A 120,603-nucleotide genomic window follows, 5' to 3' on the forward strand; every position below is an offset into this window, starting at 1 on the left:
TCTAAAGGAAGTCTTTTGAAATAGCCTTTGCCCACTTGGCCCAGAGTGGCCTTCTGATATCAAGGCTATCCTCTACATTTGGAAACCTCACAGGGAGGACTTGGCTATTGCATCCTAGCTTCTGCCTGGCATTGCCATTGGATGTGGCCTATTGATCCGCAGAAACTCAGGATTCATAAGCAGGAAATCTCTTAATGCCAGACCAAATGCTGTCAGCTCCAGGTGTCATTCATGGACAGCTCCTGGACTTGTAGTAGCCTCTGAGAAGCCATGATTATTTTCATTTGTGGCTATGTTGAATTTTGTCTGAGACTTGTGATCCTGATAAACAGGGAAGGGTAAAAAATTCCCTTCCTCTTTCGTGTTCAAGAAAACAGCTTACTGCAAAGAAGCACTCTTCTCCATATGGTTTAGATAAGATTTGCAGGTGCCCTTTTTCATCTACCACAAACCAGACACCGACTGTCTAAATGTCCATTCTGTACCCCATTAGCTGAACTGCTTGTCCTACTGATCAGTTGGAACAAAATGCTTGTTCGCCAAATTTTAGGTTTCTCTCTTCCCTATAGACCTTCCCTGAACTCTGCTTACCCCCAAAGTTGAGCAAGCACAAAACTGTGGAACATGACCCTTTTGAGCTTCTGCTGGGAATCTCCAGGAAGGTACTTGCATGTTTTCTGTTTGATTTTGAGACACTTGCAGGCCTTATGGTCACATTCTCCCTATTGCAATAGTCCCCCTTCTGAGTTTTGTGTGTGTGTGTGTGTGTGTGTGTGTGTGTGTGTGTTTTAAACTAAAGTCTCTCCTTACTAGTCTAGATTATTTTACTCTGGCAGTTTCCTACCATGTTGGCCATCTTTCAGTGTGCAGACATACCAAAGTCATGACCACTTTAGGGTCTTTGTATGCTGCTCCCTCATCTGGAATATTTCTTCCCATCATCACTGGCCCTGTAGGGCAGGAAAACTATGGTCACTAAAGGAATTAAGTTCTATCTCCTGAAGGGAGGAGTAGCAAAAAGCTTTAGACATACTTGAGAAACACTACACCATGTCATTCCTCCATGGGTTGTAAAGATAGCATTAGCTGCACTGCACCATCCACACCACTATTCCACCCTTTCCTCTTTTGAAGATCTTGGATATCAGCCTTCAGCATCCACTTCTCCTCATGTCAGGAATTACATCCTCTTTTTTTAGGTTTATTTACTTATTTTGACAGAGAGAGAGTGAGAGAGGAAACGTGCACTAGCGGGTAAGGGGCAGAGATAAAGGGAGACAGAATCCCAAGCAGGCTCTGTGCCATCAGCTCAGAGCCCAATGCAGGGCTCAAACTCACAAACTGTGAGATCATGACCTGAACCAAAATCAAGAGTTGGGTGCTTAACCAACTGCACCACCCAGGCACCCCACACCAATGTTTCTCCACTCATGAAACCTGTATCTTGGCCACAGCTAAGTCTGAAAGCCCTGAGGGATTATAACACTTCTTCTGGAACCCAAACAAACCTCACATAGGTTATCTCAGACCTCTCACTGACCTACGTCCTTCATATGGTGACAGCTGATAGAACTGACACTCTTCACGTGAGTCCCCTGTCCACATCACTTATGGCCTACCTTTTCATCATGGAGATGTTCTGCCCCTATGACTTACTTACCCAGCCACTTGATTCCTGAGTACTGTGTGCAGTCTATCTCCTGATTTGGGAAGGAAGACTTGACACTTTTTGACTCTGTATTTACCCATTCTCTGCCCACTTTCCACCGATTGATAGCCACATTGTATATTCTTGTGTATGAAGTATCAACTGTATATTTGAGAATATCTTCCTAATAACTCCCCTGGTCTTCTCATCTTGCCTCCTACAAGTTTGCATCCAACTTGTTATACTCCAACATCCCAACAGAACAAATATGGCTACTACATATCCCTGCTCTACATACTCCTAGCTCCACTAACACCGTGGCAGCCAGGCCACACAAGAGAATCTATACTTTTTGCTGGTCCAGAAAGTAAGATAGCCAGAGCCAGGTTGTGTGGGAGGCCATGAGCATGAAACACATCCAGCTATCCTAGCATGCACTCCTACATCTCCCACCCATACAGAAAACATTGTTAAGAATGGAAGAGATCCTTAACACCATGGTTCTCTGAAACCAGCTGGCTATACCTTGTGAATCCACCTCATTTTCATTGCTCAGTAATCACGTCAACACTGGATCATTCATATGATCTAGTAATGAAAGAATTGATTAGGGGATGGGAGAGGAGCTGAAGGAGGTTACTTCCACCTGGCCCCATTCTACTAGCTGCAGGGAGGGAGGAAATTTGTCCCCTTCAATGACTCCCAGCCCACAGACAGAACTGAAAGGTCTACTTAGGTCCCTTTTCCCCTCAGGAGAGATATTTAAAATATTAACAATTTGTACTAGCCTGAGTGGACAAAAGCAGGTCTGAAGGACCCCTGATGGCATTAACCCTTTAGTTGTTAGATCATGTAAATGATTCAGGAGGACTGAAGTTAGTTGGGGGAGGGGCATGGGTTTCAGGGTAGCCACTATTTGCGAACTGGTATATGGACTCTTAAGAAAATGGTAAGATAAAAATGGTAAAAGCCATAATTGCTATAACTGTTACTGAACTCAAATTTCTCTGTGCACCAAATGCACAGTAAGACAATGTTTGAGACACCACTTTAGAAGCAAAGAAAACTATTATCAGAAGGGCAACCCAGTGAGGAGGCAGGGGATCATTCCCAAAGCTGCCTTGGCCTGTTGAGCCTAGGGATAGATTATATATATTTAGAGATGGAGCTGAATACATGAGAGGAGGGTCGGGGATTCTTTGAAACCTTGAGAGGGGATGCCTTGAAATAATCTGGGGGTATGTGTTCTTCTGAACAATGAGATGCCATATGGGACATGATATGATCAGGTATGTCATAATTTCAAGACAAATATTACTGTCTGGTCCCCACTAGGTTTCTAAATCAGTAGATAAACAAGAAATGGGAGTCAAAAGGGCAAAGTCAGTGATTGTGCACAAGGTTAAGAGGTGATTAGGTGGATAAGAAAACACAACACGGAGCTAAGTTAATAATGCAATTATATAACTATAGTTCTGCTTATGCTTTCAAAGCAGGTCCAGGAAACAGCTTCCCAGCTTCATAACCATGTGTACGTATTAAACGTTACACTGGTTTGTGTCTGCTTCTCCAGCTATAATGCCACCAAGTTTTTTCAAGTTATATATAGTCCAGGGACCATTCAGCTCTGACTTTCTGGTATAAGTTTTGACCCTCATTTTTGCCTGTTGTTGATCTTTGAGAACATTCTTAGCCTTCATATTTTGGATCATCGCTATTTCTCTGGGCAGTGCCTCTCTCAGACAGGGACTTTAGTTTTCCTTGGAAACTTGCCCTTGAGTCTTTATAACCCTCCTTACTACCCTGTCCTTACCCCCGCCTCTGGAAAACCGGCTCAGAGCCATGACACTCATATTCTTCCTATAAATGCAGATGGAACAAAAGAGACATGATAGAGGGCTGCAGTGAAAAGACCAAAAACATAAACAGGAACCTCTTTGACCCCAACCATAGCAACTTCTTACTTGAAAACATCTGTGGAAGCAAGGGAAGCAAAAGCAAACCTGAACTATTGGCACTTGATCAAGATAAAAAGCTTCTGCACAGTGAAGGAAACAAATCAGCCATGTTAAAAGGCAGCCTATAGAATGGGAGAAGATATTTGCCAATGACATCTCTGATAAACAGTATCCAAAATCTATAAGGAAATTATCAAACTCAACACCCACAAAACAAATAATCTAGGTAAGAAATGGGCAGAAGACATGAATAGACATTTCCTCAAAGACATACAGAAGGCCAAAAGACACATGAAAAGATGCTCAACATCACTCATCATCAGGGAGACACAAATCAAAACCACGATGAGATACCACCTCACACCTTCAGATGGGCTAACCTAAACAATACAGGAAACAACAGATGCTGGTGAGGATGTGGAAAGGGGAACCTTCTTACACTGTTGGTGGGATGGCAAACTGCTGCAGCCACTCTGGAACACAGTATGGAGGTTCCTCAAAAAGCTAAACATAGAACTACCCCTGGATCCAGCAATTGCACTACTAGGTATTTACCGAAAGGATACAAAAATACAGATTTTTGTACAAAGAGGTACATGCACACTGATGTTTATAGCAGCATTATCAACAATGCCAAACTGTGGAAAGAGCTCAAATGGCCATTGATTGATGAGTAGATAAAGAAGATGTGGTATATATACACAATGGGATATTACTCAGCCATCATAAGGAAGGATACCTTGCCATTTGCAGTGATATGGATGGAGCTAGAGCGAAATAAGTTTAGAGAAAGATACATACCATATGATTTCACTCATATATGCTATTTAAGAAACAAAATAGATGAACATATGGAAATGGAGAAAAGAGAGAGGGAAACGAACTATAAGAGACCTTAATGATAGAGAGCAAACTGAAGGGTGATGGAAGGAGGTGGATGAGGGATGTGCTAAATGGGTGATGGGTATTAATGAGGGCACTTGTATTAAGGACGAGCACTGGGGGTTAGATGTAAGTGATGAATCACTAAATTCTACTCCTGAAACCAATATTTCACTACATGTTAACTAGAGTTTACATAAAATTTTGAAAAATAAATAAATACCCTCCAGTAATTCCCCCCAAAAAAGAAAAATTTGAAAGAAAAATTTGTTAGATAAAAGAAATAAATGAATGTAAAATGACTGAATATGAGAAAAATAAATGAACTGATGAAGATGATTATAATTTTTAGTTCTTTGTTTGAAACATTGCTAGTTCTTTAAATTTTGTTTTCCAGATTTAAGGAGATCTATACTTTTTTCTCATAAGCTAAATATATACCCTACAGTAATTTGGTAAATTATACCTTTGTAAACAGAATTAAGTTTCATTTATCTTTTTTTCCTACCTACTTAATCCCTTCAGGATTTTGAAACTCTTATGAAGTATTTTTCTTTAGACTATAATGAGATGCATAAACTCAACAAAAATCGATTCTCCTTGTAAGAGGACACAATGGACACACTGGTTTTACAGCCACAGCTTTGGCTAAAATGGCATAGTTTGAAATGATGTGCACAGAATTGAATATAACCAGTTTTTAGGGGCACCAGGGTGGCTCAATCAATTAACAGTCTGACTCTTGATTTATGGCTCGGGTCATGATCTCATGGTTCCTGAGATCAAGCCCTGCAATGGAGCCTTGCTCACTGCCAGCAGCCGAGGAGTGGGGGGTGAGGGGAGGGAGTGCACAGGAGGGCAGGATTCAGCCTTAGGATTCTCTCTGCCCTTCCCCGCTTGCACACACATGAACCCCCCCCCCTCTCCAAATCAATAAATACACATTGAAAAAGAAGAAACTAAGGTTGGCTTTATAAAGGAGCCAATAAAGGCCTACGGAAACTCTCAGTATTTTTCTTGTAGGTTTCCCAGTCTTACCATTTGAGGAAGAAGGGTCATTACCTGGCAGTCCCACAAATATCAAGATATTTCCAAACTACAAGAAAGAGAAAAATCACCCAAATCTATAGGTATATGACATCTAGCAAATCATTGGCTTGGCTTCCTAGCCTCAAGAGGCTTCTAAAATTCCAATCTAAGAGTCCTTGTAAGAAATTTTAGCAAAACAGACTTTTAAAAAGTCTGATCGGTTACTATTTTCATTGTACTTATGTAAATAACCAAGCCAAGTTTAATAAGACTAGACTAATTTTACAAACAAATTAGTCTGTGATTATTTTTTTTATAAAAATTGGAGTAATTGTGAATAGGAAAATTATGTTTCAGTAAAAACTATTACGCACTCTTGTGAATATCAGATTCTTGTCCTGTTCATTGTCTTTGAGGTTTTGTTATCTACCTGTAAACTGGTCTAGATTTTGAATTTTTCTTTAAAAAATGTTTTTAATAGTTATTTATTTTTGAGACAGAGAGAGACAGAGTGCGAGCAAGGGAGGGACAGAGAGAGAGGGAGACACAGAATCTGAAACAGGCTCCAGGCTCTGAACTGTCACCACAGAACCTGATGCGAGGCTTGAACCCATGAACCATGAGATCGTGCCCTGAAGCAAAGTCAGACACTTTAACCAACTGAGCCACCCAGGCGCTCCTAGATTTTTAATTTTTCTAGATTCCTGTTTATGACTCTCCAACTTGCTCACACTCTTCTTTTTTGTTATTTTTAACAATGCTAATTTATTATTTTGACACAGGGATAGAGGGGCAGAGAGAGACACACACACAGAATCCAAAGCATGCTCCAGGCTCTGAGCTGTCAGTGTGGAGCCAAATGTAGGGCTCAAACCAGGAGATCATGACCTGAGCCAAAGTTGGATGCTTCATCAACTGAGCCACCCAGGTACCCGCTCTCACTCTTTTGACTTGGCATCACTAAGAAGAAAGACGGCCCTTCAACCTCTGAGAAAGAGACCATACCAGTTCCTCTTCACTATATACACAATAGCCAGATTTCAGGGCCTTGAATCTTGGGTCCACATCTTCTAATTAAAGAAGGCCCCTGGGTCACCTTGGTGGCTCAGTCAGTTAAGGGTCCAACTTCGACTCAGGTCATGATCTCACAGTTGATGAGTTCAAGCCCTATGTTGGGCTGTGTGCTGGCAGTTCAAGTCTGGAGACTGCTTTGGATTCTCTGTTTCCCTCTCTCTTTCTCCGCTCCTCTATTTGCACTCCATCTCTTTCTCTCTCAAAAATAAGTAAAACATTAAAAACTTTTTTTCAAAGTCAGAAAAGTAACAGAGAGAATAACCAATTTAAAGAATCTGAATTTGACATTGTGGCCCATGATTACCACACAGAGATTCCGAAAAACCTGTGAGAACTCCAGGGTGATATCGGGGAGTAGTGCATTAATGTGTTAAATTTTTGATGACACCTCTCAGGCTGAGAGTCTGATTAAAATGGGGGTAATTGGTAAAGACAAGACAACAGGACCAAAATGGAGTTGCTTATGCTACACCCCTCACCCCCAACCCCATCACCAAAATAACACTTAACTTACTTAACAGTTTTGGTAACTTACTTGCATTTTGGTCTCCCAGAAATGGAATCTGAAACCAGTCAGTTCAAGAACAAAATTCAAATTTTAAAGATCTAATTGGCCCTATTCAGTGATTCAGAAGTCAGGCAATATCCAGTCTAGTAGATAGAAAGAAGCCTCAGAGAGCCATGCGGGGCAATACATTTTATAGACAGAGGGGAACAGAAATAAGAATATTACACAGGAAAAAAAGGTGGATTGGAACTTACAAGGCTACTTTTTTATGAGGACCCAGGGACTCTCAACAGGCCGGTTACCTAACTAATGCTGATTAGGAAATTACTGATGGTTTAATATTCTGTTTGGGGACAGCCAAAACTGCAACTAAGTTTCAGTTTGGTGACGTGAGGGGAAGAATAAGGGGGCCAGGGTAGGGTTGACACTCTGACTCCATCTTGCAACAGCCACTGTTCTGTGAAATCCTTAGAAGAGCAGAACTTTCTTGGAATCATGATAAGCATCTTGAGGGTTAGACACCAGAAAAGTCCTCCCATCTCACAATACTGAGCAAAAAAGGTCAACCAATCGCTGAGCAGCCCATGCCAACGGGAAATTTTCCTCCCGTGTGGGTTTAAGCCTTAAAAATACCACCTACCCTTGTCCTCTTCAGACGGGCAAGCCAACTGAGTTGGGTTGCCTTTCCTGCTTTGCAAACCTAAATAAAGATTTGACTCCGTTTTCCTTCCTCGTTGGCTGGCTCCTGAGGTTTTTTCTTAGCATAAGATCAGTGACCCTGTTTTGGGTTCTTTGCCTTTAACAAGTCAGTCAAGAATTTCCTGATTATCATGAGTTAGGTAATCTACCTGATAAAACCCTGGCATCCCCTTAAGGAAAGTAATATTGCAATCAGCAATCTACGTTTTTGCCTAATCTAAAATTTTCCTGTTCCCTTCTACCTGTGAAATCTCTAGCATTGTATAGTTCTTCTAGCTCCTTCCATTCTGTCTGCTAGACTGGATGCTGCCCGACTTGGGATTTGCTGAATAGGAGCCAAAAAAAAAGAACTTTAAAAGGCATTCAGGATTAAATTTTTGTTCAGGGGGAAAATAACTAGGGGCCGTGGGAGGGTGAGTTTCGAGTGCCTGTGGCTGGACACCAGCAAGTACCCCTAGACGTGGTGGTGATGGGGAAAGAGGTTCCTGGAGTCAGGAGCGGCCCCCATAGTAGCTCTCCCTTTGGCCAGAAGAGGCCCGGTAGATCTTGGTGCCCCCGCGTTGGATCCTATTCTTCCCTGGGGGACCGAGGCCTGGAGGGCAGCCGGGCACAGACGCTGGAGGGAATATGGGCAAATTGGGCAAGGCTGATAGAGCTCTGGGGCCTGACAGGGCGTTGGAGTGGAGGGCAGGCGTCCAGTGGGGAAGAGAGGGTTGCTGAGGACGCCTCAGGCCGCTCACAGGAGGCTGAGCACTGCGCTGGCGCCAGGGAGAAGTCGAGACGTTGGCCCTCCCAGCTTCCTAGAGAGGCCGCCGAGGCCCGGGGCGGCGGTGCGCGTGCGCGACCTGGGCGGCAGAGAGTTGGACGCTAGGCCACGGCCCCTGAGCCGGCCGTGTGGCTGGAGGACTGGCTGTCGGGGACCCGGGGAGTCGGTGAGCGGCCGGCGGGGCGCGAGGGCGTGCGGGGGCACCCGCTGTGCGGGTGCACGGCTCGGGAGGGCGGCGGGGGCGCTCGGCCCCTCCGGGGGCGGCGGGGGTCAGGCGGCGGGGGGCTGGCTGAGGCCCGGCCTGGAGGCTGCGCCCGGGGCGGGTGGTCTGGCGTGTCTGGGACCCGGTCCCCGCTGAGGTGAGGCGTGTAGTCTGGAAGCGCTTTGCAGCTCTGGGCAGAGTTGGGAGTAAAGGCTTCTGTGCTTTATCCTTTCTCCCAATTATGCAAACAAAGCACACTCATTAGGGACAATTAGATGACGTGGGTGGGTGCCAGAAAAGTGAGAGTAACCGCAGTCGGCAAATAGTTTCGTCTGACGCTTCCCGACGTTTAAAAACTTGCTCACAGTTATGCAAATTCATATACGTGTGCATGTGTATATATCTTTGTTTCGAAATGGGATCAAACTGTGGTCTTTAAAAGCTTCGTATTATTGTGATACGAAAATATAGTGCTAAAACTTACATAATATTTACCTTAGGATGCGATAAAATTGACCACTTGAGCCATTTTAAAGTGTGGCAAAATTCAGTGGCATTAAGTACATTTATACTCTTGCGTTTTGAAAATTATGATGCCTTCAAGCGGCGGAATGCATTTGTTCACATAGTGGTAGAATTGGTACTAGCGTCACGACACCGCCGAGCCATATTTCTGTGAGTATAATTAAAAGAACACATTTTCTTTGCAGTTTATTTTTCATAGTACGCGTTACGAGAAGCCGCAGTGCTCAACAAGTGATATTTGTGCAGAACCATAGCAGAATCGTGTGCATTGGGGCGATTGCTTCTTTTCAAAATGAAAATGTAGTATATAAAAGGGAGGTTTAACTTTTTTAGTATATATTTTTAAAGATTTTATAGTTAACAGGGAGTTTTCAAAGCTAAGGTACAACCACTGTACTGTCTCTGACTTGCATGAGAATGGCCCTCTGTAGGTTAAAAGTGGTGGCCAGGAAAGAGCAGCACCCTGTTTGGAACTGTATGTAGTTCACGAGGTACATTAATTGCAAGGACATGTCAGTGAGTGGTTTCAGTCATAATTTGATGAAGGAATTTCAGAGAACTTGCATTTGTGTACACGTGTGTGTATGTGTGTGTGTATTGCGGGTCTGACGATTGAGGGTGCTCTTATACGTCATGTTAAGGCAGACAAATTTTGGTTAAAAAATGTAATCCTTACTGTAGGTCGAAATGATGGGGATGTTTTGAAGATAAAGCCTCAGTATACTTAGAAAGGAAACTGACCACAGCATCAAAACTACTAACTCTGCCACTTTAAGTTTTCTGAGGCTCCTGTGTCCGGGAAGTATTAGTGCATAAGCATCTGTGATGTCAGACTTGCTTGGGAGTAGACGTACCTAACGTATAGTAACCATAACTTACCTTATTTGGCAGTCTTCAGGATTTTTGTTCAGAAACGATTGGAAAGAACTCCCAGGTGAATCATGATGCACTCTACGAGACTGAATTTTTCAGCTTAAACTTTTCCTTGCCTGATCTTGAACCTCTTCCTTCCTTGTTTTATGCACTGCATCACACCAGACACTGTGTAACATGCCTGTTTTCTTCCTTTCCTGTCTTCCTGTAGGCTCTGCAAGGCAGTGGTGTTTTTTGTTTGTTTTGGTTTCTTTTTGTGTTTTGTTTTTGGTATCCTTATTCTTAAGTAGTCCTTAGTGCCTGGGGCATAGTTGGTGCTCAATAAATAGTAAATTAATAAAGGAATGAATCTGAATTGGAGATAAGAATAACAGTATTTAATATCTTTGCCACTTTTTAAAAAATATTTTATTTATTTCTGAGAGAGAGTGAGAGAGCGACAGCGTGAGCAGGGGAGGGTCAGAGAGAGGGAGACCGAGAATCCGAGGTAGGCTCCAGGCTCTGAGCTGTCAGCACTGAGCCCGAAGCGGGGCTCGAACCCACGGACCGTGAGATCATGACCCGAGCCTAAGCCGGACGCTTAACTGACAGAGCCACCCAGGCGCCCCTGTCTTTGCCACTTTTTAAAAAAAATCTAAGATAGAAATAAATCAGAAAAAAATGACAAGGGTTCTTCCATTCAAAACCCTTTTTCTTGGGGCTCCTGGGTGGCTCAATTGGTTAAGCATCCAACTGAGGCTCAGGTCATGATCTCATTGTGCATGAGTTCCAGCACCATGTTGGGCTCTCTGCTGACAGCTCAGAGCTTGGAGCCTGCTTCGGATTGTGTGTTTCCCTCTCTTTGCCCCTCCCGTGCTCGCTCGTGCGCTCTCTCTCTCTCTCTCTCAAAAATAAACAAACATTTGAGTGAAAACCAAAAACCTTTTTCTTTTGAATTGTAGACTTAGAGAGGATTGTAGAAACTGTACAGAATTCCCTTATATTCTTTAACCAGTTTGCCTAAAGTTAATATCTTGCGTAACCGTAGTACAAGTCATGAGACTTAAGAAATTTACAATGTACAGTGCTATTAAACTGCTGACGTTCATTATAGATAGAGTTCAATAGTTTCTCACTAATGACCTTTTTCTGTCCCAGGATCCAATCTAGAATCCCTTTCCATCATTCCATTTAGTTGCCACGTCTTCTTGTTTTCCTTCAATATGTGGCAGTCTCTCCATCTTTCCTTGTTTTTCATGACCTTGACGCTTTTGAAGTATGTTGTATTGGTATTTTTAGAATGATTTTCACTTTGGTTTTGTCATGTTTTTCCCTGCTTCAATTGAGGATAATGTTGATATGTCTTACTACTGTCGATACTAATTTTGATCTAGTGGTGTCTTCCATGTGTCACCATTGCAAAGATACTGTCTTTCCCTTTGTCACTAGTGATTATTTGGGGGAAACTACTTTGAGACCTTGCATAGTATTATCCTGTTTTTCCTACCCTTTCACCCACTAAGTAGCCTTCTTGGTGGATCTTAACACTGAAAAGGTCTAATTTTGACTTTCATTTCTGTTATTCCTCCTACAGATAGTAATTGGAATATATTCAGAGGAAGAGTTGTGCCTTCTTTCCCTTTGTTTCTTCAGTTAGTTAGAACTGTGTGATGTTGGATACGTATCCTTTGGGCTGTGATGCAGTGCTAATGGTACTTAATTCGTTGCTTAAATTATTGTAGCTTTGGCCACTGGGGGCTCTTTGCAGCGGCTCCTGTGTCACTTAGAGTGTCCACGTCCTTTTTGGTGTCTTTCCCTGACTCTCTGGCACCATACAACAGTTATGTTGTGTCTCCCCTCCCCCAGCCCTGGAGACCACCACGTCTCCACGGAGCCCTAGTTCCTTTCTCCATGGTCATGGTTTATTGGAGAAGGATATTGAGAAACCAAGTTTTGGGCGCTAGCTTTGAGCTCACTTCTTCCTTGTTTTCTGTGTTTAAGTATAAGGTAACACCTTAATTATGTCCTGGAAGCAGTCTTTCCTGTTTCCTTATCAGCATATAAAATAAAGCGTACATGCCTTCACAGTGGTAGGAAAAACCCGGGACTAAGAAGCTGCTAAATGAGGATTTGAAAAGAAAACGAAATTACATTGGGCATGAGCCGAAGAAGCAAAATGACAAGAAAAGAAAACGTCCCTGAAAAATGCCCAGATGATTGCTTGGGGTTTCCCCTGTTTTTACAAAGCCATTGTCATTGTAGGATCGAGACTGGGGTTAAGGCATGAAGCTCTGGGAGATATGGCCGGATAGGCACAGGTTGCCTCCTAGGCCTGGGATGGGTGAAGTTTTCTGTTCTCAAAAGCTGGTTGGGACATGGAGAAACCCTGAGGCCTTAGGAAACCTGAGTTTAACTGGGCAGGTTCAGCTCACTGGCCCCCTGTCTTTACTGTGCTCTGAGTGTCTCCAGGCTCTGAAAGGCCCTGCAGGTCTTGAGCTTTCTCCATGTTCCTGGTTGCAGAGGCCGGGCCAACCCTTGCTCTGATTCAAGGCCTGGAACCCCTTGCCAGGTTCCCTGGCTTTCGCCCTCATTTTCCTGTCAGTCAGCCTTCTCATCATCTTTGTCCACATACCTCAGTGGTCTCTTTGGACATTTCTGTAGCAGCCGCTTGGTGCTCCTTGTGCTGCGGGTCTCCGTTTCCTGAGAGAAGCCTTGGCATTTATGTTTCCTGCTGGGTGCCTGCCTTCAAAACATGTGTCTCTGGGCTCAAGTTCATTCTCTTTAGCCTCGCTGGCGGGTTTCTGGTCACTGTGAGCAGCTTCCTGGTCCTGTCGTACTTGTGTTTCTTCCTCTTGTGCAGTGTGTCCTGCAGGTTTGTTGGGGAAAGTCTCTGTCCCTCTTGCTGTGACTTTCAGCCGCCTCTGAGCCGTCGTTCCTGCTGCTGGGGCTCAAGCTGGAGCCCCTCCTGCTCCTCTCAGCCTTCTTTTCTTGTTGCTGGTCTTCAAGTGTGTCTGTAGGCCTTCAGCCACTTAAGGCTTTACCATTTCCCTCCTTATCCTTTGCATTTGTTTTCTCAAATACTTCTTCTTCTTTTTCTCCCCTCTTTGTCCACATCAAAGCTTCATTTCTCTGCCAGAACTTCAGCTGACTCCTCAGCGTGCATGATCCTTAATGGAGTTCATACCTGACTGACTCTTCATGCCCTGAGAGCAGGAGTGTCGTTTTTTTGTGTGTGTTAGCAGGATGGCAGCGTGCTTTCTGGCGTGAGCCTCTTTCTGTCTGCAGTTAGACATTCTTTTTCATCTGATCTGACAGCACTGGCTGAGTCTGGGGGATGCTGAATAGGTATTGGTTTCCAACCAAGTAGGGGATGGCTTCGGAGTGAAACAAGATCTTTAAACTCCTTTACGGTTGCAGGAGATGGAGTGTGGTTTCAGGGGAAGGTGAACATCATTTGTGACTTGGTGCACTGAGTTATGGGCCATTTTACAAGAGGAACCACCACCTACTATTTAGCTTACCCTTTTTTGTGGACTCTTTGTTTCATCTTTGTTTTGATATTCTTGGTCTTTCTTTTTTCTTGCATGTTGTGTTTAAGGGTAGTATTTTTCTCTTTTCATTTTCTTCCTGTTTGCCAGGTCGTGTCCTACGTTGGTCTCTTAATTCCTACAGCCTTCTTTTTTGGTCACAGATTTGGTGGTGAAGGAGAACTAAGGTCATGTGGGATTGTTTTTCTCTTTCTAGTTTTTGAGTGGCAACCACCATTTGCTCTCAGTACCCCTCAAGGCTGTGCTCCCCTCCACACCCCCCAGTGCTTGTCCCTTCTGTCCTGGGAGCTGATTGATACTCATTTGCTGTGTTTGTTAAAGAGAATTATTGATCACTTTGGTGATTATAAAAGTGACATGTAAAAATTCGGGGGACATTGATAAATAGGAAGGCAAAGACTTTATCCCACCTACTGGAGAAGTTAATGGCTGAGAACACTCTAACAGCAAGGCTAAGGAAATTTTTTGTGCATATGCCTTATTTTAAGTCTTAACTAGTTAATAAGTATAATTTTTAAAACTTGCCTTATAATTTACTTATTATTTTTGGAAAATGGGAAAAGACAAAACATATAATGAGCGAAGTAACAGGGAGGGATATTTCCGATACACCAGGTTAAGCACTTCTAACATTTTGGCATTTTTGCAGTCATCATTTTCCTTTTTAAAAAATATTTATTTATTTTGGTTACAAAATTACTTTATTTGAAGGACTGGCACAAATGAAGTTAAGTAGATGTTTTGATACAACTTATAGAAAAGTGAAAGGCAACCCCAACATGCATGCACTGCCTCGGTGACCAAGGAAGTCACCCATGGGAGGACAGCCTAAGGCTTAGCTCTCGTTATCACTGTTTCCCAAGGTGTGCTTGTCAAAGAGGTACTCTGCCATGCCCGATTCCCGGGCCCCCATCTTGCGCAGGTCGGTTACGTGGTCACCCAATTCTTTGATGGATTTCACCTGCTTTCAGGAAATGCGTCTCGATGAAGTTGCACAAGTGGCGGCTGTTTTGTCAGTGGCCAGCTTGTGCAGTTCCAGTAGTGACTGATTCACACTCTTTTACAAGTGTAACGCGCATGCCGTCGCGTTCAGACCGTTCTCGCAGTCATCACGGCCTGGTTTCTTGATGTCCTGGAGGAAGGTCCGGCCACCTAGTTGGTTCTGCAGCTTCATCAGCTTCTCAGCATGTTTCCTCTCATGAGATGGGTGAAGGATAGATTTGGCAAAGTTCTTCAAAGCCACATCATCACGGTCCAAATAGTAAGACATGGACAGGTAGACGTAGGAGGCGTAGAGCTCCTGGTTGATCTGGCGGTTGGTGGCGGCCTCTGAGTCCTGGTGGTAGTTCTGGCGCACTTGCGAGGGGGACGCGGTCGTCGTGGCGGCGGCGGGGCCTTGGGGCGGTCCGAGGGCGCTGTGAGGAAATGGCGGAGGGCTGGCTCTGGGCGGCCGGGGCGAGGCGGGTGGTCGAGCGCCGGCTTCTGTGTCAGCACTGTTGAAGCAGGAAACGGCGGCGACCCTCAGCAGAGATCTAATGTTCATTTATTTTTGAGAGAGAGAGAGAAAGCAAGCACTGAAGTGGGAGAGGGGCAGAGAGAGAGAATCTGAAGCACATTCCAGGCCCTGAGCTGACAGCAGAGAGCCTGATGTTGGGCTGAAGCCACCAACCATGAGATCGTGACCTGAGCCGAAGTCAGATACCTACTGAGCTACCCAGGCGCCCCTTGTAATCATTATTATTTAGATGCATTTTTAAAAGAAAGGAGAGAGAGAGGCCTAGTGTCAAATGTTATATTGAAAAATGAATAACTACAAATAAACTGAAGGTTCCTTTAACTACTGTTGTCAGACTCTCCACTCTTATATTCAGTAAGGGTTTTTGTGAACCGTCCAAGCCATCTTAAATTCCTTTGAGTACTTATATGTATAGCACACATACGTACACTTAGACGCGTATATGATTTTAGATTTCTTTATGTGATTACATCTAGGAATTTTTTTTTTTTTTTTAACGTAGTGTGTTTTGTTATTGATGGGCAAGGCGGTCAAGAGCAGCTTCTCCTTGCATTCAGAGTGACCTTGAACTGGGAACATTTCCTAGCAAAGAGATAAGGAGCACTCTGGGCGTATTGCCTTGTGAAGGACTATCTGTCTCTGTTCATTGCTTAATGTATACCCCTTTGTTCTGCCTAATTCGTCAGGCCCACCCCTGCTTTCTGTATTTCAGACCCCATGGCCAAGGGTTGAGCGTCCTACCCCAGCATGAGGTGGAGTGCTTGTCTCCACACAGCCAGCACAGAGCCGGAGCCTGCTTCAGATTCTTTATCTCCCTCTCTCTCTGACCCTTCCCTGCTCACGCTGCCTCTCTCTCTCTCTCCTAGAATAAATAAAACATTTTAAAAAATTAAAAAAATAAAAGAGTCTAGTACTGTCTTTTACACTGTTGTGCTAGACCTTTCATCCTCGGAAGTGCTACACTTTTATTTAGTTCTGTTGATGAACAAGTCATTTATTTCCAATATTGTGTTATTACAAAGAGTACTTTAGTGAACACCTGTATGAATGTCTGTATACCCACCTCTGCAAATGTTTTTCCAGGGAGATTCCTAGAAGTGAGATTACTGGAGCCCAAGTAATGTGATTTTATAGTTTAGCTGTAGACTTTCAAACTACCTTTTCTGGTGCTGTATACAGTTACACTTATATCACTTTTCTGTTTGTTTTTGTTTTTTCTTTTTTCTGGTCAAGAGGTTTTCAAATTCTGTACGCATAGATCATCCTTTCCCTTTTGTTTTCTTAAGAAATCCTTGCTTACTCCAAGGTTCTTACTCTTTTGTTTTTGAAGTTAAGTCTTTGGAATTCATTTTGTGTGTCCCTTGTACTTTTATTCCCAAGCCAGTTGTCCCTGTGCAAGTCATTGAATTGTCTGTCCTTTTCCACTGTCTTGTAATGCCACCTCTGTCATATGGCAGATCGATGTATGCATATAAGTCTTGGGATTCTGTACTGTTCCTTTTATCTGCAGTTTGTGTATTCCTTCAATTATATTCTGAATTGCTATATTTTTATAATAAGCTGAATTGTGTGGTAGAACAAATCTTTCCACCTTTAAAAGGTTGTCTTCACTATTGTTGACCTTTACTAATTTGTGTGAATTGTAGAATATGCTTATCAACTATGAAGAAGGGTTATATTGGATTTATTGTGATTTTACAGACTTTTTATGTTAATTTATGAAGAATTGACATCTTGGAGATACTAAATTTCCTATGCTTAAGACTGTTTCAGGTCTGTTTTGTCTTTTGGCAGTTTACTCTTTCTCCATTAAAGTTGTGTACGTTTTTTATGAGCTTTATTTCTGAGTATTTTATGTTCTTGTTGGTATTTTGTTCTGTTTCTAAGTAGTTGTTGCTGGTGTGTTAGAAGAGTATTGATTATACATCGATTGATATTCAGCTTTTTAAAAATGTTTATTTAAAATTTTTTTAACGTTTTATTTATTTTTGAGAGATGGACAGACAGAGTGTGAGCGGGAGAGGGGCAGAGGGCGAGGGGGAGACAGAATCTGAAGCAGGCTCCAGGCTCTGAGCTGTCAGCACAGAACCCACAGACTGCGAGATCATGACCTGAGCCGAAGTCGGATGCTTAACTGACTGAGCCACCCAGGAGCCCCTATTTTTAATTTTTTTAACATTTATTCATTTTTTGAGAGATGAGACAGAGTGTGAGTGGGGGAGGGGCAGAGAGAGAGGGAGACACAGAATCCGAATCTGGCTCCAGGCTATATGAGCTGTCAGCCCAGAGTCCGATACAGGGCTTGAACTCCTGAACCACGAGATCATTGTTGCACGGAGAGACACAGAGACCACCTGAGACCACTGAAGTCAAATTAAGGGAGTCTTTATTACCGTCAGGGACCGCACAGAATTAACACAGAACTCTAAACGTGCAGCCCTGAGTCCAAGGGCTTAGGGCTTTTTATAATGAGTAAGCAGGCAAGCGGGCAATGCAGAAGCAGAATTGAGTGGTTATTGCAAAAGGCTACAAAGCAATAAGGAGAGTGGCCCTTATCCTGGGATGCAGGATAACATTTGTCATTTTGAAGGAAAGGGTTAGGGCTATAGGGGAGTTTCAAAGGAGTAGTTATCTTGAGAACAAGGTATGCAAACTACGTTATAAACAACCACTAACAAAGAACATTAACCCTTGTCCTTATACTTGTTTTTTCCCCCCCGTGTACCTGGGGATAGTCATGTAGCCCTCGGAGTGCAGGCCCAGAAGGTAAACTCTGGGTCAAGATAGAAGGACTGAAGCTAAACTCATGTGCAACATCATGGCCTGAGCCGAAGTCAGACACTCAACCAGCTGAGCCACCCAGGTGTCCCAGTATTTGCTTATTTTTGATATATATATTTAGAGAGAGAGAGTTCAAGCTAGGAAGGGGCAGAGAGAGAGAGGGAGACAGAGGATCTGAAGCAGACAGCTCCACGGTCTCAGTGCAGAACCTGCTGCAGGACTTGAACTCACGATTCATGAGATAATGACCTGAGCTGAAGTCAGACACTCAACCAGCTGAGCCACCCACATGCCGATATTTAGCTTCTTTAATTACCTCTCATACTAACAGTTTTTCCGTTGATTCTCTTAGAATTTTTAGATGGATGTTTATATTATTCATGAGTCATAGTAGCTTTTTAAAATTTAAAAAATTTTATTTTTAAGTGATCTCTATACCCAATGTGGGGTCCAAACTCATAACCAGGGGTCAAGGGTGGGTGCTCTACCAGCTGAGTCAGCTAGGCGCCACATCTTCGATCCTCCTTTTCTAACAGTTCTCTGCATATTTCTTCATCTTCCTCTCCCCTCCTCCCCCCTTCTTTCTCCCCTTCCTCCTTCTCCCCCTTCCTCTTCCTCCTTCCTCTCCTCCTCCTCTTCTGCCACTGCCAGTTTGGACGCCTTTTATTTCATGTTGTTGTCTGATTGCTGAGGCTGGGACGTCCAACACTATGTTAAACAACAGTGGTGAGAGTGGACATCCCTGTTGTGTTCCTGATCTTGGGGAAAGCTCTCAGTGTTTCCCCGTTGAGGATGATGTTAGCTGTGGGCCTTTCATATGTGGCATTTATGATGTTAAGATATGTTCTTTCTAACCCAAATTTCTTGAGGGTGTTTATTAAGAAAGGATACTGTATTTTGTCAAATACTTTTTCTGCATCTATTGACAGGATCTTGTGGTTCTTATCCTTTCTTCTGTTTTTTAAAAAATTTTTAAATGTTTTATTTATTTGTGTGAGAGAGACAGCGTGAGCAGGGGAGGGTCCGAGAGAGAGGGAGACACGGAATCTGAAGCAGGCTCCAGGCTCTGAGCTAGCTGTCAGCACAAAGCCCGACGCGGGGCTCAAACCCATGAACCACGAGATCATGACCTGAGCCAAAGTCGGACGCTTAACCGACTGAGCCACCCAGGTGCCCCAGTCTTTTCTTCTATTAATGTGATATATCACATTGGTTGATTTGCAAATATTGAACCAGCCCTAGAGCCCAGGAATGAATCTCACTTGATCGTGGTGAATTATTCTTTTAATATACTGTTGAATTTGATTTGCTAGTATCTTACTGAGAATTTTTGCATCCGCATTCATTAGAGATATTGGCCTGTAATTCTCCTTTTTAGTGGGGTCTCTATCTGATTTGGGAATCAAAGTAGTGCTGGCTTCATAGAATAAGTCTGGAAGCTTTCCTTCTGTTTCTTTTTTATTGAAGCCTCTTGAGAAGGATAGGTATTAACTCTACTTAAATGTATGGTAGATTTCCCCTAGGAAGCCAGCTGGCCAAGGACTTTTATTTGTTGGGAGATTTTTGATAACTGGTTTAATTTCTTCGCTGGTTATGATCTTTTCACATTTTCTATTTCTTCCCTTTTGAGTTTTGGTAGTGTGTGGGTGTCTAGGAATTTGTTCATTTCTTCCAGATTGTCTAGTTTGTTAGTATATAATTTTTCATAGTATTCTCTGATAATTGTTTGTATTTCTGTGGTGTTGGTTGTGATCTCTCCCTTTTCATTCATGATTTTATCTGTTTGGGTCATCTTTTCTTTTTTTTTTTTTTTTTNTTTTAATGTTTTATTTATTTCTAGGAGAGAGAGAGAGACAGCGTGAGCAGGGGAGGGCCAGAGAGAGAAGGAGTCACAGACTGAAACAGGCTCCAGGCTCCGAGCTGGCAGTCAGCACAGGGCCCGACGCGGGGCTCGAACCCACGAACCGAGAGATCATGACCTAAGCGAAAGTCGGACGCTTAACCGACTAAGCCACCCAGGCGCCCCTCATCTTTTCTTTTTGAGAAGTCTGGCTAGAGGCTTATCAGTTTTGTTTATTCTTTCAAAAAACCAGCTTAGTTTCATTGATCTGTTCTATTGTTACTGTTTTTCAATTCTCTATCACTGATTTCTGCTCTAATCTTTATTAATTCCTTTCCTCTTCTGGCTTTGGGCTTTATTTGATGTTCCTTTTCTAGCTCTTTTAGGTGTAAGGTTAGGTTGCATAGTTGGGACCTTGAGATAGGCCTGAATTGAAATGTATTTTCCGCTTAGGACTGCCTTTGCTGCATCCCAGAGGGTTTGGACTGTCATGTTTTCATTTTCATTTGCTTGCATGTATTTTTAAATTTCTTCTTTAATTTCCTGGTTGACCCATTCACTCTTTAGTAGGATGTTCTTAACCTCCATGTATCTGGGGGCTTTCCAAAATTTTTCTTGTGGTTGATTTCAAGTTTCATTGTGCTGTGATCTGAAAATATGCATGATATGATCTCAATCCTTTTATATTTGTTTAGGGCTGTTTTGTGACCCCGATATGTGATCTATTTTGGAGAATGTTCCATGAGCACTTGAGAAGATGTGTATTCTGCTGCTGTTGGATGAAAAGTTCTGAGTATATCTGTTAAGTCCATCTGGTCTGGTGTGTCATTCAGAACCATTGTTTCCTTACTGATTTTCTGCCTAAATATTCTGTCCATTGCTGTAAGTGGAGTATTAAAGTCCCCTACAATCATGGTATTATTATCTATATGTTTATATTTGTGATTAATTGATATATATATGTATGTATATATATGTGTATTTTTGTTTCCTTTTCCAGATTTGGGAAGTTTTCAACTATTATTTCTTCAAATACATTTTCTGTCCCTTTTTCTCTCTCTTCTCCTTTTGGGATCCCTATAATGCAAATGCTATTGTGCTTGATAGTGTTGCTGAATTCCCTTAATCTATTTTAATTATTCTTTTTTCTCTCTCCTGTTCAACTCAATTACTTTACATTACTCTGTCCTCACGATTGCTGATCTATTCCTCTACTCCCTCTAGTCTACTCTTTATTTTCTCTAGTGTATTTTTAATTCCAGTTACTGAATTCTTCATCTCTGATTGGTTTGTTTTTATGGTTTTTATGTCATTGTTGATGGTCTTACTTAGGTCCTCCACTCTTAAATCCAGTGGGTATCTTTATGACCATTCCTTTTAGTTTTCTATCAGGCACATTAGTTATCTCCGTTTTGTTTAGATCTTTTGCTGATATTTTGTTCTGTACTTTTATTTGGGATATATTCCTATTTCCTCATTTTGTCTAAGTCTCTGTGTCTGTTTCTATGTATTAGTAAAGTCACCTATGTCTCCTGCTGTTGAAAGTAGAGGGCTTAGGAAGAAGAGGTCCTATAGTACCCTGCAGCACAGTATACCTTATTCACCAGAGCCTGGCATTTTAGAGATATTTCTTATGTTTGTTATGTATACCCTACTGTTGTCACTGAGCCACGTTTGCCTTATATCCAACATCTACAGTGGCTCTCTTTGCCTGTTGTGGACACTTTGTTTCCTGTGTTGTTAGTGGGCCACTCAGGGCCACCTTGGGCTTGAATTGACTTAGACCAGGTGTTTTCCAGAGCTGTGATAGCACCAAACTGCATGATACCTCTCCCTGTGTTGTTCCCTGAGAAGCTTTCATCAGTAGCTTTCATCATCTGCTGTCAGACCAGATGTCTGCCCCAGGCCACTGCTGGGGCCCCAGTAGACTGATGTGTTTGGTTGTTGTCCCCTTTCTGCTGGGCAGGAGTCACTTTGGATTGGTGCTGGCCCCCATCGGGGCTGCTTGCACACGGCCAGGCTGGCGGTACCACTTTTGAAGTTAATGCTGCTGAAGGCATGTCACAGGAGATGGGGGCGCTGTTAACAAGCTAGGTGGAGAGTGTTGACACTGTACTGGTTCCTGCAGGTGTCCCCGTATGTAGGCTGTGGGGAGTGAGAGGGAAATGGTGCCCACCAGCTCTTTTGTTCCTGGAGAAGGCTCCCAAGATACCTGCTCCTCCAGCACACACTTTGAGATTAATAAATAAATCTCTTTCTTGTGTACCCCAGGTGTTTTCCAAACTGCTCAGTGGGGCTGTTTGTTGTGCTTTCCTTTTTAAGGGAGGAGACTTAGTTTCCCATTGCCCTCCCCAGAGCTGAGCCCACTAATTTTTAAAGTTTCAGGTGTTAAGCACCACTGCTTGTAAGAACTTGAGAAATTAAGCCCCTCTGGTTTTCACAGTTAACTATTATGGAGATCTGTCTTCTCAGTGCAGGTCCTCTTGTTATACCCAGGTCGCAGTATCCTCAACAACCAGAGACCACCGAGGAGACCGAGTAACGCACGCAGAGGCAAAGGGCTTTATTACGGGCTCGAGCTCGGGCTCACAGACTTTACCAGCGCGGTGGATCCGTGCTGTGAGCCCCGAACAAAGGGCAGAGTAGGGTTTTTATGGGGTTTGTGATGGGGGAGTTACAGAAGTTGTGACATGGGAACAGTGATCCAATCATAATTATTCAACATCATTGACAGCGGGTTTAACCATACACATTGTCTAGAGTATTCGTTACTTTTGGCGGGATCCAATTACAACGTTTACCTTTAAATTCAACCAATCACAGAGTGAGCCTGGGGTCTTGTTCAGTGACTAACGGGTTAACTTTAACATTAGGTAACAGGGTCCTATCTATAGTTTCTATCTCCAGGCCTCTCCCTTAGTAATGTGGAGGGTGGTCGCTGGCCTTTCCTGATTGGGTGTTGCAAGGGTGGTTTCTCCTGCCTTGGGCAGTGTGTAGCTGCCTGATATTTTGGGGAAGCTGAAACTTAGGCCTTCTAGTTTAGAGGGGAAACTTAAAGCCTGTCATGGAGTCAGTTTGGTTTAGACTGTGTCCTTACACTCTGCACCTGGGGTGCCTGGGGTGGGGTTTGTTCCTGCCCTTTTCCACCCCACACGGTCCCTCCTGGCCTTGTCTTTGCCCTTTCTACCCTCTTCATTGTGACCTCTTCTATACATGTAGCTGTGAAGAGTCTGTGCTTCTAGTCTTTGGCTGTTTTCTGAGTAATTTACACTGATATGTGTTATCAGGTGTATCTGTGGGACGAGGTGAGGTTAGGTGCCCCTAGGATCCTCCTCCTTCCAGCCATCTCCCGTTTTCCTCCCCACCCCNTTTTTTTTTTTTTTTTTTTTTTTGGCCTAAATGCCTAAGAAACCTCTTGGACAGTGTTAAAAAGAAGAGTTGAGAGTGGACATCCTTGTCTTATTCTCACTTTTGAGGGAAGACATTTGGTCTTTAACTACTAAATAATATGATGTTACCTGTGGGTTTTCATAGAGGCTTTTTGCCAGAAATAGAAGTTCCTTTCTATTCCTAGTCATTGCTTTTGTCATGAAAATTTCGATTTTGTAGAGAAAAACTTTTTTTTTTTTTGCTTCTATTTACATCATTATGTGATTTTTGTTTTGTGTTTTTTGATATGTTAAAAAACAGTCTTGCATTCCTAGGATAAATCTCACTTGGTAATGATGTATAATTCTTTTTATATGTTGGTGGATTTCATTTTGTTAGTATATTGTTGAGAAATTTTGCATTTATGTGCATAAAAGATACTGGTTTGTCTGATTTTGGTATCAAGAATGAACTGGGAAGTGTTCTGTTTTTTTGAGAGCTTATGAAGAATCAGTATTATTTTTTTCTTTAATAATATTTTTTTCTTTAAATATTTGGGAGAATTCAGCAATAAAGCCATCTGGGTCTTTGGTTTTCTTTACGGGTAGTTTTGCTGGGTCAGTAGCACAGACCATATCCTGTCCATTTGATGTAACACATTGGCAAATGCAATTAGGAACTATTCTTCCAGAATCTGAAAAGTGTCTTACCATGCAGGAGGCTGTGAAGTATGTCTTTGGACACCATAAGATTTAGAAAGGATTATATTGTGGTTTATCTCTTAATTACACTTGCTGCATTTTGCTCTTAAGTAACGGCTTTTGCAACATGTGACTTATACAGTAGGTTTTGTTGTTCTTTTCACTTCCGCTAAAAACATTGTGATTTGTTTTCCCTAATAAGCTCTTAGAGGGGGGAAATAAAATGTTTCTTTAGTTTTGGAGGGAATGTTACTCGAAGGGGATATTTGCCTTGTCACAGGAACCTCTGGTATTTTAATTCTTGTTTTTTTTTATTCATAACTAATCAGAAATCCTTACTGTGCTTTTTGATACCAAAAGTTATGCCTTAGAGCACTGAAAAAAATTCCTAAGCGGATGCTGGCTAATAAGTTATTTGAAACTGTTTAAAAGTGTTATTTGGAAGTAGAACTAACTTAAAATGGGATCCAGGAGGTTGCCATTCATTCATCATGCTTTAAGTCCAAGCTTTGAGAATAATCATGATTTTCAAGGACTCTTAACATTGGTTGTTGTTGTTGTTATTATTATTGTAATTATTATTATAAACAGGCTTAGTTACTGCAACACAGTGATGAAAACTGAGTGTTTAAGTTTTATGAAACATACCTTAGAAGCCAGAATTGAAGATTATTCTTATTATCTCTCTTTATATAATTCTGCTCCATTGGATAAAAGAACTAACACCTTTTCTTTTCTTTTTTTAAAAAAAATTTTAATGTTTATTTTTTGAGAGAGGGAGACAGCGTGAGTGGGGGAAGAGGCAGAGAGAGAGGGAGACAGAATCTGAAGCAAGCTCCAGGCTCCGAGTTTTCAACACAGAGCCTGACATGGGGCTCAGACCCACGAACCATGAAATAGTGACTTGAGCCAAAGTCAAACATTTAATGGACTGAGCCACCCAGGTGCCCCCTCTTCATTTTTAAATAAAATAATTGTTGTGTTTAAACATTAATCTTGTAGGAGCGCCTGAGTGGCTCAGTCAGTTAAGCGTCCAATTCTTGATTTTGGGTAAGGTCATGATCTCAGTTTATGAGTTTGAGCCCCACATTGGGCTCTGTGCAAACAACATGGAGCCTCTTGGGATTTTCTGCCCTTCCCCTACTTGCTCTCTTTTTCTTTCAAAAAATAAATAAGTAAACATTAAATAAATAATTTAATAAATAAAAATTAGTCTTGTAGAGACTCAGCATTAATGAAGAATTTTCAGGTGTTGCTCAAATGTTATTACTAGGTTCTATGATTGACTTAAATGTGTTCTAAAAGTTGGTGTATTTCCCAAAGGATAAATAATAATAAATACTAAATATCTGCTCTTAAAACAGATTAACATTATAGACTTGTTTTTGTTAGGTGATCTGGTATATACTTAGAAAATTTATTCATGTGGACTTTGAAATATCCATTAATATAGATGTGAATATCAAAGAATGTTTCTAAGGTATTATATCATGATACATCAACTTGTGTTTCCATGTAAACTAATTTATTTTTTATTTTAAGTTTTATTTATTTACTTAGAGCAAGCTGGGGAAGGGCAGAGAGAGAGAGTATCAAGCAGGCTGCACACCGTCAGTGTGGAGTCTGCCCCGTGTGGGGCTTGAACTCATGAACTGCAAGATCAAGACCCAAGCCGAAATCCAGAGCCGGACACTTAACTGACTGAGCCACTGAGTCAGGCACCCCTTCGTGTAAAATAATTTTAGTGCGATATAAACTTAAATAGAAATGTAAAGCATGATTTGAATAGCTATCCTTTGTATTAAAAAAATTTAAAATGTAAAAAAGAAGAAAAAGAAAAAAAAATGGCTTGAGAGAGCAAGGAGAGGTGACTGGCTTTGGCTTTTATTGTGGTTAGAGTGGGGCTCGGTGAGGTTTTCTGTACATAGTCCAGGGCTTGCGTGCTTTGAACTCCCTGCCAGTACTAAGGGGGCACCTGGGCTTTCTTATTTCTTTGTCCAGATGTTGGCAAGTTGAAGAGTGATGGGCTTGAAAGCTGTCTGTAAACATCAGAAATGAAGTCAGGCTCTTTATTATGTAAAACCACAGTGCTTTCCTCCTGCTCTGTCCTCCAGTCCTCAACTACCCTGGCAACCACTAATCTCTCCATTTCTATACTTTTGCCGTTTTAAGAATATTATATAGGTAGAATGATACACCGTGTAGCCTTTTAAGGTTGGCTCTTTTAACTTGTCATCATTCTCTGGAGATGCATCCAAGTTGCATATACTCATTCTTTTTATTTCAAGTAGTGTTCCATCGTATCATTGTGCTTCAATTTGTCTAACCATTCATCTATTGCAGGACATCTGAGTGGTACCCTTTTTGGGATTATCATGAATAAGCTGCAGTGAACAATCATGTACAGGTTTTCTGCAGAATAAGTTTCCATTTGTTTGAGATAATGTGTCCAGGAGTGCAGCTGCTAGGTTGTATGGTAGTTACTGTTGGGTTGTTAAGAAACTGCCAGACTGTTTCCCAGAGTGGCTGTACAATTTTACATTCCCACTAGTAACGCATGAGTGATCTGTCTCTCTATATCCTCGACAGCATTTGGTGTTGTCATTGTTATTTATTTTAGCCATTTTGATAGATGTAAAGTGATTATCTTATTGTGGATTTAGTTTGCATTTCCCTGATTGCTAATTATGTTGAACATTTTTTCATGTGCTTATTATTCTCTGTCCTCTTTGGTGAAATGTATCTTCATGTTTTTTGCTCATTTTCTTATGGGATTGTTTGCTGTTGAGTTTTGAGAAAAATTTTTAATGTTTATTTTTGAGAGAGAGAGAGAGGAAGGGAGGGAATGCATCAGGGCAGAGAGAGGGAGACACAGAATCTGAAGTAGACTCCAAGCTCTGAGCTGTCAGCACAGAGCCTGACGCGGGGCTCGAACCCACGAACCGCGAGATCATGACCTAAGCGAAAGTCGGACGCTTAACCGACTAAGCCACCCAGGCGCCCCCAATTCTAGTAACTCTTTGCCTGGCTTTAGCTCCTGAAGATTTTCTCCTGTGCTTTTTTCTAAAAGTAGTATAGTTTTATGTTTTATATTTAAGTCAGTGATTCATTTTGAATTCACTTTTGTATAAGGTAATTAGGTTTAAGTTGACTCATTATTGTGCCTATGAATGTCCAGTTCCTCCAGCAGTATTTGCTGAGGAGCTTTTCCTTCCTCCTTTGAATTGTATTTGCACCTTTATAAAAAATCAGTTGGGCACATTCTGCAGAGTAGATTCCTATGCTGTGATGTGGCCTGCTGTGATGTGGGGATAAGCTCTTTCCCCAGGTCTGAAGAAACATTCAGTGAGGGCCCAAAATGTTCCCAGGTAGTTTATTTAAACCCCGCAACCACACACATTTTATACAGTGAGGCCACACAGATTTTAAGAGGTAAAGTGATGCATCTGTTGTCACACAGTTAGTGGGGAGATAGATTTGAATCCAGGTCAGTCTTAGTTCATTTTCTCTACTCTGTACCCTAAGCTCTGCTATATCCAGAAAGTGGCTTGAACCTTCGGACAGCCTCCATTGTGGTGAATTACCAATGGAAATAAGTTTAGTAGAGAGCTGGATTAGTGTTTCCAAATTACAGTTCTTAATCCATTGGTGGGGTCATAGTTATTTAGGGGATTCCTAATCAGCATTTGTTTTGTTTTTGAGTTACTTATTTGAGATATTTTAAAGTATTATATTACAATATTAGTACGGTCACATTTGATATTACAGATCAGTTGGGTATAATTGTGTTCGTCTGATTTATATGTTGTTTCCTCCACCAGTACCACAGTCTTTTAAGTTGTTATTTAAATACCAGTTAGTTAACATATAGTGTTGTGTTAGTTTCAGGTGTACAGTTTAGTGATTCAGCACTTCCATATAACACCCTGTGCTCGTCACAAGTACACTCCTTAACCCCCATTACCTGTTTTACCATACCTCACCCATCTCCCCTCTGGTAACCATCAGTTTGTTCTCTGTAGTTACGAGCCTGTTTCTTGTTTCTGTCTTTTTTCCCCTTTGCTCATTTGTTTTGTTTCTTAAATTTCACGTGACTGAAATCATATGGTATTTGTCTTTCTCTGGCTGACTTATATCACTTAGTGTAACATTCTCAAGCCCCATCCATGTTATTGCATGCAGATAGCAAGACTTCATTCTTTTTTATGGCTAATATTCCTGTGTGTGTGTGTGTGTGTGTGTGTGTGTGTACCACATCTTCTTTACATCTTTCATCATTTTGTATGTCTTTTCATAAGTTGACAGACACTTGGGCTGTTTCCATAACTTGGCTATTGTAGACAAAACTGCCTTAAAAATCAGGGTGCATTTATCCCTTTGAATTAGTATTTTTGTTTTCTTTGGGTAAATACCTGTTAGGGCAATTGCTGGATTCACAGTCTTGATTATTGTAGCTCTAAGTCTTGAAATCAAATAGACTATTTCCCCATACTTTATTCTAATTTTAAAAAATTGCTTTAGCTATTGGAATTCCTTTGTCTTTCCACATAAATTTTAGGATAATCTTGTCTATATATACAAAAACCCTTGCTGAGACATTGATAGGAATAGCATTAAACCTGTAGATCCTTTGGGGGGAGGATTGACATCTTTACTCTGTCAGCTTTTTCAGTACATGATATGGTGTGTCTATCCATTTATTTAGATCTTTTTTGGCTTCTTTCATCTGCCATTTGTAATTTTGGGCATACAAGCCCTGTACATGCTTTCCTGTATTCTGGGAAATTTTCTTAGTTTACCCCAAAATGTGACAGTCTAGCCTGGGTCTGCCTGATATGGCAGGCATCCGTATGTAAATAGTCATGTGGCCTCTTTTCATACATCCTAGGATGATCCTGGCTACCAGCATCTAACTGCACCATCACTCTCACATCCTCCTGAACTGTAATATTGGTTATTTTAGTCTCTTACCAGTGACGTGTGATGTCCCAGCAAATGGCATTGCCCACCGCTGTGCCGAAAAGCTACTCCTGAGATCCCAGCAGCGACACAGCTGACATAGACTTGGTTTGCACCCTGCTGGCTAGACCCTGAACAGGAGTGATGCCTCCAGGCAGGTGGTATGCTGTCCATCCAGCTCAGGCCCAGGCTTCAAGGAAACAGGGGCGTCTTCAGATGGTCAAGAAGGAAGAAGAGGATGATGGCTACACTTCAGCTCAGGCTGCCAGGCCACAGACACTCAACCGTTCTGGCCAGGAGCTGTTCCGCCAGCTCTTCAGGCAGCTTCGCTACCATGAATCTTCTGGGCCCCTAGAGACTTTGAGCCGGCTCCGGGAGCTCTGCCGCTGGTGGCTGAGGCCTGACATTCTCTCCAAGGCCCAGATCCTGGAGCTGCTGGTGCTGGAGCAGTTCCTGAGCATCTTGCCTGGAGAGCTGCGGACCTGGGTGCAGCTGCATCACCCAGAGAGTGGTGGGGAGGCTGTGGCCCTGCTGGAAGAGCTGCAGAGGGACATCGATGGGTCACCATGGAGGGTGAGTCTGAGCAAGTGTGCAGTCCTCAGGGAACTCTGCCTGTCAGTGAGCTGGCTTGTCTAGAGTGACTGGATTGGGCCTCTGAAGGCTCAGCATTGAGGAATGCAGGGAATGTCTTCCCTTCTCATTCCCATGGCACCTGAGCAGCAGAGAACTGGGTCCTGATCCAAGGACCTTGTAGCAGGCAGCCCTTCTCTCCTTCTCAGAGGACAGTCAGCTCCAGGAAGAGGGTCAGCAAGTATCCATAGATGACAGTAATGAGTTTTTGGACACAGTAACTTGTATTATGCTATTCCGTCTCCACAGATCCCATTTGGCTCGACTCTGATCTGTTAAGTGGGAGTGATGTCTCTTGCTTGTTAGAGTCTTGGCTTCTGCGTGCATGTTAAGACCTATAAATGCATTGGGCTCGTAACACATTTGTTCTCTCTTAGTAAGCTTTTGAGGGTTTATTCTCTGCAGGGGTCAAGGGTAAGAAAAGTACTGAGGTTCAGCCCAGGGCCAGGAAATTGGAGGACTTATTCCACAGCCTCATTGTTCTTGCTCACACTCTTTCAGAGCCTCACTTTATTGAAAAGGAAATGCAAAACTGATGTAACAGTGAGAATTTGTTCAGTGTGTATTTAGTGCCTACCATGTCCCCGGTTCTGGCCTTAGAGCTGGGAAACAGAGCTGCCTGCCCTGCGGCTGGCAGCAGAGCAGCTGACAGTTAAAGTGAGCTCTGCCCCACACGAGCTCGCTTCTCAGTGCTTCCCGTAGCTTGGAGGTTGGTTGGTTTGTTTTTTTTAAGAGCATTTATCATTTTTATAGGCTTCTTTAAATTTATTTTTAATAAAAATATGTGTAAGTCTACATATATGATGCATGCATAAATGAAAGTTACCTTTAAGATTTTTTAAAATGCTTATTCCTTTATTTTGAGAGGTGAGGGAGCGACAGAGAGGGAGAGAAAGAGACTCCCAAGCTGACAGCGCAGAGCCTGACGTGGAGCTCAGTCCCACAAACCGTGAGATCCTGACCTGGGTGGAAATCAAGAGCTGGACGCTTAACTCACTGAGCTACCCAGGCGCCCTGCCTTTTAAGATCTTTGAACCATATTTGACATACTCTTTCCCCAAATATAATGCAAAAATTAAGTTGAGTAGCATATCTGACTGAACATCTACCAGCAGTAAATGGTAATAAATCAATACAAGGTATGACTATTAAGAAAGAAACCTCTTTGCATAACATTGGTTACTATTTTTAAAAATCTTAAAGAGCATTTATCATTTTTCCAAAACACCAAGATGTTCAAAAGGATTGAAAACTAATTTATTAAAGCAAATAAGGTTCATAGTAGATACCTAATTGTAGCTTGCTTACATTTAACTCATTTAGAGCTAGAGGTAGAGTTCAAAAATCCATGAAAACATTGCCAAATGTGCAGACAGGGCCTACCTTGTTGTAAGTAGTTAGGAATCAGAAAACAAAACAGGTTGGGAGAACCTTCTAAATTCTGAAAAATGAACAGAAAGCTCAAGATGCATATAAAATTACAGAATCACCATATGGTTCATAAGAATTGAGAAACTAGGGTCTGTTAATGTTTGTCCTTAAACTCATTGGGCTATGTGCTTCCATCTTGTATTATTTCTTTATTCTCTTTTCGGTACGGTTTGGGAGGACCAGGTTCATCGTCTTTAGTCTATAGCTTGGTGTCAGATGTTTAATGGCCTCAGACTAAGATTCCTCTTAGCCAGGTCAATGTGTTGGCCACAGAACCAGGAAAAACTTACAGTTCATTAGCTATTAGCTTCCTCTACTCATTTCTACATCGGGGATAGCCTTGCCTCCGAGACTGGAACCATTAGGGTCCCAGAGCAAGTTGCCTCTTTCCAAGTCTCTGCTTGGATGGGCACTTCCATTTTTTGGATCTGAGACTTTTTCTTTTATGGTTCCGTGGCCAACCCTCACAGGTAGTGCTGCCTCTCTGGCAATGTTACATGCTACCTCAGATTAGCTGTCTGGGAGCTGTCCTTTGAAATCACTTAGCTTAGCACCACCTAGAACAGCCCCTGATACATGGTAGATGTTATGTCTGCATCTCTCTTGTGAACCATTATCAGTTTAACTCAGGAATAAATTCTTCTCTCTCATTTCTAAGTTCCAGACCAGAGGTGGGGGTTGAGGACTAGTGGGGAGGTGTCAGTGCAGCACCTGAGGCCTGAGAGCGTTGCCTCGCTAGGTACTTTCCTGTGTTGTAACTGGAATCTGGCTCCACCTGTCTCCCTCATGGTCCTCACTAGAGGCCAGGGAGGCTGAGGGGTGAGGAGGCCCCCCCTGGGCTTTTTCCTCCTCCTTTTCCCTCTACTTGTAGGTCATAAAGGGCCTGCCCTTCCCTTCCCTGGGTCGCTGCCCTTAAAGATTGGCCATGTGGCCTCCTTTCTGAGTTTGCTTTCTGATTCCCATGGGGATTCTCTCACAACATTTTCTTCTTGCCAGGACCCAGCCCTTGCCCAGAGCCCAGATGTGCGTTGGATGGGTACAGGAACCCTGCGAGCCTCACAGATATGGCCCCCTGCTTCACCTCTCAGGAGCAGCTCTACTCTTGGGGACCACCTGGAGCCTCCCTATGAAATAGGAGTGTGTGACTTCCTGGCTGGGCAATCCGGTACTCGCCATCTGGCTCTTAGACCCCAGCCATATGCCACACGTCCCAATTTAGTGTTGTCATTTCACCATCTGTCCTCTCATGAGAATCCCTTTCTATCTTGGCCCTTAGCTTGTGTCCTTTCTACCTTCTGTGACCCATGTCCACCTAGCTCCACCTCCCATTACACCTCTCAGCCCTCAGTGGACATTGGGGAAATGTGAAATGGATGTTTAACAATAGTCCATACCTGCTCCTGGGCCCAAGAGTCCTCTACGTGGGGGAAGAGGAGGCCTCCTCACTGGGGTGCCAAGAGCTGGGTTACCTTCTCTCATGGCTCTTTCTTCTCCTTCAGAGCCTCCTGTTGCCCAGGCTCCTGCTCTTTCCCAAAGAGAAGGGTGCCCAGGAGACCTGTTGACAGCCCAGCCTCAGGTGAGCCACAGGACCTTTGGTCCTTCATGACACCCCAGCACTGCTGCCTAATGGAGTTGCTGAGGCTCCCCCTCATCTTGAGTCTCTGTGTCCAGTGACCTCACATCCAGAGGCCCATGTCCTGGAGACCAGATTATCCCCCTTGAGCTTAGAGCTCTTCTGCTGGGTGATGCTCTTCTCGCTCACCCTTTGCAGATCTGTCTTGTGTCAGAGCCTACCCCCTTATAAAAGCTGGGAGCTCTAGACCGGCTCTTGGACCTAGGACTGTGTTTTTCAGGAGGCCATGACTTTCAAGGACGTGGAAGTGATCTTCTCCCAGGATGAGTGGGGATGGCTGGACCCTGCTCAGAGGAACTTGTATAGGGATGTGATGCTGGAGAATTATGGGAACATGGTTTCTCTGGGTAAGACATTAATTTCCCCATACTTCTACCCACTTTGCCTTCTGCCTTCTTAGTTTTTATCATGGTGCCTAGACAGGGGCCTGACCTGGACTTAGATCCTGGCTCTCTGTTACCTCAGTCTCCTCTCTTGAAGCATGGTGCTAATGATGATTGTCATGCTGGATTATTGTTAAGATTAAAAGTCATATGTCAAGTTTCTAGTTAGACATCCAAAAGAATGTTGGTTGATTTAACTGATTGAGTTGTCATGTGGCTCCCACCTCCAGAGAATCCTAGTAAGCCTTTTGGCTGTGACTTCTTTCAGCCTCTTATCTCTGCTCAGTGCCGTTGGAAATGGTTGCCTGGGTCTCCTGTCCTAGCTTCTTCCACCAGCCTCCCTGGCCTTTCCCTCATCCTTGCGAGGACCTGAAGCCCGAGAGGGTCCTGGAGAATAGTTCTGCATGATTTATCCACCGTTCTGTATCATCCCATTCCCTTCTCTTCTGCAGTGGGGCCGTTCACCAAACCTGTTCTGATTTCCTGGTTGGAGGCAAGGGAGCCATGGGGCCTGAATGTCCAAGGAGCTCAGCCTAAGGGGAATCCAAGTGTTGCCCCTGCAGGTGAGTTCCAGAGAACCTCCAGAACCTGCTCCTCTCACATCTACTCTTCTCTTTCTTTCTTTCCTTCTTTTTTTTTTTTTAAGTTTGTTTATTTACTTATTTGGGGGGGGCAGAGAGAGAGAGAGAGTCCCAACACGAGGCTTGAACTCACAAACTATGAGATCATGACCTGAGCTGAAATGAAGTCAGATGCTTAACTGACTGAACCACATGGGCACCCCCAGCTCTTCTCTTTCTTAAAGTCTTTTATGCCAAGTAAATCACAGGGAACTTCACTGTTTGCCAGAAGGAGGATCCCTAACAGTGATGCTAAGGAGTGCTGGGCTTCTGGGCTTCTCCGTCCAGACTGGCCTGGTAGACATTTGTTTCTGGCCCTGCCCCTTCCCCCAGAAACCCTTTCAGTAAGTGTCCTCGCCCACTGGAGGGCTTTACTGTTGCAGTCTTTTCCACTCAGTGATGGTCCTCCTCACCCCTCGTTGCACTCCTGCTGACCCGTAGGCCCACGCCCGTCCCTTTGTGCAATGAAGAGCACTAATTCCACTCCAACTTCTCTTCTTTGCCCCTGCTACAGGCTTGGCCTTCAGTTCTTTCATCCAGTCCTCCATGGATCCCCTCCCCTGGGCTCTTGGGGACCTTCTTATCCTCTTGGGCCATGATTCCTCTCCCCTCTTTTGCTGTCTAACACTCACTTTCCAACTCTGTTGTTCAACGGGATGTGACTTCTGCGTATGTCTAGCTGGGGTGCCCACCTGCTTCTCCTCCTCCCTTCCCTGGCATCTGGGACACTCTTCCATGTTTTGCCTTCCCTGATTCTTTGGTAAAGGTGTTGGCGGTCAGGCAAAGGCCTCACCACCCAAGACTGTGACTTTTTTTTTGTCTGGTGCTTTCTGCAGTTCCAAGTATGGGAAAAAAGTACACTGTCCTTTGTTTTATTTTGTGTCAGGAGGTGAGCTCCAGATTAAAACAAACAAGTTCATCTTAAAACATGAACCTTTGGAAGAAGCAGAAACCTTTGCTGTGCCATCAGAATGTTGTGTGATGAGGGTTTCTGAGGGAATCGGGCTCAGAGAGTCTTTTGAAAAGAAGAGCAGGCTAAAGGAGCAATGTGGGAACCCCATACAAACAAGAGTTAAGAAGGAAGAGACCAAGCTCAGTCACAAGACTGGAAAAGAATCTGAAGAGTCAGGAAGAAGTACTAGTCTTAATTTAAAACATGCTGCATATTTGAGAGTTCCCAGAAGAAAGCGATCCCTTAAACATGGCTGTGGCAGACGCTTCCGGGGGGGTTCCTACCACTATGATTACAAGGAATACGGGAAAGGGCTCAGGTGCATAGTTGGTGGGTTCAGCCTACATCAGAGAATTCATGCTGGACTAAAAGGGAATGCAAAGGAATTATGTGGAAAAGATTTCAACCTTAGCCCACATTGCCAGCGTGGGCAGAGTCTTCACATGGTGGAGGCCCCACATAAGTGTAGTGACTGTGGAAGAGTCTTCAGTCAGAGCTCTCAGCTTGCGTGTCATCAGAGACTTCACACTCAAGAGAAACCATTTAAATGCAGGGTGTGTGGGAAAGCCTTCAGGTGGAGCTCAAACTGTGTGCGCCAAGAGAAGATTCACACCGGGGTGAAACCTTATAAATGCAGTTTATGTGACAAGGCTTTCAGACGCATGTCTGCCTACCGTCTACACCAGGCAACCCATGCTAAGCAGAAATTTCTTGAGTCTAGGCAGTATGAGGACACTCCCACCTGTGGCTCAGGATTTGATCATCATTCGAGAGACCAAAACAGGGAGAAGCTGTTTGACTGCAGTCAGTGCAGGAAATCGTTCCACTGTAAATCGTATGTTGTTGAGCATCAGAGGGTCCACACTCAGGAGAAACCTTATAAATGTACCAAATGTAGAAAAACCTTTAGGTGGAGATCAAACTTTACTCGTCATTTGAGAATGCACCAGGAAGAGAAGTTCTATGATCAAGACAAACGTAAGGACTTCAGACTGACCTCCAGCTGCAGTCAGCCCCAGGGTTCCCCTGCTCGGGAGAAAGCTTTTCCGTGTCAGCAGTGTGGGAAAACTTTCACTCGGAAGAAATCTCTCATAGATCATCAGAGAATTCACACAGGTGAGAAGCCCTACAGATGTAGTGAATGTGAAAAAGAGTTTACCCATCGGTCAGCCTTTATTGCTCATAAGAAGCAGCATGCCATTCAGAGAAAACCTGAGGATGGGCCATCTTTTAGTCAGGACAGAGTGCTCCCAGTTCCTCCGAGCAGCACAGAGGAAGCCTACAAATGTAGCCAGTGTGGCAAAGCCTTCCGTAATCACTCATTCCTCCTCATCCATCAGAGAATTCACACCAGAGAAAAGCCTTATAAGTGCAGGGAATGTGGGAAAGCTTTCAGGTGGAGTTCTAACCTCTCCCGACATCAGAGGATTCACTCTTTGGAAAAACAGTATGAATGCCATGAAAGTGGAAACACTGCAAATCTGCAGCCACAAATCCTCGCTGAGGAGAAACCTTTTTGGTGCCAAGAATGTGGGAAGACTTTTACACGTAAAAGAAGTCTTTTAGATCATAAGGGGATACATAGTGGAGAGAAGCGCTATAAATGTAATCTGTGTGGGAAATCTTACGATAGAAAACATCGCCTTGTTAATCATCAGAGAATCCACACTAAAGAGAGACCTTTTAAATGTCAGTGGTGTGGGAAGGATTTCATTGGAAGACATACCCTCCGCATTCATCAAAGAAAACACACCAGAATGGCACAGTCTGAATGCAGCCTGGCTGGGTTATCTTCCTGCCAGGACACCGGGGTGAGTTTACAGGAATTAAAACCAAGTGGGGAGAAGCCACTTGAAGATTCTGAGGAAGTTTGTGACCGGAGCTCCAGGCTCACTGGACTCCAGAACGTACCCATTGGGAAAAAGTGCCACAAATGTAGCACCTGTGGGAAAACTTTTAGCAAAAGCTCACAGCTCATGAGCCACAAGAGATTTCATACCCGAGAGAGGCCCTTCAAATGCAGAGAGTGTGGGAAGACCTTCAGGTGGTCTTCAAATTTGGCTCGGCATATGAAAAACCATGTTAGAGATTAGCTTGCGGTCTGACAGTGGGGGGAGAGGGGTTCCTAGCTACCCTGCCAGAGAACCCTTGATTGTGGGCAGTGTGGAGAAAACCTTCACAAAGGGTCCAGCCCTTTCTGTTTTTGAAGCTGGTGGCAAAGAATCCTGAGATCAAAGACCCAGGGCTTTCCCTTTCCCACTTGCTAGGGAATGTGATGCTGGGGAAGAACAGCAGCCGGTTCTTTGGGGCCCTTCTGGGGCATGGGCCTCAGGAGTGGCCTTTGCACAGTGGCCTGGAGATCCCCCAGTCTAAAGGCAGATACCATTGCCCTCTGTGGTTTGATGAAACATCTGTGCTGTGATGGGCTGCTGGGAAGCGGCCAGTTGGATCCTGTGGTGGTGCGTATTCTATCTGATCTTACTAGTCTCAGCAGCAGCAGCAGCAGCAGCAAGAACTAGTCTCCCCAGTTGCCTCCTGGGAGTTCTGGCTGCAGCTTTGGGCCCCACACCTGGCTTTGGATATCTGCCATGGGCATACAGTTATCTCAGGGGCACGTGGAAGAGAGCAGGGTTGGACTCGATCACCTCGAGAATGGGGCTCTTCCAGTGCCCCATTGCTGTCTCCACCCACAGTCTGCATGGGCAGCAATGGGCCATCTCTTCAACAGAAGTGTGCTGAGCACCTCCCAGATGCCAGGCACTGTTTTGTGCTAGAGGCCCAGACAGCGACCGGAACAGACAAAATTTCTGCTCTCTCGGATCTTTACAGACTGTGAACAGTGAGATACATAGTACTTTGGATGGTGATATGCGTTGACGACAGAATGAATCAGAGAAGAGTGTGAAGCAGTGCTGGATTAGGAGGTGGGCTGCGATTTTAAGTAGGCTAGTTAGGGAGGGCTTCAACTGAAGAGGTGGTACTTGGTTCAGCACAGGAGGTGGGATCTTGTCTGGTGCTTGGAGAATAGTAGGGAGGCCCTTGGGCTAAAGTAGAGTGAATGAGCAGAAGACAGGGCCCCAGAGAGGTGGTGGGCCAGGCTGTGTGAGCTTCAGGGTCCCCCCCCCCCCCCCCCCCCCCCAGGACTGGAGCTGCCTCACAGCGAGCCACGGAGGTAGGGAGCTTTGGAACAGTTTTGGGTTTAGGAATGATGAACTAACATTTACAAGGGTTAACCACAGACCCAAGGACTCCGTGAAATTATGTAGCTGAGAGGTTTTCATGCAGTTAGTTGTCCCTGCTGCCAGTTTCCATGAAAGGGAGTCTCCTCTCCCCTCAGAGGGTCTGAATTTTCTACAAGACTCACAGCTCTCAACAACAATTGTAAATTGTTTAAGTATTGCACTTGCATCTGTAACTTGTGCGCACTACAGGGACCCTCTAACCTTCAGGTAGCCTTCTTTGCATGTCAGATCCGGTGCTGGCATCAGGTTCAACCCAAAGGAACCAGTTCAAGTGACTGAAGCCCTCTGGAGAAAAGGTGGCCTGGTGGGAGAGGTCCCCCATCTCATTTGCCAGCCTGACTTAAACAGCAAGAATCAGCTCAGTGGTGTGATGGTAAAGGACTGATTTTTCTAAAACTTACCTAAGTAGCCATTGCTTCTGATTATTGAAGAGCTCACAGTAGGAATATGAGGATAAAATGACTCACTTGGTAGAGCTCCATCTCAGCCTGGGTTTTACTGCTGTGAGCCGGGGTGCCCTGGTGGAGCAGGCCGTTTCTTGTAGTAAGAGGAAACCCACCTGGAAGGTGTGCTTTCAGGGGAGCCCAAGGAATCTTACCCTTTCTGGATTGCTGTGGGCAGGTGAAAATGAAGCCTTCGATACTTTGTGGTGAGGTCACGTGGAACAGGCAGGGAGGGGTGGGGAAGAAGGAGAATCCGCAGACCCGTGTTTGCCTTCTGGTCCCCATTCAGCTTTGCTCTCAGGAAGGTTTGGTCACTCTGGCTCTGCTGTTCTTTTCCTACAGCGGCAGCTGCCTCGGCCTGGAATTGGGTGGCCCGTCACTGGCATAGTATCAGAAACTGGCTCTAGAAGTGGCTGGGCAGGGACCAGGTCCCATGTGCTGAGGGCCCAGGGTCATGGGAAGGGCCTTGGAGTTGCCAGAGCTGAGTTCAGGCTCAGTGTGACTTTTATTGGCAGGATGATCCTGGACAAGTCACTGAACATCCTGTGTGTAAAATCCGCGTCACCAAGCCCCCTGATTCCTAGGATTGGCAAAAGAGGGCTTGGCGTGCGAGGCTCCGGGTTAGGCAGCTGATCTCCAGACACAGAGCTCTCACAGAGCTGCAGCTCCAGGCAGTTTCAGCTTCAAATTGGCTGGTGCTGCAACCAAGGAGACACCCCTTTTCTGTTCCTGTTTCACTGACCCCCCGACTCCTTGTGCCACTGTCACCTCAGAGGGTTCGTGCCCCAATAGGGGTTTTCTACTGCCATTTTTATAAAGTGAGATATACTTATTTTTAAACATTCACACCAGATTTTCAAATGTACAAAGAAGTAAAAAATCAACAGAAATCCCTGTATGTTGAGGTAAGTCTTTAATATCCTGGGATTGTGCTGATGGAGTCTGTTCAATAACCTGAATTTTTAAATAATATTAATTATATGAGTAAGACATTATTTTTCTAGAATGATTAGTAAATACAGATGAGCTAAAAGGAAAAGGAGAAAAGTCTCACTACTTAGAGCTACCGACTAAACATTTTGGTGTAATCAGTGTAATCAGAAGTTCAGGTGTAAACCCTTGAAACCCCTGGGACTGGCCTGCATTGTGCTGCCCCCTTTCACCACAAGTGTAGACCCTATCCATGCTGGCCCAGGCCCTCACCCTTCAAGGCCTGGCCCTCCCTACCCCTCAGCCATCTAAGGCCTCTCCCCTGGTCCCACCTCCCCTGGTGCCTGGATCTTACTCTGTGAGGTGTTGCCCACGTTTCCAAGAGTTATTGTCATTGCAGCCAGACAGGGCACTCTGGAGGCTGGGGTTGGGTACTTATATCTGCTTGCTGTGCCGAGGAAATTCTGTACAAAATTACCTCTGTTAAGGAATATGGGACTGAATTTAGTTCGGCTAAGTCAGAATTGAAATGGGTTTTTTTTTCTTTTAATGTTTCATTTTTATTTTTGAGAGAGAGAGAGAGAGACAGCATGAGCAGGGGAGGGTCAGAGAGAGAGGGAACCACAGAATCCAGTGACAGGCTCCAGGCTCTGAGCTAGCTGTCAGCACAGAGCCCGACGCGGGGCTCGAACCCACGAACCGTGAGATCATGACCTGAGCCAGAGTTGGACACTCAACCGACTGAGCCACCCAGGCACCCCAAAATTGGAGTGTTTTGAAGTGAGCCTGAGTACAGTGTGGACTGGAGGCACTCCGCAAGCACACTGGTTAGCAGTTCAGCGGCGGGCCGTTCCAAGCCATGCAGCTCCAGGTGATGGTTTCTGACTGCCCCAGCCACCAGTTCTCAAGTTTGCCCCATCCTGCCCTAGAGATCAAGCAATCGTCTTTGAACCCTGCCTTCCTGTCTCTTGCTGCCTAGGAAGAACTGAAGTTGGGGCTGGGGAGAGCCAGAGGGCCAGGAGCCCCCAGAGAAGAGTAGGTATTGGAAAGTCTTTGAATCAGGTGTTCAAGTGCTGTTAATCCCAGCCTCAGTGACAGACCATTGGCCCACACAGAAGCATGTACGGAGAGGTAAGCACAGGAAATGTCGGCTAATATGTACTATCGCACACTCCGCAAGGAGACGGGTTTCTGTAAGCCCTCGCATGGGCATGCGTGTGGGACAGCAGGAGCTCACTGGTGGGGGTGGAAATTGTAATGGCGCCTGTGCCAGGCAGCTTGCAAAACCTTGTCACCTGTGCATCACCAGCAGCTCCACTCCTGGACAGATCTAGAACCTCACGTGGGGAGGGACATCTGTTTTTATACAGTAAAACTGTTCATTGCAGTACTGTTTAGGTAGCAAGAATGGGAAAAGCCTAACTCTCCATCAACAGAAAAGCAAAAAAGTGGGTTCTTGCTACTTTGGGAAGTGAATGTGAAAGAGCTAGTTGCGTCTTTCAACATAGATAAATCAAAACTTTCTCAGCAGAAAGTTGCAGAAGCTACATACAGTATACCCCATTTATGTCACATTGAATATACTGTGTATCTGTGGGCACATTACTTAAACTTACTTGTGTTTCACTTTTTTAATGAAATGAGATAGTAGTTGCCAACCTCACAAGGTAATTTGGGGCGGGGGGGATGGTTAATGAAATAATGCATGGACAGTGTTTTGGTGAGTGGCTGGCATGTAAGCATTGTTGGCACATGGTGAGCAATGTCGTTACTGTTTTGCACAATAATATATTCCTGTGGATTCAGATTATATGATGAGTATAAAGTCATGTATTAGAATGTTGTGTGAAAATCGTGTTCTGCCTTTCCAGGGTGGGAGTTGCAGATGGAATCAGGGAGGGTACGGGGAAGATTCAGTTGTGTTTTATTTCATTTTAAAAATTGATGTAGATTAACAGGATAGTGTGGGTTTTTTTTTTTTTTTAACTGTTTGCTTAAAATACCTAAAAATAAAAATGTTTTTAAGCATGGGCTCTGTTTTTTCATGACTTTATAGAAATCCTGGCCCTATCATTTTTGAAATGTTACTTAAGAGTGAGCCATTTAATCTCTCAAGGGCTTCAGTTTCCTCCCCTACAAAACTCAGGAGCAACACAAATGGCTGTTGGTAAAGGAGCGGTTGAACGATTCTGGTCCCATCTGTGATGGAACACCGCACATTGGTTAAAAAGAATGAGGATGTTCTCCGTGTAATGACACGTCTGGAAGACATGCATTTTATAGGAAATTATAAGATCTGTTTTCTTTAGCCTTTTCCCGCTAAGTATAGCAAGTGAGGTTAAAAGCTTTAGAATCAAAAGTTTAAGAAATGGGATCGTGTAGATGGAAATGCTTAGCCAGCCATTCCATTTTATTAGGTACATGAAGAAAGGGGAGTAAACATTTATATGCCCAGCTGTCACACACATTAAGTTATTGCTAATTACCCTGTTGAGAATAGCAAAAAGACTTGTATCACCCAGATTATAGTCAGGAGCCAAACACCACAGCAATTATTTTAAGAAAAAGAACTTAGAACTGTGTTTAGTAGGTATATGTAAGTAACTCAGAAGGCAGAGAGAAGATGTTCCTGTTTCATGGAGGTAGTGACTTGAAACCTGGTACCACCCCAGGACTGGCGGAACTGTAGTGGAGTCTGACCCCAGTTTTGTTGTTTGACGACGGACAGCTTTCAAGCCTTCCCTCCCCGTTTTGCCTCACATCTGGGACAGCTGTTAGGACAGCCAGGTACTCCCTCAGCACTGGAGGTAAACTTCATGCAAACCATTGCCCTGGAAACCCACACCGCTAACCACAGTAAAAATCAGGGGCACTTGCCCCTCCTTGCAATCAGAATGAACTGACTGGCTGGGGTGCCTGGATTGCTCTTCCCAGAGAGCCACATTATGCGAATAATAAACTTTTTCATAACACCTTGACGTGTGGTGTCGTCTGTCTCAACATCTAAATCTGTTTGGGGTACAGTGTTTATCCCACCTCCACAGGGCAAGCTACAAAGCGGGAACAGAATTGTAAACGGTCGGACATTGGGAGAGAGCACCTGTAGGGCTGAATTCAGACGTCTGCAGAGGAGATCACTGCTGGGCTGGATCAGAAGGAGGACCCTATGATGACAGAACTGCCAGCTGGACCCAGTTGTTGCTACCAGAGGGAATTGCCACTGGCGGAGTGAAGGAGCAATGGAAACAGGAAGCAGTGCCCACATAGACACACAAACCAGGAAGGGACAAGTCCCCTGTTCTTCCTCGTATCAGGGTTCTCCAGAGGGACACAACAGTGATTCCAGAGGCCGGTGAGTCAAGTCTGCAGGATTGGCCAGCACACTGGAGACCCAGGAGTGCTAATTTTCCTGTTCCCATGATGCAGGGCTCAACTCACGAACCCAGAGATCATGGGCTGACCTTAAGTGTCAGACGCTTAACCAACTGAGCCACCCAGATGCCCCTCCAAATGGAGAACATATTTAAAGGTGTTTCTGCTTAAAAACATTTAATTTACAACAAAAATGAATACATTTAGTAAGTTAAATAAATTTAACAGTAAATTGATAACTTTAACAAATTAAAACAGCATAGACTCCTGATTTGCCTCCAATGGAACAGTAATTTAGGTGATGACCCCCCAGTGGAATACAAAGGAGAGCAGATAGCAGACTCCTACAGCCCTGAACTCTGGATCAGCTTAAAAGGCAAGGTTGCCTCCACTTATATCCCATAGTTGATACATGTTTTTGTTCCCCAACTGATCTGTAGGCATTTTAGTTCAAGCTGCTTGCTATGAAATCAATTTAAGCTAGGTAAGTCAAAGTGAATGTATGCATTTGCTGATTAAATTTCATAGGATGTTTAAGTGTTTTCAACAGATAGTTGCTATTGCTGTGAACCCAACAATTAGATCAATATATTGGATACAGGTAGAGAAAATTTGTCTAACTATGGATATTTTCCCTTTGTGACTTTAGGTTTGAATGAGAGCAAAAAGCAAGCTGCCCTTGGATACGTTATTGAGGTTTGGGCATGGCAGATTCTCCCTTGGTGAGAAGTCTAGAGTCCTTATATACATAAACCAATACTGAATATTGAAGTCAGTAACCCAAGGGAAGTGTACTTTTATATTCATGCAAATATTTCCACACACTAGATACACATGAATCTTATATAGAAACAATATAAAGTTTTGGGGGAAATCCACAACTATTTCTTCCTTTTGGCCTATTTATAATCAAAACAATTACTCTTATAGACACAAAGTTCTATCAGATCCTCAGCTGAGAAGCTTATTCTACCAAGGTGCATTCTAATGTGAACATGAGCAGAAACTTTTATATGTTAAAAAAAGGAGAAACAAGTAGTATTTGCACATAAGGAGAAAGTTTGGTTTGGAGTCTTGAGAGCAAGCATAGTGACTGCATTGTCATTGGAAGGAGCTATGTTAGGTAAGACTACTGTAATTCTAATTGTACGAGGTGACTTATGGAAGAGTGTTCCTACTGATAGACCATGGTCACTGGTACTGGAGTAATCCAGTGTCCAATAAGAATTGGTGTTTTCCTGTCCTCAGATGTTTCATTCACACAATATGAGGCTTCAACCCTAGAATGTTTTTCTTGCATTAACTGGAGATGGTAATCTTTTAAAACTGATTTTAAATATAAAAGCAACCCAGATGTTCTGAACTCAGATTGGCTGAACCTGATGAGACACAACTTGATCCATAATCTCAGGCACTGAAAAATTCAATAATTGAAACTTTTCCTAGGTGGTGGCCTGAGTTGAGTTGAGAATAGATTACTTTCCTATCCTCTTTGTTTTTTAACAGAGTTGAGAAGAACATGAAAACTCCAGGTGAGTTCATAATTTAGTTTGAATTCTTTGAGTTTCCTGAGTTTGGTCAAAATTAAGTGCAAAGCAGAGTTCAATCCAAATAGTTTTGAACAAAGAATTATTTCTTTCAATGAGAAGAGTCCCTAAGGTTTTACATTACCTGACCTAGAGAGCTGTCTCTAGTTTTGGAGGACCCACTCAAAATCAGAAAGTTTAGCTCTGGGTAACTATGTATAGTTTATTTATTTTGAGAGCGTGCAGGAGGGGCAGAGAGAGAATTCCAAACAGACTCCCCACTATTGTTACAGAGCCTGATGAGCCTGATGTGGGTCTCAAACTCACGAACTGTGAGGTCATGACAGGAGCCTAAACGCTTTGGCTGAGCCAGAAGAGTTGGACACTTAACCAACTAATCCACTCAGAAGCCCCTCAAAATATTTTTTATCACAAAATGTAACAAAGTGTATGAAACAAAAATGTACAACTCTAGTTTCATGAAGTGAGCTCCCCTAGAATCGCCAGACTCAGAAGTAGGATTCACAGGAAAATTTTAAGTCCCCTCCTGCCTTTCCTGATCATTTTCCTCCCCTAACCTACAAAGTAAATTATAGTCTGAAGTATAATTTCCTTGCACTTCGTAACCATCTAAGAAAAGTTCCGTAAACATTATATTTCTGCCTGATCTTTGTTTTGTTTCCTACTTTAAATAGATGGAATCAAATAGTATATATTCCTTTGTGTCTGGTTCCTTTTCATCTAAATGGTTTGTGGGAGTCATCCCTTTTATGTACCTCTGATTGGTTCATTTTCACAGGGAAATGTAGGTAGCACAGGTGATCACAGATCTCAGAAGGTTAGCTTTTCTTTTTTTTTTTTTTTTTTTTTAATGTTTTTATTTATTTCTGAAAGAGAGATAGCGTCAGCAAGGGAGGGTCAGAGAGAGAGAGAGACACAGAATCCAAAGCAGGCTCCAGGCTCTGAGCTAACCGTCAGCACAGAGCCCGACGCAGGGCTTGAACCCACAAGCCATGAGATCATGACCTGAACCGAAGTCAGATGCTTAACCAACTGAGCCACCCAGGCGCCCCAGAAGGTTAGCTTTTCAAAATCCTGACAAGAAGCCTGGTAAATAAACTGCCATAGGAAGAGAAATAGGTATTCTCCATCATTCAGCACCCTAAGCTTTCTGGAAATCTAAGCCTCATAGTTGTTTTCGTCTTTCCATCTGAGATACAAGGGAAAATTTGGGATGTGGAAATTTTGTTGAAGAAAGGAAATAGAGAAAGCTTAGTGGAATCTTAGGATCCATGCTCAGAATCCGTGTTAAGCTCCCATCTGTGAGGACTGATGGGAACACAGGGAAGTGCCCAAGGAGAGAGCATGGGGATGGTCCAAGAATTCAAGGAACACATTCTGGATCCTGATCTTAGGCCAGACCTGAGAAGAGAGGGTTGGAAAGTCAAGAACCATCTGCTCAATTTCCTCCTCACTATAGCAAATGCCTCTGCCTCAGGTCTAGGGCTGGCTTCCTGGATGTGGTACTTGTGCATTTTGCACACAGGCCCCATACTTTAAAAAGCCTCAGCTTTAATGCCCTGATTTCAGTGTATTAAAATTTGGTTACTTTTACTGATAGTTTTGGAATCATTTCTGATGTGGGAAACAAAGGCAGAAGGAAACAGTAGATATAATTAAGTTTCCTTATAACCTCTGTAGCCCATGGTCAAATACTTGAGGCTGGCAAAGTATGACATTACTCCAGGAACTCCCAGCTGTCTTAATGTAATTGCTTTGCTAGAGAGAAAAACAACCTTAGCTTGACAATAACTAGGCCTCCAGGATCCTGTGAGTCTTCTTTTAGCATATGAAAATCCTTTTGGAAACTTCCCTTGCCATTAATTCCCCCAACTCCCAAGAATATAATCAGCCACTCCTCACAATCCCAGGGCAGCTCTTTCTGCCCATGAATCCCTGTGTTTTAACAAAACAACTTTCTTGCACCAAAGATGTCTCAAGAATTCTTTCTTGCTTGTCGGCTCTGGACCCCACCAACATTAATCACACCATTTGGCACCCAAGTGGGGCTTCGAGTCTTTTCATCTGGACTCTGAGCTTTGGGGCAAACTTGGTGAGTACTTCCTCTCTTCTCCCTTTACTCTCATTTCAGGGGACTTTCGAGGAATATGGTCTTATCAGAACACTTTCATGTAGATTGCTCAGGTTGCAATCCTCTAGCCTGTGGCTACTCTATGGGGAGAGAAAAACTGCCTTTTGGCTGGAAGTTAGTACCTTGGCTGGAATTGTAATGAGACCCAGAAACTTGATGCCCTCTCTTCATTTCTTAACATTTTAAAAAGTGTTTATTAATTTTTGAGAGAGAGAGAATGAGAGAGAGAGAGACAGCATGAGCAGGGTAGGGACAGAAAGAGAGGAAGATACAGAATCCAAAGCAGGCTCCAGGCTCTGAGCTATCAGCACAAAGCCTAATGTGGGGCTCGAACCCATAAATTCTGAGATCATGACCTGAGCCAAAGTCAGATGCTTAACCAACTGAGCCCCCCAGGTGCCCTTACCCTTCATTTCCATTTTTTTTTTTTAATGCTTATTTTTGAGACACACACACACAAGCATGAGCAGGGAAGGGTCAGAGAAAGAGGGAGACTTAGAATCTGAAGCAGGATCCAGGCTCTGAGCTGTAAGCACAGAGCCCAACATGGGGCTCAAACTCATGACCTATGAGATCATGACCTGAGCTGAAGTCTGCTGCCCAACCTACTGAGCCACCCAGGCGCTCCTCTTCATTTCTGTCCTTATACAATGTTGTCTATTTTGGATATGGGACAGCCACCTAAGTTGTCAGGATGGTTGCCAATCTTAAGACTCCCGTATCAGGTTTCCTCCTCATTGGTCTAATGTGATCCCTCACATCCCTGGTCTAACCACTTATGGCCAGGAGACCTCCACTTGGAGCCAGTGAACCACTACCCAACTGAATTAAAACCCAACTAGGGACTGTTTCATAGGAAGTCAGCTGTAAGGAAGGACTACATGTCTTGGAAATTGCCTAGATCATGATGGACTTCTATCTTTACCATTTTTCATCATTGCCCTCTAACTACTTAAACTACAGAATTAGGAAATTTCACCTTGTAAAAAATTTCCAGTGTTTTCCATGGGTTATAAATGGCAGGTTATTCATGGCCTTCTCAGCAAGGCAAGCCAAGGTTCAGCGTGACTTTCTCAGCAAGACAGGCGAAGGTACAGCTAGCCTTTATGGTATGGCCTTCTTAGCAAGGAAAATTCGGTCCATATGCCAGCATCCATTGTAGCCTAGGAGGCAATATGGAAGTGGTGGGGGGAGGGGCTGGGAGGAGGGCTGGCCTCCCTCCCACAGGGTCGTTAGGCCAGGTAGTGATCACAGCAATTTTGAGAGATGCCTCAGGTCCCTTTGACACCAGGAACCTCCAACATATCCTGCGTGTGGGATACCACCTTTGAGTCTAGGAGAATTTTCTTGGTAATGGACCTTCTCTCTTTTTCAGTTCCCAAGGACTCTCCTTTGGGATGCCTTTTAACTACTGGAAACAACTCGGATTGCAAACTTTAAGAAATAGCTGCTCTCCTGTAGCACAGCATGGCCTCAGTAGGATCTATAGGTTAGATGTCTCCTGCAGGAAGCGGGGAAAATGTCAGTGATCCCCTGTGTCCAGGCCTTTTTGTCTCTAAATCAGGACCCCAACCTAAGGGCCTCTTGCAGACTGTTTTCTCGAATGTGTTTGGCTATAGTAAACCTCCTTCTGATATATTGGATGATAATGATCTAAATAGGCCTCCTTGAAATAAATCCAGGTTGCTGGAGGAAAAACAAGCCATCTTTAATGAAGGGAAGGCAGACTCTCACACTGTTCCTCTTAGTAGACCCAGGTTACTCTAGCTATTTGTGGGGGCTTCTCCCTCATTCATTTCCCAGATTAATGTCTATAATTAGAACCAACAGTCTCTGGTAAGTCTACCTCAGGACAGGGACTTTAAGGAATATTCCCAAGCAGCTGCCCAAACCCTCTTTGTTTCAGAAAAGTTCCCTGTGTTCTCTGGCCTAACACGGACTACATATTTCCACTTTGATGGAAAGAACATGGTGGCTGCTCATCAGTCGAAAAGGTTTAGAACTGGGAACCCACTTTCTCTGCCTTCTGGCTATGCTTTGCCCCTTCTGTCTTCTGTTTCTGCCCCACCATGGGTTCAGCCTGTATAACTGGCTCCTATACCATCCTCTGCCTCTGGCAGCATTGGCTCCTCCTTCTACCCTCACTGTCAAGGAGTGAAGAGTAATCCCCTTGGGCCATCCACTTCAGATTTCCCTACAAGTGTCCCAGGTAAGAACTGACAATGAGGTGGGGTGCCTGGGTGGCTCAGTCAGTTAGGCATCCAACTTCAGCTCAGGTCATGATCTCTTGGTTCATGGGTTCGAGCCCCGTGTCGGGCTCTGTGCTGACAGCTAGCTCAGATCCTAGAACCCGTTTCAGATTCTGTGTCTCTCTGACCCTACCCTGCTCATGCTGTCTCTCTCTCTCAGAAATAAATAAAACATTAAAAGTTTTTTTAAAAAGAATTGACAGTGAGGAACAAATTGATCGACTTTTAAGTGGATGCAGGTGGAAAATATTCTGTGTTTAAGCTAATTTAAGTTTGCGGGTTTAATTAAGATAGACATGCCTGTAAAGTTTTCAGCATTAAATATGAAACTTTTATACTATCTAGGCTTGCTGAAGGTCAAATAAGCTCATGTTATATCTGCAATTTGTCAACAAAAAGATGACTTAAAATGATAGTTAATTCTGTCTTAAAAATTTCAGGGGTAATTGTTAAGATAGCTTTCATTGGGGGCGCCTGGGTGGCTCAGTTGGCTAAACGTCTCACTTTGGCTCAGGTCATGATCTCATGGTTTGTGGGTTCAAGCCCCACATTGGGCTCTGTGCTGACAGCTAGCTCAGAGCCGGGATCCTTCTCCGTCTCTCTCTGACCCTCCCCTGCTCACGCTGTGTCTCTCTCAGAAATAAATACAACATTAAAAAAAAAGATAGCTTTCATTCTTCAGTAATGAAACTTTAAAGCTTTGCTTGCATGATAAATGGGATTGAATCCATTGACATCTAGATCTTTTCCAAATAGGCTGTAGTGGTGAAGAATTCATTACTGAAAGTAGGTTTGTGGTTTTTGGCTTCTTATTGAAGAGAAAATAAGGATATTTAAATCTGTTGGAAAACATGCTTTGCTGCTTAAATGTATCCATAAGTTTGCCATCTAAAGAATTCTGGTGTGACAATTCACAATTGGTTACTACTTAGTTTTCACTGGAAACTAAGATTTCTAAGAGTTTAAAATTCTGCTAACTATAATTAAGACTGATGGAAATAAAGGAAGCACTGTCTAATAATAAGTCTTAAGTTACATTTGGGTAGGGAGAGGGGAAGGGGGGGCATGGGGGAGAGCACTTGTTGGGATGAGCACTGGGTGTTATATGTAAACCAACCTGACAATAACCTATGTAAGAAAGAAAGTTATATTTGGGTAAATGCTATAACTATTCTATTCTAGAGATTATATGAAATTTCTGAAGTTTCAATGTATTTTGGTACAGGGCCATCACTTGATATTCTGATTATTGAAGTGTTATATGTCACAGAAATAACCAGGTTTCTTGTCAGCTGTACTCTCATCAGATCTTTAACTGTGTCCATTTTTTAGTCTTTTTGTCAATTATAGTTTTTGTGACTCTTGTTAAAACATTGCTGGTTCTCTAATGTGTGCTCTTCCAGATTAAGGAAACTTTCTCTTAAGGTATCTGTGTCTTACAGAAATGTGGTAGGATATTCCTCTGTGAACAAATTGAAGCATTTAACTTTTCTCTCTACTTAAACGCTCTGAAATTCAGAAACTCTCACTGAGTATTCTTTTCTTCATGGCACCTGCAAGTGTTTGTGTAAGTCAGTAAACATCTGTTCTCCTTCTCAGGACACCATTGGAAATACTGTTTGTTTTACCAAGGCTTTGACCGAGATGTCATATCTAAGAGACATACATAGACTCATATGACCTAGTTCCTTCAAGTTGACTCCACGAAGCATGAAGCCATCAAAGTTCCTTGGAACTGTTGGCCTGATACCTGCTTACAGAGTTCCCAGCAGCCTCCCCAGGTGAGTTCAAATTGCCACTTCCTGGCAGGTGCCGAACCTCAGGATATTTGGGGGAACTTGATGAGAGGAATTTGCCCAAATCTACAAGTATTACAGGCCTGTGTGATGCCAAACACTTGGCTTGACTTCTGGCCCGAAGGGGCTGTTCAATGTTCAGTCTAAAGATTCCTTATGAAAAAGTTCCAGCGAACCAAATATCTTAAAGATCAATCACTGTTCTTACTAAGCTTATGTAAATAATTAGGCCAAGTTTGTTAAAATTGGATTTGTTTTACAAATGAATTAGTCTTGATTTGGCTATGGCTCTCCAAATTAAGGTTTCTAATCCTCTTCCAAAAAGCCTTTTCTCACTTGTAGACCTAGCAATAGATGGGGACTATAATGCTCTGCTAAATTATTATACGAGACCAGGTTAATTCATAAACCTCTAAATGGATATGAGAAGGACAGCCCGTAAAAAAGCAGATAAAAAGGGCCAGCCAAGATGTGGGAGGCCAGATACTCCCCTACATGCTTTTCGCTTCTGCAAACTTGCTTGTCTTTTGTATCAGCCCACAGCCAGGACCCCAAAGCTCGACTGTACTAGCCCTGCCCAGCCCAGAAGCACGTATGTATAAAAGAGCAGTAAAACCTGAGCCTGATGCTCAGCCTCTGGAGATGACTCTGCTGGGCCAGCGCGGGTGCGAAATAAACAGCCTTTTCTGATTCCCGGAGTGCATGTCGCTTGTCCCTTCTTGGACATGGAGTATTTGCTGTTAACAGATATGCAAACCCTGTCCTCCCTAAATCTGATCTGATAGTTACTAGTAACCCACCCCATGTAAACTCAGGAGATCAGGTTTATTTAAAGGACTGGAAGTCTAACACAGCGGGGGATTGAATTGCAAAATGGCAGGGCCCCTACTGGGTCATAATGAGGGAAAAATCTGTTATAAGATGGCCGACAGGACTGATAAGGAAATACCTGTCTCTGATCAAAGGCTCCCTCTTCCGGGTTCTTCTTCCCACCCTGCTTGTTGCATACATTAATGAGGAATGCGGAAGTAAGTAACAGGGGGAAGCAGGATGATTGTCGAAGAGACCACCAAATACCCAATAGAAGTGAGGCAAGATTTTATTCACCACCGGGGCCAAACCTGATTTCCTGATCTCATGAGAAATGCAGAGAATGGCCCCAAACAAAAGTGGCAGTGAGCTTATATGGATCTCAGCTAGGCAGAATTCGTCATTATTTAGTTAACCAGTTACATTTTACAGCACACCATGGTTACCGATTGCATTGTGACGCTCAGGTGTTAGTTTTGGCAGAGACCTATCAATTTTAAGTTCTTTGTCTTGAAATGACCAACTGTAATTAGACATTTGAGAAGCCATGGGGTAGTGACTACGTGAAAGACAACCAGGGTAAAATGGTGACGTGGTGTTCTGTAACCTTGCGTACAGGGTGTGGGTGTGGTCAACCAGAGCAGGGAAGTACAAGCTTGCCAAGCGGATTTACAGAAGCAGAAATAGCATGTTAGTATTTAACCGTGCTTGAAGTTAACCCACAACACAGGCTATAAATTATTACCTCTGCTGATGCTCTGGGCTCAGACCTCTGGAGAATGATCTCCTCTGAGCCCACCGGTGTAAAATAAACCTCTTGGGGTGTTTGAGTGGCTCAGTCAGTTAAGCATCTGACTTCGGCTCAGGTTATCATCTCAGGGTTCGTGGGTTTGAGCCCCCGCGTTGGGTTCTGTGCTGACGGCTAGCTCAGAACCTGGAGCCTGGTTCAGATTCTGTGTCTCCCTCTCTCTCTCTGACCCTCCCCTGCTCACGCTGTATCTCTCTCAGAAATAAAAATAAATAAATAAAATAAACCTCCCTTCCAAGATCTCCAAGTGCCACTTGGTTCTTCCGCTGGGTGATCCAGACCAGATGCCGCAACATTTTGGTTCCCTGACTGGGAAACCCAACCGCGCTGGCCCATTGTTGCCACCGGTTTGGGGAAACGGTGAGGCGGTGAAGGAATGAGGAATCGTGAAGGAGAAGACCTGTCCTGCTTGAATTTTGGCAGTCTCCAGTTGGGTCGCCTGGGGCTGGACCCGCTCTGCCCGTTCCCGCTGGACTCAAGGAGACTTGGTAAGTGAGGACCTGGAAACGATGTTGGAAACTGGTAAGGCCTGAGCCCTAAATCTGTCCTGTCCTGCCCACCCATAGTGGTGGAGGGGGGAGCTGATCACTCCCCGGAGACCCCAGTGGTCTCATCTGTAGGAATTCTGTGGGAGGGAATCTAATAGCCTCTGGTGTATATGTGAGTGTGAATGTGAGACTCACTCTGGCTTGCCTGCTGGGTTCGATTCTGTGGCTCCGTGGGTGGGCACAAAATCCTACAGAGTCTGAGTGGGCCCATCTGCGATTATGGTGAATGGCATACAGTCTATGGTGGCATCAGAATAGTTTCCAATCGTATGTCACAAAGCTGAGACCTCTACAGCTAAGCGTCACCCAAGTTCCTTCGGGACATGGCCAAACGGGCATCTGTCTGGTCTCTTCGTTAGAGGGGGCACCCCTACCCTTTTGACTTTGCGACACCGCCTCACAAGAACATTTGTGGTTGGGACAGAGCAAACCCACAGCTCCTGAAACTATGAGAACTTTGAGAAGGATTTTTGGGAGTCTATGGAATTATGTGAATTAGAATGGCCCAGTTTTGGTGTCAGATGATGGCCCTCAGAGTGAACCTTAGGTGACCCAACCATCCGCCGCATCTGGCATGTTGTCACCAGATTCCCAGATTGCCCTGATCAGTTCCTGTATCGACTCTTGTTAGAGATTGCTCAAACCCTGCTCCCTTGGGTGCGATTTACCTGCAACAAACAAGGACAGACTAGGTCTTAGTTGCCTCAACAAAATGGCCCAAGGAAGGTCAACAGCCACAAATTCTTGCCAGTGATCCAGAGAAATAACCAATCTTGCCCCCACCAAAAGAACCCCCTGGCTTCTGATACTCCACCACGTTTGGTCTCCCCAGCACCTCTGGACTTGGCAGATCCTCTCTCTCCCGACCAGCAGCCAGACTATGCCCTTGGCCAGATGCAGGCACTCTCCAGATGCAGTCCACAGCTGCTGATACCAAGAGGCTTTCCTCCAGGGAATTGGAGGGGGGGAGGGTAAGAGGCCCATGAACATGCCCAGCAGCAAGAGGAATCCCTCCTCCCCATTATTATGAGAAGCTATGCAAGGTTTACATCCTGTTTGACCTTGAGGCACAAGAGAGCCATGACAAAAGAATCAGGAAGGTCCAGCAGCAAAAGGGGGGAGGCCCAGGACCTCCTTAGCAAGTGGCCAATGAGCCTACTGCAAGGACAAAGGACATTAAAAGAATAAATGTCCCAACTGGGAAAAGTCCCAGAAACCCAGCCGATATGCACAAGAATCATGCAAAAAAAAAAAAAAAAAGGGGAGAGAGGGGTGGCCTCATAAGCCTAGCAGGAATAGATTCAGATTGAGGGGAACCAGGCTCACTTCTTCCTGGTCCCCATGAACCCACAGAAAAAAGTAGGGGGCCCAACTACGACTTATATGTGAACTCGGGGGCCACACCGTATGGCATGAGTTCCTCTACCTACATGAATGCCCTAACCCTCTTGGCCAGGATATACTCTCAAAGCTAGAGGCCCAAGTATGGGAGGCAGCAGCCCCCAACTGGATCCAAATGGGGACTATTCTGTGCCGAGGCCCAACCAAGCGGCCCACCTGAATTCAGAACTGCCTTCCCCCCCCGGTGTGGGCTGAGGACAACCTCCCTGGACTTGCCCACAACCAGACCCCTGTCATTGAGGAGTTAATCCCAGGGGCTCAACCACAGAAACAGCGGCAATATTGCCTCCCACGAGAGGCAAGGGCAGGCATCCAAAAAAGCAAGTGAAGAGCCTAAGTAACGCCATTTTGAGATGAAGGCCCCCATTAAGAGCAACCTCGGGCTGCACGTAGCCCCAGTTCCAGGAAAAACTTCGGCTGAAGCCACCCTCGGGCCACCCTCGGGTCAGCCAATCAAAAGAAGCTAAGAAAGATAGGAGAAACTTTCCTGTGGTCTGAGTCAGGGTCTGGGGACTCTAGATAACTACTTTGTACAAACTATCCAATCACTCACCGCTTGCCTGAACCCCACGTGGGCCCTTTGAGCTCACCTCATAATTGGTCATTTTCAAAGGAATCTCAAAAGTCATGATTGGGTCCCGCCAAAAGTAACGGACACCTCACAGATACTGAATGGTCAAAACTGTTGCCATGGGTGCTGTACAATTATGATTGGTACTTATGTGATGATGCTATGTGTACAACGTGTGCACTGTAACACCCCCGTCCCTTACCCCATAAAAACCCTGCTCGCTATTGTTCGGGGCTTCACCCTGCTGCCACTGCGCCGGTTGACAGGTGAGCCCCTGCTCGAGCTTGTAATAAAGACCCTTATGTACTTGCATCAGTGCCGGCTCCTTGGAGGTCTCTGGGGACTCGAGATTTGGGCATAACACAAGCATTCTGGTTGAATGCCAATCACCCTGGAGCACCCTGCTGTTGCCATCTAAGAAGCCAGGAGGGGGGCTACCGACCAGTTCAAGCCTTGTACCCGGTGGTCTCGAACCTGTACACCCTTCTCAGCCAGATCCCAGGCTCTGCCAGCTGGTTTACCTGCCAAGACTTAAAGGATGCCTTCTTCTGCCACTGCGTGGCCCCCCAGATCCAACCCTTGTTTGCCTTTGAATGGACCAAACCAGACACAGGGCATTAAAAAACCTGCCCTCTTGGGAAAGCACTGGCCAGAGACCTCGCCGGCTTTCCAAGGGAGGCCACACACAGACCCTTCTCCAGTATGTGGATGACCTCCTCCTTGCCAGCAATACCCGAGAAAATTGTACAGAGGGCACAAGGGTCCCCCTCCAACTCCTGTGAGACTCAGGGTATCGGCACTCATGCAAAAAGCCAACAGCAAGTCTGATACTTAGACTTCCTCCTCTCCCAAGTTAAGAGAGTAATAGGGCCAGAATGAGATGAGAACTCCCCCCCCCCCCCCCCCCCCCCCCCCCAGTCTGGACAGAAGAGGCCAAAGCCACCTTCTTAGAGATAAAGACTGCCTTGGGGCAGGGACCAGCACTTCTCCTGAAAATAGAAAAGCCTTTTAATTTATTTGTGCATGAGAAAGAAAAGGTCACCCTTGAGGTTCTCATACAGACAGTTGGCCCTTGGCAATGGCCAGTAGTAACATACCTGTCGAAGAGGCTGGACCCAGTGGTGGCAGAATGGCCATCGTGCCTTGGGGCACTAGTGGCCACAGTTCTGCTCATTAAGGAAACCAGGGGCTCCTCTGCGAAAATCTATGGGTCACTCTTAAAACAGTGTGGACACTGAACCCTGCAACTTTCCTACCTACTGAGGAAGGGAAACCGGATCATGACTGTTCTGAGGTGACTGATGAAGTAGTCACAAGCCGCCCAGATCTGGGTGCCAGGCCCTACAGAGTCCAGACCTCATCTGGTTCGGTGATGGTGGCAGTTTCATCACAGAGGGCGTTCAAAAGGCAGGGTATGCAGTGACATGCCTTAATATGAGCCCTCATATTTAGCAAGGACAAGAGAGTTCGACTCCCGGTACGCCTTTGCTACACATACATGAGCCTATCTACAAAGAGGAAATACTAAAGCTCCCTGAGGCTGTCTGGCTTCCAAAAGAAGTTACAGTTCCCCACTGCAAAGGATACCAGAAGGGAGACAACCTTACAGCACGAGGAAATGGTCTAGCAGACAAAGCAGCCGAGATGGCAGCAAGTAAGGAGGTAGATGTAGCTCCCTCCCTTACCTGTGCCGCGACCAGGATTTCAAAGAAGAAATTGTTCCCCGGTTCTGCTTCCCAGTCACAACCCACAGCGTTAACAGGCCTGCGTTGCTGGCGGACTGCTTACCGGCCTCAGAGCTCAGGGAAAGTAGAGCAGGTGAATCGCACCATCAAGGGAACCTTAGCCAAGTTCTGTCAGGAATCAGACCTCCTGTGGCCAGCCCTGTGGCCCCTGGCCCTCCTGTGTGTCCGTTGCACACCAGGAACTCAAGGCTTCTCCCTTCTGAGAGGGCCCCAATCTCTGTAGGATCCCCTGTACACTCCCTCTCCCCAGGGAACTCAGTCTAGGTCACAGACTAGAAAAAGACCCTCTCGAACCACAGTGGACTGGACCATACAGTGAATCCACCACTCCAGGGTCAAGAGGGCCAATCCTGAGGGCTCCCAAACCGGAAGACTGACCCAAGTCCTATCCTCATCCCTGCTCCAGGCACACTCTGGAAGCTGGCTGGTCTGTGCACGGCAGAAGCTTGAGGAATCACCCGTCCGATAAAATAGACGGTCCTTACTCTTTGACATCCGATAGGCAAAGGTTGCCCCAGAAAGCTGGGGAAACAGCAAAAGTTCCTGTTTGTACTCACCTTCCTCTTATGGATAAGATGTTCTGTTGGTACTGATTGCCACTAATCTGGGCCCCATTTATAAGACCAGGGCACCTTCAGTGAAAAAAAAAACCTGAGGGGTTTAAAAGCTTAAATACGGTGTAACCTCTTTCGGTCTGTTGGGTTGCCTGCCAGTAGTGTTGCTAATACCATTTTGGGGAAGTGTTTTCACCAAAACGTTAATGCTTAGATTAACCTTTAGCCTTAAGGCTCAGGCTAAACAAGCTACCTGTACTCCTAGGGGCAGGAATAGCCACGGGGACAGGGACTGGCATAGGAGGCATAGGCTGTTCTGTGGGACTAAAACTGGGTGACTCCCTAGTGACCCTACAGAGCCAAATCAGTTCCCTGGCAGGAAATGCCCCCCAGAGCAGAGGCACTTGACCACTTCTCTGCCGAGAAAAAGGGCATCTGTATCTTCAGAAAAAATGCTCTTACCTTGTAAACCAGTCAGGAAACTAAGGGGAAAAACACAGACCGTAATAAAGATGATGCCCTCTAATACAGAATAGATCTGTTTAAAGGGGCATCAAAGGGGGGAATGATAGGGAAAAATCCTTTCTAAGATGGCCGACAGGACTGATAAAGAAATACCTGTCCCTGATCAAAGGCCCCCTCCTCCGGGTTCTTCTTCCCACCCTGCTTGTCGCCTGCATTAATGAGGAAGGCAGAGGTAAGAGGCTATAAATTACTCCCTCTGCTGATGCTCTGGGCTCAGAGTTCTGGAGAATGATCTCCTCTGAGCCCACCCGTGTGAAATAAACCTCCTCCCTTCCAAGATCCCCGAGTGCCGCTTGGTTCTTCCGCCGGGTGATCCAGACCAGATCCCGCAACAGTATAATGTACTCCACTGCAAAGGACGTCCCTCGTGGACTCCTATATCAAGAATTAAACATTTCCTTCCTCACAAGACTACTGTGCCAGATGACAGGCCTTCTTATTCCGTGAGCTCGTGGAAGCCCTCAAATTTCTCTTCAAATGACAGTGAAGGACTTGAGGAAAATTTTGGTCAACTATCTAAGGCCTTTTACTCAGGCTTCTTTTTCTCATGATAATATTAACCTTATTTTGTTGTCTTTTACAGTTTCTTCCTGCCTGGTGCCAAGACTTCTTCACCACCATAACCTGTAGCTGACAGATGAGCCTTTCTACTCAAGGAGGTTCAAGTATGTTGAATCGGCTGTTTCCTTTGGTGACTCCTACAAATATATATATACTGACAGGTCTGACGGGTCAGGAAAAAGACACCAAGATGGCAGATCAGACTCCATCTTATGGCTGCCTCAGGACATTCCCGCCACCAGCTTCCCACTCCCAGTTTCCAGCCACTGGTTTCTCAAAAGACGTGTCGCCTCAGCAGAAACAAAACCCAAACCCAAAAAAAACGAGACCAAATAAGGAAACCTGCCCTCGCCGGGCCTCGACCCGGAGCTACAGTCCTCTATATACCCCTCTCCCCAGTCTCTGGGCGCGACTTCCCCCGGCTTGCTTCTACCCCCAAGGCGCGGAGCCTCACCGAGAGCCCTTTACAATAAAGGTGTGTTCAGTCCTTTCCCTTTGGCTCCTTTATCTTTGGTTCATCACCCTCTGTTATCTCAGCCTTACATATACCTCAACTGATCACTGTTGACCCATAGGTAGGGACATTTCAATGCCCCTATTCAGCAGGAAGACGTTACAGAAGATAAGACCTTCCTTCCATTTTCAGCAACCTTAAAATTTAAGGATCAAAATTGTTCAGGGGGGAATGATGTGGGAAACCAAAGCAGAAGGAAACGGTAGATAAAATTAAATTTCCTTATAACCTGCAGCTCATTGACAAATACTTGAGGCTGGCAGAGTATGACAATACTCCAGGAACTCCCCACTTTCTTAATGTTAATGCTTTGCTAGAGAGAAAAACAACCTTGGCTTCACAATAGCCAGGCCTCAGGGATCCTGTGAGGCTTCTTTAGCATATGGAAATCTCACTGGAAAGTTCCTGCTGCCTTACCTCCCCCAACTCCCAAGTATATCATCACCACTCCTCACAATCTCACAGCTCTTTCTGTCCATGGATTCTGTGCCCATGCCTTAATAAAATCGCATTTTTTGCACTAAAGACATCTCAAGAATTCTTCCTCAGTGTTGGCTCCGGATGCCCACCACCACTCCAAAACCACATCAGTTTCTACAACCTTATTGTGCTTTTGTGTTTTAATTTGTCCTGCTTTATAGAAAATGTTTTTTCTACTTTTGTTTTGAATTTATTGAAGCCTTTAAATTCAACTTTTCCCCTCTATACTATGGTAGAAGTTATATGCTATTTCTGTTATCTGAAAACATCATGCATTTCATACTATACACATACTTACATTGTACTTCTATTCATTTATAAAGTTATTATTTCTACCTCAATTTCTTTGAAACACTATCTCTACTCACTTTCCATCTTTAATTTTTTCTTTTTTAAGTTGTTTTTATCAAATTAAAAACTGAAAATGAGTAGCTATTATACAAAGTTTTAGAGAGCAAAAATTAATTATTAGATGCTCAGACAGAACTCCTTAAATCTCTCCTACTTCCCTTTTTCATTTAACACTGACAATATGTTATAGACTTCCTTCCAGGTCAGCTTATATAGACTTATAATAAGTTTCCATGTTATTGTCTAATGTTTTGTTTTTATTCCACAAACTGCACATTTTTATTATTGTTTTATACAGTGTTGACTACTGAGGTAGACATCTTTAAATACAATTTACTTCTGCCCGGTTTTTAACCTTACGTAAATGGAGTAAAAAAGTACTTCTTCTTGCATCTTTTGCTCAAAATTATGTTTGACATTTTATGCATGTGACTACATGTCACTATGCTTTAGTTTGTTTTATGGTATTCTGCATGATAACATAACTGATGTCCAGACACTGGGCTCTTTCCACTTTTTGGCCGAGCTCACTGGGAATGTCTACGTCCACCACTATGAAATAACGCCAGATCGTAACGGTTCTTCTTGTTAATGCTTTATTTTGCCAGATTTCTTCACATTTGCCAATATTTTGTTATAAATTGTATAAATCTTTATAGATATGCTATAAAAAGCAACACAATCTCATCTTTACTCAAAGCACCAATGTTATCTTTTGCAAAGTCTGCCTGCCTCTTCATAGCCACAGCCCCTAACTGTCTTGGTTGAGTGTACAGAGTGGTTATTTTTTTCAAACGTGCAAGGAACCAAATTATTCAACTGTCCATGTTAGGGCAGGCCACAGTTGGGAGTTACTTTCATTAATAATACTGGGTCCTTAACAACTCTCCTTGCATACTGGATAATTCCGGCCAGAGACTGTCTTTCTTACAAGACTTGGCTAAAAGCAGCTGGAAAAAAGCCAACAAATTCACCATCCTGGATTCTTGTTACCATTTTCCAAATACCATCCATGTGGTCAAACTGTGCTCTAACCCCCAGATTAAAGCAGATTGCAACCTGGCCGAACATTTTACTTGAAGCACCAGCTTCCCATCTCTGCCACGCTAAATGCTAGGGTTTCTAGTATTAGGGAAAAGTGGAGAATAGAATGGACGTCTTTGTTATAGTTTCCTCCGGCATCATTTCCCCGCCTTTAGACCAGCGCTTCTCTGCAAGGGGACATTGGCAATGTCTGGAGACAACTGGGAAGAGGGTGACAGCTAGTGGATAGAGGGCAGGGTACTGCTAAGTATTCTACAATCCACAACACACTGCCTTCTCTCCCCACCCCCCAGCCCCGCTCCACCTCCCACACCCTGGAGGAATCATCTGGTACAATATGTCAGGAGTGCTGAAGTTAAAAAACACTGTTTGAGGCATTTCTTTAGGTCTGATTGTGGTCACCTTGAAAATCTTTATATTTCCCTAATTCTTGATTAGCTGAGCCTACAAATCTCAGCTGGTGGCTGGTTTTTCTCCATATGTTAAAGATATTCCACAAAACTCCATCATAATTGATGGCATCAGTTATCTGTCTTCTCTAGCTACTTTCTAAAGGCTTATCTTTAGTGTTCCATGGTTTTGCTACTATGTAACTTGTTATCTTACTTGGGATTTAGTGGAGTCCCTGAGTATTTCTGTCTTTCATCAATTTTGGAGAATTCTCAACTTTCTATCTTTGATGTAGCCTTCCTGCCTCTTCTAGTTCTGTTCTAAAGGTTTCTCTCTCTCTGCTCTGTATGCTGTCACTTATTCAAATTTTATTTCTCCTCCTCTCTACTACTCAAGCAATATGGCAAGAGCCTTAGTCCTCTTACATGAGAGACTGTGTTAGGGTACTTCAGAGAAACAGAATCAATACGAGATATATATATATATATATATATATATATAGTGTGTGTGTGTTTTATAACTAGGAGAGTTATTGTAAGGAGTTGGCTTACATGATTATGAAGGCTGAGAAATACAGCACCAGGAAGGCCGATGGTATGGCTGCCATCCAGGTCAGAGGCCAAAGGCAGGAGGAGACCAATGTGCCAGCTCCAGGAGAGTCAGGTAGAACTTTTATTTTATTTGGGGCTTCAACTGATTAGATGAAGCCCACCCACAATGGGGAAGGCAGACTGCTTTACTCAGTCTAGGGATTCAAATGTTAATCTCATCCAGAAACACTTTCACAACACATCCAGAAATAATGTTTAGCGAACATCTGGGGCCTAGTCAGGTTGACACATTAGCCATCAGAAACCCAACTTTTAATTTTACTCATTTGGTAAAGAGGCAGGTCCGCTGCCTGCCCGGACCCCTCACAGCCCCTGGGACATCTGGGCTCCAGGCCTTGTCTGCCGCAGGGAGAAGGGCCTCGGGCATGTCTCCTATTTTGGGTGTTTCCTCACATGCAACGTGCATCAGCTTGGCGGGAAAATTGCTGTGATGCTTCGTAACAGGTATGTCCCCCCCACCCCCCCCGAGGGAAGGGTTTCGAGTGACCGGTGGCCTGAGCTGGCAAGAGGCAGGGAGTGCAGGGAACGAGAGGGTCCCGTGGCCCTGACTCAGGTCTGATCCGTCTGGCCACCTGCTGCCCCACATCCCCCTCCTCGTCCTTAGGAGCGAGGGGAACCTGGACTGGCGGCCGAGGACCATCCATGGGGGGCTCTGCATTCCTGGGGCAGACTCCCTGAGGGCGGGAGGAACTTCCAAGAGCATGATCTGGTGTCTGCTTTTAGAGATGGGGAAACTGAGGCCGGGTGAGGCCTTGCCCAGGGCCGCTCCGTGCAGGGAGTCCTACCAAGGTGCCCTGGATTCAGTCGCTTCTTACGGAACAGGCACCTGCAGCGACCGTTCCGGGTCCCAGGGCTCCTGGTGGGGATCTGTGGCAGGTGGCACAGGTCACGGGCAGTCTTGGCACAGGGAGGCGGCCCCTTGGGGCCAGCGAGCTGCCAGGCCTCAGCCAACGCGTCAGTGGTTCCTGCACCCTGGGTGTGGGCGCCAGCCTCCCGGGAGCTTGGGCTCCCCGCTCTGGGGCGGGTGGTGGAAGGGCACCAGGGCCACAGCTCCTCCGCAGAGGCGCCCAGAGCCTCGGCGCCGCCGTCCCCCACGGGGCTGATCTGGTCTAACGGGCTCACTCCGGGGAAGCACAGCCAGGCCCCGCCAGGGCGGGTGGGGTGGGGTGGTGAGGCTGGATTAGGGGGGAGGGAGGAACACGGGTGCCGGGACAGTGGCCGGAGCCGCCGGGGTTCCCCTCAGGGGCCTCTGCCTGGGATGTGCAGAGTCCTCGCAGGTTCTAGAGGAGACTGACTCCAGACGCAGCCCTGGCCTCTCTTGCTCCACCTGCCCATTTCAGTGCCCCCCCCACTCTCTCATTAGCTCGGGGGGCTGCCTGGAGGTAGAGGTCTTTAAGAAATGAAGGAGGAAGTGGGGCTTGGGGAGACCTGTCCTGCAGACTGATGTGGCTTTTGATGTAAGTGAGGCCATCAATCTCTTGTAATTTCTTACGTCATAAGAGTTGTAATGCCATGAACAACTGAATAAGAAGAACAATAATCTGATTAATGGATTATTTATTAACAATCAGTTCTCAGAGTCCAATTCAAAACACATTACTGAGGATTCTATATTAGTTGATTTTAGAAATGGCATAATTCAAAACTATTTTTCAATAAATTTTCTTACATGACTTTTAAGGAAGGAATTTTTCACCCCCATCATTTGGCTCTGGAAAATCTTTATAGGCAACATTTTTACATTAGGGAAGAAAAAAACCAGTAAAGTTGCTACTGAACGTTCACAGGGATGATATGCGCAAACTATAAAGATTACACATCAGTTCTTTTAAATTCAAACACACATTTGAATTTAAACAGTTTAAACAATCGGTGTTTTAGATGAATTTGAAATATACTTTAAGAATGGTAAGCAGCTCCTTCCCTTTCTGAGGCACCGTGGGGAGAAAATTCCTTTCTCGTTTCTTCAGCAAGCAGGAGGAGCCACAAACACGGTGTCCCAAACTAGATTCCCCTTATGTCCTGAGAAGCAAGCGGAAGAGGTTTTGGATCTGGTGAAATACGTTATCTGAAGGCAAAGAACTGCAGAGAGAGAAGCCCCGTGTTTCCAGAGCGGGCTCCCCGTGGCCCTCAGGGCCGGGCTGTGTTGTGTCCGCACATGTGTGGCTGCGAGGGGCTTTACCCCGCGTGAGAAACACCAGCAGGAACAGGAAGACCGGGCTTGAGGGGGTGACAGTCCCTTACGGCCTGGGCCATTTCACACTTGACTCTACTTGCTGGAGTCTGTGGGACACAAACAAGGGTTTCTCCAGATAGTGTGGCCGCAAAAAACTCGAGTCCCCTCACTGATCCAAAGGCCTTCACTGTGTTGTGTCACGCTACCAGCAGTTGTGACGTATTAATGGGCAGGAAAACTCACCTAAATTTTCTGTCACTAAGATGTTTTAACAAACTGGTATCAGACTGCTGAGGTCAATGTCAATACCATACATACATTCAGGAAAAATCTGGTTATCTAATTTTTGCCGACCGTCAGTCTTCTGTTTTGGATGCAGCTGTCCCTTGCTGGCTGCAAAATGCGAGTTCGTATCCGCCCAAGAGATGCAGCTACAAAGCTGTGTGTTGACGGAGTCCCATCACTTCGGAGCTGCACTAAATGAGGCCCGGTCACGCTTCCCCACGTTCCCGCACATACGAGTACATATACTCAGGTCCGCAGGGCCCTCACTTACATACCACACAGTAGGTTCCCATATACAGACAGCTTTGTTCCCAGTCTTGCCAATCAGACAGGAAACACCGTAAAGACTGGGAGAGAAAACCTTTTGAAACAAGTTTTGCAGCAGAAATTAATTTTAGAAAAGGTCTACTTTTAGAGCAGCAGTTAGAAACTTTGTTCTTATAATATGTAAATAATACTGTTATATTAAATTGTGGATTTAAATAAGCTTAACGGTCTCTTGTCTCTTCAAAAAATAATGCAGCTTCCTGTGTTACTTAACGGCTTCTCCATCCTTCCAGTTCCAAGGAATACAAACGTCCCCGTCTTGCATGACAGAATAAAAATGTGAAATGCACAGGTGCATCCCTCGGAGGTAAGGCAGTGACTGTTCTAGAAGTCTCTTACAACAATCCACCATTTGTATACTAGAAACACTGGGCTCCTTATAAAACTTTTCCAGAGAAAATTTCTTCGTCGAAGCCTCTATCAATTCATTTTCAATAACCTTTAACCTGTTATATTGAAAATAAACATAATATTGCTACAAGCTATCACCAAATAAAATAACAAAGTATAGATCGAATTTTACACATCAGGGTTCTAACTTTCTACTCTCCACACTGAAAATGGTGTTGCCCACAAGGGGCAAATTACACGCTCACAAGACATGCCAATAGTTACTGCGCATGTATCTCTGAAAGTGTTTGTTAAATCTTTTTAGCAGCAATGGGTAAAAATAGTGCATAATTTAAAAGTTCTAATCTTGCCTCACTGAGCCGCTGTCAGTGACCAGAGAAGCAGAATGCAGGGTGTAAAAGCCTTACTTTTAGGAACCACCTGTACTTGGACCCTTGGACAGGAATGACTCCTGGAAATTACCAAATACCCAAGCTGGCCCCCTGAGGAGGAGGGGCTGGCTCCACTCCCTTCCCAACCGGCAGCTCCCTTTCTGCTCCCTCCCCTTCCCCTTCCTACAGGCTACAGGGCCTCTTCCATCAAGGGCCTGAGTGAAGCAGACAACTCGGGGGCAGAACTTGGTGTCTTAAATACATTATCCCACAGGTGGTCAATGTTTACGGATGTTTTAATCTTTGTTTATTTTGAGAGAGAGAGAGAGAGACAGAGACAGAGACAGAGAGACAGAATCTGAAGCAGGTTCTAGGCTTCAAGGTGTGAGCACAGGGCCCAACATGGGGCTCGAACTCACCAGCCATGAGATCCTGACCTGAGCCAAGGTCGGACAACCAACTGAGCCACTCAGCTGCCCCTATGGATATGTTTTAGTAAATAGATTCGATCCTCCAAAGCTCAGGATGAGTGAGAGAGGCCTCCGCCTTGCCATGCCCTCCAGGGGTGTGTGGAACAGTGTGTGTACCGCCTGGGAAGCCCAGGGGAAGTTGCCAGTGTTAAGGGTTTCTGAAGAAGTCTAATTGAAGTTAAGCGCTGGCTACAAATACCCACATGCCCTCTATTTTCCCACTTTTAATCTCTGCATGAAGGAGAGAAGTAGCATTAAGTGTCTGTAAGCCTAGACAAATATATGCAGACAGACAAGGCCCTGCAGTCACCAGCTCTTAGTAGCAGGAGTCTGTAATCACAGACTCGCTCCCTTCAACAAAACCCAGAACACATTCTCAGGTGCTGCTAGTTTTTTTTCTAGAAGATTCTAGACAATGCTGCTTAGCGATTCAAGGAGTTGGAGAGCAGTTAGTGTTGACAGGTTCTCAGAATGTTCCAGGTGGCCTTGTGCCCACTCCTTCCAGGATTAGACAGGAAGAACCGTAGGTACCATCAATAGCAGGGACTGACAAACTTTTTCTATAAAGGGCTTTTTTCACTTGCTTAAAAAAAAAAAAAAAAAAAAGGGGTATTATTAACAATCTGGCTTGAAATGGGAGCTTTGCATTGTGGCCGAGTTCCTGTGTGGTTTCCCAGGCACACATGTTTATACACATCTCTGGGCAAGGCCATGTATTCCCGATCCTTCTAAGAGAAGCCTCTGATCTCATCCCTGGGTTGTCCTGACCCCTAGACCACAGCCGTCATAATCAGGGGGGCCCAGCAGTCCATCTGGGGGCAACCTTGGGGAGGAGACTCAAGCCCACTGAGGCCAGCCTTTGCTAAGGCCCTCTCCAGGGCTGTCCCCTCCACCAGGGAGGCAGTGGGGAACAGCCTTTCCCTTTTTGGGTACCTCTGTAGTCTGTAGACTAAATTATTTTTCATTTCCTTATAATTTCTTTGCTTTATTCTGTTCATAGCTCAACAACAGAGGAAAAGGGGACGCACAAACAAGAGAGACTGACGTGGGTGGTACATTCTTTACCTTCTAAAGCTATGAAACGGGCCAGACATTTCCTAGGGGGAAATGAGCCTTCTTTCCCCTGACACAAATTATATTTACTTTAAAAAAAAAAATAAAGCTTAACTACTCTGCCTTTGATATCGAATGTGTGTCTGTTTGCATTGTATTGCCCTAGTGACTGATGTCGCGGGGGCTGTTTAGGCACCTAAGTCCTCAATAAATAGTCGTTGAGTAAGTGAACATTCTTTTTTTGATCTTCATTTATCTTTGAGAGAGGGAGACAGAGTGTGAGCAGGGGAGGGGTAGAGAGAGAGGGAGACACAGAATCCCAGGCAGGCTCCAGGCTCCCAGCTGTCAGCACAGAGCCGGACACAAGGTTCTAACCCACGAACTGTGAGATCACAACCTGAGCCAGAGTCAGACACTCAACTGTCTGGGCCACCCAGGTGCCCCAGTGAGCATTCTTTAAATGGTTGTTTCCCCTACATGTCGGTATCAAAATTATTTAAACATTCTTCTATTACTGTACACTTCGATTGTTCTCAGTGTGTCCAAGTGACATTACCATCTGTGGTATGGGACACAGGGCAGGAGGAAACATGAGTGAATCACCAGAGACCCTGCGTGAGGGCAGCCTGTGGGACGCTGGTTTACCGCGAGGCCCGGGTACCCCAGCTCACGACCACCCTCGGTAAGAGCTGTGCAGTTTCCTACTACCTCCTCCAGACCAAGTCGGGGTTCCACACACCGTGCCCACCTTCTGCCTGGCAGCTGCGCGACATGAAGAGGCAGGGGCTACGGGTCCTGCAGTCTGGAGGCCACGTGGGACCTAGATGTTAGCCTAGAACAGTGGCTTTACACCGCCCAGCAAGGGGGTGCAGAGGGACTCCGAGGCCCCCAGCTCCCTTCCTCTTCAGACAGAAGGCCTGCGGGCTTTTATCTTTTTTTACAGACTGCATCTCTGCTTGGAAATGCACTTTGCAGAGATGTGCGGCTAAGAGGTGGAAGCCGTGGGCTAGGAAGACCCCTCATGTGAGGAAAGGCAGTAGTCTCAACCACCCCAAAACAGCCCTGCTGGGGCGAGGAGATGAGAGAGAGAGAGAGAGAGAGAGAGAAGGGGAGGGGAGGGCGGGGCAGAGGGGAGAGAGAGAGAGAGAGAAGGGGAGGGGAGGGGAGGGGAGGGGGAGGGCGGGGCGGAGGGAAGCCCTGGGCCCGGGGTCAGGTCTGCGGAAGGCTGAGGGCAGGTGTACCAGCAACAAACGGGCTTCCCCTCCATGGGCACCGAAGCAGGGCTGACGCCTCCAGGGTCAGAGCAAGGTTCAGGCAAGGGCCGTCACTGCCTTCGGTCCATCAACTCCCTGAAGGCCCCCGCGGGCCACGCCCGGACCCTGGCCCTGGAGGGAGGGAGAGTGTCTGCCCTCCTGCGGCTCACACTCCGCCTGGGCGCACAGGCAAGGGGCAAATACGGACGCGAGCCCGTCAGAGGCGACGGTGGCGAGTGTGAGGGAGCAAGGCGGACGGGGGATGAGGAGGGGGAGCCGCGGGGGGGTGAAGGGCAAATCGGGGGGACTGGGAAAGGCGCTCCCGTCCAGCTGGGGCGAAGCGAGCGCGCTTCTCGCAGAGGAACTCACTCTGGCTGCTGTGAGAAGGCACGGCATTCACCTGACTGACAGGAAGGAACTTTCAAAAGCCAACCCGCGTGACCTGCATCTCTCTGACTTCCTCGAAATCCAGCAGCAACACACGGATCCTACACAGAGGCCACGAGAAAACAGAACAGCTCCGCCAACAGAGGCGTCAGCCCTAACGATGAGGACGGGGATGGGGGGTGGGGGGAGGGGCAGGGCTGCTCCCGAGGGTTCAGGCCGGCCCACCAGAGAGAAGAGCGGCATCTCCACCACGGGAGGTCACCAACCGGCCCGGGAGGGTCCTCGTGCCCACGAGCCGTCACCAGCCCCACGGGCCACCAGAGAGGCGTAGCCTCTTCACTTCCTTTACACACAAACCCATCCCGTCGTTTCTCGCCAATATGACGGGCGTGGCCTCCTCGGGCGGCCACCGCTCTCCCTTCCGGACGAGCCATCGGCAGGGACGGAGGGGCGCGCAGGCCGCAAGGCAGGAGGGATGTGGTGCACCGCTCGGTGGTCCCCTCAGACCCTCTCCCTTCGGGGCGCCAGTCTCGGTCCCCTCGTGTCCCCCCCCCACGCGCAGCCGCTTCTCGGGGCCACCGCGCCCCCTTCCGTGCCCCGGTGCCTGCCGGGAGCGCGAGCCTGCGTGTCCCCGCTGCGCCCCGCTGCCCGGCACGCGCACCTGCCCCCGGAAACACTCCCGGGCGGCAGGGAGCGGAGGGCCCCGGGCACACTGCAGCCCTGGCAGATGCCCGCTCCGCATCCAAACCTCCTCTGCCAACATCTTTAGAAAAACCACCCTGTTTTGAATGTAATATCCTCCTTTCTTCACAGTAGAAACAGTACCACGCAGTATCCACTGCCCACAGAACAGGACTGTTGGCTAGGATTCCTTCACAGATCGAACCACACAGGGACAGGCCTGCGCATGCATGGCGACAACGTTTTACTTTAACATCTCTTCTCAGTTACTTAAACTCAGACTCTGCATCAGTAGTTCTCAAAGTTTTAAACCGTACACATGCCTGTCATCTTTCTTTCCGACACTCTTCTCTTTGTTCTGCTCCTGAGTTGACCTTTATATTAATAAGCCCTGCTTCTCGAATCGAGGCACATGGTGGTGATAACATTTAGACTCGTGTCAGAAAACACCAGGTGCAATTCCTGGCAGAATAAGGTGGGGGATAAGTACAGAATATGCACCAACGAGTCAATCTTCTAAGTTAATGCAGTTTTTATGTCCCACATTTATGATTTTGAATACCTGCATTTTTATTTACTCATTATTATTATTTTTTAATGTTTATTACTGAGAGAGCTCGCGAGCAGGGAAGGGACAGAGAGAGAAGGGGACAGAGGATCCAAAGCAGGCTCTGTGCTGACGGCAGGAGCCGGGTGGAGGGCTCGAACTCACCAACTGTGAGATCATGACCTGAGCTGAAGTCGGATGCCTAACCGACTGAGACACCCAGGTTCCCCTGCATTTTTAACAGACTGACGGGCAGGCTGTGACAGAGGGCTCATAGCACTTACTCTTCTTTTCTTTTCATGTTGTCTCTTGCCTGTTGGGCTTTGGTGAGAATAAACCACTGGAGGTTTGCTGGGTCACAGAGGCTTGGGACATTAAAGTGCCCGAGTTCATGCAAGCTTGGAGCGTATCTGTCACTGTAATGAAATACACATAAAAGGAAAAATCGCTGATCTCTCGTCCCCCACACTGCCCCCAGAACAAATATTTTATTGGTCTGATTAGTGCTAACAGAATTTTTCAAGAAAATCCATTTTAACAGTATAGCAAACTTATACTTTGCTGTCCCCAAAGAGACACACTTTCAGGAGAAGCACATTCTTCCTCGCCGAATGGTCACCCTCAACTGTAAATGGAGGCAGAACCCCCTTCATGGGGAGGAGTGCATTTAAACACCAAGCCCAGGCTATGAAAACAGAGTATGCACAAAAAATATGGGCTGTTGATTCAACATTAGTTTAACGCTATAAGGTTTTCCATAGGATCAACTTTGCCTTGAAGTGGCAACATGTTTCAAAAATGTTCTAGAGGTTAGATCCTTCAGTCCTCTCATGACGGTTTTTTTAATGTGTAAAGAGTGTTGCTAACAGCAACGCTCTTTCTTTAGTTCCTAAGAACCACACACTGAAACACAAAACCATTTGATCTACCTACATACACATTTAAGTGAAAGAATAAAACGAATTCTTATTTTAGATATTTACCTGTTAAGGATCATTTGTAAACCACGCAGACTTCGAGGGTGAAAGGGTATTCTCTTTTTCAGCAGTTGATTATAGAACACGTCAAGAAGCGAGTAATACTCCTCAAGTGTCAATACTGGCTGCAATTCTTCGATATAAACCACTTGTATGCCACCTAGAAGATAGCTTATTTGGTCTTCTAAGAGCATCAGCCTCCTCCGAAGGTCAAAATAACTTGGTAATCTTTCAAAAAGCTACAGTATTTAAAAAAGTGAAAGAAACACTTAGTTTTATGTTATTATAATACCTCTATTTTAGGATTCCAGTAAGTGGCATTGAGAAATTCTAACAACAAAATTGTTTTCCTAGAAGGAAAGCTCAAATAAGTGATAAGACTTAACGTAGGGCTGGAAATACTAACATTCAAAACAAACCACAGTAAACCTTAGGAATTTTTAGATAGGACTGAAGAGATTGCAGAAAAAATGAAATATGTTCCAAATCAAAATAAGCCCTAAGTACTAACATTTAAATAATCAGGTAAGAACCTCAAATTCATTTAGAATGATTATATGGTCTAATAAAGAAGGGTCTGAGAAACAAAGTACATGTAGTTCCACTCCAAGCGTATTTCCTCAGATGTTACTTTTAATTCCAACAAAGCTCAATCAATACAGTAAATATTACTGAGCATGTCCCATGTACTTAAGCACTAAACTGGGCACCTGCACTGTACAGATTATAAGAAGTGCATCCTGCTTTTCAAGGAAACAAAACAAGAACCAGGCTTCTTTGTACTAAGCGCCACGTAAGAATGAGTGGATACAGAGAAGAGGTTCAAGCAAAGGTTTCTAAGGAAATCTGTGACCAGTCTGAGAGCTAAAAGAGAAATGGTATTTAGCAAGAGTTAGGATACACGTGGAAGTGTTCTGGAGGAAGAAAGAAGAACATGTGTAAAGATGGAAGCATGAGAGGGGGCGGCACATTCTGAGTTCTGGAGCCGGGCGTGGCTGGAGTATGGCCCGCATGTGGAACACACAAGGCTGACGTGGAAAGGACATGGCTGACGACGCAGGTACGGCTGGATTGGGGAAGGCCCTTGTGTGCTGCACTCGGGACTCAGACTTTATGTAAAGAGCTGGTGATGTACAGCTTACAGAGGAGTTGAAAGGCCTCAAAAACTCTGTTACAAGTTGTAGCGGTATAGAAGTTATTTATGATAAATATAATAATATATAATAAATACTATACATAATATATAATACATTATATATAAAAATATATCCAACACTTTGTGAAGATAATTTCCCTATACACTTTTTTCATTTTTTTCTCTTAATGAGTTATCTATGTATGAATGGTAACTACCTTTTAATTTTCAGATAATTGTAGATTCATACATATTTCACCGTTTCCCCAATGGTAACATTTTACAAAACTGCAGTATAATATCACAACTGGGAAACTGACATTGATAATAATCTACTGACCTTATTCAGATTTTACTGGGTTAATTTACACATGTGTGTGTGCGTGTGTGTGTGTGTGTTTATGGGGTGTGTGTATTTAACTGTGCAATTTTATCCCATGTGTAGACTAACCTACCATGATCACGGTCAAGATATAGAACAGATCCGCCCTAGGGATCCTTTGTGGCCCTGGGAACCACTGATCTGTTCTTCCTACAATTTTACTTTAAGAATATTACGGAAGTGGAATCACTTGGTATGTGATCTTCTGATACTGGCTTTTTCCACTCAGCACAATGTCTTGTGCTGATCCACCCAAGTTGGGGCTGGTGTCAGTATTTCACTCCCTCTTTTTGTTGGCTCATATTCTGTTGCGTGGATGTGTCACAGTTTAAACATTCACACACTGAAGGACACTAGAGGTTTTCTAGTTGTTGGCTATTATGAACATCTGTGTATAGGTTTTTGTGGGAACACAATTTTTCACTCCTCTGGTACAAATGGCCAAGGGTGTAACTGCTGGGTCCTATGGTCACCCTTGTTCAGGTGTGTACCATCGCACTCTTTACCAGACTGCCTGTAGCACTCTACACCCCACCAGTGACAGGGGAGTGATCCAGTTTTCCTGTACCCTTGCCAGAATTTGGTGGCATCGCTTTTTTTTCATTTTAGCCACTCAAAAAAATGTGTCATCTGTAGGTCATCTTCTGTGACAAATCTGTTCATGTCTTTTGCTTTTTTTGGCTGTTGAGTTTCAGAGTTCTTTATACATTAGATACACAGACTCTGTCACATACATGGCTTGCACATATTTTCTACCAAATTTTTGATTTGAATATACCCTTCACAAAGGAAGGTGCGTGGATGGCAGATAAGCACATGAAAAGATGCTCTCCGTCATGGGTCATTAGGGAAATGCAAAGGAAACCCACATGAGAGCGAACCCTACAGCTAGTAGAATTGCTAAAATTAAAAAGAAAACCATCACAAGTGGTAGCAATTTCTTAAAAGGTAAAATCCCCTAACATATGATCCAACTATTCCACTTTCAGGAGAAAGGGAGATACATGTGCACATGAACATCTGTGGACGAATGCTCCTAGCAGCTTTATTTCCAACAGCCCATCTGACACAAGTCAATATCCATCAGTAGGTAACTGGATAAACAAACTGTGGTAGATTTATATGATGGGATACTCACGACATGGCAATAAAAAGGAATAAATCCCTGATACATGCAACAGCATGCATGAATCTGAGAAAAATTGTTACTGAAAGAAAACAGAACCCCCCAAAAAAAGAAGTATATACTTTGTGATTCCACTTATAGAAAACTCTAGTAATATACACTGATCTACAGTGATGGAGAGCATGCCGTGGTTGTCTGCGGAGAGGGTGGGACCTGAGTACACTTCTGTGGATGATGGATGTGTTCACCATGTTGATTGTGGTTAATGGCTATTTACACCTGTTAAATCTCATCAAATAATATGCAACCTGTGCAATTTATCGTATGTCAATTATAACACAACGAATCTGTTAAAACAGCAGAATGCAAACCTTTTAGGCTGTACCTCAGAAAAGACTACAAAACTTCCAAATAAAAACTGACTTAAAAATCAGGCCTGTAAGTATTTTAACTACATAATAGTAAACATCTAATCTGAAAACTGCTGAAACTGTGTTTCAAGTTTTTTTTTTAGTTCATTGACATAACAGCATAGTTTGAGACAAAAGTATGTTGGTAACAAATCAGAGAGTCTTCTGCTTGTAAACTCTTCCTTACTTTTGTCCAGTGATGATGGACATCCATTGTTCCTAGCATCACATGGCCCACTGCACTCATCCCGGAGCGGTCTGTAAATATTATTGTACATCCTGATGATAAAAACACAAACCCTTTGGTCACTGTCCAGAGAGGCTTCATTCATCACTGTGCAAATAATTACTTAAATTTAGTGTACAAATTCAGGATTAAATTCAGTAGAAGCTTAAAGACAAATTATTCAAAGGAACAGATTTAAAAATTCAGCTGTGATAAGGTCATATCTGTAAGGATTCTTAATCCTTAGTTTTCCTCCACAATTTTCAGAGGTAGATAACAGCTGTGTGATATTTGAACAGAAAATGGAAATTGTGTACCTTTTGCATTTTTAAGTGTCTCCAAGTTCTGCTGTGCTAGGCGGCCCAAGCTGTGAAGTTGGCTACAGCGATGGGCGACGCCCCAGCTCCTCTGCCACCTAGGACACCAAAGCAGAGGCATGTTAACAGCGGGCACCCCTGAGGGAAGGGTGTGTGTGCGCCCCAGCCGCTTAAACCCTGTGAATGCCTTTTTCAAGTTGGCATTTTTTTCAACTAGCTCATTTTTTTATGAAGCAACCAAATGGAAAATGAATGCTTGGCCAGCGGGTAAAAATATTACTGCTATGTTCGGGTATCCAAAGATTTAAAACAAGCAAATACAGGGGCAGCTGAGTGGCTTAGTCGGTTAATGTCCAACTCTTGATTTTGGCTCAGGTCATGATCCCAAGGTCATGGGATCAAGCCCTGAGTCTAGGTCTGCACTGACTGCGGAGCCTACTTAAGACTCTCTCTCTCTGCCTCTCCCCTATTGCTCTTTCTTTAAAATTAAATAAAGAAACAAATAAATAAATAACACTAGCAAACATACTATGCTGTTTTCTCTTTTAAAATATGGGAACAAGGGGCCCCTGGATGGCTCAGTTTGTTAAGGATCAGACTCTTGTTTCAGCACAGGTCATGGGTCATTCTCGCTCTCAAAATAATTAAAGTTTAAAAAAAGAAAAAAGGAAGAGAAAGAAGAGAATGAAATAGGAAACACTTAAAAAATCTTTTCCATCTCTACGTCATTCAATGATGATGATTCTGTTTTAGATTTAAGTTCTATTTATTTACTTGTTTATTTATTTATTTGAGAGTGAGAGAGCACAAGTAGGGGAGGGGCAGAGAGAGGAAGAGAGGGAATCCTAGGCAGGCTCCTTACAGTCAGTGCAGAGCCCGATGTGGGGCTTGAACTCATGCTCCATGAGATCATGACCTGAGCCAAATTCAGGCCCCCCACCTGGGGGCCTTGGGATTTAGGTATTCCAGTGAGGCTTATCAGATTCTTTTTATCTTATTCTAGATTAGGTGATTTTTATGACATGTAATCTACTTGTTTTATAAATGAACACTAAATCTTAGTGACAAAACGGAACCGGATGCTCACATGTCGTCACAGAGGCACAAGGGTGCAAATGTAAGGAACATGGGTCTTAGCAGTATCAGAACACCCACCTTTGAATTCTAATTCCGTGATTTACTAGCTCTGTGACCTTGAACAAGCTGCCACTGGCCCTCCTAAAGTTTCCTTCCCATACATGCAAAGTGGGATCACTTCCTCCAGCACAGGCAGCATAAATCACAGGGAGCATGCATGTGAAGGAGTAAGGCACTCAAAACACATTCTCAAAACCCTTAAGTTCCTTCTTCAGCCTACCACTGATTCTGAGGAATGTCATTTCTGATAAGATTAAATCAGATTTCAAAAGTTTTCCTTTAGTCCACAGTTGAAAAAAGACATAATTTCAAGGAAAATTAACACTGTGACAGAGCTACTAAATACAGTTCTTATCAAGAAATGGTTTTTCACACAGACTGAAATAATGTCACTGGTCACAATGTTTCCATCTTTCGGAGGTTTGGGTAATTTTCCAATAGTGGAAAGTCATTACGCCCACGGTCCTCAAATGTTCTGGTCTCAGAATGCGTTTGCACTCTGAAAAATGGGGAACCCAGAGAGCTTTTGTTTATGTGGTTTCCATTTATTGATATTTACCATGGTAAAAAGTCAAAGCTGAGAAATTTCTACACCATATTGTAGCATAATGCTTGTTTCTATGTTTAAGAAATCCCTTAAAAAATTCTTTCGTTTTCCTAATCCCAGTCACTTTGATAGCCCATTTAGAATTTGCACTAGAAAAAGTTCTTTTATGCACAGAAATTTATTTTACAAACTTTTAAAAGAGATCTTGTTATCTGGATGTGAGTTAGAAAAGTCTTTGCTACTAGACTGTGGAATCGGAACAATGCTCTATAAACAAAGTAGGACCTAAAAATATTGATATGCTGATAAAAGAGCAGCTATCAGCACAAATCCAAACATCCCACATATCCCAAGTCCACTCGTTTTCTTTGAAATCTGAATTCTCTTATAAAACTATGATTTGAAAAAACCCCACAAAAACCCACTATGATCTGCATGTGTAAGAACAGAACATATACATATTCTCAATACTGGGTAGGCACAAGGAAAAGGTGTTATTATGGTACCCAAGTAGTCATTTTAGTTCAAAAGAAGAAAAAATATCCTGATAATGAGGGCTGAAAACAACAGAGCAGGTTACAGCGAACAGTAATGGCAATGTCCAAGCATGACAGCATCTCAGAGCTCTTGTAATGTGAGGCCTGGGGACCGAGTCACACCAGGCCCTGCCTTCCTGTCCTTACCATTTTAACAGCTGTTAGATCTGTTTTTATAATAATCGCCTACATGTATCTTTATGTAACTGCAATTTCCAGGTTAATGGAACCTTCTTTAAAAAGTCATGTTGGGGGGGTGCCTGGGTGGCTCAGTCCATTAAGCGTCTGACTTCAGCTCAGGTCATGATCTCGCGGTTGGCCAGTTCGAGCCCTGCCTTGGGCTCTGTGCTGACGGCTCAGAGCCTGGAGCCTGCTCTGGATTTGGTGTCTCCCTCTCTCTCTGCCACTCCCCTGCTCGTTCTCTGTTGCTCTCTATCTCTCAAAAATAAATAGATGTTAAAAAAAAAAAAAAAAGTCTTATTGGGGTTCCTGGGTGGCTCAGTCAGTTAAGTGTTCAACTCTTGCTTTAAGCTCAGGCCACGATCTCAGGATTATGAGATTGAACCCCACATTGGGGTCTGTGCTAGGCATGGAGTCTGCTTTAAGATTCTCTCTCTCTCTCTGCCCTTTCCCTGCTAGTACATGCTCTTTCTCTCTCTCAAAAAAAAAATCATATATATATAAAAACATGTTATAAAACATGGAGCCAAGAATACAACACCCATTTTCTCTCTCCCTTCATTTTAAACTTGGATACTAATCTCACATGATGGAGGAATAATTATCTTTTATATATTATATACATATGGAATATATTTTTCTTATAAACATTACTTTAAAAACTTAAACTGCTATGCTAAAAATGTTAGTATCTAAGCTTTAGTTCACGGTTTTAAACAAGAAATGGATCATTGTTTTCTTACACAGATGAACATTTGATAATTTCAGAAAAAGATAATTGAACACTTTTTATTAACAAGAATAATTAAAGTCAAAGATGCAACTATCTAACTGCTGGAGAGCTTGACCAATAGATAAACACATGCTTACTCCAAATTAGGTTCTTTGTTACCTGATGTCTGAGAGCTGCAGCTGATGGGACAGGTCGTCTTTTAAGCGATCTAGTTCTTTTCTAAGTGGCAAACTGTTCTTCAACTTTTTAACTGCACTTTTCCCATTGCTATCTAACCAGGATCTAGAAAGAAAAAAACAGACATATATACTTTGTTATACTGACTAGAATGCCAACACTTCTAGTACTGAAAGTCATAAGCCCTACTGTAGAGCAGCCCCAGTGCTAAATGGAGTTTCCAACCAAGTCTTTACCAAACTACAAGCTAAACACCAAGTGGAGAGAGAGAGTGGAGTACAGCCCAGAGTAGCAGAGTGGACTTCAACAGGGCATGTGGTAACGTGGAGGAAAGGAGGTGAGCCCCAGGGAACTAAACAGGTATTTTTGGAGACTCTGGGGTAACAAAAACAAAAACCAACTGTACTGGTAAGGTCTGGCCACTGGGGACCTTGGATAGAGATACAGTGGAGTAATAAGCACTGAGAGCTCAGGGCACTAATGATGAAGATTAAACTAGAGGAAGGTGTTGGACTCTACCCAACTAGAACCCACAGTGTGGTGTTTGCAAGTTCCTTTAGCCACGTGCACTGCTTTCTAAATGTCACCAGCACCATTAGATGGGTCTTTTTTTTTTTTTTTTTAATTTTTTTAGTGTTTTATTTATTTCTGAGAGAGAGAGAGAGAGACATCGTGAGCAGGGGAGGGTCGGAGAGAGGGAGACACAGAATCTGAAATAGTCTTCAGGCTCTGAGCTAGCTGTCAGCACAGAGCCTGATGCGGGGCTCAAACCCACAAGCTGTGAGATCATGACCTGAGCCGAAGTCGGACGCTTAACAGACTGAGCCACCCAGGCACCCCTAGATGGGTCTTTTGAGTTTGACTTTTCCACCTTATTAATTGTACCATAACATTATTTGCCCATGTGCTCTGGTAGAAGTGGTAGCTCTACCGTCTCCCATGAACATGACTGATGTGCGTGAGTGAAGAGCTAGTATAGCCTACTGAAAGGTGTAGCACACATGACGTATCTTGAAGTTTGAAACCTTTATCCCATCTCTAGAAATCTAGCAACAGGTTTAGCATAACTAAAATTTATTTTTTTTTATGCAAAGAAAGTTATCTAACTAGAAAAGGATTTAAGAGGTACTGCCAGAATTGACATTTTAAAAATAATCAAAGTTGATAATCCTGAAACCAATAAAATATTTATGCATTTATCAAATGCCTGATACTGTGTTGTGTTGAGATATAAGGAAGAAAAAGTCGCTGTGTAAAGGAAGACACACCTACTAAGGAATACGGAGATAAGAAATTAGGATACATGAGCCTTTATGAAAACAGGAAGAATGAATTCTGTCTGGAAGATTCTGTAGAACAGGTGATATGTGACCTGGAACTGAGAGACATAGCAGATGTTTCCAGGCAGATTACTGATGGGGGAAGGGCATACCAGTCATGCCAGTGCGAGAGGAACTGTGAGGGGAGTCAAGATTCCCAGATCAGATGATGCCCTGAGTGGGGGAAGGATGAGAGAGACTGGGGAGGGAGGTGGGGAGTCAGACCATCAAGGTTTTTGCACATTGGGAGAAGGAACTGGGACTTTATCCTCTAAGTAAAGGTATTCAACATTTAATTAATTTTTAATTCACTAACTCTGCAGAGTAATTCATAATTCTTTTTAAGAATGTTGGTAAAAACTTTGTCATCCTGTGCATAATGGGATAAATAAGAAAATAAATAAAAATATCTTACGTCACATCCCTATTATAGGCTACTGCATTATAATTTTTCAAGATTTTCCTCATTTATTAATACATGTTATTCAATTTACTTTAAATAACATAAGAGAAAGCATGATTTGTTGACAAACGAATCATTAAAGAGCATGCCATATTTGGTTTGGAGACAAAAATGTCTTATTATGTAGGCTGAAATATAGTCTTATGATTCTACACTCATGACTTTTGGAATTCTTACATTTAGTGTATAAAAATCAACTGCTCTAGTTGAACAAATTTTGTGTTTTGTTTCTAAACACAGAGATAAAAATGAAGCTTCTAAACATGACATTTCCTACATTCATGTAGATAGAGATACTCGTTTCCTGGCATCAGCTATGAGAGGCTTGGGAGCTACTGGGCACATCTAGCTGACCAAGACCTTGGATTCTAAACACCATTCCTTGTTAAAAAGAAGGAACCAGAGCTTTGTGACAAAATGGCTGAATCAAACATTGGGGCACGGACAGTCCAGAGAATCCTGGAATGACTTACTGAATGAGAAAGTGAGACTTCCCAAGGAATGACAGGGACATAGGGGCCAGCTTGAAGGGATGATGAAATTAGAAAACTGCTATCTGGATGCTATCATTGTAATCTGTGATTCAGGCAAGAATCATCAATGAAGATTAGAGCTAATGGGTAAGAATGAGGTGAGTAAAAACCATACACAAAAATAAACTCAAAATGGATAAAGGACCTAAATGTGAGACAGGAAACCATCAAAACTCTAGAGGAGAAAGCAGGAAACAACCTCCTTGACCTCCACTGCAGCAACTTCTTACTGGACACATCCCCAAAGGCAAGGGAATCAAGAGCAAAAATGAACTCTTTGGGACCTCATCAAGATAAAAAGCTTCTACACGGCAAAGGAAGCAATCCATAAAGCTAATAGGCAACCGATGGAATGGGAAAAGATAGTTGCAAATGACCTATCAGATAAAGGGCTAGTATCCAAGATCTATAAGGAACTCACCAAACTCCACACCCAAAAAACAAATAATCCAGTGAAGAAATGGGCAGAAGACATGAACAGACACTTTTCCAAAGAGGACATCCAGATGGCCAACAGACACATGAAACAATGCTCAGCATCCCTCCTCATCAGGGAAATACAAATCAAAACCACACTGAGATACCACCTCACGCTGGTCAGAGTGGCTAAAATGAACAAATCAGGAGACTCTAGATGCTGGCAAGGATGTGGAGAACGGGCACCCTCCTACACTGTTGGTGGGAATGTAAACTGGTGCAGCCCCTCTGGTAAACAGTGTGGAGATTCCTCAAAAAATTAACAGTAGAACTCCCCTAAGACCCAGCAATAGCACTGTTAGGAATTTAACCAAGGGATACTGGAGTGCTGATGCACAGGGGCACATGTACCCTAGTGTTCATAGCAGCACTCTCAACAATAGCCAAAACATGAAAGAGCCTAAATGTCCATCAAATGACAAATGGATCAAGAAGACATAGTTTATCTATACAATGGAATACTATATGGCAATGAGAAAGAAGGAAATCTGGCCATGTGTAGCAGCATGGATGGAACTTGAGGGTGTTATGCTGAGCGAAATAAGTCAGGCAGAGGAGAGCTACCATATGTTTGCACATATAGGTGGATTAGGAGGAGCTTAACGGAGGACTGTGGGGGAGAAGAAGGGGAAAATAGCTGGGTTGAGGGAGGGAGGCAAACCATGAGAGACTCTTGAATGCTGAGAACAAACTGAGGGCTGATGGGGGTTGGGGGAGAGGGGAAGGGGGGTGATGGGCATGGAGGAGGGCACTTGTGGGGATGAGCACTGGGTGTTATACGGAAACCAACTTGACAATAAACTATTAAAAAAAAAAGAATGAGGTGAGTAAAAGGATATTTAAATAGCTATATCTCTTCAAAAGCAACTAACCAAAAGGAAAACTAAACTTTATTGTGGAAAAATAGAAGTAATCATCTTAATCATCTTTTTGTCCTTTAGAGCACTGGTTGGACCCTCCAAGAGAAGTAAGTTGTAGAGAGGGAGGGAGAGCAGCCTTGGTTCTGGCCAGCTTGTTTCTCCTCTCATCTGCTTTCTACTTTTCAAAAATTCCCCAAAATATGTCTCTTCCTGACATTTCTTTATTTTCTCTCATCAACCTCCACGAACTTTCATAAATTCCTAAGGATCTGCTCTGCAGGGAAAAAGAGAAATGCTTTTCTGGATAATCCATGAGTTATTAAGGGGAATGACATGATAAAATCAATTAAGGGGAATGACAAAATAAAACTGAATATGTAGGTTAGGGAGAATACAGAATCTGGGGTGCAGGGAAGAGAAACCAATAGTACTAGTCTCCTTTAGGCAGCTATGGTCTAGGAGAAAGCAATGCAGATTCCCATGAAGCATTTTTGAATGATCTTTCTCTCCCCTAAGTAAAAACTATGAAAACAAACGAAGTAAGTCAAGAGCTACATTTTACTTTAGAACTAGTCTGGACATACCTTCCCCCTAACTTCTGTCCTATGACTGGCCAGTGTACTTTTTCAGTATCTCTTTTTGAGAGATACAATCACAGTCTGTATAATAATTTCTGTAAATGTTTCATTTCCTCCATTACCTTATTACCTCATTAGGGAAAGATGAGTCTTCTATTACCTAATGTTGTTCTAAATCCAAACCTGATATTTTCAATTTGATCTCAGGAGATCACCAAACAACCTACATTTGACTATGCAAATTAAACCATAAGGCAAAGAGAAAAGTATACCTTCTTGTCCAATATGGAGACACATGGTTATCCTGACTGCCCATACTCTAGAACTAAGAGACAGAATTCTATGTTACTCTCTAAATGGATTTAAAAGGACAATTAGGGGTGCCTGGGTGGCTTAGTCGGTTAAGCGTCCGACTTTCGCTTAGGTCATGATCTCGTGGTTCACGGGTTCGAGCCCCGTGTCGGGCTCTGTGCTGACTGCCAGCTCAGAGCCTGGAGCTCTGTATTTCAGAGTCTGTAACTCCCTCTCTCTCTGACCCTCCCCTGCTCACGCTCTCTCTCTCCTAGAAATAAATAAAAATATTAAAAAAAAAAAAAAGGACAATTAAGAGAACCTGGGTGGCTCAGTCAGCTAAGCATCCGAGTCTTAATTTAGGATCAGTACATAATCCCATGGTTTGTGAGTTCAAGCCCTGCCTATTGCCCTGCTGACAGCACAGAGCCCACTTGGGATTCTCTCTGCTCCTCCTCTGTTCATGAGCTCTCTCTCTCTCTCACAAAATAAATAAAAACATTAAAAAAAAAAAAGGACAATTAATGCCTGAATTTGCCGTAAAAATCATTTAATTCTTAATTTTACAATCATGGTCATTTGTAAAATTTGAACCCTTGATTTTTTTTTATTTTTTTAAAAAAAAATTTTTTTTTTTAATGTTTTATTTTTATTTCTAGGAGGGAGAGAGAGAGAGACAGACAGCGTGAGCAGGGGAGGGTCAGAGAGAGAGGGAGTCACAGACTGAAACAGGCTCCAGGCTCTGAGCTGGCAGTCAGCACAGAGCCCGACGCGGGGCTCGAACCCACGAACCGCGAGATCATGACCTAAGCGAAAGTCGGACGCTTAACCGACTAAGCCACCCAGGCGCCCCTGAACCCTTGATTTTTAATGGGGAGAAGTCCACAACAATTATTATTGAAATTAAAGAGCCATCTTCTATTTATTCTATAATAAAATACAGTTAAACCATATTAAAAATTTTTTAAAACATTTATTTATTTTTGAAGGGATACATGCACCTTGATGTTTATAGCAGCATTATCAACAATAGTCAAATTTTGGAAAGAGCCCAAGTGTCCATCGACTGATGAATGGATTAAGAAGTCATGGTGTAGTGGGGGGAGCCAGGGTGGCTCAGTAAGTTAAGCATCAGACCTTGGCCCGTTAGGATCTTGCAGTTCGTAAGATCAAGATTTGCACTGGGCTCTGGGCTGACAGCTAGGAGCCCGAAGTGCTTCAGATTCTGTGTCCCTCTCTCCTGCCCACATGCACTCTCTTTCAAAAATGAACATTAAAAAAGAAGAAGAAGAAGAAGAAGAAGAAGAAGAAGAAGAAGAAGAAGAAGAAGACGACGACGACGACATGGTGTAGGGACACCTGGGTGGCTAAGTAGGTTAAGCATCAGACTCTTGATTTTTGCTCAGGTCATGATCTCACTGATTGTGGGATCAAGCCCCATGTCAGGCTCTGAGCTGACAGTGCAGAGCCTGTTTGGAATCCTCTCTCTCTGCCCCTCCCCTGCTCATTGCTCTCTCTCTCTCAAAATACATAAATAAACTTAAATGGATTATTCAGCCAGAAATCATTTGCAATGATGTGGATGGAACTAGAAAGTGAAATAAGTCAGAGAAAGACAAATACCATACTACACCACTCATATGTGAAATTTACAAAACAGAATAAACTATCATAGGGGAAAAAAAGAGAGAGAAGAAAACCAAGAAACAGACTCCTAACTACACAGAACATATGGTTACCAGACTGTTAAATAGCTGATGGCGATTAAGGAGGGCGCTGGGCATTGCATGGAAGTATTGCATCACTAAATTGTACCCCTGAAACTAATATTACACTGTATGTGAACTGGACCCTGAAACTAGTATTACACTGTATGTGAACTGGAATTTAAGTTAAAAAATAAATAAAAGTTTTATTGAAATGTAACACACATACCATACATGTAGTGTATGTTCTCAGAGTTGTGCAATCACCAGTACAAGCAATTTTGGGACACTTTCATCACCCTAATGAGAAATCATGTAGCAGACTGCCTAGGTGGCTCAGTCGGTTAAGCATCTGACTCTTGATTTCAGCTCAGGTTATGATCTTACGGTTCCTGAGCTTGAGTCCTGCATGGGGCTCTGTGCTGACAGTGCGGAGCCTGCTTGGGATTCTCCCTCTGCTCCTCCCCTGCTCTCTCTCTCTAAAAATAAATAAACTAAAAAAAAAAAAAAAAAAAAAGAAATCATGTACCTCTTAGCAGTTACTTCAGAACTCCCCTCTAGCTGCAAGCAACCACTAATCTACTTCCTGTGTCACAGATTTGCCAAGTCCGTACGTTTCGCATGGATGGAATCATGCAGTATGTGATCCACTGTGATGACTTCTTTCTCTTAGCATAATGTTCTCGAAGTTCATCCAACTGTAGCATGTATGAGTGCTTCATTTGTTTTTATGGCCAAATACTATTTCATTGTGTGAATATACCACACTTTGTTTATCCGTTCATCAGTTGATGGACCTTTGGGTTATTTCCACTTTTTGGCTGTTATGAATAATGCTGCTATAAACAAGTTTTTATTAGACATGTTTTTTTCTACATCCTTCCCAATACTTGTTATTTTCTTTTGATTATAACCATCCTAGGCTATGAAGTGGTATCTCACGGTAGTTAATTTGTTAGACCTTGTGTTGGTTCCAAAAATGATTTCTGTATACTTATAATGATGAATATAAAACATATATTGTTATAAGATGCAGGGAAAGAGAAAAAATGCTGGTAATGAAATGAAGTCACAGGGAAGTGATATATAAAAACGAATACAGGAATATCATGTACTGAGTCTAAAATCAGACTGCAAATTGAAGAGACATTTGGTTTAGTTCTTAAGCTAATGATTCTTCTGAGATAAAAAGATTTCAGTAACTCAAGAGAAGTTCAGTTTTTCATGGATTTAAGAGGATGGAAAGGACAGCCATGATCCACATTGCAGTAAAGTTAAAATGGCAAAAATTTCAAACTCCTAGGCTTCAAACTACATGGAACTACATGGCATTTACACCAGAGCTTTCCAAACTTCTCTGATGGCAACCCACAGTAAGAGATTTTAAATGGAGACTCAGTATACACACATATGCATATACACATATGTTTACATATAACTCAAAAAAGTATTTTGAGAAACACCACTTAAAGTTACTGAAAACATATACCTAAAAAATGTTAAAAAGGAAGAATGTAAAGCAACTTTGCTGGTCCCAAATCACTAAACTGTGTTATGACTTGCAATTTGAAAAGCACTGACTTAGCCTATAAATAAGCAAAATATTAATGGAGAAAACAGAAGTCTGACATTTATTGGCATTCCAGATCTGCTAGAATAGCATTTCAATGGTCTTTTTACAGTTTATGTTTTCTCACTGGGAAAGATATTACATACGGGATTATTTTGTTTTAAAAGTTTATTTGAGAGAGAGGGAGAGAGAAAAAGAGAGAGGGGTAGAGAGAGAGGGAGACAGTGAGAATCTCAAGCAGGTTCTACACTGTCAGCACACAGCCCGATAAGGGGCTCGAACCCATGAACCTTGAGATCACGATCTTAGCCAAAATCAAGAATTGGACACTTAACTGACTGAGCCGTCCAGGTGCCCCTGGGATTATTTTGTTTAGACAGAAATGGATCCTGTTGGCTCCTTCCAAATACAAATTATGTAATTAAATTCATTTTTGTTATAATACTATTTGATAATCAAGAGAACATACTCAAAATATGAACATACTAAATCTACAGCATGGAGTGGCATTTCCTAATCTTTTTGATACTGGTAAATTCCTAGTACAGTATATAATTAAAGAAAACTCCTGAGGTATTAAAAATTTAATTTTACTCTTTTTATATGGTTATATAGTAAAATGAGTTTGAAGTAAGATAAAGCACAGTTTGTTAAGAAATGCAGAATTACACAGCATGTCCCAAATTTGTGGAATGAAATATAATTACCAGATGTAATACGAAAACAGACTAAATGGAGCTTTTACGACCTGATAATTCTTCTATTTTAAAAAAATCCCAACTGATTTATTTGCATAATTTGTGTTTTATTCACAATAAGTAGAGACTATTTCAGCCTGTACTTCTTAACAAAAACAAAATTATTGAAAAAATTAAAAGTCTACACTAAATAACATTGCTACTATATCCTCTCTTTTTAATACTAGAAGTATCTTAACATGTTTCCCAAGATGATTTTGATCAGGTGAATATAATAAGTGAATATCAGTTTGATGTAAATTTGATGCTCCTTCTGACCATATAATTTAGCATGTGCTCTTTCTGATTCCTTTTCTACAATTTACATATATATAAGATGAAATTAAACAATACAAGAATACAAATAAAAACTTGAAGATGGCCAAAATGACCATGGTGGTCAAGAAGTTTTGGCTGAGTTATAGGTACCCTAAATCTTATCAAGCAGTGTCACTCAATTCATGAGTTGAAAGCTTTAAAATGGTTCAACAATTTTGTAATTATTTTTAAAATAACTACTAATTAAAAACATTAATAATTGAAGCAAAAATTGATACAGATACCATTCTGGCTTTTAGGATAAAATCTCCTGGAATCCTTACTGGGAAAAACTAACATAAAACCAGCCCTCTCTACAATTCCTTCAAAGTGGGCAATTATCTGTTTTTGGGAGAAGGTCAAGACTGGTTTGAAGGGGCTCAAAGGGGCTTGAAGCGGCTCAAGGGCACATCAATCTACTTGACTTCCATTGTAACCTCTGCACACAATTCACCTTCAATCATCTCTTTTATTTTTTTAAACTTTTTATTCTAAATCAACACTTTATATCCTACCATGACTGCTCATTTTTTTTTCTTATCCCTACTTCTTACTATCTTCATTACTGCTGGTCTATCATTAAAGTAACATCCCATAGCCACATTTTCATCTTGGTTTTATTTACAAAGAAAATCTGAACAATTAAAATCCACATATTTAGGGAGGTGATATACCTATTAGCTACACATACAGACAGATCGGAGACACCCCTTCACCACAGACATGTACAGATATGTCTTCAGGCAGATACTTGTCTCCCTTTGTACCAGACTCTGCTACTTGTCTCTTCAGCCTTGCTTGGAATCTAATTAGCTAATGGGACAGGTCATCTACAAGGCAAGTGCTCTGCCAGTGGAAGATTAAGGATAATCTACCATGTTGTGAGAAGGAGAATCCTCTGGTAAGGCGTGGAATCTTTAGGTACAACCACTGGAGCAGAATATTGCTGGTCTTTATGGAGTCCACAAAAGACTTACTTAAAAAACATTAACGGTGACTTTATAAACAAGATAAATTACAGAGAAATATTTCATACATGGTTTTTATAACTAAAAGTTATTCTTTCTTAATACATTCCAGATGAAATATTAAAAAAAATTAGATAAGTGACATATAACATTAGTTTTATGTATATAGCATAATGATATTAGTGTATATTATACTAATTAGCATATATTACACTTACACTTACTTAAGTCTAGGTAATGGCCATCACCATACATAGTTATAAACTGTTTTTCATGTGATGAAAACCTGAAGATCTACTCTTTTGGCAACTTTCAAATACACGATACAGTATTATTGACCATAGTGCCCATGCTGTATTTTACATCACTAGGACTAGTTTATTTTATAGCTGAGAGTCTCCATGCATTTTTATTATGTATGGACTATTAAACTAAAGAACATTACTCCTAAACCATGTGAAGAAACTAGAAATGCTTACATGAAGAAGCCTAATATTTAAAAAAAAATTTTTTTTAATGTTTTTTATTTGAGAGTCAGAGAGAGACAGCGCCAGCAGGGGAGGGTCAGAGAGAGAGAGAGAGAGATATAGAATCCGAAGACAGGCTCCAGGCTCTGAGCTAGCTGTCAGCACAGAGCCTGACGCAGGGCTCGAACCCACGAACTGTGAGATCATGACCTGAGCTGAAGTAGGACACTTAACCAGCTAAGCCACCCAGGCACCTCCTAATCTTTTTTTATAGTCTTAGATATATATATCCTTTCTCCATATACCAGGGGTAACTGTGAGGAGTAGAATTTTTAAAATTTAAAACAACTTCCTGCATTTGTTTGGCATCAAAAGACCACAAATTAAATACATTTGGAAGTATTCTGGCCACTTTAAGAAGTGTGAACTATCTTTTTCATATTGGTCACTGGGTTAACTATATTCACAGAATTATTTTTCCTGAAAAATTAGACTGTAACTTTAAACATGAACTACAAATAAGTTTAATTAAATAAGAACTTTTACATACGTGAGGGTTGTTTCCATTCTTGAGACTTGTTCAAGGTCTTCATGAGGGTCCTTGAATCCAGTAAAGTAGTAATAAGACTTGTCCCACTTGATGGGCCTGTCAGACATCCTTTTAGCCTCTTTGAGAGGCTGGGAATACACATTAGAATTCAAGCTTTGGATATGTTCAACAGATAAACTGCAGGAGTTGAGAATATACAATACTGTGCTTAGCAGATCTCTGGTGTGCAAAGTAAATTTGACTGCTCGAAATCCTAGAGAATATAATTCCCCCAAACAATTAATACAGATGATTATTCATTTTATTTAAAAATAATTTTTCATGCAACATTAATAAAATCAGAACCTTTTAAAACATTTGATCACTGCTTAAAATCCATCCTACTGGCAAAATGGATGTACATTTTGTACATTTCTGTAAATGGAAAACTACTCTTCTCTGAAACTTTACCATAGTATCTTTACCTTCATGAATTCCTGTCAGTTCTCTTTCTAGTTTGGCACTAGAGACCAAACTCATTCCAGCCCAAGGAGGGGATTCAGAATATTTTCAATGCTGCCCATAAATATGGCCTCTACAGTCTAGAACGGAAAAGCTCTCCTATGAGCAAGTATCCATGAAAGATGTTTTCTAGCACTAAGACAAAGGAGGAGAGATGGAAGAATGGGGAGGTTTTACTGTGACAACGGTTCAAATGGGAGTGGTCTATATACAGGGGTGACAGAAACCTGTCTCGAATTTTCTGAGTACAGGAGGCCATCTTCCTACCTGTCCACTTGACTACCTAGTAACTCAATATTTTTGGAAGTGATGTAAAATTCCCTAATTGTGTAAAAGTTAATGCTTTACCATCTGACTTTGATTTTGGGTCGTCAGTGAGATAAGGTCAGTAATCTAACATGTTACATCTGCAATAGGAAATCTCTATTTTTTCTTTTCTTCATTACTGGGGGGGATTAGGCATGGTTCTAGCTGAATTTATGTAACTTCTCAACATCATCACCAACTGTGTCACTATTATCTTTCTTCAAATGTGAAGAAATCTGGTTCAAGGAGGTTTGGAAAACAGAGAAAGGGCTTAAATCTGAGTTGACTCCAAGCCCAGCATTTTCTTCTCCATTATACCACCCTAACACTGACTCTTTGTTCTTTTTTTTTTTTAAAGTATTTTTAGACTTGAAAATTATACAATTATTTTATAAGTACATCCTCACTGTGAAATTACAGATACATACAGTAAAATTAAAGTCTGTTAACAGGCATATAGCCTCACATCTTTACTAGACTTAACCATTTTTTTTTATGTTTATTTATTTTTTATTTTTTAGACAGAGAGAGAGCATGAGCAGAGGAGAGGCATAGAGAGATAGGAAGACACAGAATCTGAAGTAGACTCTAGGCTCTGAACCATCAGCACGGAGCCTGACGTGGGGCTCGAACTCACGGGCCGTGAGATCATGACCTGAGCTGAAGTCAGACGTCTAACCAACTGAGCCACCCAGGCACCCCTAGTTAACCTGCACTGTCTAATACGGTAGCTCCTAACCCTATAAGACAGTTTATAATTAAATTAATCAAAATAAAATAAAATTAAAATGCAGTTCCTGGTCACATTAACCACATTTCAACAGTCACATGGGACTAGTGCCTGCCATATTAGTGCACATACAGAACACTGAAGGCATTACAGAGAATTCTCCTGGACAGCACTGCCTAGACCTTTTCTATGTGCTTATGTGTGTATATTACCTGTGATATATACTCATAGTTGTTTACACAAACACATATATGTAGTTTGAATTGTTTCTTTTTAATACAGAAATAGCAACAATCTAGATATATTACTCTGAACTTGCTTTTGTTACTTAACCAATGTCTGTATGTATAGATTAACTTATTCTTTTTAGCAGCTATATATACCAGTCCATATAATGGAGGTAGTGCAATTTTTATTTAACACTTCTGAAACTGATGGACACAAAAATTTTTTTTAATTGTTCACTTTTCATATAAAGCTGAAATGTATTTTCTTATTATGGCCACTGATGGCAGATACTAGAGTTTCAGTCATTCTCAGAGATACATGCTTTTCTTGACACACAGACTTAAGGAACCCAGGACATGCAAACTAAGAAGTTTTTAGTTCAATCATTTGAATGTAAAGTGAGAAATACTGGCAGGAGAGTTGTTCTCGTTAGTAAAGAATAAAGTCCTTAATTCCTGCATCTGAGGGAAGGAAGAGCTCAGTCAAGGAACAGATCCTCAGAAGACTTGTCAGGAATAAATCTCAGTTTCTATCTTATCAGTCCCATCAATTATTTATTGCAATGTAAGGACTGCTATAGTGAGGAATGCCTATATCAGACTGCACATATGCTTTAATCTGAAAACAGCACATAATTAGTTTAGTTTGGACTACAGAAGCTATACATTTTAATGTTTGTTAGCTATTTGTATCTAGTATTTCCTGGGGTGCCTGAGTGGCTCAGTAGGTTAAGCGTCTGACTTCAGCTCAGGCCATGATCTCATGGTTTGTAGGTTCGAGCCCCACACTGGGCTCTGTGCTGACAGCTCAGAGTCTGCAGCCTGCTTCAGAGTCTGTGTCTCCCTCTCTTTCTATCCCTTCCCCTGCTCAGACTGTCTCTCTCTCTCTCAAAAATAAACATTAAAAAAAAAAAAAAAGCAGAGGACTTTTGTTGCTACTTAGTCACTGTTGACTTGTTTTAGCTTTTTTATAAAAGTTTATTTTTCTCAAAAGAGAAAACTTTATAAAAGTTTATTTTTCTCAAAAGTATTTCTTTTGAGAGAGAGAGAGAGAGACGGAAAGAAAGAGGGAAAGGAAAAAGGGAGAAAGAATCCCAAGCAGGATCAGGCTGTCAGTGCAGAGCCTGATGCCAATGCAGGGCTTGATCTCACCAACTTTGAGAACATAACCTGAGCCGAAATCTAGAGTTGGACATTTGGCCACTGAGCCCCTCAGGCACCCCTTACTTGTTTTAGCATTAACTCACAGAAAGCTCCTAGTAACTCTTCCTCTTGCTTTAATGAAGTTTATTTCCTCATAGGCCACGAAAAAGATGCAGAGCTAAAGAAATGATTCAGGCCTTTAATTTCAGTACTGAAAATCAATAGTAAACAGTTTACCTTGTTACCTTAATTATCAATGATTTTAATTTTATAATTAAGATAAAAAGGTTAAAAACATCAAAATCTTTTAAATACTTGTCAGATTTCCAGACTCCGTCATAAAGGTAGAGGCAAAAATAATTACTAACAAAATTTTTAGAGGAATAGATAACGTAAAATATAAATCACAACATCAGACTAAGAATGAGGAGGCACTAGTTCTAGTACCACCTCTGTCCCTAATTTGCTGTGTGAAACTTCCCAAGTTTCTGAGTTTGCTCTCTGTTTGCTTCTTCTCTAACAAACAGATGTGGTTCATTCTTTTTAAAATTTTTATTTTTGAGAGACAGAGCATAAGTGGGGGATGGGCAGAGAGAGACAGAGACACAGAGTCTGAAGTCAGGTTCCAGGCTCCGAGCTGTCAGCACAGAGCCCGACGTGGGGCTCGAACTCACGAACCATGAGATCATGACCTGAGCCAAAGTTGGCACTCAACCAATTGAGCCACCCAGGCACCATGTAGACCTGGTTCATTCTTTAACTCCATGTGAGGTGAACATTCAAGATAAACCCAGTTAATGGCTGTAGTGAAAGCAGCAATGACTTCAAAATGAGCCCAACTCGCCCAAACCCAGACAAATATAAACTGAATGGTGATAATATTGTTTTAAAAACTGTAAAGGGCTTAATCTGCCTTTACAAATTCTATCTGACATGGGGAAATCATAAACTCTAAGTAGATAACTATGCAGAAGTATGAGGTTTTTCAATTCCTAGCCTAATCCTGACTGTGTATCTATAAAGAGGATTTATGAATACTTGGTTTTGCACTATCAAAGAATGTATTTCAGCTGACTGAGAACAGCACGTTTATAATGATTACTTACAACTGCAAACGGAAATGTGTCATTTAGAGTGATAAACATAATTACTGCTATTACTGCTATTATCATTAACAGCGTTCTTCGGTAGGGCTGTGCTTTCACAATAGGACTGAGTTGACTTTTTATCGCTGGATAAGGAAGAATAGTGTCTTTTTTAAAGTAAAACTCCCAAATCAGAGGTAGACGGAGAAAGAGACTAGGAATTTGATTCTGATCTCCTACATTCAAACATGAAGAGAGTAAGAAAACAAAGAGAAAATACAAGATCAAATGTTCACTCCTGGAGAGACTGGGTAGGAAGTGGCTTTTCAGCATGAATATCCTGCTTTACACTTTCCTCCTCACTCCATGCAGGAGCCCGAGGGCCTTGTGAGCCCTAGGTAAACGGCAGGTGTGTTCCCTGCGAATGCTGCAGTACTTACACACAGTACTTCACCTCTTTCATTTTAGTCATGAGGAACTAGAGGTCACACAGCTAGTCACTGGCAGACCAAGAAAGAGAGTCTAGGTCCCAAAAATGATGACATCTTGATCTTTATAATAGTTTGTTTCAAAAAAAATTATAGTGCATTTTCTAATTGTTTTAACCTTAACTCATAGAAAGGTCCCGGTAAACCTTACAATTATTTTAAAGTTCACTCTAAAAATAAAGTTATTTCCTCAAGGATCACCAAAACGATCTATATTTAGAGAAAATACAGATCTGTACTTGCCCTTAAAGTATTTCTGTATCTGGACTAAAACAGCAACAAAGGATTAAAAGAAGGCTGTGTATTAAGACTGATTTAAAGACCCAAAGGGCACCTGTGTGGCTCAGTTTGTTGAATTCAGTTCAGGTCATGATCTTTTGGTTCCAAAGACCAAGCCCTGCATCAGGCTTATGCTGACGGCGTGGAGTTGGCTTGGGATTCTTGCTCTTTCTCCCCCTCTCTGCCCCTCCCCTTCTTGCTCTCTCTTTCAAAATAAATAAATAACACTTAAAAAAATAAGTAAAAAGAGCCTAAAGCTGGAGTTGAAAGGCCTAAGTTCAAGATCCATATTCCGTCTCCACAGTTCTGGCAAAATCCTGCACAGTACCAATTTATTTGAGCAAATACTACCTACTTCAGAGTACTTTGAGGACAAAATAAGGGATTATAGGCTGTACTTTAAAAAATGTAAATTGTTATAGACACGTTTAACAGTTAACACTGAAATAGGAAGTGGACGAAAAGATTAGAAAATTAAAAAAAAATTTAAATATTTTTATTTATTATTGAGAGACAGAGAGAGACAGAGCATGAGCAGGGGAGGGGAAGACACGGAATCTGAAGCAGGCTCCAGGTTCTGAGCTGTCAGGACAGAGACTTGAACTCACAGAGATCATGACCTGAGCTGAAGTCAAATGCCTAACCGACTAAGCCACCCAGGAGCACCCCAAAAAAAATTTTTTTAAGGGGGCACCTGGGTGGCTCAGTTGAGTATCTGACTTTGGCTCAGGTCATGATCTCATGATTCAGGGGTTCAAGCCCCACAGTGGGCTTTGTGCTGACAGTGTGGAGCCTGCTTTAGATTCTCTGTCTTCCTCTCTCTGTGTCCCTCCCCCTCTTGTGTTCTTTCTCTCTCTCTCAAAAAAAAATACATTTAAAAATTAAAGAAAAAAAGGAAGTGGACAAATAGGAACATTTCAGTTTTACATACAAAAAAGTTTAAACACAAAAATGGCTTGTTCAAACACAGTTAGCCAGGAATAGAATCTTAATTCTAGGAAAACAATCAATGAAATATTATTATTATTATTATTATTATTTTTAAGACCAAGGCTTCAATCCAAAGGTATTCTGGCAACAGCACATTTAATGAACAGATTTATCACGAAGCTCACAAGGGCTAGAAATGAGAAAACATACCGGATGTGCTAAAGGGCTCCTGGCCTTCAGAGGCGTTCTGCTCTGTTTCTCTCACATAAAATGTAAGCTGAGTTGGTTTCAAAGACTTGAAGCCTGGTTTCTGGAGGTTTTCCAAGTAGACACTTAATCTCTTAAGAGAATTTTCATTGACTTCCTGGAAAAAAAACAAACGGGCATTTACACACAAAATAGAATAAGGAAACAATTAATCCTGACCTTTAAACACATTATTGAGGGTATTATATAATTAGTATTAAATAATTTAGTGTTAAAAATGTTGGGATTTCATAGCTCTTTGGTGAAGAATAAAACTGGATCCACACCTCGTAACATGTAACAGACAGACTCCTTAAGGCTAAAATGTGAAAAAAAAAGTAATTGCATAAGCGAATTCCTTTATATCATTGGTGTGGAAAAAGCCTAACTATGACTAAGTCTCAAGCTGATACAGGACTGATCAATCCAATTACATGAAAATTAAGAAACTTAAAAATATCACAACCCCCCCCCCCAGAGCAATTTATATATAAATAAGCTACTTGAGAGAAAATATTTTCAAGTTATTTCTCTCTGTAAAGGGCTCTTAAGATGACCACCTGGAGGAGATTGGTTGCATTTTAGTACATTCATTCAATAGAGTACTACTATACAGCTAAAAAGAAGGGAGAGAAAGAATGCGGTGTAGAAGTCTAGGAACTGACATGGAATTATTTCCAAGGTTATTAAGTGAAAACAGAAACATCCTTTTGTGAAGGAACAGCTCTACAGAATGGCATAAATACTAACCATGCTTCTTATCACTATAGGTTTCTTCTCAGATGCATTGTCAATTCTGAAATTAGGAATGGTTTATTTTTGTTTGATTTTTTTTTTTTTTTTTTGAGAGAGAGCGAGCTTGTGAGCAGGGGAGGGGCAGAGACAGGGGAGGGAAGAAAGAATCCCAAGTAGGTTCCATGCTGTCAGTACAGAGCCCGATGGGGGGCTCAAACTCATGAACTGTGAGATCATGACCTGAGCCGAAATCAAGAGTCAGACACCTAACCAACTGAGCCACCCAGGCACCCCTCTCTGTCTGTTTAATTTTATTATAACATGCTGTTCTTAGCTGTGGCAGTCCAGTGGGCTAAGGTACGTTTCCTGCTAAGACTAAATCTTCATAATCATGTTTTGCTACAAGTTTTTATTTTTGCCAAAAAGAAACAGACAGAACAACCCAGAAACTAAGAAAAATGGTGGTCTACAGGAAGTTAATAGGAATGAGATAAAGGAAACAGGCACAGGAGTGAGACTTCTGAGTCCGCTTTGAATTTAGTTTTGCTTTCTGAAACCTAGAAATGTTTTGTAGATTTTAAAATGGAGTTAAAATGAAGAGGATTGGGGCGCCTGGGTGGCTCAGTTGGTTGGGCGGACTTAGGCTCAGGTCATGATCTCACGGCTCGTGGGTTTGAGCCCCGCGTCGGGCTCTGTGCTGACAGCTCAGAGCCTGGAGCCTGCTTCTGATTCCATGTCTCCCTCTCTCTCTGACCTTTCCCTGCTCATGCAGTCTCTCTCTGTATCTCAGAAACAAATAAAACATTAAAAAAAAAATAAAATGAAGAGGATTAACAATAACTGCTTCACTTTGAGACCCTGGCCTGCTGCTGACTAGATGGCTTCCCTAGAAAAGGGACAGGGTGTCCTGCACAAGAGCAGAGGAGATCAGACTGCATGTGTGGTGCCAGCAAGGGTGAACTGCCTCTTGGTGCTAGTTGTTTAATATGTGAGGGATGGGGTCACACGCAGAAGCACTACGGCAGGGCACGGAAGAGAGTGCTGGGAAGGAAGCGGGGTGGCTGCCTGGGAGAATCTCATGAAAGGAGAAGCTTCAACAAGAAAGGAAAGGACACGCCGCATCTATGTGACCGAGCCCTAGTAAAAACCTGGGATCCTAGGCCTGGCACAGGGGAGGGACTCAAATACAAGTGAAAGAGTAAATGAAAATATGGTTGACTCTTGAACCACATGGATTTGAGCTGCAGAGGCTCACTTATGGGTGGACTTTTTTTTTTGATAAATACAGTACTGTAAATGTATTTTCTCTTATAATTTCCTTTTTAAAAAAATAGTATTTTTGAGAGAGGGCACAAGAGGGGGAGGGACAGAGAGAAAGGGAGAAGGTGGATCTGAAGTGGGCTCTGAAGTCTCAGTGCAACTGACTGAGCCACCCAGGCACCCCTCTTCCTCATGATTTAATAACATTTTCTTTTCTCTAGCTTATTTTTTTAAATAGTTTATTGTCAAGTTGGTTTCCATAATCTCTAGCTTATTTTTAAGAATTTAGTATATAATACACATAACATGTAAAATATGTGTTAATTGTTTATATTATTGGTAAGACATCTGGTCAACAGTAGGCTATCAGTAGTTAAGTTTTTGGGGAGTCAAAAGTTATATACAGATTTTGGAATATGCAGGGAGTTGCTGCCCCAACCCCTGCATTGTTCAAGGGTCAGCTATATTAATTTACCAAACAATCACATTTCAGGAATACTATGTTGGAGCTATCCATGACCCTCTCAGGTTTGATTTATAGAAGTCAGAAAAGCCGTTTGGGGCACCCAGGTGGCTCAGCCAGTAAATCATCCGACTCTTGATTTTAGCTCAGATCATGATCTCATGGTTTGTGAGATCAAGCCCTGTGCTGGGCTCTGAGCTGACAAGCATGGAACCTGCTTGGGATTCTCTCTCTCTTCCTCTCTCTGTGGCTCACATGCGTGTGCTCTCTCTCTCAAAAAATAAACATTAAAAGAAAAAAAGAGAAACTGTTATACTTATGGTTATGGTTTATTACAGCAAAAGGATACAGATTAAACTCAGAAAAGGGGAAAGGCATATATGGTGGAGTCCAGGAGAGACCAAGTTCAAAGCTCCAGCTGTCTTCTCATGGTGGATTTGTACAGCTAGTGTTAACTCCCCAGCGACAGTATGTGACAAAGCATGAGAAGTGTTGCCAACTGAAGAGGCTCAGCCAAGCTTTGGTGTCTTGCATTTTACTGGGTTCAGTCATACAGGCAGGTAGTGCGTGTCACTGACTTTAGCTATTCAAAGTCTCCAGCACACCCAGAGGGCCTTGGACTTACGAAAACAGGCATTCAACATAAAGCCCATTTTTAGCACAGAATAACTAGCACGGCCCTAGACCGCACGCATACGAAAGATTCCCAGCAGGCAGGATATTCTAAGGGCTCAGAGCATATCTCCTAGGAGGCAGCCAAGGGCCAAGACCAAAGCCAGGCATTTCTTTGGAATGGGCAGAGTTTAGCAACCTAAGCCTGCCGGAGTTCACCTTTTAGAGCACACAGAAGTTTCAATGAAAAGAAAAGGTACATTCATAGTATGGGTGGGTCCCCTCCCTTAGGAAAGGAAAAAAAAAAACCTCAAGGCAACCTGACTATACATGTATGTGACAATATCCTCCATGACCTTAACATGAGAGCACTTAATCAGACTGCATGTTTGTGTGTTACTATATGAGAGACAGAGAAGTAAAAATAAATAAATAAATAAATAACTACATCACATGGCATCCAGGACTCAGTTCTTTGGGTACGAACCCAACTCAGTGGTGCTGGCAGGAATAAAGTTGCTTCCTGGAAAGAAAAGCCTCAGTGTCATGACTCTCTGTGCGAGGGTCCTGCTACAGTAGAGGAGGGAAAACATCCATCAACTACTAGGCTTAATTTTTCCATACGTGCTGGGTTTAAAAACTTGAAGTAATTAGCATCCCCAAGGTAATGACTATTTTTCACTTGATTCATTTTACTAATTACTTAGAAAGGGTGTGACCTTGAGTAGCCAACATAGGTATCAAATATCACAAGCAGAATATTTTCCTAGAGCAAAGAAGCAAAATTAGTTTTTTCCACAAGTAGAAAAAAATTATATAATAATGTTCTAGATTTTCAAGAGTTTTAAATTCCTTTTCATGTTAAACCAGGTATTAATGTTAAGGAAGATAAGCAGAACCAATGAAATAATTCCTATCTAAGGTTAAAAAATAGTAATCCTCCTCACTAAGTTTATTGTAAGTTACTTTTCATATCAGTTTACATTCCTGCAACATACAATGAGTGAAGCTGTAGGGATCTGAATCAGTGGCATGCAACAGGAAGGAAAACCATATAGGGGACTAAAAAAACTTTCCTTATAACCATCCTTTTTTTTTGTTTTACATTTTAGTTTTTATTAAAAAAATTTTTTAAAAATTTATCTGAGAGAGAGTGTGAGCAAGGAGAGGGGCAGAAGGAGAGAGAGAATCTTTACCAGGTTCCATGCTCGGTGAGAGCCCAACACAGGGCTCAATCCTGCGACCCTGAGATCATGACCTGAGCCAAAATCAAGAGTTGGATGGTCAACTGAGCCATCCAGGCACCCCCCACCCCCGTAACTATCCTTAACAAAAGGATGGACCATAGAAGACTGATATTTTCTAACACTCAATTTTACTCTAAAAACTGGTCAGAAAACATTACTAATAGTGTATAGAGTTTCCATGATAGCTTTATAGCCTTGATTAAAAATCACAGCTTTCATATAAGGGAAAAACAGTCTAGCTCCTGTGTGTCTCCTTTATCATTCACACAAAACACTTCACTTCTGACACTTCTGGTCACCAAATGGATGGAGGCTTTTCTCCACAATAAGTAATTCTCTGTGACACCCAGCTGGGTGCCCTACAATTTAACTCGATTGTGACATTATTCATCCAGAGACAGCATCAGATCCCGCAGGTTAAGGGTTCAGTCCCACAAGACTGTCCTCTCCCTCCACCCCTACACATACGTCAGATGCCAGTCGCACCTGTTATTGCCTGTGCTTCTGACCAACCAGCTGTTTGCAGCAGCCCCGCTCCTTAGGTTCTATCAATTTGCTAGAGCTGCTCACAGAACTCAGGGAAACACTTACTCATGTTTACCACATTAAAGAATGTAAGGGATCCAAATAGCCAGGTGAAGAGATACCCAGGGTCCCAAGCACAAGAACCTTTGTCTGCGCAGAGTTGGGGAGCACTACCCTCTAGTGTAGATGTGTTTACCCACCTGGAAGCTGTCTGCACCCCATACTACTAGAATCTGATGGAGGCTTCCTTAGATAGGCATGATCAGTTTTTAACTCTATTTCCAGCCCTTCTCTCTGCTCTGGAGGGTGAGGTTTGGGGCTGAAAATTCCAAGCTTCTAATCATGCCTTGGTCTTTCTGGGGACCAGCCCCCTCCAGGGGCCACCCAAGGTCACGTCATCAGAACAAAAGATGCTTGTGGTGCTGCTACAGCTTAGGAATTTACAAGGGTTTTCAGAGCTTTGTGCCAGGAACTGGGGGCAGAAGCCAATGTATATATATTATATTTTCCATTCCCTCAGATTTCATAAAAAACCAACAGCTATATTTTCAATTTTCAGTATATATATTTCAAGTTAATTCAAAACACTGACTTTATCACCATGACAAAACAATCCAAATTTATAGAACTCTGTATTATATTGTGTCAAAAATTAATAAACTGAAATGTGGACTAAAGGTTAAATAAATAAATGAATGTTTACCCTCTCTCTGGGGTGTTGTCCAAAGAAATCTGGATGTACTGCAAAATAGAATGGCCTCAAGGCATTGACCGCTTCAGCTCCCGATAAAGCTCTTGAGTAGAGCAACCAGTGTGGAAATCTCTTCTCTAGACATAACCTTTAAAAAGATTCCGATTTATTAGTTACCAAGGAGCTGACACAAACACACAGATCCCCAGTGCATAAAGCGACAATAACATTAACACTATTATGTATGGAAAATACCATAGAAACAAGATAGTAACCAAAACTGTGGTTTTCTGAAATACATAAAAGTTTTAACAAGCAAATGTCCAGGTGTGAAATAAATAGGTTGTGGGGATATAATATATAGCATAGGGAATACAGTCAATAATATCATAACAACTTTGCACGTTGACAGATGATAACTATGTTTACCATGGAGATCACTTACTAATGTATAAAAATACTGAATCATGATGTACACCTGAAACTAAGGAAACTGTGTGTCAATTATACTTCAATTAAAAAGAAATTAAAAAATAAAGAATAATAATAATAAGAAGAAATATATTAAAGTTTTAACGAGCAGCGAGTACCATGTGGCTTCTAAAAACAGTGATTTTAAATCTCGTGCAAATGAAAAATATTAATTAATAATAATAAAATGTTCTCTCAAAGCCTATTTTGAAATACTAAATGTCATTACAACACATGATGACAATTTTCTATAACATTTTTTTCTTCAGATCAAAAAAAATCTCAATATTCAATAATACAATCTTTACAGTGAAAAACATTTTGAAAATTATAATGCTTAAAAAGTGATACAAGATGTCCCTTAGTTCACTTCCTCATTGCTAGCATGCTAAAATTACTCTAGGTGGAGAGCTTAACATTCTCATTCTTAGATTCTGGCCTAACTCACCTAGGAGTGTATTTTTAAGTGCAGTTTTAAATACAAATGAAATTATTTGCAGTTTTGGGGAAGAAATCCCATAACATCTATTTTTGAATGTTATATAATTTTCCCTTTTCCATTCTATAACAGGTCTATAAAGGAATCTAAATTATTAGGCGCATTTTTGTCATAATGCATTACTTCATACATAGTTGAGCATGAGTGGATCTCATACATGACTGAATCTATGCAAAGGTTTTATATTTTTTTAAACATTTTTTAAAAAATGTTTTATTTATTTCTGAGAGAGAGAGAGAGACAGAGTGAACAGGGGAGGGGCAGAAAGAGAGGGAGACACAGAATCCGAACAGGCTCCAGGCTCTAAGCTAGTTGTCAGCACAGAGCTAGATGTGGGGCTTGAACCCATGAACCATGAGATCATGACCTGAGCTGAAGTCGGACGCTTAACTGACTGAGACACCCAGGCACCCCGGTTTATGTTTTTGTAAAAAATATTTCTATTTATTTCTAGGAGAGAGAGAGAGAGAGAGACAGAGTGAGCAGGGGAGGGTCAGAGAGAGAGCAAGACACAGACTCTGAAATAGGCTCCAGGCTCTGAGCTGGCAGTCAGCACAGAGCCCGACGTGGGGCTCGAACCCATGAACCGCGAGATCATGACCTAAGCGAAAGTCGGACGCTTAACCGACTAAGCCACCCAGGCGCCCCTTATGTTTTTAAAAAGAGAGATTACAGGATCATTTACGGAGATTTTTTGTAACAATCTGGAGACCACCAACATATTTTCAGATTACCTTTGGTCTGGTTTTGTTTTTTGCACGTATTTGACCCTTTTACAACGTCAGTACACGTAGGCTTGGGTAGGAAGGGCTACGACAGGGGCCTGAACAATAAAGGAAACAGTAAAGCAGGTACCCAGGTCCTCAGAGTGAGGCAGCGTAAGTAAACATTAGTGACGGCTCCGCTTATCCCCCACTTCAGTTCTCATTTCCAAGTGTTTGACACACACTTAGCTATCCTATCGGCCTGTAAAATTTTGTGCGTAAAAAAAGGAGTAGAGGTCTCTGTTTTCCTTCTAATCTCAGCCTGGATACAGAACTCAAGGAAGCAGCTGAATCCAGGATTGTCTTATTTCTGTCACTGGGGAACCACTGCTCTCAGTGCTGCCCAAGCGCAAACCCACAGCTGCAGCTCTGCCCAGCACTTCCCACACCCACCCTGCTTTTGGGTGGTCTGGGAGTCAGTTATTTCTTCTCACTTTACAGTGTCCCTGGAAGCCACTCCTTCCTCCCACTCTCTCCGTCCCCATTTGTCACCCCCCGGCTGGACGGCACACCTTCACAGTCCACCTGCCTCCCAGTCTTACCCCTACCACGGCGCACACAGGTCCGTTTTCCTGACATCCCACTACCACTGGATTCCCCACTTTTGCTGGTGTTTCAACTGCTGCTGAATCAACTCCAATCCTAGTCTCGTACCGCAAGTCCTTTGTAACCCTTCCAATCTGTCTTTCCAACGTGACCTCCTACCACTCCTTCAGACACCCTCAGGTCAGCCCTCAGTGACCTTTCTCCTTCCCTTTCTTCTGCATGGTTTCTACAACCGACACACACTCTCTGTGCTTAGTTCCATCTCCCCACACAGTACTCACTCACAAGACAATTACTGTGTAAGTACTAAGTGTTAGAAGGCAAGACGCCCATTTCCCCCAGATACTTCCCGTTAGCACCCTCGCTATAAACAGTCTCTCCTTCTAAACTCTTAAAACGGAAACTGCGTGCCCGGCATACTTGGAAGACCATAGCGTAAGTGACGTTTCTGTTTGTTCTCTTCCTCCACCCACACCAGTCCTCCTCACTATCGTGCACTGTAAACACGTTTTACATGAATACTTGCTGTTGTTAGGTATGTTAGCTGGCATCTGCTAAAAAGCGGAAGCCAAGACACGCTTAGATGTGCGGGAGAAGTACGGGCAACGGGAGGAGAGGGTAGGGAGAACTTTCAGACCACGATTCAGGTCTGACACCTGTGGGGGTGGGCAGGGCAGGGCAGGAGGGCAGGCTGCAGTACGGCTCCAGGAAGGTCAGGCAGGCCAGGAATACAAAGTCCTGCTCTGCCTGGTCACAGACAGCCCGGGAAGTGTGGCTCTGGGGCGAATCCTTTGGTGGACCTGGAGAGCCCAGGGAGCTCAGTGGTATCTTATGGCCGCCACAGCCAGGGTCTGGCACAAGCATTATTGTTTTTAATCTTTTAAATTTTTTAAAATGTTTATTTATTTTTGAGAGAGTGAAACAGAGAGAGACAGAGAGAGCGAGAGCAGGGGAGGAGCAGAGAGAGAGGGAGACACAGAATCCGAAACAGGCTCCAGGTTCTGAGCTGTCAGCATGGAGCCCAACGTGGGACTCAAACTCAAGGACTACGAGATCATGACCTGAGCTGAAGTTGGATGCTTAACCAACTGAGATACCCAGGGGCCCCTAGTCAGTTCTACTTTTTAATATAATTTTCTTTTTCCCTATAGGGCTTCTGATCTCTTTCAATTATACTATTTAAGTCTATTATAAAATGTCAATTAAATTCATATAATTGAACTCCTTAAATCTTTAAAAAAATTTTTTTTAACATTTATTTATTTTTGAGAGAGGGAGTAAGACAGAGAGTGAGCAGGGAGGGGCAGAGAGAGGAGACAGAGAATCCAAAGCATGCTCCAGGCTCTGAGCAAGCATTCAGCAGAGAGTCTGACCTGGGGCTCGAATCCACGAATCGTGAGATCATGACCTGAGATGAAGTTGGACACTTAAGTGACTGAGCCACCCAGGTGCCCCAAATCCTTTTTTGAAGTAGGATTTAGATTATATATCATTAATAGCAAATACAGTAATCAAATGACCTTACTATACAATTTAAAGTGGTTTTCCATATGATAGCATAGACTTGAGAGCAACACATCAAAAACTATGCTAAGGACAATCTTTATCTTTTTTTCTCTTAAAATTTTCACACTGAACTATTCTGAAACATAGGATTTTTTTTTTTTTTTTGCTTCTGCCCTGAATGAACTTTTGGAGGATCTGGATGTTCATATGAACTTTCCTTCTTCTTTTTTTTTTGTTTCAGCCCTCCTTCATAACATAATTTTAGAATTTGAAAAATAACAATAAATTAAAATTATCCAAATGCGTAACATATTTCCCTACCCACACTATTTACAGATTGGACCACACAGCTTACCTTCTCACAGGTCTCAGGTGGCAAAACATTTCTGAATGTATATATATACGTCAATTCCCAGCCATCCATTAATCACCTAAAAAGTTAAGCAGATACAAGTAATGAACAAATGGAATTTGATATTAAAAGATTACCACTTACATTAACATCCCACTCCCAAAATGAAATGCTTACCTATAAACTAACAAAATATGTACAAGATCTATATGAGTAAAACTATCAAACTGATGATAAAATCAAAGAAGAATTAAATAAACAGACGTCCCATGTACATGGATAGGAAGACTCAATATTGTCAAGATGTCAGTACTTTCCAACTTGAGCTATAGGAGAATAGATTAAATCAACAGATTCAGTGCAATCCCAATAAAAACTCTAGTAAGTTGTTTTATGGATATTAGAGGTTCCTCAAAAAGTTAAAAATAGAACGACCCTATGATCGAGCAATCATACTATTAGATATTTACCCAAAAGATACAAAAATACAGATTCAAAGGGGTACATGCACCTGATGTTTTATAGTAGCATTATTAAAAATAGCCAAACTATGGAGAGAGCCCAAATGTCCATCAAGTGGTGAATGGATAAAGACGATGTGGTACCTACACACAAACACAGGAATATTACTCCGTCATCAGAAAGAATGAGATCTTGCCATCTGCAACCACATAGGTGGAGGAAATCAATCAGAGAAAGACAAATATCACATGATTTCAGTCATGTGGAATTTAAGAAACAGACAAAAAAAAAAAAGAGAGACAAAACAGATAAACATATGGGATGGAGGAAGAAAAGGAGGAGAAAGGGAAACAAACCACAAGAGACTCTTAATAATGGAGAACAAACTGAGCGTTGATGGAGAGGGGTGGGTGGGAGATGGACTGAATGGGTGATGGATATTAAGGAGGGCACTTGTGATGAGAACTGGGTGTTGTATGTGGGTGATGAATCACTGAATTCTATTCTGGAAACCAATATTGTACTGTATGTTAACTAAAATTTGAAAGAAAAAAAAAAGAAAGAAAGAAAGAAAGAAAGAAAGAAAGAAAGAAACAAACCAGCACACAGATGTTTAAAGAAGTCTTATTCATAATTGCCCAAATTTGGGAGGAACCAAGACGTTCTTCAGTAGGTGAATGGATAAACTGTGGTACATCAGGACAATGGATTATTATTCAGCACTAAAAAGAAAAGAGCCATCAGACTATGAAAAGACATGGAAGAAGCTTCCAAAGCTATAGTAATTAAAACAGTATACTGACATAAAAACAAACATATAGATGGACGGGACAGAACAGAGGGTCCCAAAATAAACCCATGCATATATGGTTAATTAATTTATGACAAAGGAGGCAAGACTATACCATGGGGAAAGGACATTCTCTTCAAGAAATGATGCTAGGAAAACTGGACAGGCATATACAAAAGAATGAAATTGGACCTTTGTCTTATACCATACACAAAAATTAATTCAAAATGGATTAATGACGTGAAAATAAGACCTAAAAGCATAAAACTCCTAGAAGAAAACAAAAGTGGTCAGCTCCTTGACAATGATATTTTTGAATATGACACAAAAAGCAAAAGCAACCAAAGCAAAAATAAACAAGAAAATATCAAACTAAAAGGAAAGCATCAACAAAATGAAAAAGGAGAAAATAATTGTAAAGCATATATCTGATAAGGGGCCAATATGAAAATATATAAAGAACTCAACTCAGTTGCAAAATCTGATTTAAAAATCTGAATAGACATTTTCTAAAGAAGACACACTGATGACCAACACAAACTGATATTGAAATGATGCTCAACCTCACTAATTATCAGGGAAATGCAAATCAAAACCACAATCTGATATCATCTCACATCTGTTAGTATGTGAATTAGAATAGAAATCACAATGGCTGGTGAGGATGTGAAGAAAAGGAAACCTTGTACATGGTTGGAATGGAAATTGGTGCAATCACTATGGAAAACAGTATGGAGTTTCCTCAAAAAATGAAAAACAGAATTACCACATGATCTAGTAATTATCTTACTGGTTATTCAAAGAAAATAAGAACACTAATTAAAAAAGATATATGCACTTCTGTATTTACTAAAGCATCATTTACAACAGCCAAAATATGGATACAACCCAAGTGTCCATTGGTTGAATGAATGCGTAAAGAAATTGTGGTACACACACACACATACACACACACACACCCAGGAAGATATTATTCAGCCATAAAGAAGAATGAAATCTTGCCATATGCAACAACATGGATGGACTTCAGAGACAATATGTAAAGTGAAATAAGTCAGACACAGAAAGACAAATACTGTATGATCTGTCTGTGTGTGGGATCTAAAAAAGGTAAAAACAGAAAAACCCATTAAGCTGATAGATACAAAGAACAGATTGGTGGCTGCAAAGGGTGGGGGGAGGGTGTCAAGGCAGGAGGAGGAATGGGTGAGCTGTCCTTTTTTTAGTTCACATAAATTCAATATAAATTTTTTTAAAGTTTATAAAAGAAAAAGAAATGAGCTATCAAACCATGAAAAGATGTGGAAGAAACTTAAAGTTAAGTGACAGAAGCCAATCTACAAAGATTATATACAGTATGATTCTAACCATATGACATTCTGGTAAAGGCAAAAACTCTGGAGACAGTAAAAAGTTCAGTGGTTGCCAGGGATTGGAGGGAGAGGATGTTTAGCAGAGTGAAACAACTCTCTGTACTACCACGGCAAATACATGTCATTATACTTCCGTCAAAACCCATGGAATGTACAACACCAAGAGTGAACCCTAATGTAAGCTGTGGACTTTGGGTGGTAATGATGTGTCACTGAAGGTTCAAATTGTAACAAATGCACCATGCAGGTGTGGAAGACTGTGTGTCAGGGACGGGGGGTGGGGGGGGTGGGGGGATGGGGGGGTAACTAGGAACTCTACACTTTGCTCAATTTTGCTGTGAACCTAAAACTGCTCTAAAAGAGTGTATTTTTAAAAAATATCTGCTTTAAAAAAGTTAAGCAGATACAAGGAAAAGACTTTAATCACATAAACTTTTCCAACAATTTAGATTTTAGGAAGATGTTAAACTACAGTATGGTTTCCATGTCAACTGACATAGTGATTTAAAAAAAATCCTAGGAGGAAAAAAAAATATGAGCAGTCCCTTAATAAGTCTTCAAATGCCCTATTATTCAGCCAACAATCACCAAGTAAAAGTTCTTTTTCTCCCTATTATCAAGCTCCTAGCTTTCTTACTCCCCATTTTTCCATTCTTTAGGAAATCTGTTGAGCAGCATTATTCTCTCAAACAAACCACTACATGGCTAACATCCTATTCCATCAAATCTTGAGCATTAAGTATTGCTTAAAAAATATTTTCATAACGAGTTAATATACCTGAACCAAGGTAACACAATAAAACATATCTGTCATCAATAAAATGACAGAAATATGTATTTTAAAGACAAACAAGAATTACCTTTAAAGATTTACATATTCAAACAACAATGGATATTTTACTTTATGTCTGACTGGTGGGCAGGAGTCTCTGGGATGCAGGATGTGTTAGAGGTATTCATTTGAATGTTTAAAAAGATGATTTTACTTAACCATTTACCTTTATATTTTGTTTGAGATGAATACACAGATACAGGAGATACTCCTACCATTTTGAAGATTTTTGAGATCAAATGGAGTTGCAATAAGGAAAAAGAACCACTTGGACTATCTAAAAGTTCAATGCAATTTGTGATGGACTGAACTCTCACAAAATTTCCTCAAGAAGTAACCAGAATAATCCAATCTTAGTTAAGATGGCACAAAGACCAGAGGCTCAAAGACCAGAAGGATATACATATGCAATCTGTAACTGGCTATCTCTAGGTAGTAAGATATTAAGTGCTTTAATTTTTTTTTTTTATTTCCTAGTTTACTTACAATGAACATGTGGTGTACATTCTTAAATTTTTTAAAAATCATTGCTTTTAGCATTCATATTAAATGAAGAAAATGAGTATAGCAGGAAAGAGTGTTGTTCACTCAGTATTTAAGACAGGACCCCAACCCCGGAATATCTGTCCAAAGACAGTCCTGGACTGTAGTCCCAATTTAGCTCAAGAAGAACCAGCTCGGGGCGCCTGGGTGGCTCAGTCGGTTAGGCGTCCGAATTAGGCTCAGGTCAGGATCTCGCGGTTCATGGGTTCGAGCCCCGTGTCAGGCTCTGTGCTGACAGCTAGCTCAGAGCCTGGAGCCTGCTTCAGATTCTGTGACTCTCTCTCTCTGACCCTCCCCTGCTCACGCTGTCTCTCTCTCTCTCAGAAATAAATAAAACATTAAAAAAAAAAAAAAGAACCAGCTCACCACACTCACACATAATGAATTCATTTTTATATTATTATTAAATTTTTTAAATGTTTATTTATTGATAGAGACAGAGCATGAGAATGGAATGGGCAGAGAGGGAGAGACCCAGAATCTGAAGCAGCACCAGGCTCTGGGGTGGCAGCACAGAGCCTGACGTGGGGCTTGAACTCCTGGACCATGAGATCATGAGCTGAGCCGAAGTTGGACACTTAATTGACTGAGCTACTATATTATTATTATTATTATTATTTTGTTTATTTACTTATTTTTTTAGTAATCTTTACACCCAACGTGGGGCTTGAACTTATAACCATGAGATCAAGCGTCACATGCTCTGGCGACTAAGCCAGCTAGAGCTAATTTTTTATACTATGAGAAAATTTATGCCATTTAACGGCAAAGATTAACTAATAAATTAGCTACAAGTGTGGGTGAGAAATGAGGAAAAATACCTGAGAGGCTTATGATCATCTAAGAATATAGATGGGAAACATGAAATACATAACCGTGTTTTAACCAACACCCATCATTCAGCATAAAATGATGTATAAGCACCCTGGACAAGCCAGAATCTCTGAACACTGCAAAGCACCTGGGTTTCCAACACAACCGTGCAACCTGTTTCGTCTTTGGCAGCAGTATCTCAGAAGTTCATAAAACCCAAATGTCTGCAACGAATAATGTAGGTGATCCAGAGGACACGCTCTACTACACAATTTCAAAAGCAAGACACTAAAACACAACCCTCAAAAGAAACTGTTATGGTAACTGATTTGAAGTCAATGGTTTGGAGTTTGAAAGTTAAAGCACACCATAAAGATGATTAAAAAATCTGAAACGAATTTAGGAAAGACTAGCTGTTTCCAATTTGATTCAAAAAGAGTTTTAGAGGCAGAGAGCCAAGTTACACTAAACATTTATGAATAACATTTCCTAGGAAAAGTAGCTCATTTACCACAGAAAGCAGTTTCATAACTTCAGAGTCAGCTTGGAATTAATCTCCAAAGAATCAACCAACAGCAAAACTGCAAAAATTACAGAATGAATCCTTAATGATTTTCAAACATGGAACAAAAAGTATGTTACACAGAGAATATTTTTGTTTGTGCAGAGAATCTATGTAACATGTTTTAGAAGCATTCTGTCAAAAATAAACAAGGCCAAAAAAAGTTTTTGTACTTAAAGTACTGGTTTTCAGTTGTACAGAAAAATTTACATTCACTGTCCACTCTGTAATCATATGGTAAATTTACTACTGAGTAATGGCTAATAAAGGAAATTACTATGTAGAAATGGGACAATGGATTCTCTCAAAGAAATTAACATGTTCCTAAATACAAATATGAACATCAAATCATGGTTTCTAGATTTAGAGAGAATTAAAAAAAATGTTGGACTATTACAGGTTAAGAGTTAGTGCTTTCTGCCTACTTTTTTGGTGAGTAGGCAATTTCCTTAAAAGGTTCACATGGGTAGAGTAAAAAAGATTTCGAATCTAGTCCTGTGGTAGCTACTAGTCACGTATGACTACTCTGAATTGAAATGTGTTTTAAGTGTAAAGTATGCACTGGGTTTTAAAGATTTAGCACAAAGAGAATGCAAAGTATCTCTTTATTATTTTTACACTGATTAGATATTGAAAAAATTTCTTAAAATTACATTTTTTTGGGCCTTTTTTAGAGGTAAAACATGATTTTTCTTTTCCAATTTACTAGAAAATGTAAAATTACATCTGTGGCTCATATTATATTTCTATAGGATTGTATTCGTCTAAGCCAGTGCAAGGTAAAGATGCTTTAAGTTAACATGACACCGTCAGATAAGGCATGCCGCACAATGGTTAGCAAAGGGAGGCTGTTCTATCGAGATCTGTATTCAAATCTTCATTCTGGCACTGACTAGCTGCGTGAGCAGGGGCAAGTTATTTCACGCTCCTGGGTCTGTTTCCTCATCTAGTACAACAGATGGTGCAAGAGCTGTTTGCTCTGCTACAAAAAAAGTTTTTTTAACGTGAACTCGCTTATGTGCAATGGGTGAATAAGGGAAATATGTTACACCCTGTGCAGGTTTTCCCCTGCCTGTTAATGGTTTAGAGCAATCACGGGTGCTCTTTCTACAATTACCATGGTTTGAGCTATATGTAAAGAGCTTAACAAAACCTGAAAATTCTCCAGTAGTTCCTTCCTTTGATTTAAGCTTATGTTTAGTGGCTTCAAGTATCCTCTCCGGAAAGCTGCTACAGCGGATGAAACACTGGAGACTTCCACGTCTCATTTTGAGTGGTATGTGTTTTTTCTTCATAAACCCTGTTATTTTAGTGTATTATCCTACATAATGTCAGGATTTCCAGGGATGTGTACATATCCTTACAGCAGAAACACCTGTATGTATGTACTGTCACCCCAAATTGCTCTTTAACTTAAAATTTAAAAATTTTCATTAACTGAGAGAATACTTTAAGCTAACACGGTCTACAAGACAGGAGTGGTTTAGTCAGAAACTTTATTGTAGAAATGTTGATTCAGTAAGTATTTTGCTGAAATTTGTCTTTATTTTATCAAAAGGAAAGAATTATATTTCCTTTTTTTCTTTTTAATTTTTTAATGTTTATTTATTTTTGACAGAGAGAGCGGGGAAGGGTAGAGAGAGGGAGACACAGGATCTGAAGCAGGCTCCAGGCTCTGAGCTCTCAGCACAGAGCCGGATGTGAGGCTCAAACTCATGAACCCTGACATCATGACCTGAGCAAAAGTCAGACATTTAACTGACTGCCACCCAGGTGCCCCAAGAATTACATTACTAATGCTAGCAATAAAGACTAACACATTTAATACAAATGAAACAATAAATACAGGTATCATCATCTGTCCTTTATCTGATGCTCACTAAAGTTATCTGTACTGTGTATTTAAGAAAAAATGTTAAGAGACACATAAAATGCTGGAAATACTCATTACAGACTGTTTCTAAAAGGTGAAGTGTAATCTAGAATACTGTAATTATTTTTTAGCTCTCTGGATATGGAATCCCATATCAGACTTTTGTACATGTTTTAATGAGTATATTTTGTATAAAAGTAGGGGCTACTTGCATCAGGATTTTTGTGACAAATAATATACATAAAGGATTAGCAACATCTGGCAAATTATTCTAAAGTGATTGTTTCCTATTTAAATCATTGGAAAAATTTAAAAAGTATTTGTTCTGGTTCTCTTTAACCAGACAGGATAGGAAATGTGTGGTTTCCCCTTGAGAGTCCCAGGAGTGTTTTTAAGTGTTTCCGTAAGCTTTGACAACTTGATCTTGATGGGATGAACACTAGGCTCTGGAAGGGTAGGGATTAAAGAAGAGAAGAAAAAGAAACAGGAAACAACCTTTAGGGCAGTGGTTCTCAAAGCTGGGAGAACATCTCTGGGAATTTGTTATAAATGCAAATTATCAGGCCCCACCCCAGGCCAGGAGAATCAGAAACTGGGTGGGGCCCAGCAGTGTGTTTTAATAAGTCTTTGGGATTCTGAGGTTTAGGGAGCCCTAATGTCATGATTTTATAGGGCCAAGGTATCTGTCAGGAAGCTTTCAAGCTTTAATTCATTAAAAATATTTCTTTGGGGCGCCTGGGTGGCTCAATCGGTTAAGCAGCCGACTTTGGCTCAGGTCATGATCTCACCGTATGTGGGTTCCAACCCTGCGCTGGGCTCTGTGCTGACAGCTCGGAGCCTGGAGCCTGTTTCAGATTCTGTGTCTCCCTCTCTCTCTGCCCCTCCCCACTCAAGCTTTCTCTCTGTCTCAAAAATAAAACAATAAAAATGTTTAAAAAAGATTTCTTTAACACAAACTTAGGGAAAGATCTCTATGTACTCAATTGTATGCGAAAAATCAAATAATTTTAAATTTTGTTTTAACTAGTTCTTTGTTTTCTGTATGATTTACCCACTTCTTGAGATTAAAGGAAAAAAAAAAAACAGTTCTAACTGGAAATGATGAGGGAGCATAGGGCAGGCTGAGGGCGAAGGATAAGCAAGCGTTACCACGCACCCAACCCCCGGTGGGATTTGTGTGGCATTCCTCAGTATCCTCACGTAACAAATTAAGCATTCCTCACTTAACAAATAATCTCTGTAAATTGCAAGGCAATCTTATCAAGAGCCTGATCTCCAGAAACCTACAGACTCAGTTTCCCGGAGCCCCAACATCACCCTCCCTCCACAGCGATGTGGGGAACAAAGGCAAGAAGGAAATGGCATTTAAAAAAACTCTGAATTTCCTAATATGCTGCAGCCCACTAACAAACACAAGAGGCAGGCAGAGTAAAACTTCTCCAGGAACTCCTTACTGTCTTAATGTTAATGCTTTGCTAGAGGGAAAAACAACCTTAGCCTGACAATAGTAAGGCCTCTGGTGATCTGTGAGTCTTTAGCATATGAAAGTCTCCTTGGAAACATGCCTTTGGACTTTACCTTCCCCAAGCCCATAGTACTTAACCAGTCATTCTTCACAACCCCAGGGCAGCTGCTTGCCCCTGGGTCCTGTCCCCGTGCTTTAATAAAATCACCTTTTTGCACCAAAGGTCTTCAAGAATCCTTTCTTGGCCATCGGCCCTGAAACCCACCATCACCCTCAAACATCATCAGAAACAAGGTTAAAACCCAGCCAACGCAACAAGGTTGGCAGGCATGACTGCTTGCCTTTTCACGTGGCACAAATGCTGGATCAGTTCTCGTCTCTGCAGGACCCAGAACCCAATTTCATCACTTTAGTCATAAATAAACAGGCGTCGGGGAAACAGAATCAGAAGCGCCTGATCCGACAACTGCAATGTCAACTTTTTAATGGACTATGAGAAATGGGAATGCTAACAAGATTTAGATCTGTGGTTCTCTTCCTTACAGGCCTTAGCTACCCAGAAAGTCAAATGACTTTTAGCAGATTGAAAATCTACCGCTTCAGAGTAGAGTCGGGTGCACTCATCTGCTAGAAATAGTCTAAAGCCTGGGGCGCATTGTCTCCACATAAATTCTTGTGGAGCCTACTATTCTTCCAAGTGGAAAAGGTCTCAGGGATGCTACAAAGGAACTTTTCAGGCTTCAGGCACTCTGGGTCCTTAATTCACTTAAGTCCTCAGCTGGCACTTACCATGTTCTTATGTGCCGGGCTCTATGCAAAGTACCGGGAATAAAACAAAGAAAACAAAACAAACATTAAGACAATCCACTTGTCCAAAATTTTAGTGTAGGGAAAGAGGGAGGAAGTGGAAAAATAGACAAAGATTATTATAAAACAATATAGTAAATGAATTAATACAGCCGGGTGCAGAGTATTACGGACACTCTCTGGTAGAATGAGAGAGGGGGGCTGGAAGGTTGCATCTCCTTCGCAAGGAGATGGTGACCTCCGGATGGAGGTGGAAGACGAGGAAGGTCACAATTTATTTACAATCCATCGAAAATGGCCACTGTCATCCGTTTAATAGTGATGTTAGCTTTTATTTCGTAAAATGAAAATTTCTGATTCTAACCTAAATTCTGTGTTCAGTGAGGCAGTAAATCTATGCAGTTTCAGGTCAAACGTGGTAGGAAGAGATGATCGAAACTGGTGGAAAAACCAAATTACGGGTTGTTTAAAAATAAACTATTCTGCTTACCTCTGATAGATAACAGAAAGCGTAACAGGGTTTGCTAGAGGCCCTAGGATTGGTCTTTGGACATTTGGCACAACTTTTATTTGAAAGTAACTTATTTTAACAAAGTTTAATATCCCCAGACTGCTCTCATTTAAACTGTGATTTATCTTAGCAATTATTTTGGAAGGGTTTTAAAAACCATGTGTTCCGTCAATGTTTCACTGCTCTTCAGTTCACTACTTCTCAGGGAAGCGAGAAAAGCAAAAAGCAAAAGCAGTTAAGTCCTTTAAACAAATTAATAAAGTCCAGCAAAAGCAAAGTCTCTAGATTCTTCAGTTTCCTTCCTAAGTCCCTGGCTACGAGGTTTGCATCACAACAGGTCCCTAAGATACGGTAAAGGGCTTCGGGGACATTCAGTCGGAAACAAACCTAAACCATCTTTGGCTTCTCCTGTCACATCAAGTTTAAGCCGATGCGGAGCAGGTACTCTGGAGGCCTGGCAACGCCTCAAGTTCGAGAGTCAGCGCGTCGCCCTGAGAGGACTGTGCAGGCTGCCCGCCCAGCCCCCGTGCAGCGCCGAAGGTACCACTGCAGCACGTCCCCTCCCGCTCAGTTCGGGCGAACGTCCGCCGGGAAGGTTCCTCAGAGCTGCTCCACCCCCACCCGGTACCCGAGGAAGGGCGGTCGCTCCCGCAGGGCGGCGCATGCGCACCGCAGTCAGCCCTGGAAACGGGCGCGCGCCGAAGGGCCCGGCGCCCCACCTGCCCTCGCCCCACTGAGGGAGAGGCTGAGATTCCTACCAGCAGTGCTCGCTAGGCCCCCGTCCCTGAAATCCCAGTCGGGCGCGCACCTCTGGGCGCGTCTCTCCGGCGTCAGCCGCAGCGGGTCGCTGGCGGTGAGGCCGGCGTGCGGCCGGCGCCGAGCTCGAGCTCTCATTGGCTGACGCGTGCCCGGCCTTCCTCCCTGAGCGCCTGCGCACAGCCGGACGCAGGGAGAACCCCCTCGCGGACCCCAGCCCCGCGCTGAGAGCCCTGCCGAGGCCACCAGCCCGCGGTCCCCGGACCCTCCTGAGACCCTTGCCCCTCCGCCTTCTTACCGCCCGGCCGGGAGTGGGCTCCGCGCGCTCCTCGGAAAGCTCTGGGACACGCGAATGAGCCCAAAACCTGACGGGCTAGGCCGGAGGGAGTCAGAAAATGACTGGGCGGCAGGTGGCGGGGCCCGACTGGAGCGGGGTGGGCTGGACGGGGTCGGAGGGCGACGGAGCACGCGCTGGAGCCCGGGTGGGGGGCGCATGCGCCGGGCCGCCCGCCCGCCCGCCCCACGGCCCCCGCGGGCGGCCTGGGAGCCCGGGAGGCCGGCCCTGTGAAGCGTGCTCGCCGCTCTCGGAGCTGATGCTTTGGGCCGGCTCTCAGGGGGCAGTTCCAGATTTTAAAGGTCTTGTTAAAGTACGTCCTCTGGCATTCCTTATAGAAATACAGCTGATTTTAAAACATTTCTCCAGTTTGCGTTTTCTGACTTTAGTCCCTTCGATGTCTGGCCTTTTTCAAACGTTAAGCGCCCCCCCTGCCCTCCAGTCACCGCCGCCTCTTTACTCATCTAGGGTTTTAGCTTTGTTTTGCTCTTTTGGCTTTATCCCTAGAACGGCAACAAATGAAATTAGGCAAAAGCAACAATTGCTCTTTTCTCTCTACCTTTGGCACTGTTCATAGAAGCAAAAAAGCGGGCCCTAAGGACCCTTGATTTTTTTTTTTTGATATTTTTATTTCTAGGAGAGAGAGGGAGAGAGACAACGTGAGCAGGGGAGGGTCAGAGAGAGAGGGAGACACAGACTCTGAAACAGGCTCCAGGCTCTGAGCTGGCAGTCAGCACAGAGCCCGACGCGGGGCTCGAACCCACGAACCGCGAGATCATGACCTAAGCGAAAGTCGGACGCTTAACCGACTAAGCCACCCAGGTGCCCCGGACCCTTGATTTATCCTTGGAAACAATCTGGTCACTTGTGATGTTTCATTCAATCCCATTTTTTTCTTAAAAGCTTAATTTTCCGGGTGCCTGGGTGGCTCAGTCAGTTAAACCTCCGACTTCATTCTGGCTCAGGTCATGATCTGGTGGTTTCCCGAGTTAGAGCCTCCAATCTGGGCAGGCAGCCTAGAGCCTGCTGGGGATTCTCTCTCACCCACCCCCTCTGCGCCTAACCCACTCATTCTGTCTCTCTCAAAATAAATAAAACTTGAAAAAACAACCACCTATTTTTAAATAACGTAAAAAATAATTTAAAAAAGGCTTAATATAGAACTTTCCCATTGTAATCTTTTCAAATGCATCCTGGCCACAAGCATCTAAACAGTCTATTTCTTTCTTTGGGTTTCAGTTTCCATCTGTAGGAAGGACTAGTTTATAAGTGGCCACTAACATTCTCCACTTGTCCTCAAAGGCACCTTAAACTGATGGTCGTCATCTCCAGACCTAATCTATTTCCAAGGTGCTGCATTTAAGTAACGGCAGTTGGAGTCACCTGACTTTTTCATACTAGAGAAGTGGGTATTTTTCTTGACATCTCCCATCTCATTTTCCCTTTCCTGCTCATACTATTCATTTCACATTCTATCATATGGTAATAGGTGATGTGAAATGCTGGGGGAGGAAATAGTCAAGGAAGACTCTTGAAACATCTTCAGTGCCAAAAGTTGGTTTTATTAGAGCACAGGACCCCAGGCAGAAAGAGCTGCACTGCGGTTGTGAGGAGTGCCTGATTATATACATTCAGGTTGGGAGGGGGTTAGGTGTAGTGTAAGTCTCTAAGGATTTGGAAGGAAGTTTTCCAGGACCTTGAGGGGCTAGCTGTTAGGAAAAGGTCATTTACAATGATCTATAAAACCTTAGTCATGAGACCCTTCAGATGTGTATCAGTGGGCCATATGCTTGGAGGATGATTGCTGACATATATTTGGGGGGTGGGGGTGGGGGTGGGTAGAGATAAAAGAAGCTTCCAAAGGGATTTTTATATGTCAAAGTAGACTTACAGGATCCTGGAGGTCAGGTTACTGTCAAGCTAAGGTTGCCTTCTGCCTTTAACAAAGTATTAACACTGAGGCACCTCAAGTACTTGTCAATATGCTGTAAATTATAAGGAAGTTTAATTTTGCCCCCTTTGTCAACTGGCATTTTGCTAAGTGCTAAGATGTAACTGTTTTTAGTTCTGGGTGGGTGCACTTATTCCAGTGATGCTACTCTCATATTTTGAGAACTTTAAGAAATACTTTCAGTCCTCCTGGTCACAATGTATTATTCACCTTATTCAGACTTTTTCTCTACATGATTTTAAATTATGGTTTACAGTATCAAATCAAGGATTGAGAATGATCACCTTGGAGAATGACTGTGCTATAGATCCTGAAAAGGAGTTTTAACTTCTTAAGGTGGTTAGGAGTAGTACTTGTTAGGGTATTTAGATTGTGGTATATTTGTTTAAAACACTGTTTTCTTGAGTCATATCTAATGTAACAAATTACAAATTTTCAAAATACATCTAGTATTCTAAGTCAATAAAGGATAGTTATTCAAAGGGTAATTTAAAAATTTTTTGGTATAACTCAGAAGGTGCTCTAGAATTTTAGTGTTTGAATCATTTTTCTTTTTTTTTTTTGATTTTTTTTTTTAATCATTTTTCAATCGTATTTATTATTCTAGATTATAGATGTAGAATAGGATTTAGAGACTGGCCTGTGTATACATACCCCAAAAGCTTCATCTGAAAACTCCAGTTACCTCCTTATGTACTTTCGTTTTGTATCTCCCTCTCATTAAATGCTGCACTATATTCAGTTTGTGATTTATCATTGTTTGCATTTCAGAATAAATAGGGATTTACTACATTTCGGTTTACCTAAGTTAAAGGGAAGTAAAAAGGTAATTTGCAAAGTCATTTTTCTGTGTGGGTAAACCGTTTTTGTATACTTCAAAGTTTTAGTGTTTGGAAACTATTAAATTATGATAAACCAATAAAGGGCAAAAGCTGAATATAATGAAAACTAACTTTACTTTTATTGCCTCTTATTTTCAACAATGATTACTTGAACTTAAAAAAAAAAAAAAAAAGCCTTTATTAACTAATGGTTATTGAAAAGCCAAACCTTTCCAGCCCACTTCATATTCTCTTTCAACCATTTCAGGGCAGAACAATGTTCCAAACTATAAACCTGTTCCTTATTAACATTGACAGTCATGTGCTTAATGAAGAGCTTTGGATCCGATATACGAGCAGCCATAATTAATCTTTCCACTGCAGCTTGATAATCATCCTTACTCCGAGATTTGTTTTCTTCACATCTATAAAGTGAACACCTCACAAAGTCAGAAACTATTAAAAAGAAACTATATCAGTTTCTTCAAAAGATATTAATTTACATTTACTGGTACTAAGCTTTGAGTCTTATTATATTCTTCTAACAGTGCCTTTCAAACTTTTTTGAACATGACAGACAGTAAGAAAGACATTTTATTTGTGATCCAGTATATACTCTCAACATAAAAATGGAAATAAAAGTTTCACAAAGTAAGACTTACCCTTATGACAATGTACTCTATTATCTAGTCTCTTTTATTTTTGTAATAATGTCATTGCAATCCCCTAAATCAGTTTCACCAAATGGGTTACAACCCACAGTTTGAAAAACACTAATTTAGAACACAACTAATAATCTCTTTGTATTTTGAAAATTGATAATTACATAACTATTTATTGTAATATATACAAAAATACTGAGTTTAATCAAGTTTGGAGTTACTAACGGTCACATTTTACTTGATAATAGCTATTTTTAATTACAAGTATATACTTAATAGGTAGCTAATATTTGGAATTGTAGCTATATACCTTTACTAAATTTCCAGTTTTTTTTTGTCTTGATTTAAGATTCTTCACTAAGTGCTAGAATTTACTTTTCTAATAACTTTTCTACCAGTCTCCAAATTTCATAAAACTCTCTGACCCTCCCCTGCTCATACTGTCTCTCTCCCTCTCTCAGAAATAAATAAAACATTCAAAAAAATTTTATTTATTTTTGAGAGACAGAAAAAGGAGCTGAGAGACAGAAAGACACAGAATCTGAAGCAGGGTCTAGTCTTTGAACTGTCAGCACAGAGGCCCATGCTGGGCTTGAACTCATGAACTGCAAGATCATGACCTGAGCTGAAGTCAGACGCTCAACTGACTTGAGCCAACCAAGCACCCCTGGAGTGGGAAGTATTTAAAATACTGATGTGGGGGGCACCTGGGTGGCTCAGTCGGTTGAGCGTCCTACTTCCGCTCAGGTCATGATCTCATGGTTCATGGGTTCGAGCCGCATGTCAGGCTTTGTGCTGGCAGCTAGCACAGAGCCTGGAGCCTGCTTTGGATTCTGTGTCTCCCTCTCTCACTGAATCTCCCCTGCTCATGCTCTCTCTCTCTCAGAAATAAATAAAATAAAACATTAAAAAAATAAATAAAAATAAAATACAGATGTGGCTGTTATGTTAGGCATCAGTTATTCTTTATTCACTGTATCCAGCTTTTGGAACCTGTAAGGCCCAAGAGCAAGGTCCAAGAATGAGCCTACCTACATTAATACTTTAGTGTGGCACACAGTGGTGGAAATGAGGACTTCAACTTGGAACAGAAGCCTGTGGTCACAGAGAGGAAGGATTGGACAGGAGCCTTCTACTACATTCTGGCTTAGAAATTGGTGTCTGGAATCTGGTAGACTGGGCATAGGCCAACTATGTGCAGTTTCTGAAAATCTAAAATGAGTAAGATTCTCCCTGAGAGAGATTAGTGTAACAAGGCAGGACTCAGTATGATGATGATAATAAGAGAAAACAGTATTGGTTAGGACAAAATTAAAGATCTAGGCATGTCACTAGTTTGCACTGGGGTCACAAAAACCCTCCAAATTCAACAATGAATAAAAAGGCTGCATATGTGTGAGGAGTGGAAAACTCTGAGAAAACCAAACCCTCATTAGGAAGGAAGATGGGGAGCCAAAATGCCGCATGCCACTTATAGTGCATAGTAGTAAACAAGGATGCCCGCAGAAGAGACCTATAACAATAAAGCTAATTTTAGTGAGTTTTAAAAAAATTGTAGACCTAAAATAAATTATTTCATAATTCTCCTCCCCTTAAGTATGGGCTAGATTAAATGACTTGTTTATCACATATGGAATAGGGGCACCTGGCTGGCTCAGTCGGCACAGCATGTGATTCTGGATCTCGGGAGTATGAGTTTGAGCCCTACACTGGTGTAGGGATTACTTAAAAAATAGAATCTTAAAAAAATGACCTGCTTATCACATATGGAATACAGCAGAAATGACAGTGTGTTACTTTGGACACTAGATTATTAGATGACAATTCTTCCTGGGTCCCTGCATTTCTGGAAGTTTTGAGGACAGATATACTAACTACCTGTTGTTCTGAATTTCAAGGATGTTTATATAGTGAACAACCTTGAAAGACAAAAATAGGTCCTTTCTTTTAGAGCAAACAATAGGTTTGCTTACAGCCTTACAAGATAGAGATGGTATTTTCTTGCAGAGCGACAGGGCAGGCATGCTTCTCATTTATAATAAAAGATTTAGGTTCCCCAAAGTTCAAGATTCCTGTTCTGTAAGAAGACCCAGTGCATGTGTAGCTATCCACCTGGGCCCATCTGTGGGACTTGGGAGCAAAACCAGAAATACAAATATGCAGATAATCATACTGTTTGCAGTACCTTAAGTAATAACACCCTCTGTCTCTAATGCAAGAGTCTTATGTCTTATCCTAGGATCCAGGAAACTGATAGCCTGTAATTAGGGTAAAATTCAGAGCCTTCACAGTTCTTGATATAAGTCAAAAAAAGCACTAGAGGATCCCCCTTGTCTTCTCTCTCTTGGATCACTCAGAGTGTCATAAAGACGCTCAAGAAACCTACGGAAGTGCCCGTGTGACAAGCAACTGAGGATTCCTAGCAGCAGGCACGTGAGTGAGCCATCTAGGAAATGGATCATCCAGTCCCAGTCAAGCCATCAGGTAGGTGACTTGGCCCCTGGCCAATTTCCTCTGAAACCCTGAGCCAGAACCATACTGCTAAGCTACTCTAAAATTCCTGACCCACAGAAACTAAAATAATATTTGGTGTTTTAAGCCGCTACATTTTGGAATAAATAGAAAAAGAAAGAAAGAAAGGAAGGAAGGAAGGAAGGAAGGAAGGAAGGAAGGAAGGAAGGAAGGAAGGAAG

The 120,603-nt window shown here is 42.6% G+C and overlaps 3 protein-coding genes, 1 long non-coding RNA gene and 1 pseudogene across 7 annotated transcripts in view; 2 read left to right on the top strand and 3 right to left on the bottom strand.

Annotated features, from left to right (window-relative positions):
- The first annotated feature begins 8,659 nt into the window (after positions 1-8,659).
- Positions 8,660-39,723, top strand: ZNF445 (zinc finger protein 445). The gene is made up of 7 exons (XM_039230400.1): positions 8,660-8,730; positions 28,862-29,430; positions 31,915-32,083; positions 32,418-32,494; positions 32,772-32,898; positions 33,387-33,497; positions 34,441-39,723. The coding sequence occupies exons 2-7, from the start codon at positions 29,002-29,004 to the stop codon at positions 36,597-36,599; spliced, it is 3,072 nt and encodes a 1,023-aa protein (XP_039086331.1). The 5' UTR covers positions 8,660-8,730; positions 28,862-29,001; the 3' UTR covers positions 36,600-39,723.
- On the bottom strand, positions 14,478-15,234 carry LOC120230657 (annotated as a pseudogene).
- Positions 39,724-52,072: 12,349 nt separating the features above from the next.
- LOC120230694 lies at positions 52,073-58,231 on the top strand. Its single transcript, XR_005528120.1, has 2 exons — positions 52,073-52,322; positions 57,762-58,231. It is a non-coding gene; the product is annotated as an uncharacterized LOC120230694 (long non-coding RNA).
- On the bottom strand, positions 55,121-114,603 carry TCAIM (T cell activation inhibitor, mitochondrial). 4 transcript variants are annotated; one of them, XM_039230402.1, is made up of 12 exons: positions 114,442-114,603; positions 103,360-103,435; positions 99,231-99,366; positions 93,650-93,803; positions 87,751-88,003; positions 76,896-77,018; positions 73,604-73,701; positions 73,248-73,339; positions 70,014-70,246; positions 69,315-69,446; positions 63,620-64,363; positions 55,121-55,130 (listed from the first exon to the last, which is right to left on the bottom strand). In XM_039230402.1, the coding sequence occupies exons 2-11, from the start codon at positions 103,386-103,388 to the stop codon at positions 64,123-64,125; spliced, it is 1,491 nt and encodes a 496-aa protein (XP_039086333.1). In that variant the 5' UTR covers positions 103,389-103,435; positions 114,442-114,603; the 3' UTR covers positions 55,121-55,130; positions 63,620-64,122. The 4 variants fall into 4 exon arrangements, with proteins under 4 accessions (XP_039086333.1, XP_039086334.1, XP_039086332.1 ...); XM_039230403.1 differs by lacking the exon at positions 114,442-114,603 and adding an exon at positions 114,196-114,404; XM_039230401.1 differs by lacking the exon at positions 114,442-114,603 and adding an exon at positions 114,146-114,404.
- Positions 114,604-117,367: 2,764 nt separating this feature from the next.
- The window catches only part of TOPAZ1 (testis and ovary specific PAZ domain containing 1), a 106,979-nt gene continuing 103,743 nt past the window's right edge, over positions 117,368-120,603 (bottom strand). The window contains exon 20 of the mRNA XM_039230343.1: positions 117,368-117,674. Coding sequence (XP_039086274.1) covers positions 117,455-117,674 — 220 coding nt within the window. The 3' untranslated portion in view covers positions 117,368-117,454. The remainder of the gene's footprint in view (positions 117,675-120,603) is intronic.

The sequence above is a fragment of the Hyaena hyaena genome, unplaced genomic scaffold (genome assembly GCF_003009895.1).
Source record: "Hyaena hyaena isolate Hyena2069 unplaced genomic scaffold, ASM300989v1 scaffold_45, whole genome shotgun sequence".
Lineage (NCBI taxonomy): Eukaryota > Metazoa > Chordata > Mammalia > Carnivora > Hyaenidae > Hyaena > Hyaena hyaena.

Bases quoted from the DNA above. Each gene is read 5' to 3' on its own strand.
- ZNF445 (XM_039230400.1), top strand. From the start codon at position 29,002: ATGCCTCCAGGCAGGTGGTATGCTGTCCATCCAGCTCAGGCCCAGGCT. The intron at 32,495-32,771 runs GTGAGCCACAGG...TGTGTTTTTCAG, and splicing joins TGTTGACAGCCCAGCCTCAG to GAGGCCATGACTTTCAAGGA. The intron at 33,498-34,440 runs GTGAGTTCCAGA...ATTTTGTGTCAG, and splicing joins TCCAAGTGTTGCCCCTGCAG to GAGGTGAGCTCCAGATTAAA.
- TCAIM (XM_039230402.1), bottom strand. From the start codon at position 103,388: ATGTTTTGCCACCTGAGACCTGTGAGAAG. The intron at 99,367-103,359 runs GTAAGCTGTGTG...ATCTTTTTAAAG, and splicing joins CACCTGAGACCTGTGAGAAG to GTTATGTCTAGAGAAGAGAT. The intron at 77,019-87,750 runs GTATGTAAAAGT...TTTTCTTTCTAG, and splicing joins AGAATGGAAACAACCCTCAC to ATCCTGGTTAGATAGCAATG.